General features: G+C 42.2%; 1 protein-coding gene across 1 annotated transcript; it reads left to right on the forward strand.

Moving 5' to 3' along the window:
- Positions 1–57202: 57202 nt before the first annotated feature.
- COL28A1 (collagen type XXVIII alpha 1 chain) lies at positions 57203–119612 on the forward strand. Its single transcript, XM_073545229.1, has 36 exons — positions 57203–57359; positions 59080–59648; positions 64116–64136; positions 65581–65640; positions 71296–71349; positions 74650–74694; positions 75453–75479; positions 75823–75867; positions 76174–76218; positions 77306–77359; positions 83895–83963; positions 84156–84224; positions 89299–89367; positions 93690–93758; positions 94646–94714; positions 94800–94868; positions 94980–95048; positions 96619–96690; positions 96946–97014; positions 97352–97423; positions 97987–98055; positions 98351–98419; positions 99029–99097; positions 99204–99272; positions 103483–103551; positions 104645–104713; positions 104890–104958; positions 108142–108222; positions 109311–109346; positions 109454–109490; positions 110257–110814; positions 110931–111328; positions 113091–113190; positions 113416–113538; positions 113714–113905; positions 119548–119612. The coding sequence occupies exons 1-36, from the start codon at positions 57203–57205 to the stop codon at positions 119610–119612; spliced, it is 3846 nt and encodes a 1281-aa protein (XP_073401330.1).
- Positions 119613–134287: the final 14675 nt, after the last annotated feature.

Genomic DNA, 134287 nt, shown 5'->3' on the forward strand with positions numbered 1-134287 from the left:
ACGTCAGATTTGTTTAAAGCCGGATAAAAAGGAAATGACAAGCAGTTTAGGAGGAAGCGGGTGTGAAGGTATGTCTACGGTGGGATCTTTATTTTTAACTTTTTAAAATGATAAATTCCCAAAGATGATTATGAGTATTGCAAATATCAGAAGAAGGCAGTCTGTGATCTCCGGCTGCAGGATTTAGGAACGTTCTGTTAATCTGAAAAGGATAGGTAATACATAAACACATCAATCTTCCACCATCTACGAAAAGCTATTAATATTCTGCTTGTCCTTGTGTTTGCTTAGGGAATAAGTTGTGTAGTCTCGGGCTTCATGTTAGAGCTGATTCTCATTATTGACCCCTGAATAATGCACTATCTCATTTTATGCCTCCAGGTTATACATGACTTCAATACGATCTACACGGGGTTCTCCATCTAATATGTCTGGATGACCTGCTAGGGAATTTGAAAAGAGGATATCGTAAAGTGTTATTATATTGATGTCCTGAGCTAAGATATTGATGATCTGTTCTATGGATCTGTCATCGATGTCGGATGGATGGAGGTCCAACATTCCCCACCAATCATTTCGTACCAGTACACAGTATTTGGAGCCAGAATACTACAGCTGTGTACTGTGTAATAGCCATTTCCAAGTACTGCAGCTCAGCTCCCCTTCACTTCAACAGGACATGAGCTGTAGTACTTTAGTGCGACCACTGGTGTTCCAAACACGGAACCTAGTAGCAGCTGATTGGTTTGGGAGCAAAGTGTTAAACCCCTACCGATGTGATATTGAGAACCTATTTTAAAAATAGGTTATAAATATCTAGATACTCCCTTTAAGGTATCATTACATAGTATAATGTTTTAATAAGGTATAACTGTTATCAATAGGTCACCGAGGAGGATGGCAGGAATAGGCTAGGTCACCATGAAACCAGAAAGGTTGGTAAGTGGATTGCAGACCCCTAATCCTAACAACACAATTAGCAGTAGCCGTGGGGCGTACTTGCGATGCCCTAGACGCCTCGGCACAGCCGGAGAGCTAGCTAAGCCTAAAACAAGAAAGGTGATATCTAAACTGCCCTGGAGTAGAACCCCAAAGGAATAGATAGCCCCCAACATATATTGTCAGTGAGGCAGAAAATAGACTGAGCAAATGATGGGGCCCAAACTGTCTAGACAGAAAAGGACAGTAAAGACACTAACATAGTAACATAGTTTTACTGTCTGCAATCACGCAAAAACCCTAAAAAATCCAACACATCTGATGTACAAAATCACTGAGGTCTCACGACCTCTCCCCCACTATATCAGCATTCGGGTGTGGACTGGCAGCAAAGCAAAAGAGATTAATATAACAGGGGACTGAACAAACTGACACAAGCTGTAACATATGGAGCGGGGTCCAGCACGCCCCAGCAAGGAGCATGCTGAACCCTCACAGCAAAGCAGAAAGCAGAAAAAGGCAAAACCAGATCAGATGCAAAGGATTAGCAAATGAACAACTTAACTGAAAAATGCAGGATCAGGCAAGAGACAGCAGACCTCAAAATGCACAGGAAGAAACAAATCACCAGCAGCAACTAAGGGAAGCCTGCTCACTTAAATACTCCCAGTCAGTAATCCCTGATTTCCAATCATCGTCGTCAGGTGGCAGACTTCTGTCAACCCGGCCAGCTCCACTACCCGCAGTAACCACCAGAGGGAGTCCTGACTCAGAAATCAAATCAAGAGAGTTCACAACATATAAAATAGTCTTAAAGGAAGCTGTCACCAAATGTTTCATACCTAATCTGAGAGCAGTATAATGTAGAGATAGATTCTCTAATTCCAGCGATATGTCACTTACTGGGCTGTTTGTTGTAGTTTTGATAAAATCACTTTATCAGCAGGAGATTTTCTTTAGAAGAGTAGTAAACTTGCTGACAGGTAATACAGCCATGCCTGTTGTGAATTCCCTGGCTCAGACTTTTGAGTTGGCGCTTCCTCTGCTCCCTCTGGTGGTTACTGGGAGTAGTGGAGCTGGCCAGATTGATGGAAGTTCCCCACCTGACAATGATAATTGGGAACCTGGGATTTCTGGTTGGGAGCATATAATTGAGCAGACTGCCCATGGTGGTTGCTGGTGATTTTTTTCTCCTTGTGCTTTTGGAGTTCCTCTGTCTCCTGCCTGATCTGCATGTTCAGTTAAGTGATTCTTTTGTTAATCCTTTGCATCTAGCTTGGTTGTACTTTTGTTTGATTTCTGCTTTGCTGCTAGGGTTCAGCATACTCCCTGCTGGGGGCAGCGCTGGTCCCCACTCCGTATGTTGCAGCTTGTGTCTGTTTGTTCAGTCCCCTGTTATATTGGTATCTCTTTGCTTTGCTCCCAGTTTACACCAGAGTGCTGATATAGTGGGGGTGAGGTCGTGCGGCCTTAGGCTTTTGGTATATCAGATGTGATGGATTTTTCAGGGTTTTTGCGTGATTGCAGACAGTGTCTTTTCTGTCCTGTCCTATCTAGACAGCTTGGGCCCCACCATTTGCTCAGTCTATTTTTCTGTCTGTGTCTGTGCTTCATCTCGTCTCACCGACAATATATGTTTGGGGGCTGTCTATTCCTTTGGGGATCTGCTCTGGGGCAGTTTAGATTTCACTTTTCTGGCTTTAGGCTTAGTTAGTTCTGTGGCTGTGACGAAGCGTCTTGGGCATCGTAGGAACGCTCCACGGCTACAGTTATGTTGATAGGATCAGGGGTCTGCCATCCGCTCAGTTACCAACCTCTCTGGTTTCCAGGTGGCTTAGCCTGTTCCTGCCATCCTCCTCGGTGACCCATTCATAACACATGCCCCCATCACTGATAGGCAGCTTTCTGATTATGCACATTGTATACAGAAACCAGCCAATCAGTGGTGTGGGCGGGGTTATACACAGCTCAGTATTCAGAGCTCTGCTACATCTGCAGCAGATAAAATAGTGATTTTATCAGAACTGCCATAAGCAGCGCAGTAAGTGATACATCGCTGGAATCAGGGTCTCTACCCCTATACCATGCTGATTTCAAATGGGGTTGTAAAAACCTGGTAACAGATTCCCTTTAACAAAATTCCCATTTTATTGCTGAATGCATTGCTTATACCTGGCTATAATTGGGTTGTCACGTGCAGTTAAATGTTGTTAGTAAGTGGCAGGTACTTCTTATCACTTGACATGTTGTGGATACAGCCAATTAAGCAATGTAAGTGAGTGGTGAGTTCATGAAAAAAACATGATCTATGTGGGGGGGTTTTGGAAGGGGGATGCACTAAGGCACTAGATTTTCATTGCAAACCAGTAAATGGTTAAGATGTAAGTATGGAAATGGTGACATGACATTAATGGAGACTATAATAATCTAGGATATTTCCTTCACTATTGACTTCCACTCATTTTGGCTGCCATATAGCCGTCAATATGGCTGAACAAGGACAAAAAAAAAGTTACAACATATAAAAGGAAAATCTAAAATGTAAAGATATGTCCTGCATACCAAAAATGTAGACCATGCAGCTGCCATCAGTCACTTACAGATAGGGCCCTGACACAGTATTTTTAGCAAGCCGGAGGCGGGATAGTGACTAAAAAAGGGTCATAAAGAAGATATGGAACAAAATAATTCCTGACTTTTTTGTCCTTAATGGCAAAACCCAGCTCCATTATAGGGGGTCCTAGTTTGTTTTTACTGTTGGGTCCTCTCTCTTGTTTGTATACCAGGTATGTTGCTCCAAAAAATATTCTGCTCCTGGGTTCTGTCACCAAATTGTTATCACAGGGGTACTGGGCTTCATAACCCCCATTGCTAAAACTGATATCCTACATCTTAATATCCATATGCTTTTATTATTCAGTTTTAAGTTCTGTATTTTGTTACATTTTAACAGGTGATATTTTGACAAGTAAATTGCCATGGGCAGAATAGAAATGATGTGAAGAAATGCCGATCCTCTCTGTGAAGTCCCATATTGCCGATCGTGACCCGGGCAGACGAGATGGCTTAATATACTCTTACAGATGACATCATCTGCTCATGATGAATGGTGAGCACATCTTTCAGGACGCGAGTGAAGGAAATCTCTATTATTGACATTTGACAGTTAAAAGAAAATATGTGAGCAATTTATGAAATTTCCTGACCCAGATGGATGATCCCATGAATTGCCCAGGTGCAGGTCGTAATTACAGTCTACAGTTGTGAAAATGAAAAATTAGCTTTGTTGCATTATTTTGTCACCTTCGAGTGACTTTATTCTCTTATTTTATAAATTAGCTCCTGTGTTACATCGAAACTGAGTGACAACACGAAGGATTAGAGTGTCTCATGTGACTTTTATTAAAGGGTTTTTCTGGGGCCCTTCATAAATTGATGTAGTCATTGATAGACAAAAAGAAAAAAGTGTAATTAACCACTCAAAACCATCACTCCAACTTCACCGATCCAGTGATCTTCTTCAGGACTGTAAGTGATAACGTCCCATCCATCAGTCACTTGACTACTGCAGCCAACCATTGGCCTTAGCTGTCACGTGTGCCAAACATCAGGAAAGTACTTAAAGGGAACCTGTCATGTAAGAAAAATGCTATTAACCTGCATATATTGGGTTAATCTGCAGATTAATAGTATTCTGAAACTATCCTGCGCCGTCACTGAGAGCCCCGTTGTGCCGGCTGTCAGTCAGTGCCTGGAGTACAGTTACAGCCACCACTATGTACTGAGTGGTGACTAATGTCGAGTCGGCCCACACCTAGGACTGAAAGTCTGAGGCTGCCAGGAGGAATAAAGTTAAGGGGCCTTTACACATAGCGATATCGCTAGCGATATTGCTAAAGCATCACCGATTTTGTGACGCAGCAGCGATATTGCTAGCGATATCGCTATGTGTGATACTTACCTCCGACCGGCCCCCCCGCTGTCTGTCGCTGATCGCGCGAGATCGTCCAGTTCCATTTCTCGTCGGGCGCTTCCTGCTGGGCTTCCTGCTGGCGCCGACGAGCGACGCGTGGACGCGGGTGGGAGGACGTCAGGATCGCCGCATCTGAAAGGTAAATAACGACTGCTGCTGCGTCGCTGGTGAGATCTTCCTGTGTGACAGCTCACTAGCAACCATTTAGCGATGCACCAGCGATCCTGACCGGGTGGTATCGTTGTCGGGATCGCTGGTGCATCGCTAAATGTAAAGGGGCCTTTAATTTCCTCCTGGCTGCAGGGCTTTCAGTGCAAACGCCCAGGCAGCTTCATAATGCTATTCACCTGCAGATTAACCCCATATGTGCAGGTTAACAGAAATTTTTTTTACATGACATGTTCCCTTTAACACATTATAATGCTTTAAAACCTTGTAAAGAGTATAATATTTAAACATAAGCCTTAGACAGTTCATCAAAGAAAAAAACAATAAGAGCAGATTAAATCAAATGGTTCCTGGAGATCACATGATAAATAAAGGTCATAAAGACACGACGGGTCCTTTTTATCCTGTATTTATAAATATGAACCCTTTTATGTTATTCACTATTGCATGAAGCAAACATACCTTGACCTGGAATAAATATTTGCTGCTCTTTTGTTTATCTGGACGATCCTGCTGGCAGCGCATCTTACTCCAGTTTGTTCGCATCTTACTCTAGTTTGTTGTTCACATACATTTTCATTCTTAGGGTGACTATACGTGGGAAATGTAGACATTTTTCAGTGCCAAAAAAGAGAGTTGCTATAAACTAAATGAATTATACTTCAAACCAAATCAAAGAATACATGTGTATCAGTAAATAGTTCAGTCTACTTGTAATAACTGGGGCACTTTGCACATTGCTGCTCCTGAAATTACATTTCTTCCATTTACAATGTGTTAACTGCTTCAGGGTCATTTGCGATCCGTCTGCAAACGAGAAGAAAATGAAAGCATTCTTTGTTGTCAGATGCTTAATAAATGGAATTTTTTTTTCAATGCTTTCATTGCTTTTCAAAAAAAAATGAATAAGAAAGGAAACGCGTGGGACACAAGTTGTTTGAACGGCAAAGGGTTAATCCAGGTTTCCCTATTCAACAATACTGTACTTTATTAGGTGCATGAATGGATTTTGTTTGAGGTTTTTAAACAGAGACAAACTTGCTGAATTTATCTTTTCCATATCTAAAATAATATTAAGGGATTACCCCCAAATGATCACATAATCTGCAGCAGCATATACTATCCCATGGCACCCATTCAAAAATGATAAAATGCCTCCCCCGCAAATGCATAAAACTACATTCAGACTATTGGGGGGGGGGTTTGGTCTGTGTGCTCTCCATGTGCACATGTTTTTGGTCAGTGTGCTCTCCATGTGCACATGTTTTTGGTCAGTTCGCTCTCCATGTGCACATGTTTTTGGTCAGTTCGCTCTCCATGTGCACATGTTTTTGGTCAGTGTGCTCTCCATGTGCACATGTTTTTGGTCAGTGTGCTCTCCATGTGCACATGTTTTTGGTCAGTGTGCTCTCCATGTGCACATGTTTTTGGTCAGTTCGCTCTCCATGTGCACATGTTTTTGGTCAGTTCGCTCTCCATGTGCACATGTTTTGGTCACTGTGCTCTCCATGTGCACATGCTTTTGGTCAGTTTACTCTCCATGTGCGCATGTTTTTGGTCAGTGTGCTCTCCATGTGCACATGTTTTTGGTCAGTTCGCTCTCCATGTGCACATGTTTTTGGTCAGTTCGCACTCCATGTGCACATGTTTTGGTCACTGTGCTCTCCATGTGCACATGTTTTTGTTCAGTTTGCTCTCCATATGCACATGTTTTTGGTCAGTGTGCTCTCCATGTGCACATGTTTTTGGTCAGTGTGCTCTCCATGTGCACATGTTTTTTGTCAGTGTGCTCTCCATGTGCACATGTTTTTGGTCAGTTCGCTCTCCATGTGCACATGTATTTGGTCAGTTCGCTCTTCACGTGCACATGTTTTTGGTCAGTTCGCTCTCCATGTGCACATGTTTTTGGTCAGTTCGCTCTCCATGTGCACATGTTTTTGGTCAGTTCGCTGTCCATGTACGCATGTTTTTGGTCAGTTCACTCTCCATGTGCACATGTTTTTGGTCAGTATGCTCTCCATGTGCACATGTTTTTGGTCAGTTCACTCTCCATGTGTGCATGTTTTTGGTCACTGTGCTCTCCATGTGCGCATGTTTTTGGTCAGTTTGCTTTCCATGTGCACATGTTTTTGGTCAGTGTGTTCTCCATGTGCACATGTTTTTGGTCAGTGTGCTCTCCATGTGCACATGTTTTTGGTCAGTGTGCTCTCCATGTGCACATGTTTTTGGTCAGTGTGCTCTCCATGTGCACATGTTTTTGGTCAGTTTGCTCTCCATGTGCACATGTTTTTGGTCAGTTCGCTCTCCATGTGCACATGCTTTTGGCCAGTGTGCTCTCCATGTGCGCATGTTTTTGGTCAGTTTGCTTTCCATGTGCACATGTTTTTGGTCAGTGTGCTCTCCATGTGCACATGTTTTTGGTCAGTGTGCTCTCCATGTGCACATGTTTTTGGTCAGTGTGTTCTCCATGTGCACATGTTTTTGGTCAGTGTGCTCTCCATGTGCACATGTTTTTGGTCAGTGTGCTCTCCATGTGCACATGTTTTTGGTCAGTGTGCTCTCCATGTGCACATGTTTTTGGTCAGTTCACTCTCCATGTGCACATGTTTTTGGTCAGTTCTCTCTCCATGTGCACATGTTTTTGGTCAGTGTGCTCTCCATGTGCACATGTTTTTGGTCAGTGTGCTCTCCATGTGCACATGTTTTTGGTCAGTTTGCTCTCCATGTGCACATGTTTTTGGTCAGTTCGCTCTCCATGTGCACATGCTTTTGGCCAGTGTGCTCTCCATGTGCGCATGTTTTTGGTCAGTTTGCTTTCCATGTGCACATGTTTTTGGTCAGTGTGCTCTCCATGTGCACATGTTTTTGGTCAGTGTGCTCTCCATGTGCACATGTTTTTGGTCAGTGTGTTCTCCATGTGCACATGTTTTTGGTCAGTGTGCTCTCCATGTGCACTTGTTTTTGGTCAGTGTGCTCTCCATGTGCACATGTTTTTGGTCAGTGTGCTCTCCATGTGCACATGTTTTTGGTCAGTGTGCTCTCCATGTGCACATGTTTTTGGTCAGTTCACTCTCCATGTGCACATGTTTTTGGTCAGTTCGCTCTCCATGTGCACATGTTTTTGGTCAGTGTGCTCTCCATGTGCACATGTTTTTTGTCAGTGTGCTCTCCATGTGCACATGTTTTTGGTCAGTGTGCTCTCCATGTGCACATGTTTTTGGTCAGTTCGCTCTCCATGTGCACATGTTTTTGGTCAGTTCGCTCTCCATGTGCACATGTTTTGGTCACTGTGCTCTCCATGTGCACATGCTTTTGGTCAGTTTACTCTCCATGTGCGCATGTTTTTGGTCAGTGTGCTCTCCATGTGCACATGTTTTTGGTCAGTTCGCTCTCCATGTGCACATGTTTTTGGTCAGTTTGCTCTCCATGTGCACATGTTTTTGGTCACTGTGCTCTCCATGTGCACATGCTTTTGTTCAGTTTGCTCTCCATATGCACATGTTTTTGGTCAGTGTGCTCTCCATGTGCACATGTTTTTGGTCAGTGTGCTCTCCATGTGCACATGTTTTTTGTCAGTGTGCTCTACATGTGCACATGTTTTTGGTCAGTTCGCTCTCCATGTGCACATGTATTTGGTCAGTTCGCTCTTCATGTGCACATGTTTTTGGTCAGTTCACTCTCCATGTGCACATGTTTTTGGTCAGTTCGCTCTCCATGTGCACATGTTTTGGTCAGTTCGCTGTCCATGTACGCATGTTTTTGGTCAGTTCAATCTCCATGTGCACATGTTTTTGGTCAGTATGCTCTCCATGTGCACATGTTTTTGGTCAGTTCGCTCTCCATGTGTGCATGTTTTTGGTCACTGTGCTCTCCATGTGCACATGCTTTTGGCCAGTGTGCTCTCCATGTGCGCATGTTTTTGGTCAGTTTGCTTTCCATGTGCACATGTTTTTGGTCAGTGTGCTCTCCATGTGCACATGTTTTTGGTCAGTGTGCTCTCCATGTGCACATGTTTCTGGTCAGTGTGCTCTCCATGTGCACATGTTTTTGGTCAGTTTGCTCTCCATGTGCACATGTTTTTGGTCAGTTCGCTCTCCATGTGTGCATGTTTTTGGTCACTGTGCTCTCCATGTGCACATGCTTTTGGCCAGTGTGCTCTCCATGTGCGCATGTTTTTGGTCAGTTTGCTTTCCATGTGCACATGTTTTTGGTCAGTGTGCTCTCCATGTGCACATGTTTTTGGTCAGTGTGCTCTCCATGTGCACATGTTTCTGGTCAGTGTGCTCTCCATGTGCACATGTTTTTGGTCAGTTTGCTCTCCATGTGCACATGTTTTTGGTCAGTTCGCTCTCCATGTGCACATGCTTTTGGCCAGTGTGCTCTCCATGTGCGCATGTTTTTGGTCAGTTTGCTTTCCATGTGCACATGTTTTTGGTCAGTGTGCTCTCCATGTGCACATGTTTTTGGTCACTGTGCTCTCCATGTGCACATGTTTTTGGTCAGTGTGTTCTCCATGTGCACATGTTTTTGGTCAGTGTGCTCTCCATGTGCACTTGTTTTTGGTCAGTGTGCTCTCCATGTGCACATGTTTTTGGTCAGTTTGCTCTCCATGTGCACATGTTTTTGGTCAGTTCGCTCTCCATGTGCACATGTTTTTGGTCAGTTCGCTCTCCATGTGCACATGTTTTTGGTCAGTGTGCTCTCCATGTGCACATGTTTTTGGTCAGTGTGCTCTCCATGTGCACATGTTTTTGGTCAGTGTGCTCTCCATGTGCACATGTTTTTGGTCAGTGTGCTCTCCATGTGCACATGTTTTTGGTCAGTGTGTTCTCCATGTGCACATGTTTTTGGTCAGTGTGCTCTCCTTGTGCACATGTTTTTGGTCAGTTTGCTCTCCATGTGCACATGTTTTTGGTCAGTTCGCTCTCCATGTGCACATGCTTTTGGTCAGTTCACTCTCCATGTGCACATGTTTTTGGTCAGTGTGCTCTCCATGTGCACATGTTTTTGGTCAGTGTGCTCTCCATGTGCACATGTTTTTGGTCAGTGCGCTCTTCATGTGCACATGTTTTTGGTCAGTTCGCTCTCCATGTGCACATGTTTTTGGTCAGTGTGTTCTCCATGTGCACATGTTTTTGGTCAGTGTGCTCTCCATGTGCACATGTTTTTGGTCAGTGTGTTCTCCATGTGCACATGTTTTTGGTCAGTGTGCTCTCCATGTGCACTTGTTTTTGGTCAGTGTGCTCTCCATGTGCACATGTTTTTGGTCAGTTCGCTCTCCATGTGCACATGTTTTTGTCAGTTCGCTCTCCATGTGCACATGTTTTTGGTCAGTTCGCTCTCCATGTGCACATGTTTTTGGTCAGTGTGCTCTCCATGTGCACATGTTTTTGGTCAGTGTGCTCTTCATGTGCACATGTTTTTGGTCAGTGTGCTCTCCATGTGCACATGTTTTTGGTCATTGTGCTCTCCATGTGAGCATGTTTTTGGTCAGTGTGCTCTCCATGTGCACATGTTTTTGGTCAGTTCGCTCTCCATGTGCACATGTTTTTGGTCAGTTCGCTCTCCGTGTGCACATTGACAGCAGACTGACCAGTGTTAGTCAATGTGCTAGTGCAGATAATCGATTTTCCACACAAATAATGAAGGGTTTGTTAACCTGTTAAATGCTGCAGTCAAACTGTGACAGCAACATTTAACACACACCGGCAAAGGTGCATGTCATTTCCTGCCCCCATTGGCGCGCCCGTGACGTGATTGCGAGTCGCCATTGGGTTGCTATGAAAGACCCCATGCTTGTCATTACAGAGCTCATTTGAAACCCTGCTTGTGGCCGGGCATAAAAGGAGACTGAGATTTTTGCTATATATTTTTTCTGTATACATCACAAACGATCAGATGATTGTAGCTTCAAGTCTCCTGAGAGGACTAAAGTCCTAACGGTGGTGATGTCAGATGACTACTGCAAAAGGATGTGGTCATAGGAGACGACGCAACGTTGTGCTGGGACAGGCAAATAACAGATGAGGCTCCCAGCAGTACCATGGTCTCCCTAGCAATCAGATAGCGGTTTGTCCCAAGCATGTCTCCCGCTGTCACTGTGAATATACCGTAATAATTGGTGGCACACTGCAGCAATTTAACATGAAAGCAAACAGAGAATAAAGAGAGCACAAGAATCCTGAATAAAAAATTGATATAATTTATTCAAATTACATGTAAAATAGACAAAAAAAATATTAAAAATGGTAATTAATTTGAAGACAAAGTTGAAAAGTGAATAGCACAGGTTTGTCACACTAGGTCCACCTTTATTTCAAAGGATGGGAGAGCAAACTATGGCTATAGATTTAGAAAAACGGAAAGTGCCAGTGCAATAAGTAAATCACACTCTCAACAGTTTAACTTGTACCAAGAAATAACAATAAAAAGCAGTCAAGCCAGCCAAAGGCAATCAGTAAATATGAAATAAGAAAATAAGGTGTATGTCACTTTAAGAAAATCAGTAAGTGATGCCGAAATGCCAAATTTTGCCCTTACCCATAGTATCCAGTCAGGGACAAAGTGTGCGCAGCCCCAACACGCGTTTCACGTGTGCTTCTTCCGGGGGCTTTCAATTAGCATGAGAGGAGGAATCATGGACTAATAGTTACTATAAGGCCGGTTTCACAAGTCCGAATTTCATGGACCCAATATAGACCACAATGTCTGGACTGGCTGGGGCTCTCCGAACTCAACCTCAACCACCTCATATGTATCTATGAAGCTTATATATGGGAAACAGAATACAAATGGCGCTATGGGAAGAAATGAAGGGGTTGTGTATAATAAAGTGACCATAGTGCATAAATAAATAGATTCCGATTATAAAAGTGGGGGAGGTGTCCTGGTAGATAGATAGATATACCTGCACATGTGGAGAGATCGGATCCTTTAGAGGATTGTTATGCGCAGAATATATTAGGCATGGAAGCCATACACTTTAAGGACCCTATAAAAATGAAATTATAATTGTCCATAACCACTAACTGTGGCAAGATCAGCCAACCAATAATGTGTATGGGACCTTCAAATCCTTCCTTTACAGATGATGTCGAGATAGAGTTGGCCCACAGTAATCTAAGGTGATGGTCAACTTTTCATGCTTTGTATTTCTATTTTACAATGTGATGTATGTTCAGCTGCTTCTAACTTTCTTCCATGTGCGTTATTCTTTACAGCCGCTGATAAAAATAATATTAAGCCACGGGTGGTGTGAGATGGACCTTATACACTTATACTGTGCACAGACACGTGTCACAATTTACCATTGCTTCTTGTTATTAAAGTAATGCTTGTCGCTGCTAATCAGACAATTGCACCAGCGATAACTGAAGGCGACATTACATCAGACATATGTAAGAAATGCAGAAGTGAAATAGTCAGCATGCTGCATGACGGGGAAAGGTCTAAAGGCCAGCTGACCCCAGAAGGATGCAGGTGAGGATGCATTCCTTTACAGATCGCTAAACTCGCTGTAGCAATATTTTCATAGTAATCAGCTAATATAACCTAACAGATTAGATATAAACACATAATAAACAGTGGTGTGAAAAAGTGTTTGCCCCCTTCCTGATTTCCTTTTCTTTTGCATGTTTCTCACACTGAAATGTTTTGGATCACCAAATTTAAATATTAGACGAAGATAACACAAGTAAACACAAAATGCAGTTTTCAAATCAAGGTTTTTTATTATTAAGGGAAAAAGAAATCCAAACCTACAGTATAGTAGTGGGGGAGACTCGGAACATTAATAAATATTATGTGGGCACTTATTGTATAGGGTCACTCCGGTTATTGTGACTGTCAAATAGGCACCCAGAGGGCATGATTAGCGTATTTTTCAGACCATAAGATGTCCCTCAAATTTGGGGGAGGGAAATAGAAAAAAAAGATTTTTATAAGATGGAGGTCCATCTTAGAGTCCGAATTTAGGGTATCTTACCTGGGATGCGGTGGAGCGGAGTCACAGGAGGCATGGTCCCTTCCTCAGGATGCAAGCGGCGGCAAAAGTGGAGCAATGCTGTGAGCCCTGGGTGGGAGAAGTGAGTGCCCTAGCGGTGCGATGTTGCGAGCCCAGGGTCAACGGTGAGGCAGAGAGGAGTGCATTGCATTCCCGCTGGCCATTTTCCTGAAGTCGTGGGCCCCTAGAGGTGGAGCATGCGCAGACCATCATCTCGGCCCTGCCGAGATCTCAATCTGCACAAGCGCCGCCTTCGGCGCCCCACGGCTTCAGGGCAATGGCCGCCAGGAAAGCAATGCACTCGGCTCTGGCCCACCACAGAGGGATAGATGTGCAAGTTGGGGATAGATGGAGATGATGAAGGAAATGTGAGAAGTCAAATCTCTCTTTTTTGTAATCTCTGCAGTCGAGTTCTGGCTGGAGAAGTTGTCATGTTGGTCTGGGCCAGATGGAAATAATGTGGAAAAGTGAACAATTCCATCAGAAAGAACGTCAGCTGTAAGTCACCATCTATAACTGTGCTGTGATCTATTGCATGTTCAGCAAGACTGATATCTACCATGATATGGTCACCATATGGTGGTAATATCAGTGTTGGTCTTTGTATAGCGATTTTTAATAGCGCAGTCATCTTCTGAGGTTCTCCTACATTCACCATTAGGGTGATCCACCATAGTTGTAATAAGGAGATTTTCGTACAATGAGCATGGTTTTGTTTCCGCTGACTACAAGTCTTGAGATGCACACAGACATTTACATACTTAGAATTCTGTAAAGGAAACGTCTGTATGTTGTAATTGTCTAACTGTAAAATTACCGAGGCTCAACTAAGCTTTATGGACAGATTTACACCTGGGAAACATTGTATCTGGAGGGTAGGAGCCATATGAAGAAAAATCTATTTTCAGGAAAAAATGTGCTGTGTTACGAAATGCTGAGTCTGTAATAAAGTCAGCGTGTAAAGTTCCTGGCACTGAAAAAAAAATGGAATCTGCTTAGAAAAGTTACAAATGGCAGCAAAGTTATTGATACAATGGGTATATCCAGTCATTTTGCTCACTGAGGCAAACAGTGAAATGGTGACACTTGACCAAATTAGTGATTGAAAAGAGCAGGAATAGACCATATATATAGTGTGCCCAAATGATGCCACCTACCATCAGGTAAGAGTTTAGCCAGATGCAAAATTCTCACCACATTGCCCTCTGGATGGTGCATCACTAGTTAGTTGGCTGCATGATAATACGGAATATTTTCTACAAATCCTTTGCTTATTTGTGGATTAACAATAGGCTCAAATGTTATATCCATGTTCTAACGGAAAGATACCCTTAGCATTTGTAAATTAGAAGACTATTTGTGCCCAAATTGTTGTCTGCAATCCATGTCTCCCACCCATATCTCATTTCTCGTCAAGAGTCATAACTATTATAAAATGGTGGGAGATATAGCAGACCCTTGTATCTAAGGATGAGGTCTAGGACTACTAACGAGGTATGGTAATGTTTAATAAAAAATGTGGGAAAGTGAAGCCGCTGCCCAAGAGGTTAGGGGTTGTGGATGGCTTGGTTTTCAAAAAGGGATCACAGGGGTGTTAACTGACCTTTGGCCATCTTGCCAATGGAGGCAACTGTCCCCAATTATTATTATTATTATTTGCTTATATAAGTTGAATTAAAAAAATATATAAAATAATATTTGTTTATCGAGGATGTTTATAGAGGATGGTAAGTTGATTAAGGGATGCTGAATTTGTCACGGCATGGTGGTTCTCTACCATGCCTGATGGTGTTTTGGCTTACAAGGCCCGCTGTGGAGCAGCGATTGACTTTAGATCAATTAAGAGGAGCAGAACAAAGTTATAAATAAATTGGCATGAATGGAGGCTTTGTTCTATGTAAGATAAGGAAATAAGTTCCTCTTTTCCAAGAACAACACATTTCCTTCAAAGGAAGGATCTCATTGTTTCGGCTGTCTTTATTGGGCATCCTTCAGCTCTGCAGCCCCCTTCCCTCTACATATATTATTAGATAAAAAGTGTGTCTGACGTCAATTAGTAGAAGATTCCTGGGTGACAACTGGTGATTTGTTTCTGCTCCACAGGTGTAGGATGTGTCCCAGGTCAATGGAGACAAAAGGTCAGCCATGTACATGGCGCAGATTGGAGTGAAATCATATAAAGACCACACAAAGGTCAGTTGCCAATGAACAGTCTGTAAGAAAAAGTCCTTACTGAGGGCTGGAAGAGCCGGGAAAAAGATGTAGACAATCCTCTTATCAAGCTGAGGTTGAAGTTTATTGAGAGATACACGGCCGAACAGGTACAGAGAGTCAGTAGAGCTGAAGCATGCGGGCACAAAACAGGGATCCAGATGGGCGTAGAGTCGCTGAGAAGTCTGGCGATGGAAAGTCCCCATGCTAGGTCATAGGTGCCTTTTTATAATAATACAAACAAAGAAAGCTGCATCTTGCCGCAGAGGGCATTTACATGATAATCTACAGAAACATGTGTTTTAGAACAAAGAATACAATGACATAATATGACAACATTAATTAATGTTTCCCCCAAACAACACTAAACCCCATAAAAGTCATTGTTATCTATAGCTACTGTCCTCATTCTTATCACTGCTTCCAGCCTAAATCCAAAAATTCATGCATTTCACATTTTAATGAGTTTGTTCTCTACCAACACTATCACGTATACACATATTGACCATATATTTGTTAACCCTATTCCCCTATTAATCCAATTTTCCTTTATACACGTCTGCTAAGTTTGCTAGGAGACATGATCTCATTTTACATCCTCCATCTACTTTTCCAAGGTACATCTTATTAGTTCTATTGTAAAAGTTTAATCTTTTCACAAGATGGCTGCCTGATTCATCATGGCAGCTCAGCATATTATAGCTGACCATTCTCTTAGGCTGGTTTCACATTAGCGCTTTTTAAGCGCACGCACGGCCGGGGGTAGCTCCGCCCCCGAGCCGGCTCTCTGCCCGGCGTGCCCGCCCCTTGCTTGTAGCGCCGCCTCCTAGCGCACAGCGGCGCCTGCGATCGGCGCACCCTATCTTTAGCATAGGGTGCGCAGATCGTGCGCAGGCCGTGCGCTAGTTGCGCTTTGACCTGCGCTGCGCACTTTTGACGGTGCGCCGTGCACGCCAAAATCAAACTTTTCGGATTTTGGCGAGCACGGCGCACCGTCAAAAGTGCGCAGCGCAGGTCAAAGCGCAATTAGCGCACGGCCTGCGCACGATCTGCGCACCCTATGCTAAAGATAGGGTGCGCCGATCGCAGGCGCCGCTGTGCGCTAGGAGGCGGCGCTACAAGCAAGGGGCGGGCACGCCGGGCAGAGAGCCGGCTCGGGGGCGGAGCTACCCCCGGCCGTGCATGCGCTTAAAAAGCGCTAATGTGAAACCAGCCTCACACACACCAATGCCAGATAGATCACAGTATGAGAATACACATCATTTTATTTTATTTTTTCACCAATAAATGATGAGTGACATACTAAATACCAGTGGGATCAAGTAAGTCCAAGTTGTGATAATGGGAGCCGAGAAGTTCAGCAGTGAACAATTGGTTCAGAAGGTGACAATAGTCCATTACTGAAAGACAACCAGCTTCCTCAAATTAGGCAGTGAAAGCCTTCTATCAATCAGCATGGCACCAGTAGTCCTGCCCTGTCAACAGGAAGAGATACTGCTGCTCTGTTGACAGAGAGCAGCTGAATCTCTGGCAGGAGAGGTCAATGACCGGCCCCGGATAAAACAGACAGGTAGATGCTTCTGTTAGCAACTACATGCCTTTTTTTCCTAAAGTCCTGAATATCCTCTTTAATGATCATTCTGAGCACAAAGAACGTCCGTCTGCTTGTCTATACATTCTAGTATACAACAGCCGATTGGCGCACATATCGTTGACTAGCAGATATTTAATTGCCTGGAATATCCCGTGTAAAAGGGGCATTAGGATGGATCTCATTCCGATTTCATAAATTTGAGGACTGGAATCAAACAGATGACAAATATTTCCTGTAATCTAAACTTTAGAAGGTAGTGAGCATAGAATCATAAGAGTTGAAGACATAGAAGGTTCTTTATGCGCCTGCATGGAATTTAGTTTCCACATAACATATGGATCTATTTTTAAAGGATTCATTGAATTATAATGGGCAACTCTTATCGATCAAAGGAGAACAGGCCTGCGATTTCTTTACTCACAGACCATCGCTCCATGTGTAAAAATGTTCATTTGAATGACCACATTACTTTCATTGATCCTTGTGCCGTCCATATCTTGGCCTGTTTTGCAGACAGCACACAGACGTTGTATGTGTTTGTCTGAATGAGCCCTAAGACCTTACTCACAAGTCTGTCTCTCTCATGTCTTTTTCACATAAACAACATGCACCCATTATAGCTTATGCGGCTGTTCACATATCCAACATTTATGTGCAAGTGTCAATATCAGACACAACCAATAGTCAGACATTGCTATGTTTTTGGAAAAAAAAAGCAGCCACGTTTTTCTAATCCTATTCCCCATTATTGTGCAATACAAAAAGGGCATTGGCCCAAGAAAGTAAAGGTGGCCAAGAACCTAAGGGGTGCTTCACACTAAGCGAGATCACTGATGCGTCACCGATTTCGTGACGCATCAGCAATCTCGCTGTGTGTGGCATGCATCAGCGACCGCCCCCCCGCCGGGTATCGCTGATCGTGCAGGAATGTCCTGGGCCATTTTATGATCGTTGGTCTCCCGCTGGCCAGCACGCATCGCTGCATGTGGCATCGGGAGACCAATGATCAGCGAGCTCCCGGCGCTGTAAGCAGACGCTGGGAGATGGTATCCACGGTAAATAGCGGGTAACTAAGCGCGCGCGTCGCTTAGTTGCCCGCTGTTTATCCTGGATACCAGTGTGCTGGCACTAGGAGCTGGTATCCAAGGTAAACAGTGGGTAACTAAGCTCCGCGCGCGCTTAGTTACCCACTATTTATCGTGGATACCAGCGTCCTCGCTGGTCCTCATCACTGGTGAGTCTGCCTGTTTGACAGCCCACCAGCGATCATGTAGCAATGCACCAGCGATCCTGACCATGTCGTATAGTTGTCGGGATCGCTGGGGCGTCGTTTAGTGTAACGGGACCCTAAGATAAAAATAAGTCGACAATCATCAGTCAAATGATCATTCATTCGGTGATGATCCCATAACTCACTTGAGATTATATTGGCCAATACAACATAACACCAATCGTCAGCCAAAAATATCCAACACTCCTGACAGGTGTTTTGAAGGATTATGAACATCTGTAAGCCGTTCATCTGTTAAAGCAAACACTCCTTCATTTCATCAATCCAGTTGACTATCATCTGTACAATCTAAATAAGCCATTGTTGTCAAAGATCATCTAATGTATACAGGCAACTTAAGGCTTTGTTGTAGAGGCTGAGCTCAAATCCCTTCTTCCAGAATTTCATCAGACTTTATTGGCCAGAGTAGAGCAATTTTTGTGGTCGAGATATACCACAATGGAATCCTGCCTGAGGTAACTATAGGTCTGTGGGTGCAGTCGGGCATCATTGTCATACCACAGATTGAACGGATGTGACATAGCCTAAACAGGATGTTCAATCACCACGATCACTGTCCATGGTGACTTATTCCAACACAGCAGAAGTAACTGATTATTTTATTCATTCAAAGAAATATATAATTGCACCATCATCTGGCTGGACGTTTCTAGATCTCGATGCAGCACCATCATCTGTTTTGACATTTCTAGGTCTTGATGCAGCACCATCATCTGGCTGGACGTTTCTAGATCTCGATGCAGTACCATCATCTGTCTTGACATTTGTAGGTCTTCAAGCCGCACCATCATCTGGCTGGAATTTTCTAGATCTCGATGCAGCACCATCATCTGTCTTGATGTTTCTAGGTCTTGATGCATAATCTGTAGCAAGGACCTTACCTATACCAAGTGCCATTTAAAATACTGGTGCCCTATTATGTGGCAGAGAGGCCAAGGCTTAGGTTGGACAGCTACCCCTGCACTTCCTATAACTCTTAACGCCACCACTGACATTTGGGTTTTTATTAAGTCGAATTGGATCTATTATAATATGAAGAAACATCAAATCAAACTAAGCACATCAATAAAAATAAGTATCTGTTTGGCATCTCTTGCTTTGACTTCATGGCTCAATATATATTTTATTTTTTCCCATTGATCCTTGACCGCCGCACCAGGAAAACAAGATTGTCTAATGGTTCATGGTTGGAATCACTTGCATAAACAAATAAGGAACCAGAAATGACCTGTTCGTCCCATTGGACTATGAGTTGTATATGAGTCTATACGTGCCCAGCTTTAGCCCCTTTTTTTTTTTTAGATACAGCGATAATCAGTGAAACATACAAGACTGAGGCCATCTCAAACCTCAACAGCCAAAAGCCTAGTGGCAAACAAATCTGAAGCGCAAACTCTTCCAGAGGTGCATTCTTCAGTGACAGCTCCATTCTACAAAACTATTTTAGCCTCCAGGTTGTAATTTGGAATAACGCACCTATCCTGGCTACAGCTGGCTCTGGTATTAAAGAACACCATTCTGCTAAATACATAGTGAAATATTTCAAGCATTAAAAACAGCTGCATTTTACGAGCAGTTTTACTGGGAATAGAAGGGTCTGTAAGTAAAACGGAATTTTCTTTGGACGCATCCATTAAAAAAAAGTTCTAAAGACAACACTTCAGATCTGAAGATTTACATTCCTTGTACGTAAGGGGCTATAAGAAAAAGGCAAGTAAACAAACATAAAGGTATAATGGCCTACACAAACAAGTTATATACTGCTTGACAGAGGCAATAGAACAAGGGCTAAATGTTAGAAACACATTGCCTTCTGTAAATGGATTTCACGCTGAGACAGCGAGTTTTAGCATGTAGGATACAAGATGAATCAGGGCACGACTCTGCTTTATATTCTGGCTTGTCCGATGCCTGCTGTCAAATGGATACAGCAAAGAAATAGGCGCAATCAGATGCTTCATTCTTTGTGACTACATTTGCCATTATTTAGAGTCCTGAATCTCCTAATGTTTTTTTTTCCTAATAAATTTTGTGCGAATTTCGGAAATGTATATTTTATGCAATATAGGAAGGATCTAATACCTAGAGCTGCCTAGAGGAAGTGTGTCAAGTACAAGTGATATAATGCACAGGTAGAAATTTATTTACTAACCCTGCTTAAAGGCAAATTAAGGGAGCGTTCTGATGAAGAAATGAGCTTTAAACATTAAATTACAGTATATAACCTGCTAACATAGTTATAATAGGCAGGTACTGATTTCTGTTTATTTATGACATCAAATAAGGGACAAAACTTATCCAAAAGACACCACTTCACAAAGGGATAATTAATAAAAAAAATCAATCTTTATTAGAGATATAAACGAACAAATATTAAGATAGCATGAACCGTGTTTACCACAAGACATGTATGAGGTATAGAAAATACAGTATATGAAATCAAGTCCATACAGTACATATAGTGGAATAGACCAAAATTCAGGTCGCAACACAGTTAAATGATCAGAGTAAAGCTCCACCAGGTCAGAGAAAAAAAACCCCAACCAAATGGAACAGTAATTCATCAATTGATCTTACCCATGTTGCTGTAGGCCTCTGTCTGTGATACCACAGAACGCCCCGATGCGCGTTTTGCGGATGTGCTTTTTCAAGGGGCGTGTGTCTGCCTATCCCAAATGGCACCCATATATACCACTCAGTGCTTGTGAAAGGCAAATCAGATCGTAGCGCATGTCAACATCGCCTATCCATCACAGCTGCATTGTGTTAGGGCACTCAATTCCAGCCAGTGTGTGGAGGAAAACCATTCATGACGTCATAAACACTTGTCGGGACTTGTAAGAGGTCGTCATACTATGCGCCGACAGGAAGTGCAAGTGTACATGCGCAATAGAATCACCATTTTTTAGAATTTCCATGTATGGAGCCATTTTGGCAAAGTCGCACACAACCTACCTAAAATACCACCCATAACGTCATAATCACTTGCTAAAAACTGTGAGAAGCCATCGTACTATGCGCCTACAGGAAAACCCAGTGCACATGTGCAGTGTAGTCACCATTTTTTAGAAGTTCCATATACGTGGCCATTTTATGGAAGTCAAATACAAGCAGCCCACAATTCCAAATTATAAGTGTGGATATGTCATAAACTTACAATACAAGGATAACATAATCATTGATAATTTACCTCCCGGAGTTGCATACACCCACCACACTATAACACGGCTAAAGGTGCAGTCCACATACACAATAAGTTCACCATAGGGCTCAGTGCAAGCGGCCATTTTGATGGTGTCACATGAGAAATGCTCAGAATGCTGTATCTAAAACATATATATGTCATATATATCTGGTTAAGAGTAGTCAAAGCAGCAATATCTCCATATTAGTCAATCGATTGAATATATATTGGTAAAAATATTCAGTGCATATATATATATATATATATATATATACCACATAGTATATCGATTTAAGGAAAAGTCTCCATAACCATGGATAGTAATTATAACTAAAATGTAGAGATTCGTATGTAATACAGAACTAAACAACCCACATACAGTCAAAGTGCATCAAAATAAGGTGCAAAGTCACATAACATACAAATGCCGCAAATCATTAAAAGTACAAGGTAACATAACAAACAAATGCCGCAAGTCGTCAAAAGGAAATCCGCATAGTAGAACTAAGAATTCCATTTCTTCATTCATGTTGAACTTGTATGGTATATCTCATCACATCATTGGGGAATATTCAAGTTCTGATAATTAAGTCAATACGCCTCATCCAGGCAGCAGATATGGAATCACATCAGGAAGGGTGAGTATGGAATAACTACTAAAATAAATAAACAAGAAAGAGTTAAAATAATTACAAAGACACACACAAAATAAGATTAAAAAGGTAGGGATTCGCACCGAAAACTATAAAAAGCAAGCGAAGCTCAGTTTTTCATTGAGTTCCTTGGGGGACATGGTGCCCAAATCCACAATCCACCTGGCTTCGACTTGCGCAAGAATTTTCTTGAGATTACCTCCTCTAATCCCACCATATACCCTATCGATACCCCTAACGTGAAAACGACGAAGATCAGAATTATGATATAATCTGAAATGTTTCGGGATAGTTTTCAGCTGTGAAGGATCATCCACCCTCTCCCGCTGCAATAATATCCCGGACATGCTCCCTTGTCCTGATACGTAACTCCCTCGAAGTGAGGCCGACATAGATTTTCCCACACGGACATTGAGCATAATAAATTACAAAAGATGTACCACACGTAATGTAATGAGTGATGGTATACTAACGGACACCATCAGCTGATCTAAATGAAACGGCCCTATGAATGTTCTTCTGATTATATGCCAAACAGTTACCACAGGGGAAACACCCCCATTTTTGTTTGCTGTTACCAAAAACGTTTTTTGGTGTAACCACATAGTGACTCCTTACCAAATGATCTTTGAGATTTTTGCCTCTCTTCGCTGTCATCAGTGGAGTATCAGAGATTACCACACCAAGAAGAGAATCAGTTTTTAAAATTGACCAATTCTTATTCAGGATCATGTGCATAGCATCCCATTTACAATTAAAGGTGAAAATAAATCTTATTTTACCATCTTCTTGTTTACTCCTTTTTGAAAGTCTGAGCAATATCTCATGGGGGGTGGGTTTAGCCCTGTGGTAACCGTTCTTGAGGGTTCTGTGACTATAACCCCTATCTACAAACCGATCCCTAAGATCTTTTGCCTGTCATTCAAACTTATCCACAGTTGAACAGGTACGTTTCGCCCTCAAAAAGTGCCCTAGAGGGATAGCCTTAATGGTGGAGTACGTATGTTCCAATGATGAATGCAATACTGAGTTCACAGAAGTTTCCTTACGATGAAAGTCAGTCTCAACAGACCCCCCCACTCTTCCACAGAAAATGCAATATCCAGAAAATAAATACAATCTCTATGCCATTTATGAACCAACTTAATACCATATGGGTTCTGGTTGAGATTGGTCATGCATTGATCCAATTCAACATCCGATCCGGAGCCAGCACTGCACATGGTCAGCAGTACATGCCCCCTCATCACGGAAAACCTCCCTCTCCCAAAACCCAAGAAAGAGGTTTGCGTAAGCGGGCACACACGCCGTGTCCATGGCAGTGCCGCGCCTCTGCAAATAGAACCGATCCTTAAAAGTAAAAAAAATTATGATTCAAAACAAAATATAATAACTCAAGTATGAGATCGGACAGGGGTCCATCCAGACTGCTCATCTCCAGAAAATAACGGACTGCTCGTAAAGCATCATCATGTCCAATGCACGTGCAAAGAGACTCTATGTCGACAGTGACAAGGAGCATGTCAGGTTTCAGTTGAATACCATCAACCCTCACCAGGATGTCCATAGAGTCTCTATCACAGGATGGCAAAGTCTCCACCAAAGGTTTCAAATAATAATCAATAAATTTACATATTGGGTCACAGAGCTCTCCCATGCCAGAGACTATAGGACGCCCCGGCGGATCGACCGGGTCCTTGTGGATCTTCAGGAGTAGATAAAAGGTGGGGATTTTAGGATATGTAACAATTAGACCATCTAAAAAAAATTTAGGGATAATCCCTTTATCAAAGGCCTGGTTCAGCACCTGATAGAGCTGCTGGGAAAAACTACCTAACGGGCTATGAGATAACCGTGTATAAAATTCTTTATTGTTGAATTGTTTAAATGCTTCTCTCTTACATTTATCCACAGGCCAGATAACAACGTTGCCTCCCTTGTCGGCCGCCTTAATGACGACATCCTTGAGGGATTTAAGTTCTTTGAGAGCCGCCTCTGTATAGAACTAATGTTATCTCTCATAATTTTAGGGGATATTTTTTTAAACTCATCCGTGACTAGTTTAGCAAGGATGTCTACTTGTGGGCAGGTTGACAAGGGAGGAAAAGTCATTGATCTGGGCGCGATAGATTTAGGAAAATTATCCATATCCTGTGAGTCCTGTTCAACCAGCAATGCCTCAAGTACCTTTAGTGTCTCTTGTTCCGCTACACTCCCGAAGTCCACATTGTTACCTGATTGATGATGAAGTTATTTCAGAATTAATTTGTGACAGAACAGGTGAAGGTCCTTCACAGCTGTAAAATAATTAAAACTGTTAGTAGGAGAGAGTGATAAGCCAAATTTTAAAATGTCACATTGGGCATGTGATAGGGTATGTGTAGACAGGTTTATTACCTCCAAAATATTACTGCGGGTTTTCTTGGTGTATTTATAGGGGGAGTGATCTTTCTTTTAGAAACCTTCTTATTCTTTTTGTGGTCTTTTGTACTCGATTGGCTGTTATTGCCATCTTGCACAGGAATCACTCATACTCTGTCTTGGCTCAACCATAGATGTATATGATGAAACTGAACCAGAATGGACCTATTAGAAAAAACATTTCTATTTCCCCTTCTCCATCTGTACATCATTTTGTTCTGTGAGTCTAAATAATGTCTTTGAAAATTTTGAGATTTAACACTACAAATATCTTTTACCCATTTCTGGAAACTAAGATCCAAATCCTTATTCAGTTCCTCTAATATAGTAACAGAAAGTTCTTTTTTGAGGCTGAGGTGGACTTCCTCAATCTTTTTGAATATCCTTGAAGGTTTTTACTTCCAGTTGCATGAGTATTTCCATAAATCCTTTGGAACATTTCCCAGCAATCTTTTCCCATTTGGTTTTTAATGTCTCATCAATAATGATAAGATTTAAAGATTTGAACTCTTAACCGCCGTGGTATTAAACCTTTGAAGAGGTATCTCTCCAGGAATGCTCGGTTCCATCAAACCCTGGTATGTTTGTGGAGAAGGTCTTTTAATTGAGCAATCTGTTCCTTACAATCCCTGTTATCTAAAAATGGACCTGCATCCTCTTTGAATACCTCATTCAACTTAGTAAGCCACGACTGATCACGTGCACGATAATCCTGTTTATTTTCTTTCTTGAAATAAATATATAATTTTCTGCGTAAACATGTTCTTATGTCTAGGTACTGCTGTTACATGCGTGTTACTGCCCATCCCCGCCATTCTTTTTATTGGTGCCGCCCCCATGACTGAAACCGGAACTCTGCTGGGGAGAATAAAGTTAATTTTCCATCCGCAGCGTTCGGCTACGTGAGGGCACTTGGCAGGTTCACAACGCTATTAACCTGCAGATTAACCCCATATCTGCAGGTTAATAATGGTTTTTCTCATGACAGGTTCCCTTTAACCCTAAAATGCTTAGAAAATCATAGTTTAATAGCCGCCGGAGACCAAACCATGCTAGAGGCTAGTCGTACAGACAAGTCCCTAGCGGCTTCTCCCCATCTCCTCACCCACTTCCCTTTAGTGATAGGTCTTTCCCTGCATGTATATATATAGGGAGAGACCTGTCACTACAGGGCAGTGGGCAGGGAGAAGCCACCGGGAACACATCTGTCCGACTAGCCTCTAGCATGATTTGGTCCCTGGTGGCTACGAAACTATAGTTTTCTCTGAAATTTCGCATACTTTCAGAGTAAGGGCACAGTCAAGCGGCCATATAAATCTGACCAAGGCTGGAACGCAATGATTGGACTGGCCGGTTGGTCTCCCAACCCGACAGCTTCATGTATTTCCATGTACTTGTCATGCTTGGGACGGGAGAGCCACCAGCCAGCCCGTTCACTGCGTTCCAACCTCGGTCCATCTGACTGTGACCTTATACATATATGGCTGGAATTGTGCAGCTACCATCTCATCCATGCTGCCCATGAATCCGACAGCATGAATCCTGTGTCAGGTTCCTTTTAATACAGTTATAGAGTAGTTTCTGCTATTGTACAAAAATGTCTCTTTCATCATGCAAATGTGAGACCTGCATAACTGCAAGGCATGGGACTCAATGCAAATTAAGCCTTGCCAATAACTATGGATCATTTTATCTTCTCATATTCACACTGATGTGAAGGATTACATTACATGGTACATTTACCCTCTCACTCCCCCCCCACCCATGGGAAAAATGCAACTCAAACCAATTAAAAATTAACTTGGAAAAAGCATTGATATAATTTGGTTCCAATGGACCCGGCTGATTAATAGGACAGCACTGAGAGGTTCACAGTAAAGACTTATAGCTATAATACAAGGTACATTTTGGAATCTGATGGAATGTATTGTAACTCAAACCAGATATGTCAGGTACATAATTAGATAAACCCTTCAGCTTTTCAATGTGAAGGGTCAAGGCTGAGAAAAACTTGATAAGATAGATGATAGACAGGGAAAATTATTAACTGAAGCCAAGTCAAATTTCAAAACTATATGCCTATGGCTACACAGCTCATATAATTTTGGTTGTCCTAACTATGGTATTCCTAGGCACTGCAGTTGGGTTTCCTAACAGACAGCGCTTATTGGCATTGCTTAACTTCACTGTAACCTTAAATGTGGCACTTATTTGGCATCCAATACATTAATTTTTATACTAGTCTTCCACGAGTTTTATAAACTTCTTGAAATCTATTTGTCACGAGTGTTACGTTCTCCTGGGAGATCTGGGGTGAGAAAATCACTATCTATTGTGAATGGCAGATCTATCTTTTAGCCTGTGTGTTTGGGTCCCATATTAAATGGATTTGGTTTCCTTTGGTGTTCGAGAGGTTAACAACCCTTTCTATGCTGGTCAGAAACTTGCAGCTCCATTTCAGCTGCTTCTGATCTGGTCATTACCTCCTCCTATAAAACCTAGCCAGACCTCTGTATTGCCCGCAAAAGTTTTGCTTCCTAGCTCCTTGGAGTCGCTGTGCTGAATTGGAGATCGTTGTTGCTACTGGAGATTGCTGTGTGCAGTTTTGGGGTGTATGCTTTCCTCATCGTCCCATTCCTGTTTGGTTGGTACATTCCTATCTTTCCCTATATACATCTTTACCTTTGGTGAGTGTTTATATGTTTGCTGAATTCTGTTATCCCTATTTTGTCTTTGTGTCTTGTTTATCTTACATTTCTGTCCAAGGTCTCATGGGGTAGGGGAAGGAACAGATCAGAGTTTAACAGGAGCACAGTAAGGTCGGAGACTCAGGCCTCTCTACTTTCAAGAGTACTACCAGGATAGGGATAGTTAGGGTCTCAGTTCCAGGGACAGTTTGAGATCCCCCTTCCTTACCGAAGATCATCACAGTGTGACATTATTATGCTTAAGTCAAAGGGCTAGATTAATCAAGACCGGCGTTGCTCACGCAGGTCTTGATGAGGAGCAGTGTATACGCCGCTTCATGAATCAGGAGTGTCAGGCTACTGGCGTGCACCTCTGTATGTGCCTTGCCACAAATCCTACTTCATTCCCTGAAGGAGTAATATTTGCACCATATCAAAAGCCGCCGCTCCCTTGTCCCGCCCCAGCTCCATCCACTATGTCTGAGCTAGGTGAAAAAGGACAGAGAAAGTCAAAAGTCGCAGTATTCACCTTAAGTTGAGACAGAATTAAGCAACTTTTCAAACCTTTTTATGGCAAGATACTTGCGCAAAAGCTTTGATGAATCAGACCCAAAAAGATTTATTGTGCGCCCCCAAGTAACCAACATATTATATTGCACTAAGCCAATTAATGCTGTGCTACTTCTACTGGCACCCAATGTTCCATGGTGTTGCAATGCTAGCCTCATTTCATGACCCATAGGAGAGCCAGTTTGAAACAGTAGAAGAAAAAGTCCTAAGAGAAGACGAAAGAAAGACGTTGGACACCAGACTAAACCCTATACCTGTAGAGTGCATACCCAAAAATACACATAAAGCAATCATATATTAACTTTAAGGGCTCATACTCATTTGCGAGAAAAACGGAAGAGTGCAATCCGATGAAAAGTTGGATTGCACGCTGACCAATGTTAAATCTGTGAGTCCCTGCTCATATGCAGTTGGGTCGCCCTCCCAGGGCCGTGGGGTACTCGGTACCGGGCCGGTGTCAGCGGGATTTGTCACAGCAGCGGTGACCCGGACCGTTGCCCTGGACACCCAATTAATGGGGGGGGAATTGTAATGGTGGTTTATAGTTAATGGAATAGTTTGTGACGCCACCTGTGGTGTTCGGCAAGTGAGGTGTTAGGCCGACGCTGCATGCAGATCCTCTGGGACTGATGGTGTGTTGCAGCCAAGATGGTGAAGCTCCCCACAGGTGGAGCTGTAGTCCCAGGGCAGTGTAGATGTGGAATTAGAGGAGAGGCACAAGCAGTGTAGAAGCTGGTACCCAGATGTAGCGGTGCTGGGTGCATTGGCACGAGAATAAATGGAGGACACCAGGGCTTGTAGTTCCAAAGCTTTACTCACAGTCTGTAGTACACACAGGTGCCTGCCTCCATGTCATGTCCTCCGGGTCAGGGACTCAGTCAACCTCCAGGCAAGATGGAAAGCTCCCTTCCAACACTCCGCCAACATGTGCCTTTCTGAACGTCTCCTCTATAGCGCCTTTAAGTGTGAAGTACTCCTAGTACTGAGTTACACTGGAGTGCCTCCTGACAGATGTTCCCAAGAACTCTACTTGTACGGCAGACAGCTGTAGCCTGCTTTGGGGACTCCTTACTCCTGAGTCCTGGCTCTCTATCCAATTTCCTGTTGTGCCCCTAAGTCTTAGATGGGAGTAGTGCATTTACAGCCCACTACTCCACCGGTGTCTGCTGCAGGACCATTAGCATCCATACAACCTCGGGGACCGGGCCCCGGCCTTGCGTTTAGAACTTCTAGGCAGGGTTCTCTCCTAACCCACGCCGTCCTCTCTGTTCCCTTTTACTCCTTCATTCCGTACTAATCTCTCTCTCTTATGGAAGATCAGGTTTCAGTTAAATGTCTTTCTCATTCTTTCCTTTCCCGTGCCAGCAGACCCAGGTCACTTAGGCCTGCTGCAGCACCTCCTTCCTCAATCCCTCTCTCAGGGATCTTCTTTCCTCACTCCTCTCTGAGTAGCTTCCTCTCTCAGACTAACCTACTGACTGACTGAAATTCTAAACCTTCCCACTCTTTTATGCATTCTCAACTCCACCCACCTCCCAGCACGTTTTGTGTTCCAAGCAGGGAGCCACCAAAGGTGCTCTGCTACACTCCAAGCAGGGAGCCGCAATGTGGCTTTGCTGAACTACTGTGTTGTGTGGGATGCGAGTGTTGGAGCGTGGTCAGGAGCCTCCAACTTACCTGGATGGTGGGGCACCACACCTCAGGAGGAGGTGCAGTACCTTGACTGAGCCTCAGGGGCGCCACACAATTTTTTTCTCAGTTCAGATTGGGCTGAGAAATTTCAGCATGCTGCGATTGTCCTTGTATCTTGGATGAGACTCACCAATGCAAGTTAATGAACAAGTGTGATAAAAAAAATTGCACTGTGGCAAAATGAACAACCTGACAATTCATCTGCCGCATACAGTAAAATCCCAGTGTGACCCGTCAGAATAGATAGAAAAGATGTATGCACATAGAATAGATAGATATAAAGATATCAGTCATGTATATAATTAGTACAGTGCTTGTGTAGTTTACTGTACATGTATTTTATTACTAAATAAATTATTTTCTGAAAAAACTGGTGAAATTTTATTAACCAGCAGAGGGAAAGCAGACAGCTGGAGGCTGATGTTTATAACCTGCGAAGGGAGTAATACCTAAGGAGCGTCCCAGGCCATAAATATCAGCTCACAGCTGTATACTTGGCCTTTACCGGTTATTAAAATGGGGGACCCACAAAAAAAATTCACACAGAGTCCCCCTAATTAATAACCAGCAAAGGCTAGGCAGACAGCTGCAAGCTGATATTAATAGACTAAGATGGGGCTATGGCTATTGGCCCCATCCCAGACTAAAAATATCAGCTCTCAGGCACATCAGAAATGGCATATCCATAAGATGTGCCAAATCTGACACAGCCTCTCTCTTCCCACTTGCCCTGGCATGCTAGCAAGTGGGGTGATAGTATTGGAGTTGACGTCACATTGTATTGTCAGTAGTGTTGAGCATTCCGATACCGCAAGTATCGGGTATCGGCCGATACTTGCTGTATCGGAATTCCGATACTGACTTCCGATATTTTTTCAATATCGGAAGTCGGCATCGGAATCGGAAGTTCAAAGTTGATTGACAGCCTGACGTCATCATGATGCGCGGTGTGTGCGCATCATGATGCGCCGTCATTTCGGGCCTTCCGGGGGTCTCTGCCGGCCTGCCGGGGGGCTTTGTGGACTGCCCGGGGTCTGTACCGGCCTGCCGGGGGGCTGTGCCGGCCTGCCGGTGGTCTGTGCACCCTGTGGGGGTCTGTACCGGCCTGCCGGGGGGCTGTGCCGGCCTGCCGGTGGTCTGTGCACCCTGTGGGGGTCTGTACCGGCCTGCCGGGGGGCTGTGCCGGCCTGCCGGTGGTCTGTGCACCCTGTGGGGGTCTGTACCGGCCTGCCGGGGGGCTGTGCCGGCCTGCCGGTGGTCTGTGCACCCTGTGGGGGTCTGTGCCGGCCTGCCGGGGGGCTGTGCCGGCCTGCCGGGGGGCTGTGCTGATGTCTGGGGGTCTGTGCAAGCATCGTCCGATGGGACTACAAGTCCCATCTGGCGATGCCTGCTACCATGACAGTGATTGACACATTAGCCAATGATGGGACAGTAGTAGTCCCATCATCCGGCTAATGTGTTAAATGTTAAAAAAAAAAAAAAAAAATACTACATACATACTACATGCATGCTACATACATACTACATGCTACATACATACTACATACATACTACATACATACTACATATATACTACATGCATGCTACATACATACTACATATATACTACATGCATGCTACATACATACTGCATGCTACATACATACTACATACATACTACATATATACTACATGCATGCTACATACATACTGCATGCTACATACATACTACATGCTACATACATACTACATACATACTACATACATGCTACATACATACTACATACATGCTACATACATGCTACATATATACTACATGCATGCTACATACATACTGCATGCTACATACATACTACATACATACTACATGCATGCTACATACATACTACATGCTACATACATACTACATACATACATACTACATACATACTACATACATACCACATATATACTACATACATACTACATACATACCACATACATAACACATATATACTACATACATACTACATACATACTACATATATACTACATGCATGCTACATACATACTACATACATACTACATGCTACATATATACTACATACATACTACATACATACTACATACATACTACATGCATGCTACATACATACTACATGCTACATACATACTACATACATACTACATACATACTACATATATACTACATGCATGCTACATACATACTGCATGCTACATACATACTACATACATACTACATGCATGCTACATACATACTACATGCTACATACATACTACATACATACTACATACATACTACATACATACCACATATATACTACATACATACTACATACATAACACATACATACTACATGCATGCTACATACATACTACATGCTACATACATACTACATATATACTACATGCATGCTACATACATACTACATATACTACATATATACTACATGCATGCTACATACATACTGCATGCTACATACATACTACATACATACTACATACATACTACATACATACTACATATACTACATGCATGCTACATACATACTGCATGCTACATACATACTACATACATACTACATGCATGCTACATACATACTACATGCTACATACATACTACATACATACTACATACATACTACATACATACCACATACATACTACATACATACTACATACATAACACATATATACTACATACATACTACATACATACTACATACATACTACATGCATGCTACATACATACTACATGCTACATACATACTACATATATACTACATGCATGCTACATACATACTGCATGCTACATGCATGCTACATACATACTACATACATACTACATGCTACATACATACCACATATATACTACATACATACTACATACAATACATTCATACAATACATACATAGACATACAGTACATATAACATAGAGTAACATACTTACCAATACTTGTCACATTGTTCCCCGAAGCCATTGTCTTTTACGGAATAAATATTAACATAACAAACCACAAAAATACTCACCCACGATCCGAAGCAGTCCACGAGTGTGTCCCACGACGATCTTGGGTAGAGAACTGCAGCATCAGCTGTTGCTGCCGTTCTCTACGGGCTGCAGGAATCCAATGACGGAAGGTAGGTATCCTTCCGCACTGTATTCCTCTGCCACTTAAAAAAAAAAAAGTCCCTAGTCTCACTTTATGCCATTGCTGTGTGGGAAATTCCCACGCAGCAATGGCATAAAGTGAGACTAGGGACTTTTTTTTTTTAAGTGGCGGAGGAATACAGTGCGGAAGGATACCTACCTTCCGTCATTGGATTCCTGCAGCCCGTAGAGAACGGCAGCAACAGCTGATGCTGCAGTTCTCTACCCAAGATCGTCGTGGGACACACTCGTGGACTGCTTTGGATCGTGGGTGAGTATTTTTGTGGTTTGTTATGTTAATATTTATTCCGTAAAAGACAATGGCTTCGGGGAACAATGTGACAAGTATTGGTAAGTATGTTACTCTATGTTATATGTACTGTATGTCTATGTATGTATTGTATGAATGTATTGTATGTAGTATGTATGTAGTATATATGTGGTATGTATGTAGCATGTAGTATGTATGTAGTATGTATGTAGCATGCATGTAGCATGCAGTATGTATGTAGCATGCATGTAGTATATATGTAGTATGTATGTAGCATGTAGTATGTATGTAGTATGTATGTAGTATGTATGTGGTATGTATGTAGCATGTAGCATGCATGTAGTATGTATGTAGTATATATGTGGTATGTATGTAGCATGTAGTATGTATGTAGCATGCATGTAGTATATATGTAGTATGTATGTAGCATATATGTAGTATGTATGTAGCATGTAGTATGTATGTAGTATGTATGTAGCATGTAGTATGTATGTAGCATGCATGTAGTATATATGTAGTATGTATGTAGCATGCAGTATGTATGTAGCATGCATGTAGTATATATGTAGTATGTATGTAGCATATATGTAGTATGTATGTAGCATGTAGTATATATGTAGTATGCATGTTGCATGCATGTAGTATATATGTAGTATGCATGTTGCATGCATGTAGTATATATGTAGTATGTATGTTGCATGTAGTATATATGTAGTATGTATGTTGCATGTAGTATATATGTAGTATGAATGTAGCATGTATGTAGTATGTAGTATGAATGTAGCATGTATGTAGTATGCATGTTGTATGTATGTAGCATGTAATTTTTTTTTTTTTGTACATTCAACACATTAGCCGGATGATGGGACTACTACTGTCCCATCATTGGCTAATGTGTCAATCACTGTCATGGTAGCAGGCATCGCCCGATGGGACTTGTAGTCCCATCGGACGATGCCTGCACAGACCCCCGAAGCCTGCACAGCCCACCGGAGCCTGCACAGCCCCCCTGGCAGGCCGGCACAGCCCCCCGGCAGGCCGGCACAGCCCACCGGAGCCTGCACAGCCCCCCTGGCAGGCCGGCACAGCCCCCCGGCAGGCCGGCACAGACCACCGGAGCCTGCACAGACCCCCTGGCAGGCCGGCACAGCCCCCCCGAAAGGCCCGTACAGACCCCAGAGAGGCTGTACAAGGGAAAAACAGGATTTTTCTTATTCCGATACCGGAAGTCCCATAGACTTGAATGGGACTTCCGGTATCGGAATCAGCGATACCGATACTTTTTTTTAATATCGGCCGATCCATTCCGATCCGATACTTTGAAGTATCGGACGGTATCGCTCAACTCTAATTGTCAGGTGACATCAAGACCTGGGGTTAGTAATGGAGAGTTGTCTAGAATATGGCCCCATTACTAACCCCATAGTCAAATTGTCAAAAAAAAACTCAACATAAAGTCCTTTATTTGAACAAATGACAAGACTCTTTTATTGACTCTAAATTAACTAAAAACACATATACTCACCGCAATGCCTAATCCACTGAAGTCAATGTTTCCTGTAGAAGAATGAAAATTATAAACAACCATATTCCTCACCTGTCCGCCGAGAAGATAATAATCCAGTTGGCCCTCAACTGGTCTAGCTCTGCTACATCTAGTTGGCAGGCTGCATTGTTGCATAATGCGACTATACAGCATGCCATAAAACAGAGAAACTGAGCAGCGTGTGCTTGCTCAGCTCAGTTCCTCGCGGTGACATGCTAAAGTTCTCAGAAAGTTCTTATGCTCGTGGTGCTGTAAGAAAGGTCATCGGAGTTCAGAGCCAATTAACTCAGTTCAACTCAATGACCCCAGCGCTAGCACCAAACTCTGATGATCTTTCTGATGACACCGCGTGCGTGAGAACTTTCTCATGCTCGCGGTGACATCAGTGAGGTGAAACGAGTTCAATGGATATGAACTGCACTCAACTTTAGCATGTCAGCATAAGGCACAGAGCCGAGCAACCACGTGCAGCTCAGGGTCTCTGCTGGATGGCAGGCTGTATAATCACATAATGTAAGAATGCAGCCTGCCATCTAGATGTAGCAGAGCTTTGTGTAAATTACATAGAATTGCTCTATGTAAAAGCTCAAGTTAAAATCGTATTGCAATCAGATCGCATTTGCATGTAAATCGGATATCATTTGGATGCTAAGTGATAAAAATCAAATGACACTTGAATGCCACTCATTCCACTTTTTTGGACCGATATCGGACTATTTTTTATGGAAATGGGTATGCATCCTAAAGTAGCTTTCCCACAGTTACAATGAGGGCATATTATTATTATTATTTATTTATATAGCGCCATTAATTCCATGGTGCTGTACATGAGAAGGGGTTACATACAAAGTTATAGATATCGTTAATAGTTAACAAATTTGCAATAACAGACTGGTACAGAGAGGAGGGGACCCTGTCCTTGCGGACTTACATTCTACGGGATAGTGGGGAAGAGACAGAAGGTCGGGGGTGCAGCAGCTCTGGTGGTGATGAGGCGGCAGCTCAAGCGGTGGTGAGGCAGCAGAATGGTCATTACAGGCTGTAAGCTTTCCTGAAAAGATGGGTTTTCAGGTTCCGTTTGAAGGATTCGAGGGTGGTGGATAATCGGATGTGTTGAGGAATGGCATTCCAGAGGACAAGGGATATTCAGGAGAAATCTTGGAGGCGGTTGTGTGAGGAAGGAATAAGTGTGGAGGAGAGTAGGAGGTCTTGGGAGGATCGAAGATTACATGAGGGAAGATATTGGGAGATTAGTTCAGAGATATAGGGAGGGGAAAGGTTGTGGATGGCTATGTAGGTCAGTGTTAGTAGTTTGAACTGGATTTGTTGGGGAATTGGGAGCCAATTGAGGGATTTGCAGAGGGGGAGACAGTAGCGAGGAGAGAGGTGGATTAGTCAGGCAGCAGAATTGAGGACAGACTGGAGTGGTGCAAGAGAGTTAGCAGGGAGGCCACAGAGGAGAGTGTTGCAGTAGTCAAGGCGGGAGATGATGAGGGCATGTACAAGAGTTTTAGTAGATTAAGGACTGAGGAAGGGGCGGATTCTGGAAATATTTTTGAGCTGGAGGCGACAGGAGGTGGCAAGAGATTGGACATGTGGTTTGAAGGACAGGGCAGAGTCGAGAGTTACTCCGAGGCAGTGGATTTCAGGTGCGGGAGAGAGCGTGATGCCGTTTACTATAATAGATAGATCGGGTAGGGAAGATACGTGAGATGGAGGAAAGATAATAAGTTCAGTTTTGTCTACGTTGAGTTTTAGGAAGCGAGAGATGAAAAAAGAGGATATGGCTGATAGACACTCCGGGATTCTGGACAGCAGAGAGGTGACATCTGGGCCAGAGAGGTAGATCTGAGTGTCATCTGCATACAGGTGGTACTGGAAGCCATGAGTTGTCCGAGGCCAAGAGTATAGATGGAAAAAAGTAGGGATCCCAGGACAGAGTCTTGGGGGACTCCAACAGAGAGGGGGCGGGATGAGGAGGTAGTGTGGGAGTGGGAAACGCTGAATGTGCGGTCAGAAAGGTATGAGGAAATCCAGGACAGGGCAAGGTCTTTGATGCCAAGGGAAGAAAGAATCTGTAGCAGTAGGCAGTGGTCAACTGTGTCAAAGGCAGAGGACAGGTCAAGAAGGAGGAGAATGGAGAACTGTCTGTTAGCTTTGGCTGTGAGTAAGTCATTAGTAATTTTGGTCAGGGCAGTTTCAGTGGAGTGGTGGGGGCGGAAGCCAGATTGCAGGATGTCAAGGAGGGAGTTAGATGAGAGGTGGGAGGAAAGTTGAGCATGGACATGCTGTTCAAGGAGCTTTGGAAGCAAACGGGAGCAGTGATATGGGGCGATAGCTGGGCATAGCAGTTGGGTCAAGGTTTGATATTTTGAGGATGGGTGTTATGGTGGCATGTTTGAAGGCAGAGGGGAAGGTACCAGAAGTTAGGGATAGGTTGAAGAGATGGGTTAGGGCTGGAATGATCATGTTAGTGAGGTTGGGGAGCAGGTGTGAAGGAATGGGGTCAAGTGCACAGGTGGTGAGGCATGATTTGGAAAGGAGTTGAGTAAGCTCTCCTTCAGTGATGTTGGAGAGGGAGGTTATTAGGGAAGGGCAGAGGTCTGGTATGTGGAGTGGTTGGGGTGGTGGAACTGTGAAGGTTTGCCTTGTTTCGTCAATCTTGTTTTTGAAGTAGGTGGCAAAGTCCTCAGCAGAGATGAGGGTAGTTGGAGGTGGCAGTGGTGGGCAGAGGAGAGAGTTGAATGTGCTGAACAATTGTTTTGGGTTGTGGGATAATGAAGAGACAAGGTTTGTGAAATAGGTCTGTTTAGCAGAGGTGAGGGCTGATTTAAAGGCAAGAGTAGCTTGTTTGAAAGCAGTGAAGTCGTCTGGCAGGCGTGTTTTCTTCCAACGTCGCTCCGCGACCCTGGATGCTTGTCGACGTTTTTTGGTGAGGTTGTTGTGCCAGGGATGCCTATTGGTTTGTCGCACTTTGCCATACATGAGAGGAGCGACTGAGTCTATGGCTGATGTGAGGGTGGCATTGTAGAAAGCGGTGGCATTGTCCGTGTTGTGGAGTGAAGATATGGAGGACAGAGGTAGAAGAGAGTCTGAGAGTCTGTGGATGTTTAGGTGTGCAAGGTTTCTGCGAGGATGTGCTAGTGGCTGGACATGGGGAGCAGGTGAGAAGGACAAGGATGAGAAGGTGAGTAGATGGTGGTCAGATAGGGGGAAGGGAGAGGTTGTCAGATTAGATAGGGAACAGAGGTGGGTGAAGATGAGGTCTAATGTATGTCCATCTGTGTGGGTGGCTGTGGAGGACCACACAAAGGATGAGGTAAGTGACAGGAGTTTGGAGGCTGCTGGCTGGGGGGTGTCAATGGGGATGTTGAAGTCCCCCATGATGATGGTGGAGGTGTCAGCAGAGAGAAAGTGGAGGAGCCAGGAGGAGAATTGGTCGATGAAGGCAGTGGCTGAGCCTGGTGGTCGGTATATGACAGCCATTTGGAGATTAGAGGGAGAGTATATACGGACAGAGTGAACCTTGAAAGAAGGGAGGATAAGGGAGGGTGGGGGTTGGATAGGGTTGAAGGAGCAGTTTTTAGAAAGGAGGAAACCCACTCCTCTACCTTGTCTGTTGCCAGGGCGAGGAGTGTGGGTAAAGTGAAGGCCGCCATAACTCAGTGTGGCCGGGGAGACCATGTCAGGGGGTGTCAGCCAGTTCTCAGTGAGGGCCAGGAAGGAAAGGTTGCGGGAGGTAAAGAGGTCGTGGATAATGTGGAGCTTGTTGCTGATGGAGCGAGCATTCCAAAGTGCTCCAAAAGAGGGTGTGGGAGGGAGGGGGTCAGTGGCGAAGGTTTTAAGTGTGAGGGATTGCGGTAGTTTGTCTTAGTGTGTGAAAGATAGGGGTGGGGATTAGTGGGATGTATGAGGCAGGGGGGCAGGATAGGGGGATATGTCACCAGCAGTGAGAAGAAGCAGAGAAATGGAAAGCAGGTGGGTGAAGGAGAGCGATCATCTTGTATTGTATTTTAGTAGGAGAGGTCTGAGGTTAAGGAGTATGTCTGCAGATAAAGCGAGGTGGGGATTAAGAGAGAGGGGGAGATAGTTATTTGGTTCGAGGGTGCAGGGGTTTGGGGATAGCGAAGGAGAGTGAAGATTAGTGGAGCAAAAACGATGAGGGCAAATGTGATCATGGTTAAAGAGCAGAGTAAAAAAAAAAAAAGCAAGTAAAGTAAGAAAGCAGTGGTTAGTCTTACCGTCTGACCGATTTCTGGACTATTTCTGGTATATTTCTCATGTATCACATGTTGCATACGACTGGTGTGACCCCCATCAGGGGCGGACACTGACAGCTTGGGGCCCCTGTGCAAGAAATGTGTCCGGGCCCCCTTCCTTTTATGGTGACAAAGCTACATGTATATATATAGCCACACACATACATGTATATATATTACATAGTCTCCTTTATTATGTATATTGCTGTCCCTTTTACAGTGCCCTCTATTGTTATGTACAGTACCGTCCCTTACATATTGGATTATATAGAGCCCTGGTTTTTATTACATACCGTCTTGTCTTGTTAGCTGTATAATGCAATGATGTCTGATGGAGCATGGGAAAGCTTTCTTTCTAATGGAGAAGCTGATGGACTGGTAGTCTGGTCACCTGCTCCTTGATCAGCAGTCATTTTATATCTAAAAAGAGAGGGGACTATGTAATAAAAGAGGGCGCTGTGAATAACAAAATTAACAAGAATACACTATGTAAGAGACAGCACTGTACATAACAGCAGAGGAAGCTATATAATAAGCGACGGCACCATATATATCTAGAGAGGATGGTACGTAATAAGGGACGATGTTATACATAATAAAAGAGGAAACTATGTAACTAAGGATGGTGTTTTACAGAATTAGTGAGTACACTATATGCTAAGGGACTGTGTTATACATAATAAGTACTTACACTAAATACTAAGGGACTGTGTTAGACATAAGTGATAATGTCTTCCTCCACATCCCCGTTCCTAAGGCCATTATAAGTCCCCCTTCCTCCCATCCCAATCCCCCACACCCCTCGTTGTCCTCCTCTCCCCGCATCCCATTATTTGTCATCTCCCTCACCCCAACATTGCCCTTTTCACCACCTCCATCATTGCCTTCTCCCCCACCACTATCTTTGCTTTCTCCCCCACCCCACCCATCATTGCCCATTCCACCACCTCCATCATTTCCTCCTCCCCCACCACCCCCATTAATGCCCTTTCCACCACCTCCATCATTTCCTCCTCCCCACCACCTCATCATTGCCCTTTCCACCACCATCATTGCCTTCTCCCCTACCACCCCATCATTGCCTTCTCCATCACCCCATCATTGCCTTTTCCTCATCATCCCCATCATTGCCTTTTACCCATCACCCCCATCATTGCCTTCTCCCCATCACTCCCATCATTGCCTTTTCCCTATCACCCCATCATTGCCTTCTCCATCACCCCGATCACTGCCTTCTCCCCATCACTGCCTTCTCCCCATCACTCCCATCATTGCCTTCTCCATCACCCCATCATTGCCTTCTCCCCATCACTCCCATCACTGCCTTCTCCCCATCACCCCATCAATACATTCTGCCCATCACCCCATCATTGCCTTCTCCACATCACCACCATCATTCCCCTCTCCTCCACCTACACACACACAGACACACACACAGCATCTTTGGCCTCTCTGCATATTCCCCCGCAGCGCTACGCATGCAAGCACGCACACACACCACCACTCATCTCTACACACACACATACAAAACACACACACACATACAAAACACACATACACATACAAAACACATACAAAACACACACACATACATACATATAAAACACACACACACATTCATACAAAACACATACACACATACAAAACACACACACACACATACAAAATACACACACACAAATGTATGATACTTACATACAAAACACACACATACAAAACACACACACATACATACATACAAAGCACACATACATACAAAACACACACACAGCACCTCTGTCGCCCTCCCAGGGCTGTGGGGTACCGGGCCGGTCTCTCAGAATGGAATGTCACAGCAGCGGTGAGCCGGTCCGTGGCCCTGGGCGCCCATGTAAAAGGGATTAAGTGATGGAATAAAGTTTATGAGTGAATGATTCTTGACGCCACCTGTGGTGTTCGGCAATGAAGATGTTAAGCCGACGCTGCGGACAGATCCTCTGGGACAGATGTTGGGGTGCAGCAATTAATACTGTAGCCCTCCACAGGGAGGGCTGTAGTCCCAGGGCAGAGTAGATGAAGAGGATAGGTGTTGAGGAAGAGGGTGTAGTGTTTGGCACAGAGATGTAGCAGTGCTGGAGAGTTTGCAGGAAGAAGGCAAGGACACAACAGGGTGCAGTTTCTTTACCTTTACTTTGCTTGGCAAATGCAGTCCAGGGTCCAGATTACAGATGGCACAGGAGCTGGTTAGCCTGTAAGCAACTTAGGAATCTCTCTAGGCAGATGGGTTGTGTAGTCTCCTTCCTAGCGCTTAGTTTTAGGTATTTGCAGTACGGTGTTACACTGAAGTTCCACTTGCTTATCCTCTTTAGAACTCCCTCGTATGGCAGACAACTGTAGCCTTCTATCTCCTTTGGCTCACACGTCGCTGTTGTGCCTCCGAGTCTTATGTGGGAACAGAGCATTTACAGCTTCCTATTCCTCCGGTTTCTGTTGCAGGACCATCAGTGTCCATACAGCTTTGGATACCGGGCTCCAGATCATGTGCTATAGCTGGGAATGAGCCTGAACTCTCTGCTCAATCTCCCAGCTCTTCTCCTCACGTCCACACACGTTGCCCTCCTCATACGAACTCCTCATTTCCCCTTCCTTGCCCCCCAGAGAGCAGCTCTTCCCCCAGTTTTGGGTTCAGAGCTCCCTCTGCTGGCCTGGAGTGAGAACTTTGTTGGGTGTTGTGGTTAACTGCCAGTGAGATCCTTTATTGCTTCCAAGCATGACATCACACTCCCTAGGAGGAAGGCAATGCCACTGTGGCGACCATACTCCTGGGGGTGCCACACACCTCTTACCTGTCGCATCAACACCGGCGCCGTGTTTCCTCGCTCTAGCACAGTGGCTAGCCGGCTGCTGAATGATGACATCATCCAGCGGCGCTGCACTCTGAGTCAGAGACAGGAAGCGCGGGCGCCGGGCAGGAAGCAGGACGGATCGCTCCTGCTATTTTCTCTTGCAGGCAGCAGAACTGCTGGGATTGCTCACTGCCCGCCGTACACGAGGGCAATCTGGCCAGGGCCCCCCAGAGCCTCGGGCCCAGAGAAACTGGCCAGATTGCCCTCATTATTAGTCGCCCTGCAGGGGCCCCCTGGAGCCTCTGGGCCCCGGTGCAGCCACATCGGTTGAACCAGAAGTATGTCCGCCCATGACCCCCATGAACCTAAGGAAATTCCATACGACTGGTGTGACCCCCATGATCCTAAGAAAGAGTTACAAAGCTAGCTTAATGACTCCATTAAAATTTTTCACTGTGCAGACGTATTTCAAGGCATCCATTCTGTAGGGAACTGCAGCACAGCGCCATTCTCCTGAATATATCTCTGTTAATAATTTTTGCGCGGTGGATATAGCCGAGGGGGCATTTACCTCCTCCTTTTTGGCTAGAATCCTAGAGAATAGGTCCTGATCAAACTTTAGGTTGTGGCAAATCTCAGTCTCCGTTCACATGTGCATTCAGGCATTCCATTTGTTCCATTTTAGGAACAGACAAGCAGACTAAGTGATCCATTGCATCAGTTATGCAAAATGAATCAGAGGGTCCCCATTCATTATTAATGGGTCTATTTAGTGTCCATTTTTCAAAATGGAGGAAAATCTTACATGCAGAACTTTTTTCTTCCATTTTCCGAAAAGGAACTCAGATGGACCTAATAATAATCAATAGGACCCGTCTGCTTCCATTTGTATATCTGGAATGGATCACTTACGTATGGAATGGATCACTGGCTAAACAATGGATCACTTACTCCATTTGAGTCTTCCTAGAACAGAGCAGACAAACACAATATATGAATGGATGTGTGAACAGAGCCTTAGTGATATGCCACAACCTAATGTGTGTGTAATAAATCAAAACATGGCTGCTTACTTTCAAAAAGAGCTCCACTTTTATCAGTGCTCTTTTCTGAAGCATCCCCACATTCACAGGATTGTTTCTTTGGAGGGGGGAAGGTAACAGTCACACCCCTGTAAACTATCCAAAGTATAAAGTATTAATACAGGGAATATACAAATTAAAGGGGTTGTCCACCCCTGCGGAAATTTTAAGCAATTTGTCTCCGCTTGCCAGTTCCAATGGTCGTCACGTGACCACAAGTATGTGATTTGCATAGTTGTGATCTTGTGCCGTTTAGGCTATGTGCACACGCTGCGGTTTTTGCTGCGGTTCCGCTGCGCTTTTGGCCGCAGCAGAACTGCAGCAGTTCTGCAGACAGTGTACAGTAGCATGTTATCCTATTGGATTTACAATTTTCTGTGCACACGCTGCGGATTTTTAACTGCGGAAAAGCTGCAGTTTAGAATCCGCAGAAAGAAATGACATGTCAATTGTTTTCTGCGGATTCTGCTGCAGTTTACTTTCTCCTCCATTGTAGAGGTGATAAACCGCAGGGAAAACCGCAGAGCAATCCGCAGATAAAACCGCAGGTCATTTTACCTAGCATAAATATCTTGTGAAGTACATCACATAAATACACCCAAAAGGGGAGTATTGTGCTCAGAAATAAATCAGGACCTATAATAGGGAAAAATCGCACATAATGACAAAATTAAGAAAAATACACGACCAAAATCCAAATACACTACATAGAAAAATGTTTATTAGGGATACACAGATACAGGGAGGAGGGAAGATACCCCTAAAAGGCACAAGTTGGCTAAGGACGCTCAATGGATCAAAGCATACATGATATATATGATAGAAATAGAGGCAATGTATGGAGTATAAACCATGTCAATATTGCTACAATAGAAAATACATGAGGCAGTCACAAATGGGGTATCAAATCATACCTGTAAGCAGGTCACCTAATGGATAATATATAAGCTAAATAGCAATCATTAAACACCAAACCAAAGGACCATATAGGCAGATGGTATCATATCTATTGTTGTGCCACCCACAAAGCCTAACACCATATGCAAAGAGGCAACCCACCCCACAATAATCATATAAGGTGTCAAATACCTGGAATAGTCACGAAGGGCAGGAGCCTGGTCCAAGAGTGTCACCTCGACGCGCGTTTTGGCTGAAAAGCCTTTCTCAAGGGGTGTAACCATAAGGGGGAAGGAAGGAGTATAAAAAGGCCCAACAGCCAATCAAGAGGCTGCAACACTGGGTCATCATGGAAATTATTTGGCCAATCGGGAGACTTGATCATACATCACATGTACAGTCACCCACTCAGGCTCCGTGAGATGACGCATGTGCTGACCAAGCCAAGAGCTGGGTGGCGGCATCATGTGACACACAGCGTCAGCCGACGCTGCTGTGGCAACGGAGATGCCGGGGGCCGGCGCGCAAGTCAGGGCACTGGCGCGCATGCGTGCCGGGTCTGAGAATGGGCGGTACTGACGGTGTCATAACGCGCGACATCAACAGTGGATACCATGCCAACAAGGGCGCCAGAGAACGGCGCCTGGTAAACAAAAGTGGCAGCGTCATATGACGCACAATAGCAGAAAAGATAGCCACGCCAGCTAGGATGTCAGATGCCGACACACTGATTGGAATAATAATATACATATAGCACAAATCAAAAATGAGCCGAATAAAATAAGAATATTGGCCATAACATGATAGTTGAATTCAAAACAACAATACCGCACCGATGTATTATGGTTATGACCCCATTATATAATTATAAGGTCATGATTTAACAGACCAAGTAACTAGGTACAAAAAAGGCAGACAGGTCTATGTATAACCATTACCGGTGTAAGGCAAAGCCACTATACTCAACTACTTATTAGGACAGCCCTCCACAATATGCAAGAATAATAATAATACAAGGATAAAAAATAATACTAGAATAATCATATAACAGCATGGTGGGATTGCTTCAATAAATACACAGATATAGAATACACAAAACGCATAAGCGTAATAGTACATATTGTAGAGAGCTGCTGCTGATGACACTTTCAATGTCGTTTCCATTCTCATGGGGTAGTGTACGTCATATAGAAACCTTTCACACGGAGCTCAAAAATGACGACCAAGCGACTAGGGCTAAAGGGTGAATAAAAGAGTAAAAAGTGTAAAAATACATGATTAAAAAAACAACAAGTGCACTAAACTAACAGAGTTGATCACAAAAATGGGACAAAGCTTAAATTCTCATTCAATCCCTTAGGCTGGACTGTATCTAAAACCCAAATCCATCTAGTCTCTCGTTGGGCTAGCCTAACATTAATTTTGCCACCCCGAATGCCGGGATCAATGGCATCTATACCCAAAAATCTAATGAGTGAAGCATCACAATTGTGATGTTGTTTAAAATGACAGGGGAGGGTCCTTAGTGTGGAAACATCATCCTGGCCGGCGGCAGATATAATCCCCAAAATATGTTCATGGACACGTATTTTAAATTGCCTCGTAGTCAGGCCTACATAAATAAGGTTGCAAGGACACAATGCAAAATACATGACATTTTTAGTGGTGCAGGTGATTGGTTTTCTAATATCATACGTTCTAGAACCAGAAGAGTTAAAAAATTGGTTAATAGAATCAATATTGGGGCAAGCTACACACCGACCACAGGGTTTGCACCCACCCGCAGGACCCGTGCCATCAATGAAAGCATTCTTAGATCTACAATGGTAGTGGCTCCGAACAAGGTGATCCCTCAGGTTCTTAGACCTTCTGATAGTAATACTCGGTTTCTCTGGAATAAGTTGTTTAAGTATAGGATCAACCTGAAGGATGGGCCATGCATGTTGTAGACATTCGCGCATGTGTGAGAATTGAGCATGATAGTTGGTAATGAATCTCACCTGATTCATTGATCTACAGTTTTTGCGCTCATAGAGCAATGAATGGCGAGAAGAATATTTAGCTCTATGATATGCACGCTTAAGAATACGTCTCCCATAACCTCTTTCTCTAAATCTGTCAAAGAGATCTTTAGCCTGAATATCATCATTGGAACAGATTCTCCGCAAGCGGAGGAACTGTCCGATGGGTACGGAATTAGTCATGTGTCTCAGATGTGATGAGGAAGCATGTAGTAGCATGTTTGTGGAGGTCTCCTTTCTAAAGATAGTAGTCTGTAGCATAGAGTCATTATCCCTCCATACTGTCACATCCAGAAAATTGATTCTTTCCCCATCACATTGATAGGTTAAATGGATGTTCTTATCATTGGTATTTAATAGTCCCATAAAGTCATCCAGCTGCTCAGAGGACCCCTGCCAGATCAAATATATGTCGTCGATGTACCGCATCCAAAGAGGGATGCGGTCCATCGACAACTGATCTGACAGGGAGAGGTCCCTCTCCCACAGCCCCAGGAACAGTTAGGTCATTTTACCTGTGGTTTTACCTGCGGTTCCGCAGATAAAACATCCGCAGACCAATCCGCAGCGTGTGCACATAGCCTTAGAGTCTCAGCCGCTTCTGTCAATGTTCTAGTGAGCAAAATGGAGGAGACTCTAGTCAGCACATGATTACAACTATGCAAATGTTCTATTGAAATAATCTGCACGTGATCGCAACAATGCAAACATTATATTCAAGTGACGACCACTGGATCTGGCAAGTAAAGCCGAATCCTAACAGTGTGTACATTACACACTGCTAAGATTTGGCAAGCTGCAGGAGTAGCAGAAAATATCCTCAGGGGTGGATAACACCTTTAATTACCATGAATATCATAATACAAAATACGGATGTTGCCCATGAAGACGTAAAAACACATAAAAAGCCCTTAAAGGCCATCTGTGACCTGATACATGCAGTCCAAACCGCAGGCATCGTGAATCAGAGCGTGGCGGCACGAATGGGCCTAGGAGTTTCACGTTATGTCTCTGTGGTCTGCACTGATGATAGATGCCCTATTAAATGTTTCCTTCATTGATCTGTAAGATACGTCTCTACCTTGTCTAACAGCAATAAATATCCTAAGACCAGTGACACCCACTGACAGATATAATAAAAAGGAACTTACAAAAATGAAACTTGACAATTTTACAATTTATGGCTCAATGGAAAATCCAACGATCTTTGATGAATAAATTTCTGAAGATTTTCCATACAGGTAATTTGTGAAATATTCCTGAAGACTGCTTTGGGCATTTCATGGTTCCAAAACTTTTGAAGAAAAGTTGTGTCACATCTTAAAATGTACAGACCCTCCTCATCCGTGTATTTGCATTGCCCCCCATGTTAACAATATTTCAGCTTTTTCTGACAAGTACAGGAGTCGTCCAGCCCACACCTATAAGACGAAATTAAGAGAAGTTTTCTGTGCAGACCTAAGAAAGGAGGATTAGCAATAACATGGGGAAGAAACCCTGTGGCTATTAACATCTGCAGCCCGGCTCCTTCCCTACGACCCCTGATCTCATCACTCTACACATCGCTTCATTCACAGGTAAAGCCTTTCATCCTGTATTTAGTAAACACGGCGTTTTACCAATTTCTGCATTATTAGTGGGAAGTGGATGTTCCTTGGCTACATCCATGTACTCAAATCTATTGCATTTAAGGCTTATTTTGGCTCTTTTTTTGCAGTTACATTTTTTTTACAAATGGCCTCATATAGCAAAATAAATATCAAAATAAAAAATATATTCTTTAACTTGCATACATACTGGACTGTTTGGGGAATAAGTATGTAATTTATTATGTATCTATAAAAAAAGGGAGAAAAGAAAACATATCCTGCATAACATGAAATAATAATAATAGTAGCTCACAGGGGAAAAAAATATATCCTGCCTAACATATAATATTAATAATAATAATAATTATTATTATTATTATTAAGCTATTATTATTTATTTATTTTTATTTTTTTATGTTAGGCAGGTAATGTTTTTTCATGTGAGTTATTATTATTATTATTATTATTGTTATTAGTATTGCTGTCAGTGCTGGCTAAATAGCTTGTCCAATGATTACATATTGTTTGACTCTGTTAGATCTTGCAAATATATACATTCTTAATTGCTCTCTATCTCTATATATATATAGAGAGAGAGAGAGCGAGAGAGAGAGAGCAATTAAAAATATATATTTTTGCAACATCTAATAGAGTTAATCAATATGTAATCATTGGACAAGCTATTTAGCCAGCACTGACAGCTATAATAATAACAATTATATATATATATATATATATATATATATATATAATTACTATTATTTATTTTATTTTTTTTCAAATGTACCTTCATCTAGAATAGATGTTGCTGTTACATGCCTGTTATGACGCCCTCTGCCACTTATAATGTGCTGGTTATTTTTGGCTGGTCTACACAATAGCAAAAATCACTCCACTGGCCATGTACAAGAGGATCTGGGTGGTCTGACTGAGCTACTGAGTATGTGACCATCTATGACCAGACAAGTTAGGTGGACATTCTTAGAGGGAATCAAAAGAACACCAGGGGGCGCTATAATGAGTAGATAATCACAATGCTTCTATATATAAGCAAAAACAATAATGATTCCATTAGAAAATTTGCTATATTTTGCCTGATTCTACGAAATAAATCAATAATTAGATAAGATATACAATGGAACGTCCATCCTCATCATCGTCGTCAAACAGCACATTCCAGCAGTTCCATTACTTTGCACTTGCAATGTCTACTCTATGTATTGTTCAGATAATAATCCAATAGGGAGATAATTCTGGTGGAGGTACATGAGTACAGGGGAAGCAGAAGTCTGAGATGGAAAGACAAGGGTCCGCTCTTAGTTCAGAGCCACTGCAGTCCATCAGCTGTGTTTAATTGGTTGAGCTGCAATACCAAATGCAGCCTACGGACATGAGGGGTGCTGTTTCTGAGAAAAAAATATATACATTTGATTCTTATCTCATGCAACCGAAGTTAAGCAATAATGACAATGATTACCTTGGAATATGTATTTTGATTTCCCATAATTGGTTCTCATCTCATCTACTCTCCAAATAAGCTTCTCCCAATTATAAACTACAAGTTCAAAGTCCTAGAGAGAGCGGTCTAAGTATTAATTAATCTAGTCATTGCCTCATTCTAAAGACATTTATGTCAGGCAAAACATGTATGTCTGGAAACCAAATTCTTCCTACTCTCTATAGCCATTGACTGACAGGTAACAATTATGGCCTTGTGCACACGTTGCAGATTTGTTGCATTTTTGTAGCTTTTTTTCTGCACAGATTTGTCAGAAAAACTGAAAGGTTTCCTAGTGCCAGCAAAGGAAGCAAGAATCCTGAAGCCTCATGCACACTTTGCTTATTTTTGATTTGCAGATTTGGTGCAGATATAAATCCACAGCTTGTCAATTCTTTCAGCAATTCACCGATACTAATGAATGGGGAAACATATGCAACTAAAAAAACACATGTAAAAAATGCATCATTCAAGACGCAACATAAGCGCATCTATTTTACGCTACGCTTTTCCTGCCAAGAGAGGCAGAAATAGTGCAGAAATGAATTACTTTACGAGTGCACATACCCTTATACATACACATCGGTGCGCACTTAAAGGCTCTTTTGCAAAATATTAGAGGGCAAACAATTGCTGATGCAAGTATTGGTTCCCATGTACATTGCACCTTGTTTGCAGCGTACTCCGTGTTTACTAGGAGGGATGTGCTACCGGTAAATAATATTTTGTAGATCCCATAAAAGTTGCAATCAGCCATTGAGCTCATTCATTAGTTGATCAGTACCATATTCACATGGGCCAATTATCTTTTTTTATTCCCTCTGCACCCCTGATTATGCCCCTTTTTTCTTTTCTTTTTTTTCCATCAATTGGTTCAAGCAATATGGGCCCTTTTATTTAGTGCTAATTCTTATGGGGACATAGTTTACAGAATTCTATTGGGGTATGTCTTTAGGATACTCTGCATAATTACCCTGTGAGCTCCACCCCTTTAGTACAGGCCAGGAAGAGTAGGAATACATGAGGAGGCGGATTTAAGGAAAAAAAAAAACAGAATACTCAGAGGAGCAAATAAATTAAGAGCAAAAACTGTTTACTTGGTGACAAAATCTCTTTGAAAAAGACTTACTATTCCCTCTTTAGAAATGATAGACACCACAGCAAGCGTTTAGTCACTGCCAAGTACTTGATAGTAACAATGAAGGAATAGCTTCTATAAAGTACTTGCCACGCAGTGCCTTAGGACTGTGTGCGCTAACCAAGTCCCTAGAACTGAGGGGGCCCTAGTCTATCCCTGTCCCCCGGATTACTCCTGAAGGTGGAGATGCCGGGTTCATGTGTCTTGCTATACTTCTATATCTACCCCAGGGTGCTGGAAAGCTGAAGTGTATAAGATCACACTAACCAGACAAACAAGGGAAGATGGATAGGGATAAATGAAAATAACAATCATACAAAATACACTCAACAAAGTGGGACACAGGGGAGTTAAAGGAAAGAGAAATCAATTAGGATAATATGAGGATCTACACACAGACAAAACTGCAAGTAACAATCTCCTGAACAACTCTCCAAACACCAACTCCAACCACAAACTACTACTCCAACTCCAAACCAGGCAGTAAGAGCTAACTGTTATGAATGGGTCACCGAGGAGGAGAGCAGGCCCAGGCTTAGCCACAGAAAACCAGAGAGGTTGGTAACCAAGCGGATTGCAGACCCCTGATCCTATCCACACAGCTAGCAGTAGCCGTGGAGCGTACCTACAATGATCCTAGATGCCTCGGCACAGCCGGAGAGCTAACTAAGCCTAAAGCAAGAAAGGGGAAATCTAAACTGCCCCAGAGCAGACCCCAAAGGAATAGATAGCCCCTAAACATATATTGTCGGCGAGACAAGATGAAAACACAAACGCAGGCATGAAAATAGACTGAGCAAATGATGGGGCCTACACTGACTAGACAGGACAGGAAAGTAAAGACACTGTCTGCAATCACACAAAAAAACCTGCAAAAAGTCCAACACGACTGATGCACAAAAACACTGAAGTCGCACGACTTCGCCCCCTACTATATCAGCACTCTGGTACATTCTGAAAGCAGAGCAAAAAGAGACCAATCTAACAGAGGACAAAACAAACTGGCACAAGCAGTAACATATGGGCGGTGATTCAGCACAGCCCCAGCCGGAGCTGGCTGACCCGCAGAAAACAGAGATAGACAAAACCAGATCAAATGCAAACAGAATAGCAAATGAACCACTTAGCTGAACATGCAGGGACAGAGCTGGAGACATCAGCCGTCAGGAGGCACAGGAAGAAAATCACCAGCAGGGATAGAGGGAGTCGGCTGTCTTAAATCCAAATCTGAAACCCCAGATCTCCAATCGTCATCCTCATTATCAGGTGGCAAGCCTCTGTCAATCAGATCAGCTCCATTACCTGCAGTAACCACCAGAGGGAGCCCAGAAAGAGAACTCGCAACCCCTCTATCAATCAGACCAGCTCCACTACCTTCAGTAATAACCAAAGGGAGGCCAGAAAGCGAATTCACAACAGCTAACACTGGTAATTTCTAAGTTCCGGTGTCGAGCACATACATAACAGAGAGGAGTGGACAACACTGAACAATTCAGGTAGGAAGATTCAACTGACCAAATTAACTCTTGCACTGCCAGCAAGGAAAAAAATTGCACTGTTTAATAAGATGGTGAAGTACTTCTAACCAGTGCAAGAATTAATGAAACCAGAAGCCACGATCTTATGCCCCCTCTCTGTCACTGTATCCCCGTGACAATACTCTAATACAGAGCACTCATCAACACAATTGGGAGGAGGTGTCTTTTGTTATAATGTACCTGAAGGAGTCAACACTATTCCTAAACAAGTTGTATGAATAAAGAACCTTTTGACACACATCCAGCTTGTGACTTTTTGACAGCACCTGTGGATTACCGATACTGTTTCTCCTCAGTTGTAAAAATGGGACATGTTGCAAAAAGGTAGAACTGTGACTGGGCCAATTATTCTCATTATTATGTTGGTTTAACTTTTTCCTTTCCAGGGAACCGAGCGTAAAGGGAACACGAGTTTTTCTTAGAAGGCAGAGTGACAACTCCCTAATCCCTAAGATTCCTCAAGTGCACATCTATCTAGTTATGCATCGATATCTTCTTTGCTAATACTGTATATTCCAATGTGACCAATAAGATGCCCATCCTGGCAGAGGCATAGCCAAGGGGATAGCTGGCAGGGCATGTATCCTTGGTCACAAGACACTTTTCCTAGGTCAGCGTTTTAAGATACAGGACAATGGACAGAGAGACAAATTTTTACCCTCGGGTGGAAGAAAGTGTAGTTCCGACATCTTATGGAATGGGGTAACAAAGCCTGTGGAATCTGTAATCGTGGTTCTTCTGGTCATTACCCAGTTCTCCCAGAGACATTTCATAGTGGACAGCACAAGGATACATTTATTTTAAGGTAATAAAGACTTTTTTTTATTTATTTTATTTAATTTTTTTTTATTTTATTTAATCTATTTTTATAACTTTTCCTTTTGATCATTGTTACATTACATATTTTATATAAACATCAATCATTATATTTTATTACTAGACATACCTTGATATGACACTATATAATCATGATATCATAAAATCTGATAGTTCTATAAAATAGAAGGCGACACAGGTTTAAACAAGACGATTGAAGCTGTTTCGAACATTTTTGTAATTTTTATGACCGCCAGCTTTGAGAAATTCTTAGCAAAACCACGGACTTGCCCCTGAGACATGTTAACTAAAGCTCTAGCTCTAGGGCTGATATATGAAGCTTAATCTGGGAATACATTTCTTTTTATCGCATGCTGGATTCTAAAATATGTGTATCATTGCATTACTAATCGGCTATGTGGCAGATTCCAGACACAAGCATGTCCTGATATCTAGAGGCATTCCTGTATAGAAGTCCAGAAGTTTTAAAGTTTAATAAATTAGTAATACGTTTTCATGGTGCCCAAACTAAGGGCACAATGAATCAGACACTGGCTCCAATATTTTACATAATTATGTTTTACCGTTTGGCGTTTCAAAGGCAACAATTAATTAAAAGTCGGCTGTGTACCATGCAGTACAGGAGACAAGCTCAATAACTCAATCCGTGGATGCTTCTCCCCATCCTGTTCCCCTTAGGTGACATGTCTCTCCCTTTGTGTGTGTATAGGTAATGCGTAAAACATACCTAGCTGAAATAATGGAGTCAGTATCTAAAACACACACCTTATGGTTTGGTCAGCATCAATCAGCTGTTAGGTTGTTTTATAAGTGAGTGTTATTCCCCAAAAATCCAACTGGTAACGCTTCTCCTTGTAGAGAGTGACACGTCAAGCTTGACATGCCGAGGTGAGGAGTGTTGTGAGTTCATTTTTCCCTTCACCATTGAGGTCTGATGAACTCCCTCCTCTGGTGAAGGAAGGTAGTGAGGCTGATTACCAAACACCTGGGCAGCTAGATGATGACTGGGTGGCTGGAATTGAGGACTGGATATAAGGCTGCCGACGCCCTTCTTCCTGGCTGGTGATTTTCCTGCTGGATTCTTGGAGACCGGTCTGATTCCTGCATCTCAAAGCTAAGTTTTTCTGCTCTGCTTTGTACTCTTCAGTTTTGTTTTTGTTTTGCCTTGTTTTTTGGGAGTTCTGCCATCCCCGGCCGGGGGTGAGCTGAATTCCATTTTTGTCTCTGGTCTGTTGATCTTTTGCTCTGTCTTCAGAATATACCTGAGTGCTGATATAGTCTTTTGAAGCCTAGCGACTTCAGGGCCTGCTTTTCCTATCAGTCGGTTGGCTCATTTTGATAGGGTTTTTGCGGATGGCAGACAGCAGCTTTCCTATCCTGTCCTATGTAGTTAGCTTGGGCCCCATCATTTGCTCAACCTATCTTTCTATCTGTGTTAGTGTTTTCATCTTGCTTCACCGTCATTATATGTTGGGGGCTGCCTATTGCTTTGGGGTCTGCTCTGGGGCAGTTTAGTTTTTCCCCTTTCTGTCTTTAGGCTATGTAGTTCTCCGGCTGTGATCGAGGGGTCTAGGGCACCGTAGGAACCCCCCACGGCTACTGCTAGTTGTTGTGGATAGGTTCAGGGGTCTGCAATCCGATAGCTGCCAACCTCTCTGGTTTTTCTGGACTTAGCTGGTATTTTGTTTTTTCCTCCTTTGGTGACTCATCATAACAGAGGAGACTTTTAAGCTGAAATGTTCCTCTGGGAAAAATGCAAATTGTCTCTTCAGAGAGGAGTAGAACTCTAGTGCCACCTATAGGAAGTAGCAATCCTAAGAGTACTTCCTATAGGTGGCACTAGAGTTCTAGTCCTCTTCCTCTCTGAAGGGACAATTTGCATATTCCCCAAAAAATAAGTTATCTTTCATGAAAAGCATAGGGAATAACTTGCTGTTCACTATGGTCCGAACACCGAGACCGCCAGTGATCCTGAGATTGAGGTTCCCGAATCACCGAGGAATGTCTCTAAGGACCTATATTGAATGGAGCAGAGGTGTGCTTGCTTTTAATTGAATATGGGAATGCCATAGAATGCGGAGTGCTGTACTCAGCTATTTCTGGCAGTCCCACTGAGAATGAATAGGGACCAATAAATGGGGCCCCAATTGTCAGATCCCTAGCAATCAGACTCCTAGATGTTTTTTTTTGGGGGGGGGGAAACCTTTTAACAGGGTGAATACAATTAAACAAAGTTAAACAAATAAAAGCAATATCAATCTGCCTTTAAATGTATTTGTACAACCAGCTGAATGTACTTTCAAGCTGCTAATAATGATGTAGGTTCCAGAGTGTAGTGAGTGGTTTCCTCATCTGATCATTAATGGTGGCTGGGAACCCTCTGATCACTCTCAAGCCCATGTTGTTCCTCTCTGTGGTCAAAGATTGAATACATGGGATGACATCAACAATTCAACAATCCCATCAATATTAGCTATGACTGCCCTTTGCCTCCATCAGTTCTTCTAGGTACACTTTCACTTGTTTTTGAAGGTTGTAGACTTGTACAAATTCTTCTGTCTCTTCATGTAATCCCACACAGTCTACTCTAGAAGATGTCGAGATGAGGGCTCTGAAAAGCCATATCATCATTTCCAGGACTCCTTGTTCTTCTTTATGCCGAACATAGTTCTAAGTACCTCTGTGTTTGAGGTCATTGCCCTGCTGCGGAACAAATTTGGAGTCAGACACCTCTCTGATGGTATTGCTTGATGGATAAGCATCTGCCTGTATCTCTCAGTACTTACGGCTCCAGGAAATGGGCAGCGTTGAGGATGGTATTCATCGATGAAGAAAATACAGCAATTAGTAAGACCTAGCTACACGAATCTACTGCTAGAAGTCTTGTACGAAGTGGCCTTCAAGCATAAATTGCAACCAAAAACCACAGACCTTTGTGATGGCCGCAACAGTAACTGTGGGCAATGTACTCATCTTCTATATCCCGGCACACTGAAGGAAAATGAAGGTCCTGGCTGGCTGGGTGTGTGGACTTTATCTGTGGGGGAGCTACAACCTTGCAGACCTCATGATGCTGTTGACCTCGGCTGGCCAGAACCAGAAGTTGTAGAGTTTAATGAGAGAGACCACCAAACTGTCTTTTACTAAACAATAAGTTATGGGTGGTATGTACAGTAGATGGTGGATACAAATGTTTGTGGACGTTTCTCTTAGAATATATGATATCTTCATACACATTACCATTCCTTTCTCAGACCGCTCCACTCTCTGTCCATTAGCCTCTCTCTCTAGATTGACCACCACCCAGCACAGCACTTCTGGAGCTTCCCTAGTCCCCAACAACAGCACCACTGACCGCTAAACGAGAGTGCTGTTTCTCAACCTCTTTCCCTTTAGCGGAGCTAATTATGCCACTATGGCCATTACTTAGCCTCTCTGCTTTCCAGCACCTTGGAAGTACCACACAGTGCACTCTCTCTTCATCCCACTTTTCTTCTCAGTGCTGCTCTGTCACTTGACTGTCAACAACTACGTAGCATCCCCATAGGCTTCCTGCCCCAGGCCTTGTATTCAGAGAATCACTCACTCCTTCTAACATTTTTGATTGTATCTACATTAAATCACGCTATCCAATGCATCGGTCTCCACTCACTTCAGGGACACCCACTTCATGCGGCACTGCTGACTAATCAGATCAAAGATCTGCTCTAGTTTTAAGCTAGGCTTTGACTCCTGACAGGAACCTCCTCGCTGTCCCTTCACTTTAGCCCCTCACACTCTGGGCTAATCTCGACTATTAACCTAGTCGGCTACCTAGTGCTGGGCAGAACGCAACCTATCACTATAAATAAAGATTATTAATCAGTCAAACGTCATAACGCATTGCAACAATGTACATGTCTTCAAGGGGGAACGTGGGCAACATCTCCAACTTCTTTCACATCTATGCACAAAAACATAAGAACTGTGGTGTAGAAAAATGGCAGTATATGCTCTGGAATAATGAGTCAAAATGTGATATATTTGGCTGTAACAGAAGACAGTTTGTTCCCAAAGAAGTGGAGAGTGGTACAATAACGAGTGTCTGCAGGAACAGTGAAGCATGGTGGAGGCTCCTGGCAAGTATGGGGCTGCATTTCAGCAAATGGAGTTGAGAATTTGGTCAAGATTAATGGCATTCTCAATGCTGATAAATATAGGAAAATACTTATCAATCATACAACACCATCAGGGAGGCGTCGGATTGGCTCCAAATGGTTGGAGGAGTTACTGGGGCATTTTTATATAGGAAGATAGTTTCTGTTAGTTGATTTTGAAATTTTGAAGGATATAAGAAGAATTGTGGAATAGTTGGGCACAAGTGTGGAGTGTGCAGCGACTTAGAGTTACTACCATCTACAGTAGCTTGCAAAAGTATTATCCCACCCCACCCCCTGGCATTTTTCGTGTTTTGCTACCTCACAACCTGGAATTTCACAGGTTTTTTTTAGGGATGCATTAATTCATGTAAAGAACATGACTACAACTATGAACATTTGGTTTTCTTTTTATTGTGAAGCAAACAACAAATAAGACAAAATAACAGAAAACTTCTGCGTGCATAACTATTCACCCCCCTCCTAAAGTCAATACTTTTTAGATCCTCCTTTTGCAGCAATTACAGCTGCAAATCACCATGGATAAGTCTCTATGAGCTTTCTTCATCTTACCACTGGGATTTTTGCACATTCCTCAAGGCAAAACTGATCCAGCTCCTTCAAGTTAGATGGTTTCCTCTGGTGAACAGCAATCTTCAAGTCTGACCACAGATTCCCAAATGGATTGAGGTTTGGGCTTTGACTAGGCCACTCCGAAATACTTACATGTTTCCCCTTAAACCACTTGAGTGTTGCTTCTAGAAGTATGCTTTGTGTCATTGTCTTGTTGGAAGGTGAACTTCCGTCTCAGTCTCAGATAACTGACAGACTGACAAAGGTTTTGCTCAAGAATATCCCTGTATTTCGCACCATCCATCTTCCCCTTGACTTCCATCATTTTCCCTGTCCTTGCTGCCGAAAAACATGCCCAAAGCGTGATGCTGCCTCCACCATGTTTCACTGTGGAGATGGTGCTCTTGACGTGATGAGCGGTATTGGTTTTGGATTCTTCTTGAATTAATTGATCCTTTTTCTTCTCAGAACAATCATGTTTCCTCGAGTTTGGTGGTTCTTGTTCTTATTACATGCCATTTCCCAGATGTCTGTGGCCCAGAATTATTTTGAAGAGAGGAGACTTGGAAGATTAAAGCCTAAAGCATTAATATCCGGCCCTGTGGATAAGATGCCCAACCTTAGTGAACAAGGTAAAAATGATGAAGATAAGCTAAGAAATAAACAATCGTAAAAGTAACTTTAGCATGAAGTTTATATATCGGTTTCTAAAAACTACATTTTCGGTAAAACATTTGTAAATTGAGTAGGAAATGCAGCTTTGTATAGAATGCTCCTGAACATCTCTTATTTGTACATTATATTCTCACCCAGGTTTCCCCTATAAATGAGAGCCCTCTTCGAAATTTGTCACGCATCTAACCTGTGGTGAGGCTTAAAGGGTGATTCCCATCTTTAGGAGTTATCATCTATCCTTAGGATTGGTGATAACTTGAATATTGGTAGGTGTCAGACTGCATGGACAAGCATCAACACCCAGAATGGCGTTCTCCAAATCCCTGTTAATGGAACGGTGGCCGGCCTGCATACCACCTCTCCATTTATTCTATATGGGACGGAAAAAATGTGTACTTGGATTAGATTGAAATGAGCAGTGGCTTGCATGTGCGGCTACTTCTCTATTAAGAAGGGGCAATATAAGAGTCTCATTCTCAGGATCGGCGTGAATCTCAGTCCAGTGATCAGCAAGTTATCACCCATCCTATAACATCTAAGACTTTAAACTAATCCACAGTTTATGTCATTGTTATGAGCTCACCTCGTGAGGTGGATCCTCTAAGCCATAGGTCAGGGGGAGCAGCACGGTCAGAGGAATTGATGCAGCAGCCTGAACATGCCAGATAACAATTGGATAAGCGAGAACCAGGACAGCGGGTATGCAGGACCTCAGACAGACAAGCAGATCAGGAAGCACCAGATGAAGCAGAGCCAGGTGTGAGGATTAGGTAACTTGCTTGCAGAGATACAGTTACACACAGGAGTAATTGATGTATAGGCAATATGGTAACTTGCTGGCAGAGATACAGTTACAGGTGAAATTGATGGATAAGCAATTAGGTAACTTGCTTGCAGAGATATAGTTACACACAGAAGAAATTGATGTATAGGCAATTAGGTAACTTGCTTGCAGAGATACAGTTACACACAGGAGTAATTTATGGATAGGCAATATGGTAACTTGCTGGCAGAGATACAGTTACACACAGGAGTAATTGATGTATAGGCAATCTGGTAACTTGCTTGCCGAGATGCAGCTAGATATCTTACTTGCATAGACCAAGATATGAACAGCACTTGTATTAGCAGATGAGAGTTCATTATCTGAAAGCTTGTAGCAGCAGTTGAAAATGCAACAGCACCGGGATTCACAGGACTGAGGTAGAAAGTATTTTAAGAGTGCAGTCATTTGCTGAAGAAATGGATAGACAATTAGCTGGAGCTGAGAGAAGTGGATGATGAGGCAGACTTGTGTAATAAATGTGGTAGCTAAAAGCAATGCTTCCTGAACACAGGCAAACATGGGTGCCTAAGCTGGTCTTTAAAGGCCCTGTGAGATGCTTGCAGAGTTACCCCAGAAATCCAATATGGAGTAGTACAGATGGAGTTGACCTTAGGAGAAGAGAGCAAGGCCCGGAGCTCGATCCGGGACTGGTGAATAATAGTCATAAATGTTTGATTGATGCAAAACCACCTCTGGGGACTTTAAACTATGTTGAGAACAGAACCCCATATCATTCCGCAGGGAGTGGAAACGTAAACATCCACTTCCATTGGAATTCTGAGGATTGAAGATGAATCATTCTGTAGCTACCCCATTATGATCTAAGTACATGCCCTGTGATCTCATTTCAGATGAAGACTGCCTTCTGGAAATGGCTTTCCTTCTGGACAGTTCAGAAAGCGCTAAGGAGTATAATCACAACCAGGAGAAAAGATTTGTTTTACAAATGGTGGACAAGCTAAAGGGCGTTCAGCTGGAATCCAAGAGGCCCTTCAGCTGGAGGATGGCATTACTACAGTACAGCAGCACAGTGCTCATAGAGCAAACATTCAGAGACTGGAAAGGACCTGACAATTTTAAAGCTCGCATCTCACCCATTGCATATATCGGCCATGGTACATTCACCTCCTACGCCATCACAAACTTAACCCAATTGTACATGAATGAAGGCACACACAAAAGTCAGAAGGTGGCCATACTTCTCACTGATGGGGTAGACCATCCCAGGAATCCTGATATATTTGCTGCTACTGCTAATGCCAAAAACCACGATATTAAGCTTTTCACTGTTGGAATGACATCCGTAGCCAAAGAGGCAGCAAATGCCGCAAAACTCCGTCTCCTGGCTAGTGTGCCTGCCACCAGATTCGTCTTCCATTTGCAAGAGACTGAAATGGTGGATAAAATCCTCAAGGAAGTGGTAAGTAACGACCTCACTAATATGTATTGATATAAATGACCCAAAAATGCAATTCATTCTAGTATATAGTGGAAGCCCCCACCACACACAAGTCTGTAACTTATAGGATATTACATTAGTCTATTGCTCCATGGCATAAACTATAATCAGAGTTTGATCAGAGTGTGATCTGATTCTTTAGGATGAGGAAAAGAAGGAGAAAAAAAATTCCTCCATCTTCTCCATTCTATGAGGCCTCGGAAATTGGACTGCACTCAGATGTCATTCGAGTTTAGTGTGATATTTTCCACGCACTCATTGACTTCTATGGTGATCAGAATATGGGATCAAACTCAGGAATGCAGCAATTTTTGTCCTGAAACAGACTGTCCGAAGAAAAAAATTGGACATGTGCACGCTCGTCTGCACCTTCCCTAAGGCTCATATATGACTGTCATTTTGGCAGTTTCGGTTAAGTGTCTTATGTATATGGAGGACCCTATAATATCACTGAGAAATGATGGTGGGGGAAAAAAATGAAGCAATTTGAATCTTAACCACCATTCTTTTGGGTTCAGGGGACATAAGCCGCCATTAGAAATGTTCAAGCACATGAATCATGGGGTTAAAATGCATAAATGATAGTTAAGCAAGCATCCGGTTGACAGATATTGAATTTTTGGACACCTTAAAAGGGTTGTCCACTTTTGAGATATTAATAGCATAGCCTTTAGGATAAGGCCGGGATCACACATGTTAATACCCGGCACTGCTGCCGGCACTCGAGAGCGGAGTGTGCTGCTCCATGTATCTCTATGCGGCAGCACGCTCCGATCTGAGTGCCGGCGGTAGTGCCGGGTATTAACATGCGAGACTCGGCTGTGTTTCTCGCATGTGTGATCCAGGCCTAAGTCAAATTATCAGATCAGTAGGAATCTGACACCTGGAACCCCCACTTATTAGCTGTATAGATCCCAGGCCGGGGCCGGATATAGACTGTATACACAACCAGAACACTACAGCTCCATGCATGTCAATAGGAACTGAGTTGCAGGAGCTGAGCTACAAGAACTGAGCAACAGGAGCTGAGCTACAGCACCGAGAACGATTACTACAGCACAGAGAACGATTACTACAGCACCGAGAACGATTACTACAGCACCGAGAACGATTACTACAGCACCGAGAACGATTACTACAGCACAGAGAACGATTACTACAGCACCGAGAACGATTACTACAGCACAGAGAACGATTACTACAGCACCGAGAACAATTACTACAGCACCGAGAACGATTACTACAGCACCGAGAACGATTACTACAGCACCGAGAACGATTACTACAGCACCGAGAACGATTACTACAGCACAGAGAACGATTACTACAGCACCGAGAACGATTACTACAGCACCGAGAACGATTACTACAGCACCGAGAACGATTACTACAGCACCGAGAACGATTACTACAGCACCGAGAACGATTACTACAGCACCGAGAACGATTACTACAGCACAGAGAACGATTACTACAGCACCGAGAACGATTACTACAGCACAGAGAACGATTACTACAGCACCGAGAACGATTACTACAGCACAGAGAACGATTACTACAGCACCGAGAACGATTACTACAGCACAGAGAACGATTACTACAGCACCGAGAACGATTACTACAGCACAGAGAACGATTACTACAGCACCGAGAACGATTACTACAGCACCGAGAACGATTACTACAGCACCGAGAACGATTACTACAGCACCGAGAACGATTACTACAGCACCGAGAACGATTACTACAGCACCGAGAACGATTACTACAGCACCGAGAACGATTACTACAGCACGGAGAACGATTACTACAGCACGGAGAACGATTACTACAGCACCGAGAACGATTACTACAGCACCGAGAACGATTACTACAGCACCGAGAACGATTACTACAGCACCGAGAACGATTACTACAGCACCGAGAACGATTACTACAGCACCGAGTACGATTACTACAGCACCGAGAACGATTACTACAGCACTGAGAACGATTACTACAGCACAGAGAACGATTACTACAGCACCGAGAACGATTACTACAGCACAGAGAACGATTACTACAGCACCGAGAACGATTACTACAGCACAGAGAACGATTACTACAGCACCGAGAACGATTACTACAGCACCGAGAACGATTACTACAGCACCGAGAACGATTACTACAGCACCGAGAACGATTACTACAGTGTGAATGGAGCTGTGCTGTTTTGGCTATGGCTGAAACCAGAGCTGCAAACAGCTAATCAGTGGATGTGCTAGATGTCGGACCCATTCCACTTTGATATTGATGACTTATCCTAAGCAGAGATGGTCCAGTGGACATATCAGTAATCTGTGGCCACCAGAAGATAACCCTCTAAGCCTCCTTCTACCGGCTAGCATCTCCAGCTCCTCTATAGATTAGCCGACCTGGTGCGAAGTCACATGTGCATCATGCCAATGATAATACACCAGGCCAGCTAATCGATAGAGGAGCCAGGGATACGATCAGATAAGAGGTGGGTTATAGGGCTACAGATTATCAACGTGCCTGTTGGACCGGGTCCTGAAAATCGTTTGGCGCCATCTCTAATTCTAAGGATAGATCATAAGCATCTAAAATAGTGAACAAACCCTTGAAGATTCATAAACAAACACTTACATACCGCACAAGCTCAGCGGTCTGCTCATTTAGGAAGCAGTGTACACAATTTTACGAAATAAATCCTCTCCAATTTATTAACTGGCAAAATTGCATTAATACGTCACCCCCAATATCTAATTGATGCAAATAAAAAGATCATCTGTGATCTTGAACCACTACCGGAATTAAAGAACTCCGTAAAGAGAGGGTTCGAACCATTCTATCACTGCTCAGAGATTTTATGACTTGTAACGCTTTAAGAAAATGTCCCTTTAAATCAGTTGACATTCAAAATATAAGCGAGAGTCACAGACTTCACCAATATAATGTTCTCATGTGCTATATCAGAAGATAACATTGCACCGGATTTTGTTCTTTCTTCTTATGCATTGTTCTCATACGATTAGGCAGATTTTAGGTAAGTTAAAGGGATTCTCATCTTTTTACAATGTATTTTTGTTAGAAGAGTGCCCAGAAAATAAGCTGATTAATGTCCAGTCTGCACCTGGCACTCTCACTGACCATCTGTAATGTGCAGAAGTAGAAGGCAAAAAGTGTTCAATCTCCCCACAGCTCCTCCACAGGGTAAATGAGGTATTACACGGCGCTTATCAAATGAATGGGCTGTCAATGGAATGCATGGACATCTTAAGCACTAATATACTGCTGGTAGCGTAATTCGTAGTTGAAGTGTGAATTATTAATCATGACTAAGGTGCACATGTAGAATAATCTTAAATGGGTACGCCCACATTATAAAGTGATGGCATATTGCCAGTATAAACCAGTACCTTATGATCTGGTACACCACTGTGGCAGCACTCACAATGTATCTGGTTTCAGTGCTGCAATCCACCAGAAACCCTTAGTAATTTTTCATATTGTTGGTAATGTCAACCTCAATTTAAAGGCGTTATCCACCTTTGGGGACAACTTTTCATAAATGCATGTATTTGGGACTAAAAATAATTTTTGCAATTGGGTTTCATTTAAACATTTTGCTCCAGTTGTCTTCTAACACCTCTGTATTTTACATGCATTGCACTGTCTTTTGCTGGCTGCAGAATGACTCAACTGAGAATCCGCGAGTGAGCTCATTTAGATGGAATGATGGGAGAATAAATAACTCTTTTGCCTGTCATGTTTTTTTCTCTTTTCAGCTGATTTATGACCTCAAAGCGCATCAAAGTTGAATGAGCAATAAAGTAAAGAGTCTCTGAAAGACAAACAGTGCAAAATTTGTAATGAAACCCAAATGCATATATTTACATTAAAAAAAATGTTCCCAGAGGCAGAAAACATTGTTTAATTATATATTTTTAATATCCGAGCTTCATATAGTTGCATGATAAAAGTTTGGCTGACTATGGCCAACTTTATGGAGAAATAATTTAATAATTGGGAGCTGTATAAATCTGTATGCAGAGAGCTCCCCCTAGTGGTGGATGCTATGACGATGTGATGGAAAGCAGAGGAAGTAAATCAATGCTGGCATGTGGTCTATATTGTATGGATTCTCTTCTTCCACCATTGCATCATAAAAGTGTGTAACTGAGAGCGGGTGATGACACTCAGACCGGGCACTACATGATGGCTCAGACCTTACCATATATTGATCATTTTAAATGTAATTATACATGATAATGTATTAATTTTATTTGTATGGCGTTTGTTTTGTATAATTTCATTTGTAAGTTTCCTTTAGAAACATTCCTGAAATGTCCAAAGTATGTGTCATAAAAAGTTTGCGTTTTGAAAAAACTTTTCTTGTCCCCTGATATATTTTTTTTTCTCTTACAGAAAGAATTGGCAGAGGAAGGGGTACGTTTTTCAGATGTCTACTCAATCAATTGCAGAATTTTTAATTAAAAAAAACAAAAGAATATTACTGTCCAGTATCAAAACCTCTAAACATACAATAGTAAGATGGATTCAGATGGATAATCTAGAGATGACAGGACAGACAGCTAGACAATCAGACCGACCGACCGATTGATCAGACATCATCATCACTGTCCCCAATATTTTTAGTTCAAGCCACAGGGGATGCCACCACTACCAGCTTGTTTTTCCCATCTGCATATAGTTTTTCCCAGTCCTTGCTTCTGCAGCTTCAGTATAAGGCTCTTATGTGGTTCAGTATGAAATACCTTTGCAAAGTTCAGGTAAGTCACATCAGCCGCATTACCTACATCCAGACTTGCTCTTACCTCCTCATAGAGACCCAACATGTTAGTTAGACATGACCTATCTTTCATGAATCCATGCTGGCTGTCTGTTATTATATTATTATCTACAACATATCACTTCTGGTCATCTCTTATAATGTCCTCAAAATTTTGCACACCACCGATGACAAACTAACCAGGCAGTAGTTGCCTGGATCCACCTTCTTACCCTTCTTGATTATCGGTTACATATCAGCCATCACCCATCTTGTGGCATCGACCCTGTTACAAGACAGTCTAAGAAGAGACTATACAGCAGTCTGTCAATTACTGACCTCAACTCCCTTAATATCCGTGGATGAATGTCATCTGGGGCTTTGTCAATATTTAATTCGCTCAGTCGCAGCCATACTTCTACTTGTGTTACATTACCAGAGAAGTCGGCCCAGTTCTCCATGAACCCAAACCCTTCTCTCCTGCACCAATTTGTAAGCCAGTTATTTATCTCTCTTAGCCCCTGCTGTCTAGTGACGCTCGAGGAACCGACAGTATTTCTAAAAACACCACCTTGGAGGTCCTGGACTTCATCTTCCCGCTTAGTTCACTTTATCATTTCTAAGGAACGTTCAACTTCTTAACATTGTCATTGGCACCAATGTGTACCATGACCGCTAGTTTTCCCAACCTCCACCCATCAAACGGTCTCTCTGATCTACAATATGCCAAATATGAGCAACCAGCAGACAGAAAACTATTCGGTCATCTCATTGGCAGATGATCCTTTCTGTCTGCCTAACTATAGAGTCCCCGGCCACCAACATCTGTCTGGCCTGTGCCTCACTTAGGCTTTACAAGCATGTTTACTGGGGTGTGCCAGTTCAGGATTGGACTCCCTGACATTTTTTCCCCTACCCTGTCTTCTAACTTTTACCCAGCTACCTACCTCTGTGTCCTGGTCTTGCTCACTTCCACCTACCTCCATGTTACTGGCTTACTGGCTAATATAAAAAAAAGAATGTGAAAATTGTTTTAAATTCAATGATCCATTTGCCTTTGTATCTACCAAGTGACGTTTACTGACTTCTTTTCGTTAACAGTGCCGGCAATCACCTGTTTGTACCTGTGAAAAAGGAGAAAAGGGAATTCCAGGAGCTGCTGTAAGTACTGACTGCACCAAAAGTACAGGACGTATGAACGTTACCGTGTACCATGTTATCTGCTGCAGATGGCTTGTGGGTCATTAAAAGTTATGTCTCTGCAGTACTCGCAGGTACGGGGGATGCAGTGACGAGGCATGAGACGGTTTGAACTTTAAGGTGTAACTTTTATATCTATAGATGCCTTTGGGGCTGTCTTGAGCAATCAAGAAACAGGTTAACAATAATTGTCCTCGCAGGGACCAATCACAAGAATACACTAATAATGCGAACACGACTAACCCGGCAAAGGCCAGTCACTATAGGGCCGTGGTATGGCCGACTACGGGTCCTTAGTTCCAATGTGTCACTTATCTGTCTGACGTCCGGCGGAGTGCTGTTCGGCGATGCTCTGGTGTTGCAGCTGCTGGGCCCAGCCAGCGAGAATCACCCAACCGGCGAGGAACTGATAAAGTCTTCGGGCGTTCCTACACCCAGGCGAGGTGGGGGCACAACAGGCCCCTGCGGAGTTCCTCTGGGTAGCACCTCCCGTTGGAGGCGATATGGTGTAGCCCGGGGACTGGGTGGTGTAGACCCCAGCCACAGGCTGGGGACGGGCCGCGGGCTGGAGTGGAGCAACGGGGCCCGCAGGCAGCAACAGACAGGCTGCAGCCTTGGACTGGAGTGAAGCAGCGGTACCCGCAGGCGGAAGCGGGCAGGCCGCAACCCCGGACTGAAGTGGGACGGCAGCGGCCGCAGATAGCAGCAGACAGGCCGCAGCCACGGGCCGGAGTGAGGCGGCGACAGCCGCAGATGACCGAGGACAGGCCGCAACCGCGGGCTGGAGTGAGGCAGCAACGGCCGCGGGTTGGAGCGGAGCAGCGGTTCTCTGACGGTCGACTTGGCGCCATCCCTCTGCTGTCCAGCGTGAGTGCCCCTCCTGCCTCTGTCCTCCTCTCTGGCTCCTGCGCGTCGCTCTGGCTTTCAGGCGCTCCCACGGTCTCCTGCTCCTTCTCTCCCGTTCTGCTGACTCACTGTGACTAGTGTCCTCCACCCCTTTTATATTGGCTCCTCCCCCAGCCCACCTGTCAGTCTCAATGGTCCGTCCCTGAACTCTGTCCTCTGGAAACAGTTTCCCTAGGAAACTTGGTGACAGCCCCCTTGGTTCCGGCCCGGGCACACAGCGGGGACGGCCCCTCCTACACTGCCCCATCCTGTATGCTCGCCAGTCCTTGGGCGAGAGCTTAGGGAGGCCTGGGCCAGTTTTCTGCAGCGAAAGTTTCTTTTGCCATACGAACTGGTCTTGCTCGTAGCGTTTAGGGGGTTTGCCAGCTGTCGTTCTCTCGGAGCACCGTGGTCCAACAGCGGTGGAGTCTTCTGGGGTGGCGGAAAGTGGCAGGTCGACCGGGCCTGGTGCGTCGACTGGGTCCGCTGGAGTATCACCTCCTGAAGTGTCCTTTTGTACTGTCGGGGGTTCTTCTTCGTCATCTTCGTCCCAGACTGCTGGTTGTGGTTCTGAGACCTGAGGAGGGGCCTCAGGCCACGCAGGGTCTGCGGACATACAGGGTCGTAACATATTGCGATGTACGGTACGAGTAGGGAGGTCCTTGTCTTTTTCTGATTGTATCTCGTACACTGGCCCATCGGGGCTTATCCGGCGCAATACCCAATAGGGTTCCTCTTCCCAGTGGGGCTCTAACTTGTGCTGAGGGCGCTGATCACGCACGAGTACTCGATCTCCGGGCCGGAAGTCAATGAGTTGAGGTAGCGTCCCCCCAGGGTGTTCCAGGTCCTGAAGTTTGGTGTGTACAATTCGGTGCAAGGTTTGCAACCGATGACGATGGTTCCGGACCCAGGAGGAGACCCTGTCCATGGTTGTTTCTCTTTCGGATTCAACTCTACCTCTGTGAATCCTTTGCCTTCCCGGCCGAATAGCAGCGAGTAGGGAGTGTACCCGGTGACTCGGTGCACCCGGTTGTTATAAACCCATACCAGTTCAGGGATGTATTTGGGCCAGCGGGCCTTATGGTCACTCTCCAGGGTGTGCAACATTTGAATCAATGTCTGATTAAATCGCTCGCAGGCCCCATTCCCTTGTGGGTGATGCGGACTGGTTTGGGATTTGTCGATGCCGTACAGTCGATGTAGTTCTTCCATGACTTTTCCCAGAAAGCACGCGCCTTGATCTGAATGGATCCGCTGGGGGCAGCCGTAATCTTGGATAAAGTTTTTGCAAATCGCATAGGCGGCTGATTCTGTGGTTTGTTCTCGGGTAGGGGTCACTACGGCGAACTTGGTGAAATGGTCCACCATGACAAGACAGTGTTCATACCCTTGGTATGCCGGGCCAATGGTCACATAGTCTACCATCAAGAGTTCGAGGGGCGCTGCTGTAACAATTGTCTGGACTGAAGCCCGCAGTGCAGGTGATTTAGCTAGTTCACATAGGCAGCAGGCATGGCAAACTTTTTCCACGGCGGCCTGCAAGCAAGCAAGTGTCTTTTGCACCCCAAAATGTGCCCCCTTCTCATGGGCCTCGCGGGCAAGCCTGCTGAGTTGGGCTCCCGGTACCACGATCTGCCAAGTGATTGCTGATGTTGTCTGTGATACTGTTTTCCGGTACAATAATCCCCCTTTGATCACCAATTTTTCCCACTGTCATAACATTAATAAGGTATCCTGGGTTAAAGTTTGCCGCTGAGTGTCATTAGGTAGGTGGCCTGTAGACACCCACTGACGCAGGGGCCCAATTTCTTCATCTTCCTGCTGCTGCTGGATCCATTTTTCCTGGGACTGTTCCAGCATACCCCTAGCGGGCCCTATGTGAGATTGTTCTTGGGTGAGGGCGGTGAGTTCGGCAGGGGCCAGAGCGAACGGCGTCTCTTCTCCTTCCAGTTCATCGTCCCGACTTTGCCCTAGAGTTGTACGTCGGATCCTGGAGAGCGCGTCAGCATGTACATTCTCCGCTCCTCTTTTGTAAATGATCTTGTATTTGAATTTGGCCATCCGGGCCACCCATCGTTGCTCCAGGGCCCCTAGTTTGGCATTTTCGAGGTGGGCCAGCGGGTTGTTGTCGGTCCGTACTACCACCTTGGAGCCTGCCAGGTACTCTGCGAACCGCTCCGTCATGGCCCACACTACCGCAAGGAGCTCGAGCTTAAAGAAGCTGTAATTGTCAGGATTACGTTCGGAGCCGTGGAGTGATCGGCTGCCATAAGCCGTCACTTTCTCCCCGCCGTCTTGAACTTGCGACAACACAGCTCCTAGCCCGTGGAGACTCCCGTCAGTGTGCAGTATGAACGGCTGCGAGAAATCCACATAAGCTAACACTGGGGCATCCGAGAGTGCGGCCTTAAGATCTTGGAAGGCCTCTTCCTGCGGTTCTCGCCACTGAATCTTCCATCCATTCACTCCGGCAGGGGCCCCCTTTAGCAGGTCTTGCAGGACTCGGGCTCGACGCTCAAAATTCTTTACAAAATGACGGTAGTATCCGGCCAACCCCAGGAAGGCTCGTACATCTTTTACCGTCTCAGGAGTAGGCCACCCCTGGATCATGGCGACCTTCTCGACCTTCTGGTATGCCCCAGATATTCGATCTGCGTTTGGAATAGGTGGCATTTCTGGGGCTTTACCTTCAACCCATACTTCTGCAGCCGGCCGAGCACCTGCCCCAACCGCCGCAGGTGGTCCTCAAACGTGGCGGCATAGATGATGATGTCATCCAGGTATATCAGTGTGGCCTCGAAGTTGAGATCTCCCAGACACCGCTCCATCGGCCGTTGAAAAGTTCCGGGGGGCGTTGGCCAGCCCAAACAGCATACGATTGAATTTGAACAGCCCCATGGGCAAAATAAATGCAGTCTTGGCCCGATCTTCTCCTGACATTGGCACCTGCCAGTACCTGCTGGCCAGATCTAAGGTTGAGAAATATGTTGCTTTTCCCAAGGCGGATAGGGATTCTTCAGTGCGGGGCAGCGGGTTCGAGTCTTTGATAGTACAGGCATTCAACTTCCGATAATCCACACAGAACCGCAAACTGCCATCTTTCTTGCGGACCAAGACGATGGGGGCTGCCCAAGGGCTCTGGCTTTCTCGAATAACTCCTTTTCGCAGCATTTGGCCCAACAGAGTCTTTACCTCTTGATGGAGCTGTGGGGGAATCTGCCGATATCGTTCTCTAATTGGAGCCGTTCCTGCAGTGGGAATACCGTGCGTGATAGCCGTGGTACATCCGAAATTGTCCTCATGTTGGGCGAATACCTCCTGATATTGGCCCAGAAGTGTTTTTACCTGAAGTATCAGGGTCGGGGTGAGGCCAGAGAGTTCTGCTCGCATTTTCTCCAGGATAATTTGGCCCTTTTCGTCGGCCGAGGACTCGGGGGTCTAAAGAGATCGGATGGATACTGTCCATGGGTTCTCCGTCTGCACTTTTAGCTGGAACACCGGAGCCGGAAGCACCTCCTCCAGGGGTCTCACTAGTTTTGCCATTTCGGCCCGCGGTTTCAGAACAATGTCTTGGTCTTCTAGGTTAATGCACCGCACCAGGACGGTCCCTTTCCACACGGTGGCCAGGGTGTGGGCCACCAGGACTCCGGGGGGCAGGCACTCCGAGAGGCTTGGCTCTACCTGCATCTCCACTCCTTCCAGGGACACAGGGGCCCGGATTGGTAAGGCCACTACCGTCTGTCCTGGTGGCAGAACGAGCGGAGGGGCTGACGGAGCAATCACCTTCCCCAGCGCCTCGTCCTCCCGGCAGTCCTGTCGGACTCGCGCTCCCCGCACCAACTGTCGGAAGACCTGCCCTTGGGGCGTACGGGAGCCCCACTGGCTCAGAATTTCTTGCGTGGGCTCGTTCAGGAGTACGGATCAATATCGACCATGTCTCCACGATTTTGAAAGGATCACTCAGGCATATTAAGAGCCCCATGGGTACTGTCATAGGCACCAGTGAAAAAAACGGATTGCACTCGTATGTGAAAAACTGACGTGTGAATGAGTCCGTATTCCGCACCTTTTCCTGCCTGATCCTGAATCAGTCTTTTAGAAATCCCTCAGATAACAAAGGGGTGAATTTATCATGAGGGCAATTTTTTTAAGTCAGTTTTACTTGGGACTTCTTCTATTTGTGCCAAACTTAGCAACGTGTTTGAAGATGTTTCATTATTTTGCCACCTCTTTAGATTTAACTCTTTTGTATTAAGCTAATTTTCCACTTTTTACACCACCGGCCTACTGAAGTATTGCATTATATACTACGAACAGGACTATGTGTAAAAATAGTTTTAAAAGAGTTTTAAAAAATGTATTAAAATTACAAAATGAAATATAACAATATAAAAATGTTAACAACTCCCTTTTTTCTAATCTACAAATAAAGAAATGTTAAAAAAGCACATTTATTATTTCCGTATTTGTACCAGTTTGATCTATATAGGAAATGAATTAACCTGTATGGTAAACACCCCAAAGAAAAAATAAAATGAAACTCCCAGAATTTGTGTTTTTCTGTCATCTCAAATTCCCACCTAAAAAAAAATGGAAAAAAGAAGATTCAAAATTATTTAATTTATTTCATTATTTAATTGTAGCAAAATAGGGAACAAAAAAAAAGTTTTTTCGTGAGAATAGAAGTTTTCCTTCTGATTGTTACATAACGCAGATCTTTCTATTTCATAGGGTAAGAAAGGCCGACCTGGTGATGATGGGATTCCTGGACAGAAAGGCGGTAAGGTGAGTATTCCGTCAGATCTGAGATCATGTAAACCCTAAAATATTAGGAAATAGGAATTTAATCATCTGCAAACAAATTGATTTCTGAAATAATCAAGGGCATAAAAAAATAATATGCTGGGTACCCACAGCCTCCACTAGAGGGAGCGTAGGAGCTTACTGTATTAATTAACCCTATGCCAAAAGTTCCTAAGCTCCCTCTAGTGGCCACTACAGGTAGCCAACAAATTATTTAATTTAATTTATTACATTTAAATCGATTTCAATTTAATAATTGCTATTAATTAATTATTTTTTCAGATCAATTTAGATTGAAAAATAATGCTGTTCATCTTAAGCCATTGAAGCCATAAAAACACTTTAAATTAAATAAAGTGATTTACATTATGATAGCTGTCAACATTCATATTACTTTTCATTGTATGATGAGAAATTAGAGGACAGTTCTTCTGGCCACGTCATGGGGCATCAGTCACTGTAATTAGCAGGCTTTATTAAAGTAAAGTTTCTGCAGAATGGAGGCAGAGCTGAGAAAACTAAAGGTGTGATTTTTATAGGGTCTATTTCCTATGCAAGGCTATGTGTTTAATTTTTGGGGGATGACAGTTTCCCTTTAAAAATGACATTATTTAATACAGATTTATAAGTTAAATTATTTATTTATTACATTTTCAGTATTACTATATATAGCTTACAAAAATATTTTTAAAAAAAAAATAGAAATCTTGCAATTTTCACTTTGACCACTTGGCCCAATACTCGGCTTCCTGATCAGGAAGGCAGGATTACAATAACAGCTCTAGCACAGAAAGTAGGGATTTCAAATTAGAATTAATGATCAGTGTGAAAATTGCAAGATTTTTTTTACATTATTAGTAAAAAAAATCATCATTTTAAGAAATACATTTAACATAAAAACCTCATTCACACATTTTTGCAGTGATTTTTTTGCTGCATTTTTATGCAAATTAAAAGCTACTTTTTAAAGTACCAGCAAAAGCTATGAGATATCAGAAATCTCATGCGCACACTTGCTTTTTTTTCCTGACTGATTTGGAAAACTGTTGCTTTTTTAAATCTGCGGCAGGTCACTTCTTTCAGCGTTTTTGTAGCGTTCTTTTCATCATAGAAAGCAATGAGAAAGTGCATAAATGCTGCAACAAAAAAAGCAGCCATCTGTTTGTGCTGCTTGATTGGTGAATATAGCTAAATCTATTAAACATGTACTGTAGAAAAATGGCACATGTAATGGAAAACAAAAACACAACAACACAAAAAAAGCAGCAAAAATGTACCAAAACAGCAGCAAAACCTGCCTTTTATAAGCTGCTTCTTTATTGCCAAAGAGAAGGTTTTAGGTGCAGGAAAAAAGCAATAGTGATCCATACAGTATAATGTGCCCCACATAGTTCTCCATACAGTATAATGAGCCCCATATAGTACTCCATACAGTAAAATGTGCCCCACATAGTGCTCCATACAGTATAATGTGCCCGACATAGTGCTCCATGCAGTATAATGCGCCCCACATAGTGCTCCATACAGTAAAATGTGCCCCACATAGTGCTCCATACAGTATAATGTGCCCGACATAGTGCTCCATACAGTATAATGCACCCCACATAGTGCTCCATACAGTATAATGTGCCCCACATAGTGCTCCATACAGTATAATGAGCCCCATATAGTACTCCATACAGTATAATGTGCCCCACATAGTGCTCCATACAGTATAATGTGCCCCACATAGTGCTCCATACAGTATAATGTGCCCCACATAGTGCTCCATACAGTATAATGTGCCCCATGTATTGCTTGATAAAGTATAAAGTGACTAGTGATGGAGTATACTTGTTGCTTGGGTTTTCCTGAGCATGCTCGGGTATCCTCCAAGTATTTTGGAGTGCTCGGAGATTTAGTTTTTGTCGAAGTAGATGCATGATTTAAGGCTACTAGACAACCTAAATACATGTGGGAATTCCCTAACAAACAGGCATTCCTCACATGTATTCAGCCTGTCTAGCAATCGCAAATCATGCAGCTGACACGACGAAAGCTAAATCTCCGAGCACACCAAAATACTCGGAGAACACCCGAGCATGATCGGGGAAACCCGAGCAATGAGTATACTCGCTCATCACTAAAAGTGACCCACATAGTGCTCCATACAGTATAACATGCCCCACATAGTGCTCCATACAGTGTAATGTGCCCCATATAATGCTTCATAAAGTATAAAGTGACCCACATAGTGCTCCATACAGTATAACATGCCCCACATAATGCTCCATACATGTAATGTGGCCCACATAATGCTCCATACAGTATAATGGGCACCACACAGTGCTCCATACAGTATAGTGGGCACCACACAGTGCTCCATACAGCATAATGTGCCCCACATAGTGCTTCATACAGTGTAATGGCCCCACATAATGCTCCATACAATATAATGTGCCCCACATAGCGCTCCATACAGTATAATGGGGCCCCATATAATGCTCCATACAGTATAATGGGCACCACATAGTGCTCCATACAGTATAACGAGCCCCATATAATGCTCCATACAGTATAATGGGCCCCACATAGTGCTCCATACAGTATAATGAGCCCCATATAGTGTTCCATACAGTATTATGGGCCCCGCAGAGGGCGAGCTATAGAGAAATCATTGCGCCCTCTGCGCTGAGACATCACACAGCTCAGACACAGAGGGGGAATGATGGGAGTGGGAACATCAGCTGACACTCCCGCTCCCATCATTATTTTCAACTGCATCGGCATCCAGGATGCTGAAACAGTTGAAAGATTGATATAGGGGGCACGGTGCCGCCCACCGACTCATGGGTCCCATAGTGGCTAGGTGTTCCACCGCTATTGGTGGTAAGCCACTGATGTGAGTATAGACTAAAGCAATAAGTCATTTTCAGATGACACACTCCCTTTAATAGAAGACTTATTGTACCTTTAAAGCCACCGAATTTGTGATAAGTGTTTGATCACTAGGGGTTCCACTGCTTGGAATCCCACCCATCATGTGTGCTGTGTTTGCAACATCTGAATAGAGTGATGAGCATTCATATGCGCTACGGCTTCATTTAGTGTCTATGGGACTGAGGTTCCCACTGGTGAAAATGTACAAAATAGTGATAGATTTATTTTTCAGGGGTCTAAGCGATTAGTTCTTCCATATACTGAGTTTTCACCTTTGCTGTACCCTTCCTCTAATTACAGCTATATTAGTTATCTTAAAAAAAAGTAATAGGATGTAAATGATGTGTCTGTTCCTCTTTGCAGGGGGAATCCGGCCTCAATGGTATCCCTGGAAGAGACGGTTTAGAGGTAAAATTGTAAAATCACAGAGAAAGAAATTATTATCAAATGGAAATTAGGATTGGCATAAGGGGTAACACGTTATGTTACAGGTAGAAGAGGAGGAACATGTGGACCTACATGACTGTGAAATGGCTGTGTAATGCGAGCCCTGTCACCCAACACCACTGTCAGATAATTTAAAGGGGTTGTCCACCTTTGGAGACCTTTTTTTTTACCGAAACGCATATATTTGGGGCTCAAAATCATTTTTGTTATCAGGTTTGATTAAATATTTTGCACCGTTTGCCTTTTATAGCATCTGACTTGCACCGACCGTCGCTGGCTGCAGAATGAGTCAACTAAGAATATGTCAGTGAGTTCGGTCTAACTGACGGGAGAGTTTATAACGCTTCTATCTGTCTTGTTCTGAGCTCCTCTCAGCTGATTTAGGACCACAGACCACGTAAAAGTTCAGTTTGCAGCAGAAGAACGAATTTGTAAAAAAGCCAAAAAGGAGGAAAATTTTTAAGGAAACTCAATTGTAAAAATAATTTTTAGCCCTAAATATATGCACTTATGTTAAAAAAAAAATAGACTACCCTTTTAAGGCCACGCAATGTTCCCTGGGAAATAAAATATGCAAACAACCTCTTCACTAAGAAAGAGAACTGGGTCTCCAGTGTCATCTCTAAATACAAAAGATATTATATTATTCCTGAATTAATCACCGTAATTGCGCTTATTTGCTTTTCTTCGTTATAATTCTGGTGATTTTTTTTATATAGGGAAAACCTGGATATAAAGGAGAGCAGGTAATATTTATGGTTTATTATTAATTTTACATATATGAAGACATATGCAAAATTAGTATTGTATAGCTTTACATTGTCCTTCTGTTCCATTTTACATCATCCATAGCTATGGCAAAAAAAAATTACTGCAATAAATTAAATTTTCTGCAAATTACTTGAATGGGGCTCAGCTGCAATTCCAGACCAACCTGTTGACCAGGGTGGCATTATCTCATACAATATCAGCAAAACTTATCAATTGGGTTTTTTTGTGCTTTGTAGCCTTTTTTATATTATTTCATCAATAAAAGAAAATGAAAAGAAAATTATTCCACATTAATAAAAAAAATGTTTTTCATTTTAGGGAGAAAGAGGAGAATGCGGTATTCCTGGTGTCAAGGGAGATCGGGTATGTAATAAGGCCACACAATACTATTTTTTAAGACACTGGAGTATTTTAGCTTAGAATTTTTCAGGTTTTTTACTTTTCACTAAGACCTGGTTCAGACATGGCAAATGTTCAGCACAACCCTTGTGAATAGGCTTTCGTCTATAACTTGCGTTCTCACGCAACAGATTACTTAGCTGGAAATTTGCTGAAAATGTAAAAAAAAAACTGCTAATAGTTCTATCGACAAATCCCCAAAATTTTCATGGTGAATTTTACCCTTTGCAATCTATGTGGATTCACTCAATTTTTCTCTTGATTGTTTAGGGTCCTGAAGGTCCAACTGGTCCAAGAGGACTGCGAGGAGTGCAGGTAAGGAAACGATGACCTGGAATCTAAATTCTGCACATTTGAAGCAACAGTATATAAAAGAACACACAACCAGGACAGATGGTTTTCAAGTAGTGAACATTGAGACCCCGATTGATCATTGCCTTTGCTCCTTCTTTTTGTCTAGCTTTGTCTGTGTTTTGCCCCAATTTTGTGTTTGCAGTTTAACGGAAAGAAACAATCAGCTTACTGCGGATAAAAGGAATCCTGAATGCATGGATAAATCCATTGGTATGGCAAAGGATCAAGCAGCAAAAAATGTTGAAAAAAATCCAGCAAGCGGTCCTTAAAATCCAGCTCTTATTGACAATCCATTAAAATCCAAGAATTAGAAATCACAGACGAGTTTCTGACATAAGGTATGTCAGAAACCCGTCTGTAATTTTTAATTCTTGGATTTTAATGGAATGACTATAAAAGCTGGATTTTAAGAACACCTTGCTGGATTTTTTGCACATTTGTGCCTATCTTTTGTTTGCATCCAATTTCATTATTCTATTTGCGCCCTTTTATAGTCTATTTGATATGTGCTTGCCTGGTTTTGTTTTTTGTTTTTTCATTTTCCGCTTTGTAGGATGAGTTTAGAGGTTCCAAATATTCCAGCTGACTGATCAATTGCCACTTTTTAAAAAGTTGCAAAATTTGGGGCAACGCCACTCCAGTTCCCTCCCTGATACATCTTGACACAATTTTTGTACCATTTCACATAACGTGCAACCTATTGGGCTAAAAAGTCACAATAACAGTTCAAACCAGAGCTAAGCCATTTTAAGGAATTTGGTTAAATCCTAAAAACGTCAACTAATACCACAAGACAAAAAAGGAAAGTGACATACACAAAAATGCCAATGATGAATCAGGGCCTGTAGGTTCCTTTTGAATGACTGCAAGCGGAGATCAGAGAAGAAATCAAGTCAGAATGTAAAAACGTACGGTATCATTTATTTATGAAAAAATCACTCTTTAAGTTCTACATCATATTGGTGAATAAAATATATCTAATAACTCCTGGATGCAGGCACATGATGTGATTTATCCTGCTGCAAATAAGCTTCACTGTTTTATTTAGGGCACTCAAGGACCTCCAGGAGATCAAGGACCTGAGGGATTTCAAGGAACAAAGGTAAGTAAAAAAAAAAAAAAAAAACCATGAATCAGACACATACTGTATATGTCATTAGTATTGATGAAAATTATATAAAATGTTACAATGCAATGTTGGAATATCATATACAGAATACAATGGATCTAGACTGGTCCTCACTGGTGTCTGTACAGTGCGACCACCCGATTCATAATATACAGTACTTTCACTGAATGAATAATTCCTGGAGTAATCTGCTATAGAAATCAAATTCCCTGCAGTCTATGAATAAACTATAGGCTATACTCTATGCAACATAAAGAAAACACAACCATGGGGATCCGTTTAAGGCCGCTTTCACACTTCAGGCTTTCGGTATCCGTCATGGGGCGGCGAAAAACCGGACTGCCGGATCCGGCCGCATACGCAGACACCGGATCCTTCTTTCTGCCGGATATATTCCTGGCAGAGAAGGTTTCCGGGCATGCGCAGTGAGAAAAACCGGTCCGGCGTTGGGAAAAAACGTTGCATGCAACGTTTTTTCCAGACGCCGGGCCGGCTATTTTCTCCGGATCCGGAAAAAAACGGACACGCCGCATTGCCTTCCGGCGCAATGCGGCAGCAATGAAACAGCACGGGGAAAAAGCCGGATCTGGTCGTAACAGGCGCCGGATCCGGCAGTCCGGTTTTTCGCCGCACCATGCCGGATACCGAAAGCCTGAAGTGTGAAAGCGGCCTTAGCCGTGCTGGGCCTCAGTTTTCTAGCTGAGCAATTTACATAAAGAAAAAATAATAGTGGTCAACAAATCATACAAAAACCTTACTTCAATTTCTATAAAAACACTATGTAACTCAGTAACAAATCACCATTGGGGTTATTAAATAAAACATCATAGAAAAAAGTGAAAACTAATGTTGACTTTCATGGTCATTAGTGATGAGTGAATGTGCTCAGATTAGGCATTATCTGAGCATGCTTGAGTGCTAATAGATTATCTTGGGCGTGCACGAAAAATATGTTTGTTAAACAATCCCTGCATGTATTGTGGCTGTCGAACAGCCGCAAAACATGCAGCTGCGGAGTCTCGAACCTATTTTTCGAGCAGGCTTAAGACACTCTATTAGCATAGGAGCGCATGCTTAGATAACACCTTATTCAAGCACATTTGCTCATCACTAACGGTCATATATTCACCTTCCAGTGGAAAGAAGTCAAGGTGATTGTTGAAATATTAAAAAATATACAGTGCAGTTCTAATTTTTTAAGAATAAGGGAGAAAACCAGTATGAAATTATTAGCGTGGTTCCTTTGGAATGCTGTTTGACATTTTTTCTTGTTCTTTACATCACCACTTCGGGCAAGTTTTTGAAAAGCCTACAAAACATTAATATCATATCCATAAAAATTCTTAATGTCTGACCTGGGATGCCCCATTGATGCCTGAAAGCTGATGGTGATTACATCATTTGACGACCAGATTGGACACACAGCACTACATAGCTACTGGATATTAACCACAGGATGTGGTTGGCCCTGAAGGAACTCTACAGACCAAACCCAAGAAAAAAAATTAAAAAGAGCATATACCCTTACAAGACATAAATAATTAAATAGTAATAATACATGTAAATAACATAGGGTACTTGGTTAACACTATTTTAGTCAAAAAGTGTAAGAACCATCCCACCACGACATGGCGTACCCAGTCAGAATGGTCCTATCCCGTCTCTAGTATTAAAACCTTACCTTGTGTCCAGCGTCGGACTGGCCCACCGGGGAGCCGGAGGATTCTCCGGTGGGCCCTGGCATCTGGTGGGCCCTGGCCCCTGCTGGCATACAGGGCCAGCAGTTGCCTTGGGCCCCCACTGCTCCAGGGGCTCCCAGCCAGTGCCACACAGTTGCTATGGGGGCCCCTGCCAGCGGAGCAGCAGCGGGTGTCAGGAGGCAGGAGCCCCTGTCCCCGCTGCTAAAGAGAAATGAATATTCAGTGAATATCATTTCACTCTCGGTCTCCACTCCCCGGGGCCCCGCCCCCCAGCCTAGGCAGCAGGCCCCGCCCTCAATTGCAGTGGAAGAGAGAGCGTCTCTCTCCCATCAGTCCCCTCTGCTCCTGACTCACAGCCGGTACGTGATGACGTCACCATCGTGCACCCGCTGTGTGTCTGGCAGATGGGACAGCTCCTGAGTCTGAAGCCGGTATCAGCATGGGAGTTAGGAGGAGAGGTGAGTATTGTGATTTTTTTTTATCTATCTATCTCTATATCCATCTATCTCTATATTCATCTATCTATCTTATCCATCTATCTATCTATCTATCTCTATATCTGTCTATCTCTATATGTCTATCTATCTCTATATCTATCTACAGTATCTCTATATCTATCTATCTATCTCTATATCTATCTACAGTATCTCTATATCTATCTATCTATCTATCTCTATATCTGTCTATCTCTCTATCTATCTCTATATCTCTATATCTATCTATCTATCTCTATATCTCTATCTATATCTATCTATCTATTTCTATCTGTATATCTATCTCTATATCTATCTATCTATCTATCTCTCTATCTATCTCTATATCTGTCTATCTATCTCTATATCTACTGTATCTCTCTATCTATCTCTATATCTACAGTATCTCTATATCTATATCTATCTATCTATCTATCTATCTATCTATCTCTATATCTACAGTATCTCTATATCTATCTATCTCTCTATCTCTCTATCTATCTATCTCTATATCTATCTATCTCTATCTCTATCTATATCTAGCTATATCTCGCTCTATATCTATCTATTTCTATCTGTATATCTATCTCTATATCTATCTCTATCTATATCTAGCTATATCTCTCTATATCTATCTATCTATCTATTTCTATCTGTATATCTATCTCTATATCTATCTCTATTTATCTATCTATCTCTATATCTATCTCTCTAGTTATCTATATCTATCTATCTATCTATCTCTATATCTATCTATCCCTATATCAATCTCTCTATCTATCTCTCTATCTCTCTGTATCTATCTCTATATCTGTCTATCTCTATATCTATCTATCTCTATATCTATCTTATATCTATCTCTATCTATCTATATCTCTCTCTATATCTATCTATATCTCTCTCTATATCTATCTATCTATATATATATCTATCTATCTCTAGATCTACCTATCTCTATATCTATCTCTCTATCTATCTATCTCTATATCTATCAATCTCTATATCTGTCTATCTCTATATCTATCTATCTATCTATATCTCTCTCTATATCTATCTATCTCTATCTGTATATCTATCTCTATATCTATCTATCTCTATCTATCTATATCTGTCTATCTCTATATCTGTCTATCTCTATATCTATCTATCTCTATATCTATCCCTATAGCAATCTCTCTATCTATCTCTATCTATCTCTATCTATCTCTATATCTATCTATCTATCTCTATATCTATCTATCTCTATCTATATCTCTCTATATATCTATCTATCTCTATCTGTATATCTATCTATATCTATCTATCTCTATCCCTATATCTATTAATCTCTATATCTATCTCTCTATCTGTCTATCTCTATATCTATCTCTATATCTATCTATCTATCTATCTATCTATCTATCTATCTCTATAGCTATATCTATCTCTATATCTATCTATCTCTATATCTATCTATCTCTATCTATTTCTATCTCTAGCTATCTATATCTCTCTCTCTATATCTCTCTCTATATCTATCTATCTATTTCTATCTGTATATCTATCTATATCTATCTCTATCTATTTCTATATCTGTCTCTATCTTACATATAGAGATAGATATAGAGATAGATCGAGAGATATAGAGATAGATTTAGATAGATAGAGAGATAGATATAGAGATAGATAGATACAGAGATAGATAGATAGATAGATAGATAGATATAGAGATAGATATAGATAGTCTATCTATCTCTATACCTATCTATAGCTATCTATATCTATCTATATGTATATTATCTTTATATCTATCTATCCATCTATCATCTATCCATAGATCTATTTATCCTTTATCTATCTATCCATCTATCTCTATATCTATCTATAGCTATATATATATCTCTATCTATTATCTTCATATCTATCTATCCATCTATCCATTGATCTATCTATTTATCCCCTATCTATCTATCTATCTATCTATCTATCTATCTATCTCTATCTATATCTATCTATCTGTATCTATTTATAGCTATCTATTTCTATATATCTATCTCTATATCTATCTATTTATCCATTATCTATCATCTATCTATCTATCTATCTATCTATCTATTTATCTAGTGTTATACCCTATGAGGGGGCAGCATTATATTCTATGAGGAGGTACATTATTCCCTATGAGGGTGCAGCATTATACCCTATGAGGGGGCAGCGTTATACCCTATGAGGGGGTGCGCTATACCCTATGTGGGGGTGCATTATACCCTATGAGTGGGGGAAGCATTATACCCTATGAGGGGGTGCATTATACCCTATGAGGGGGGCAGCATTATACCCTATGAGGGGGCTACATTATATTCTATGAGATGGCTGCATTATATTCTATGAGGGGGCTACCCCAACTCCTGCTACATAACTAAGACCTGTACTGCCTTATATTATACCCTGATATTAGCGTGTTTTACCGCACAATTGGTGGTCTTGTATTTCTTTCTATGTAGCTACATAGTGGGCCCCAAGAATGATTTTCTCTGGTGGGCCCAAGGTGCTCCAGTCCGACGCTGCTTGTGTCAGTCGACCTCAATGTGAATAGGGGCAGAACAGGACATGGGCTCACTGTTAAGCCACCTATCCATAGAAAGCCATATAAATAAAATGCCTAGCTCAGAAAGAGGGGACCACACTCATGTTTGTACAATGTACAAGAAACTACACCAAAACCAAATAAATGAGCCGGAGCATAAGTTTGGTATAAATGCAGTATGTAAGAACATGTTCACACTGCGGCCAATTCACAGACTAAACCCAAGAAGAAAAAAACAAAATGAGCATGTACCTAGTGTACAATCTGAAGACGTATAAGGGTAATGATGGCAGTAACGAGACATAGGAACATAGCGGTACTCATTGCAAGGAACAGGAAAACTTGAACACGCTCAGTGAGAAGCATTGGCAAAAAACTCATAAGCTTTAGTTTTCCAACTAAAATTGCTACAGCAAATTGGCGATCAACTCCATTCTCCACCGGCCTGGTTACTCTCTCATTCTTCAGAGGCCACAGACTCAAAAGGCCACCTCAGACAGACTTGACACAAGCCACTCAGTCTGGCAGATTCCAGAGAATCCCCGGCTGTCACCCCTGGTCTTACCATGGGTTACACTGGATTTCTTCTGCAGAAGGGCTGCTTTCCGGAGGAGTGAACCAGAGGCAAGGGGGTTCGTCATGAGGTGTTAATACTGAGAAGTCAAATAAGGGACAAAATCGGAAGGCAAGCGAGTGGTCGAAATACAAGCAGAGGTGAGACAACAGGAAATATAAAATAGAACGCAGAAGCAAAGTATCAAAGAGACCAGATCTACTGTATATACAGAGGGGAGAACTGCTCATGGCTCCCAGCAAAGAGCTAATTATGCACCAGCTCATTGCAGCAAAACACAGGTGGACCAGAAAGGGACAGCTAAACTCAGCAATCTAAAAGCTAAACAATGACACGCTGTGATGTGACACCATGCTCTTCACCGACCAGGAATACAATTTCAGGAAAGCACATGCCCAGGACCCCCTCGTCCCAGTTATAAAGGCAAATGTTCACATCATCACTACAGTCGTCTCTCAACGACTCACTGGAACCTCTTGCATTATTGATCCGTTGTCTCGGCATGGGGGTCACGTCCCATTTTCTAATTGCAATAATGTGTCATGTCACCAAAGGTTACAACTGATTAGGAGACCTGCATGCAGCAATACGCCATCAAGACCGATTCCCTCAGGTGCCATATCACCAACTATCAAGAAGTCATTGTACAACTACCTAAAAGGAGAAAGCTTGAATCCATCTACATAAAAAAGTGCAACATATATACACATAAAAAACAGCTTTGCATAATGTAAATAGACACAGAAAACATCAATATATTAAAAAATCTAATGTAGATAACATCCACAGCTTACACTGATGCACAGCAGCCTCAGTAAAGGTATCCCCTACAGATCACTTTTAGGGTTACCTCAATGCATAGACTGTACGTGGGTCCCTCAACCCGAGCGTGACAGCTTCATATACATACATGTATATGAGGCTGTCACATTCGGGTCAGAGATCCGTGGACAGTCCATCCATTACAGTCAGTTCTCAGACCGAGTTTCACAGATGTCTGTAGAAGCCATAATCCGTAGAGTTCTCCATACATTCTCATTTACTTATCTCTGATGCTACCATGTATTCAGAAATTGGTGCCCTGATTTATCACGCAACACTCATGGCACTATTTATTTCCTTTTACTTTATTATGCTAAACTTTATCAAAAAATGATTCATCATAATCTAAATGCAATTTTAATAATTTGCACAGGGTGATAGAGGAGTTGCCGGACCGCCAGGAGTACAAGGTGAAACAGGCATAGGACTACCCGGACCAAAGGTAAGATAAATAAAAAGTTCTACATCCTTACAGCAGTGAAGTAGCAGATTGCTAGGGGTTCCAACAGTCAGTCCCCCAATGTTAAGCCCACCGTTGGGAGAGCTGTGATCAGAAATGTAGCTGTCCTAGGTGCACACTATTTAAGTGACCTTTATCAATGGTAAATCAATTAATATAAATTCATTATTTTAGGGAGACATGGGTCTGCAAGGCAGACCAGGACCAAATGGGCCACCAGGAATTGGAGAACCAGGGCCAGCAGTAAGTATCGTTTCACTTTACAAATGGTTCGTATTAAATGGAACTATTTGCCATTAAAGGAAACTTGTTAGGCTGTTAGCAAAAAGAAAAAAAAACAGTATTAATAGTAACCTCCAGGTAAAAACAGTTTTAATTACATGTGGCAGCCCAGTTGAAAGTGCGGCTGCAGGTAGAAAGTTAAGTTTTATTTTCCCTGCAGCTGCTCACTTTCAGTCATTTGGGCGGCAAGGGGGCTGTGGTCAGTCAGAGCTCAAGGGCTGTACATAGCTAGCGTGCTGTGTAGTGAGCGGTAACTTATCACAGCCTCCGGTGCTGCCACGGGGATTGAAAGTGAGCGGCTGCAGGGATAATATAACTTAATTTTCTACCTGCACCCATAGTTCCAATAAGGCTAGGGTCGCACAATCTATTTACTCTAATCAGTGAAAATTGGTCTAATTATGTAACTCACACTCTGATCAGAGTTTGATCACAGTATGATCCAATTTTCCCCCAGGTAGAGAAAAAGAAAAGTTTCTCCACCTTTTCCATTCAGTGTCCATGAAAATCGGATCTCACTCGAATATCATCTGAGTGTGAACCGATCTTTTCCATGGACCTATTTACTTGAAGTGTGATCCAAATATCAGAGGCAAATCGTGCCACTCGGTCCGAGAAAAAAAATCAAACGTGCACAACCACATTGAATAACATGGCAACGAGTGCGATCCGTCAAAACGACGGATAGCCCTCGTCCGATTTTTACTGTCATATGCACAAGCCCTAAGGCTGCCACATATGTTTAAAACAGTATTTACCTGCGGATCGGTACTACAGGGGCAGGTAAATACTGTTTTGTCATTTTTTTCCCTGACAGGGTCCCTTTAATCCATTTTTCCTCCTAGTACAAAAAATAACAGCAATAGAATTGCATAATATAATTGGTGGAGAATTTTAGCGAAAGTTTAGCATAGTCATTTTTACTAAAGTTAGGACATATTGAAAAAAAATAATTTATAATATGCATCTAATATATTGTCTATTTCCTATTATATCATGGTAAAGTTAATCATCTCTCCTTTGTAACAAACCATTTAACCCCTTCACTACCAAGGGTGTTTGCACTTTAACTCCCGGGCCAATTTTTACAATTCTGACCACTGCCCCTTTATGAGGTAATAACTCTGAAATGCTTCCATGGATCCCGGTGATTCTGACTTTGTTTTCTCGTGACATATTGTACTTCATGTTAGTGGTAAAATTTCATTCAAATAACTTGTGTTTATTTGTGAAAAAAACAGAAATTTGGCGAAAATTTTTAAAATTTCGCAATTTTCAAACTTTGTATTTTTATGCTCTTAAATCACAGAGATACAGCACACATAAAACTTAATAAGTAACATTTCCCACATATTTACTTTACATCAGCACGATTTTGGAACCAACATTTTTATTTGTTAGGAAGTTATAAGGGTTAAAAGTTGACCAGCGATTTCTCATTTTTGCAACACCATTTTATTTTTACGGACCACATCACATTTGAAGCCATTTTGAGGGGTCTATATGATAGAAAATACCCAAAAGTGACACCAATCTATAAACTGCACCCCTTAAGGTGCTCAAAACCACATTCAAGAAGTTTATTAACCCTTCAGGTGCTCACAGGAATTTTTTGAATATTTAAAAAAAATGAACATTTAACTTTTTTTCACAAAAAAAATACTTCAGGTTCAGTTTTTTTATTTTACCAAGGGTAACAGGAGAAATCGGACTGCAAAAGTAATTGTGCAATTTGTCCTGAGTACGCTGATACCTGATATGTGGGGGGGACCACTGTTTCGGTGCATGGCAGAGCTCAGAAGGGAAGGAGCGCCGTTTGACTTTTTCAATGCAAAATTGGCTGGAATTCAGATCAGACGCCATGTCACGTTTGGAGAGCCCCTGATGTGCCTAAACAGTGGAAACGCCCCACAAGTGACCCCATTTTGGAAACTAGACCCCCCAAGGAACTTATCTAGATGTGTGGTGAGCACTTTGAACCCCCCAGTGCTTCACAGAAGTTTATCATTTTTTCCACAAAAATGAACTTTTCACCCTCAATTCTTATGTTTCCAAGGGTAACAGGACCCTAAAAGTTATTGTGCAATTTGTCCTGAGTATGCTGATACCCCATATGTAGGTGTAAACGACTATTTGGGCGCATTGCAGAGCTCGGAAGGGAAGCAGCGCCATTTGACATTTTTGGCTGGAATTGAGATCGGACACATGTCGCGTTTGGAAAGCCCCTGATGTACCAAAACAGTGGAAACCCCCCACAAATGACACCATTTTGGAAACTAGACCCCCCCAAGGAACTTATATAGATGTGTGGTGAGCACTTTGAACCCCCCAGTGCTTCACAGAAGTTTATAATGCCCAGGCGTGAAAATAAAAAAATCGTATTTTTTCCACAAACATGATCATTTAGTCCACCATTTTTTTATTTTCCCAAGGGTACCAGGTGAAATTGGACCCCAAAAGCTGTTGTTCAATTTGTCCTGAGTACGCTGATACCTCATATGTGGGAGAAAACTACTGTTTGGGCACACGTCGGGGCTCGGAAGGGAAGGAGTGACATTTTGGAATGCAGACTTTGATGGAATGGTCTGTGGGTGTCATGTGCGTTTAGAGAGCCTCTGATGTGCCTAAACTATTCCATCTCCCCACAAGTGACCCCATTTTGGAAACTAGACCTCCCACGGAACTTATCTAGATGTGTGGTGAGCACTTTGAACCACCAAGTTCTTCACAGAAGTTTATAACGCCCGGGCGTGAAAATAAAAAAAATCGTATTTTTTTCCACGAAAATTATATTTTTGCCCCCAATTTTTTATTTCCCTAAGGGCAACAGTAGAAATTGGACCCCAAAAGTTGTTTTGCAATTTGTCCTGAGTAGGCTGATACTCCATATGTGGGGGTAAAACACTGTTTGGGCGCATGGCAGAGCTTGGAAGGGAAGGAGCACCATTTGACTTTTTCAACGCAGAATTGGCTGGAATTGAGAGCAGATGCCATGTTGTGTTTGGAGAGCACCTGATGTGCCCAAACAGTGGAAAACCCCCAATTCTAACTCCAACCCTAACCCCAACACACCCCTAACCCTAATCTCAGCCCTAACCCTAGCCCTAGCCCTAACCCTAACCGTAACCCTAGCCCTAACCCTAACCCAACCCCTAACACTAATGGGAAAATGGAAGTAAATACATTTTTTTAATTTTATTATTTTTCCCTAAATAAGGAGGTGATAACTGGGGGTTTGATTTACTATTTATGGCGGTTTTTATGTTTGGCAGCTGTCACATGCTAAAAGACGCTTTTTATTGTAAAAATAGTTTTTGCATCACCACATATTGAGAGCTATAATTTTTCCATATTTTGACCGGCCGAGTCATGTGAGATATTATTTTTTGCGGGACGAGTTGACGTTTTTATTTGTATCATTTTCGGGCACGTGACATCTTTTGATCGCTTTTTATTCCGATTTTTGAGACGCAGAATGAACAAAAAACAGCGTCTCATGAATTTCTTTTGGGGGGTGCATTTACACTGTTCCGCGTGCGGTAAAATTGACAATGCTGTTTTATTTTTTGGGTCAGTACGGTTACAGCGATACCTCATTTAAGTCGGTTTTTTATATTTTAGCGCTTTTATGCAATGAAAACAATTTTATATAAAAAATAATAATTTTTGCATCGCTTTATTCTGCGAGCTATAACTTTTTTATTTTTTTGCTGATGATGCTGTGTGGTGGCTCGTTTTTTGCGGGACAAGATGACGTTTTCAGCGGTACCATGGATATTTATATGCGTTGTTTTGATCGTGCGTTGTTGCACTTTTTGTTCGGCAGTATGATAATAAATCATTATTTTTTGCTTCGTTTTTTATTTTTTAAGGGGTTTGCTAAAGGGGTTAACTAGTGGGACAGTTGTATAGGGCGGGTCGTTACGGGCACGGCGATACCAAATATGTATACTTTTATTGCTTTTTTTTTATTTCCAAAAAATGAATTTATTAGGGAAATTTTTTTTTCTTTTATTTATTTAGCGATTTTTTAAAAATTATTTTTACACTTTTTTTTCACTTTATTAGGTTGTCCCAGGGGGGACATCACTGTCCTGTGACAGATCGCTGATCTGTCACATCACAGATCACTGTGACAGATCAGCGATCTGTCACAGGCATAGATGCAGACTTCCTCATGCCTGCGCTTTGCAGGCACTGAGGAAGCCAGCTCCCTGCAGGCCCCCGAAGGTCCCCGTCGCCATCTTGGATTCGGGGACCTGCAGGGATGGTGCTCCCCGCAGCAGCGCTGCACATTGCGCTGCTGTGGGGGGCTCAGGGAAGCATGGAGGGAGCCCCCTCCCTGCCGATGCTTCCCTTTAACCCCCGGTACACCGGGATCGTGTTTGATCGCGGTGTGCAAGGGGTTAACGTGTCGGGGCAGTCCGTGACCGCCCCTGACACATTGTGCCGGGTGTCAGCTGTGATAATCAGCTGACACCCGGCCGCGATCAGCGGCGCTCGCCACGTGGGCACCGCTGATCACTATGACGTAATATTCCGTCCATGGGACTTAGGTCCCAGGTCACATGGACGGAACATTACGTCCATTGTAGGAAAGGGGTTAATTAGAAAAAGTAATAATTCAGTGATTTCCCTGAATACAGATCATGTTGGGACAGGATTCTATAATCTATCCAGATTCTAACAGATCTTCAAAAACCTTTCTAGTTGAATTTATGAAGTTTTATAAAAACCCACAAGCAGAAAATGATGTCAAATTATGTATATCTCAGATTTAAGACGTAACAGATTAAGATCAGAAATGAATGAACAAAGCAAAGTTTGGCTTTTTCTGTTGGACACAATCGGAAGTATAGCTCGCAGCCATCCTGCTATTGTCAGTTGTCGTGTTAGGAGCAACATGACAGTTCCATTGTAAAACAAGTCACAACTGGACGGCCTGTAAAGAAAGGAGTGTTCCAGCCTTATAGTGCCAACTCAGCAGGTATTACAAGCGAAGAATAATATATTGTTAATGATTTCATTGTAACAGGGACCTCAGGGATCACAGGGGCTTCCAGGAGAAAGGGGACCACAAGGAGAAGGTTTACCTGGACCTAAGGTAAGTCCTGTATGAAGAGAAGGGAAAATCTAAAGAAAATCAAACAGATATTATGGACTCAATATTCATGTTGTTCATTAATATACTGTTTATATGTGGTGTTTCATGTGCGCTTTAGACACTTTTTGCACATTAGGCTGAGTTCACACGTGGCGTTTTTTTCGCGTTTCCGCGGCTGTTTTATCCGCGCGATTTTGCTGCGAAAACGCGAAAAATAAGCATCCCATGCATTCCTATGGGATTCCGCAATGCTGTGCTAATGCTGCGGTTTTTACCGCGGCGGAATCGCTTCGCGGTAAAAACCGCAGCATGCTCATTAATTTGCGGAATCGCGGCGATCCCACACCCATAGGAATGCATTGTTCTGCTTACTTCCCGCATGTGGCTGTGCACACCATGCGGAAAGTAAGCAGAACAATTGCGGATGGTACCCACGGTCCGGAGGAGAGGAGACTGTCCTCCGGGCTTTGGGTACCATATCCCTGTAAAAAATAGAATTTAAAAATAAAAAATATTGCTATTCTCACCCTCCGACGTCCCGCGCAGTCTTCCTGCTTCTCTTCACGCTCTCGTTCCCAGTAGTCCTTTGCGAAAATGCCCGCGATGGCGTCCGTTCTCGCGGAATCACGAAGTCTCGCGGTCATTCGCGCAACGTCATCGCGGGCATTTTCGCAAAGGATTACTGGGAACGGATGCGCGGGACGCCGGAAGGTAAGAATAACACCATTTTTTATTTTTTTTTACATTCTATCTTTTACTACTGATGCCGCATAGGCAGCCTCAGTAGTAAAAAGTTGGTCACACTTGTCAAACACTATGTTTGACGAGTGTGACCAACCTGTCAATCAGTTCTCCAAGAGATGCTACAGATCGCTTGGAGAACGCTAGCATTTTGCAAGCTAATTACGCTTGCAAAATGCTAGTTTTTCCGCGGGAAAATCGCGGGAATTTAAAATGCGATTTTCCCGCGGACTGGAATTCCGGAATTCTCGCGGTAATTTCCGCAAGAGTTCCGGTACGTGTGCACTTAGCCTTACTCTACAAGGGTGACATGGTTTGCCTGGGAGGGGAGAGCACTGGCACAAAAGGGAAAATGCCTTATGATGTGCCATTGTGCAAAATAATTTGACTTAAAAAAATTGATCTGAGAGTAAGTCAATGTAGATATGATATAATGTTAGATGAGAAAAAATGACAATGACTGTGTCACGAGTGCAAGACTTATAATAATAAAAACTTAATTATATTAATCTATTTAAAAAGACAGGAAGTTACGATAGGGTCTCTGCACGCATTGTGGTTTTGTCATGTTTTTCTGCACAGATTTGTTCCAAAACCTGAAGGATTTAATACTACCAGCAAAGCGAATGAGATCCCTGAAGTCTCATGCACGTGCTGCTTCTTTTTTGCTTGCAGATTTGCAGCAGATTGAAGACAGCTTCTATATTTCTTAACCTGGATGTTCTTATAAAGCGGACAATAAAATTGCCGAACAACATCCTTGTTGAGTGGAAAATGGCACAGTTTTATTATTATTCAAAAAAAACGTACCATAAACATTTGACCAAACTTCTTAAAAACATGCCAACATGGCAGTCACTGCACCACACTGAGCATGTGATCTCAAGGGCCAAAATTTCCCACAAGTAAGGAAGTCGAAAAACCTCTTCGACCCTCCAACCACCGCCACCCAACAAAGACAGAGCATTCTCAACTCTATCTTATGAGCCAGTTAACAAATTGTCATTTCCGACAGTGTTCAAATGAGCGTCATCGACCAAGAGAAGAATTCTATTGTCACTTTCCAGCATCCAGTAGTGAACCGCCACGCTGCCTGTTGAATGCACAAAATGAGACATCCTCATGTTAAGTAATCTGCGAGCCCTCTTCAGAGCTGCTAAATCCCGGATCTCCCTCCAAACCCACCAAGGAACTATCTCGGACCAGACTAGAATTCACTTCTGTCTAAACAGCTTTCTGAACCTAGTACAAACAGCTTTTATCAAACCAATAAGTTCAGCCAATTTTACCTTGCCCAGGTCATTACCGCCCGCGTGTATTACAAAAACGACCGGTTTTTGCATACCTTGCTTGTTGCTTCTATTTGAGCCAGCATTTGAAACCACCATAAGCCACGATAACCTTCACAATGAAAAACAGTATTTGTCTGCCTTTAAAGGGAATCTGTCACCCTTTTTTTCGACTATGAGCTGCCGGCACCAACATCAGGGGCTTATCTACAGCTTTCTGTAATTCTGTAGATAAGACCCCTATGTAACCTGAAAGATAAGAAAAATGAGTTAGATTATACTCACCCCGGCATCCAGTCCGGTCCACTGGGGGTCGCGATCCGGTCCGGCACCTCCCATCTTCATACGATGCCGACCTCTTCTTTCCTTCCTATCGTGGCTCCTGCGCAGGCGTACTGCTCTGCCCTGTTGAGGGCAGAGCAGATTACTGCAGTGCGCAGGCGCCTGAAGAGGTCCAGCACCTGCGCACTGCAGTATTCTGCTCTGCCCTCAACAGGGCAGAGCAGTGCACCTGCGCCGGAGCCACAACAGGAAGGAAAGAAGAGGACGGCATGGTATGATGAAGGGAGGTGCAGGACCGCAACACCCATCGGACAAAGACCGGACCGCCCCCTGGTGAGTATAATATTACTTCTTTTTCTTCTCTTTCAGGTTACATCAGTGGCTTATCTACAGCATTAAAGAATGCTGTAGATAAGCCCCTGATGTCAGTGCTGGCAGCTCATAGTTGAAAAAAAGGGTGACCGATTCCCTTTGAGTCTGCCCTGATGGACAAAGTCTCTCTCATCTTACTGTCCAATATATATAAGAATGTCCAATGATCCAAATTGAGGAGTTGTTGCATCTGAAACGATAACACCAGAACAAACACTTAACTACTCGACCAAACATATTACAACAGATCCGGTCTGACATATGTAAGGAAACAAGAGGACTTCCATCAACCCAACTTCTTTATTGTGTCCTCACTGAACCCTAAAGCATTTGCTTCTGTGGCTGCCCCAATCCGAAAGCAGTGCGTCTGAAACAGTGACGCATCCATGCAAACCTGCCTCAAGCATGACTTGAAAATGTCTTTGAATTGATAAAATGTCAAAGAGGCACCACACTTTTTAACCCAAAATTTCCAGCAAGCAGGGTACCTAGACATGTACTCCCTAACAACTTGCACTGAGCACAATGAGCCGCCTAAAGCCTTTATCGTGAGCCAAAACCCTTTACTATCTTGATCGGTTTTTTACCTGCACACAAACATTCAAGCACCCTTTGCATATAACGTCAACTGCTGTCAAGCTACCAGCACAACCTGCGCTCGGGGCTACCAGCTCGCTGACCTGCAGTAATGCAAAATAAGGCCAGGGAAAAAACTGCTGAAAGGAGACACACTTTGAACGGACTGTTCAAAAAAGGAAAAAGGAAATAGTTGCCTTTGTCGCCCAACCGATTGTGGGGGATAAAGCTAACCGACGCCAGAATTCCTTGTCACAGCACCACCAAGTTGCATCTCCGTGGAGCTTGTAGGTGCTATAAATCATACTCAGATAAATGAAAAACTCTGCCCTTTTTTTCTTGGAAACATTACGCAAGAATAAAAGCCATAGTGGAAAACCCCTGGATCCAATCTCTAAAAGTTTTAGTCGATCTGGCCTTTCGTCTGAACCCTGCTCGAAAGCTCATTCCATATCCATCATCACATGATCCACTGGAACGTGGGACAAAATATCCACAAATTTTTTCCCTCATCTCTGTGGACATGTGAGTACCTAAAGGAGCTACACCACAAAACGTAGTATCACGAAACGCAAAAAACGATTGTTCAGCTGACTGCTATCTCATGTGTATGGGGGGCTTTACAACAAACATCAGACAAGCTATTTATACTATCCACAAAATGCTTCAAAACTAAAAATATCCCAAAAAATGATTCAATATGTTATGTATTCTGGAGTAATGGGAAGGGGGTGGTTTGGTTTTTTTTGGTTTATCACTTGTCTTATTGCTATTTTTTGGGCTAAGTGCTGAACTGTTGTTACCGTAGTGAAGCTTTTTTTTTGTATGCAGGAGTATTTTTTTTGCTGGGGGGTGTAGTATTTGTGGGTTTTTTTTAAATGTTTAAAGTTTTCAATAAAAAAACACAATTTAAAAAATATACATACTATCCCTAAAAAAGATTATTTCCAATTAAACAAAGCGGATTAATTTTCCTCTATTTCTTCCAGAAGTGTTCGTGTAGACAAACTACCAATATGTACCAATTATGATGTAAAAGTAACTCACTGTTTCCTTGTATAGGGAGACCGAGGATTTGAAGGACCTAGAGGAACTCGTGGACCACCAGGTCCTGGCCTTAAGGGTGATAAGGTAAGATTGTTTAGGCCAACTATTTTATTTTTACTTAACGGAACCATGTATTAAGCTATCGATCTTATTAGGCTGGAGTCACACACAACGAATAAAAAATCGGTCCCATTTTAACGGTCCAAAATCGCACAAAGGTATCTTAACCAGTCATGCGTTTTTGATGCGATTTATCTTCATTGATGCGATTTTAATTGCATGTAAGCATCCTTTTGACATCCGTCTGGCGAGATTTTCTCACAGGAAAGCAAAATGGACATATAATGGAGCCCAATGACAGGTTTCCCCACACAAACTAATTAATAGATATAGACACATTAAATAAATATATATATATATACTTTTATATATATATATATTTTATACATGTTATAGAGACACATTAATGTATATATTTCTAGTTCATACAGTTCTTAATTGCAGAATAGCCGCTGACACATTAGTCGGCTTTTGTATAACATTCTCCTGCCCGACATGAAATGACACATGGTTTACATATAGTTAACCATTTCATTTCATGTTTTTTTTTATGTCTATCACTATTAATTATATGAGGGCTTGTGGGTTAAATTTTGGGCTTGTAGGGGTTCATTTAAGGGGTTAATTCGTTGTATTAAATTACGGGGACTCCCTGCAGCCTCAGTGACGTCAGCGGGAGTCCCCGCATGCTGCGATTGCCTCGGTCAGAGGATCGGATGCGATAAAAAATCGCATGATGAGAGCTGCCCCATAGAATAACATGGGTTCGAATGCAATGCGATTTTTTATCGCATTGCATTCGTCCGTTTTATTCGCCAGTGTGATTCCAGCCTTACTCACTTTCTGGATTTGTAATTTATCCTTTTATGCTTGATTTTAGTTTATTTTCTTATCAGTATCTTATTTTCTAGGGAGATTTTGGTCCTCCTGGTTTGCCTGGCCCAATTGGTTTACCTGGTTTAGGGATACAAGGAGAAAAGGTAAGACAAAAAAAAGCATAAAATAAATTATTAGATAAAGGCTACTGACATTGAATGTAAAACAAAATATCTTTACTTCTTACAGGGAATTCAGGGTCCTGCTGGGCCACCAGGTATGAGGGGACCACCAGGAGAAGGACTTATGGGGAATAAGGTAAAATAAACTAGTAAATAATGAATAAAATAAAGTACCGGTACCATATAGCTGCAGTTTGCACACACAGTGCATATAAACCTTTCTCACTTAGTATCTCTTCTTATTTAGGGAGACCAAGGTTTGCCAGGAGAATCTGGATTACCCGGAGAAAGAGGAGTTGGTGAACCTGGAACAAAGGTACTTGGTAGCATTGTTAAAGTCTCCCGTCTAATCTACTGAGATTATGTCCATTTTTCCTTGGTCCTTATAAATAAACGTAAAATGTAAAACAAATCAGGAACCCATTAGCAGATTGAAGGCTCCTTTTCTGCACGACTAGACAGAGTCAGAGTCACGTGGACAAAATCATCAGATTTTTCTTAAATTGTCACTGTCATTTCGACAAATTTTGCATAAATCAATAGTACACGCGCGTATAAAAAAACTTTATAATCTATTCTATTATTTCTAAACACTGTTTTTCGGTGATTCCTTTGTATCCCCGTTCATGTTGCACACACAAATGATACACCATTTGAAAGGTAAACTTGCCCCCTTCAGCAAGAAAATAGCCAAACAAACCACACATCCACGATTTGATCACAAAATACAGTTTAAACATTAGTTTTCATAAACCTGCAGCAAGGAAAAATGGCCTGCAGGTGGCACCACAGTACCCCAAAGCACAGTACCAACACATCTGTATACATGCACTGCTTTTTCGTGGATTACTTCTCCCCACACACACATGATACACCATTTGAAAGGTAAACTTGCTCCCTTCAGCAAGAAAACAGCCAAACAAACCACACATTCATGATTTTATCACTAAATACAGTTTAATCATTCAGTTTCATAAAACTGCAGAAAGGCACAATGACATGCAGGTGGCACCTCAACTCGAAAAAAATTTTTGGCCGCTACTTATCAAAACAATTTATTGTATTACCAATCTACGTATATAAATACCTGTCTGTGTTCATCAGCTCATGAAATACATTTACATTTGACCAGCATGCTTTTTCTGAAATTGCCTGCTCCCCCAACGACCAATGTGCAAAAATTTCGCACGGGCCAAGCTAGTATATCTTATTAGAGAACTCTGCTTCTTTCTCCACTTATAAGACGCTTCTTTACTGCCCCCTGAACTCACCATCTACTCTGTAAAACAGCTAAAAAAAACCAAGACAGATTTTCAGTACACTGATGTGTCAGGTTACACCTCTATAATGGGGAGAAGATGAGTGAGGGGCACTCTGAGCACATGTTTTTCACTTCAGTGCTGGATTCACAGCCACACAGCTCAGTATTTCTGCATCTGTTTTTGTGCTATAGACAGAAGAGCAGGAATCTATTTCTCTGTGCGTACTGTGTATGGGAGACCTCCATCACAGCTAGTTTCCATAAACTAGGTGAGAGAGAAATGAAAACTAGAGATTCAGATTGCAGAGGAGAAAAGTGAAGAAAAAAATGGAAGACATAAGTCATTAATGACCAGAAATAGTGCTAATCGTAAAGTACATTCACATGACAGCTTAATCTAAAAAGTTACCTGAAATAACCTGAAATAACAGGTACAATTTAAAGAGTCAAGAGTTAAAAAGTGATGTTTATGTCAGTGCCTTGAGGGAACAATTAACTTATCTTTAATACAAAGAGGAAGGCCGGAGTTACAATACATCAAATGTAGCAGCAAAATAAATTAACAGTAAAACATATTGATATTTTCTAATGTGCAGCTTTTTCAACTCTGCTCTTTATATTTTAGGGTGAACCTGGCTCTGCAGGACTAGCCGGATTACCCGGTTTACCAGGAGAAGATGGTGCCCCAGGACAAAAGGTTAAACGTCTATAAATATTATATTTTGGTAGAAATTTGAATTCTAATTTGTGTATACGTCAGTGTGTAATTTTATATTATTAGCTTATATTATTGTAATGAATAATTAGAAAAAATAGTAAATACCATGTCTAGTGATGCCGATGGTTGCTGAATTAATGTTACAATTCCCTAAAATAATTTTACGTGTAATGAAACATGGTTCTTATGTCTCAATAACGTAAAAAAATATATACCGTATATATTTTATCTTAGGGTGAGCCCGGACTCCCAGGTCTCAGGGGTCCAGAAGGGTCTCCTGGTATTGGCATTCAAGGAGAAAAGGTAAGTCCCAAATATTCCAATTTATGTATAAATATTATTATAACATTATATTATTATATTTAAAAAATATTTTATTATCTACTGGAATAAAGCTGATGGATCCAACTGAATATTATTACCTTGCAGTAATAGTACATTATATGTATATATATCTATATATATATATATGGATAGATAGATGGAAGGATAGATAGATAGATAGATAGATAGATAGATAGATTTTTTCTTTTCTTTCTCTTTTTTTCTTCTTTCCTCTCTCTCTCTCTATATATACACACATATTATTGCTTTGTTAAAACACTATTGAAGAATGATCCCATGTTGTGTTTTTTTCTAGGGCGACCAAGGACAACGTGGCATCCGTGGGTTGACAGGACCTCCAGGACCTGCTGGACCATCAGGACCAAAAGTAATCAAATGCCGTTGTTATTAAAAAGAAAGAGGGGATGCTACAGTGCACTGTAGTACACCAACCCGACAAACAAGGCAACACAAACAGGGGTTTACAGAGAACTCCAGGCATACAAAATATTCACTCACATATAACAGAGGAATTCACTGGAGTGTGAAGGTTGTAGAATAGACCAAAATAGAGAAGGATAGGGAATTACCACACATACAAACCAAGCAGCAGTCACTGACAAGTCCTCCAACTCTCCTTCTCTTATGAACTCCTCTCCCTTTGTTAGCCATGCAGCAAATGCTAGCTCTGACGAGGTTTAGTAACAGAGCCCAGATTATAAAGGGAAAAGTAGTGGCTAACCGAGCTCTGCTGTGAGCACAGGGATATCCAACATGGCCAATTAACCCCTGTCCTGACAGACAAAATAAACACATTTAAAATGAAGAAGTGCTTCTTCTCAGAGCCAAAGTAGGAGCAATCAGACGCTGCGGTCTTATGGTGCCACACTGTCGCAGTAAACCTGTGACAATTCTGCCTTTTAACAAATCAAAGTCTTCCTTGTTTTTCAGGGTGAACCTGGTGCTGCAGGACGGATAGGCTTGCCAGGACCTCCTGGTCGAGCAATAGTGGGTCCAAAGGTAAGGTTTGTTATTAGATGTAATTCAGGCACTTCATTGTAGCACACATAAATAAATGTGCAATTATGCGTTCATAGCTGTGTTGAAATACCTGTAAAATACTGGTTCATCATTGACGCCTAGTAGACTGCAAATCTTTTTGAACCAGGGTAACATACTTGCTCAGGTGTTAATGTCATTCTGGTCATTAATGGTTCCATATTGCACAGCTAGAGCTGAGATGAGGAACTTGCATTCATTTTTTATTTTTCTACACTTATTTCACATAATGTAAATGTTTTATATCTTATTTCAGGGAGACATTGGCCCACTAGGTCCACAAGGTCTTATAGGAGAACCAGGAGTTGGTATTGCTGGTCCAAAGGTAATGTTGCATTTATCAGCCATGGTTATACTGGGGGGTTGAGAGTAAAGGAGTACAGTGTATTATCCACCTTATATCTTTTCTGTCTGATACAATATGCGGGCTCACTTCTCTGGAGGTAAGAGCGAAGAACATAGAATCTCTTAAGGTCCATTTGAATTGCACAATTATGGTGACCAAATGTTCCTAGGGATGGTCATTTTCTGACAATCGTGCAGGCTAGGGATCATCCGATGTATGAGCAAAATGCTCGTTTGTCAGGTGACATGATCTTTTGTGCTGCACAGAAGATCATCATTCTCGGCAGCGCATTGTTCTATGTAAACAGGACTTGCGCTGCCGAGAAAAATGGCAGCCTATATACATCGAATGATCTATTACAGCTCATTCAGTGCACATCTGAAGTCAGGTCGGCTTGTGTAAAAAGACTACCAAACCCCCGCGGACAGTCAAGCATGGGTATGAGCCTTCCGTCCAATGTTACACAGATAAATTGATAATAAAATAATCTCAATTCTCAATGTTTTTATAGCATTTTATAGGTTATATAATAATTTTATCAGCATGAATTCATGAATAATTTATACTTTTTACAACTGTATATTGTAGGGTGACAGAGGCAATCCAGGACCACCAGGGCCATATGGACCCAAAGGAGATGGATTTGCCGGACCTCAAGTGAGTAAAGCAATGCATTTTGATGATTTACAGAACATTAATTACCATGTGAAGCCTTTCAAAATGTAAAGCCTACTAACTAAGAAACGCTTCACTTTGAAATCAGGGTATGCCGGGGCTTCCAGGACTTCCAGGTGAACCAGGCGCAGAAGGTTTTGGACTTCCAGGACCAAAGGTAGTATCAGATTTAGATATACTGTAAAAGTGATGTGATGTAGTTGGTTGGATTCCAAAAACAGTTGTCCATTTCCTGGCAGATGACTGTTATCCAACAATATGAATTACCCTAGGAATAAAGAAACGTCAGCATCTTCTAAACATAAGCACTGATGAATTTCTGGATGAAGTTGTGCTTTAAATGTTACCCTACATAATATTGTAATTAAGCAATATTGGTAATTAGCCATTAGAGGCAGGAGATGTCATTATGGATTGATTCTCCATCCTTTTATTTGACTCCTTTCTAAACCTCCGTTTAATTGTCATGACCCTCCATGACACGTCTGTGAGTCAACCCAAACCGAACAACCAGACTGAACCATTTATTGTTACGTTGATAAAGAAACATATCTAGAAATTTATAGAAGACCTCTCAGTTGTCAAAAAATATGTTTTTTTACCTGTAAGGTTTTCCTGAATCTGGCATTATTTTTCTTTTGATCATGTGTGTCTCCATGCCTGAGATTGGGCCTTTCCTTCCTGGATATACTGTAGGTCTATTCTTATTAACCAACTGGGTGTGATCCCATGGGGAGGAACTACAGACCACACCCAGTTGGCTAAAAATACTATATTTACAGTATATGCAAAGAAGATAGGTCCATAACTCAGGATTGGAGAGGAGCAATAACTAGGGAAAAATGAAAAGCATTTCAATCTTACAAAGTGAAAACAAATTGCTAGTGAATACTATCAATTTAGGATCAGGGGAGGAGAATGGGTTGGCAACCTCTGGTTGTCCTCTGATCCTGAAATGAAACAGCTCTCGGCCATCTTCGGGGAACTCACAGTGCTCCGATGAAGTGAGTAGGATTGGCTGCAATATCCTGTACGGCTAGAAGGCTGGGTACCATGATGTGAAGGGAACAATTGTTCGGTGACGCTGTGGTGATTCCAGTTCAGACCCCTACCAGCCATGAAGTTATGGCATATCCTAGCACTATAACATCTTTTTTTTTTTAACACTATTTTTTACATTAATATTCTTGAAATATAAATAACAAACGTTCCTTATTTGAACTGACACAAAAGAAAAAATATAGAGTATACATTGTGTATTGACATGCGCATAATAGAGAGTCTGGCCTTCATGCATGAAGAAGATATACGTAAAACTTAGGGGACAAAAAGTGGGAGTTTTCAAGCTAAAAAAATCCTTTATTAATACAGAGTATATATAAAAATCAAATGACCAAAGAAAGAAAAAGATTGTGCCTGGGATGAAATATATCACAAGAATCATTTAAAAAGCTACATTTTATTGTATGAATTCATTAAAAACAGGTATATGCAAAATAATTAAAGCAAACACCAAAAGACAAATAGGGACAACTTAAACTATATGATACAAAAATGCATGTGCATACATATCACCATATGTGTGTATGTGGCAGGTGAGCTAATAGTGGAAGTTTCACAAGTACATGGCTACAAAGATGGCACAATCACAGATGATCAAAAAAGTATGATCCTATAGTAGTAGATAAAATAAGTGCCTGTATGCATGTACATGAAATGTTTAATAGAATTATTTAGCTGATAAAGTGAAATGTATAATAATGAATATTAGTAGTAGTAAAGTAGTATTTACATATACCCAAGGGAAAAAAGCTAGTAATGCATGACAGTGACCAGCTCACCTACCACAAGACGTTTCTCTTCTTTATTCCATGGCTTTCTCAAGTAGTTATGGAATCATAACTATCTCCCCTTGAAAAAGCCATGGAATAAAGAAGTGAAACGCGCATTGGGAATCTTGCCTTTTGTTTGGGGGCTTGTCCAGTGGAATGGGTAAGGTTTGGCAATCTTTGTTATGCCTTAGTTAAATATTTCCTGATGTTTTGGGGTGTGGAGGAGTTACAAACCTTATGGTAACACATTTTTCTTCCTAGACTAAATGAGTAATATTCTGTAATCTCCCTCCCCATCCACCTAGAGGATTTGAATCCTTGCACTGGTTTTTTTATTCCCATCTGTTTTTTGACTGTTTGTCTTTTTTGATTATTGCCAATGATTTTTTTTTTAGCTTGAAAACTCAATTTTCTCCTTTTTTTTGTCATCTGATTTATGTGTGGCTCTTTTGTGCATATTTGTCCATTGTTTTATGGTTTATTATTGCTTGACCCTTACATACCATAATGAGCCTGGTGCTTGAGGTTCTAATATAAATCTTAAACGGAATCTGTCAGCCCTTTTTTGAGAGATCATATAATGATATCATTCAATTCTGTGTCACATAAGGATTCTCTTAGTACTTTTGCTTCCCCCTGACCCCGCACCTTTCATGCATAAATATCTTTTTTATATCGGTTCAGATGTATGTAAATTGCCGCCGTCCGGTCCGATGGGCGGGGCTTATTCTCCTGCTCCCCCCTCCCGTTCTTACTCTACGCATTTCTTCTTTCTTCTTTCTGCGTTCACGTAGTGTTTCAGCGCTTGCGCATTGCAAAGGCCTCCGGTGCTTGCGCAGTATGTGTTGCCAAACTGTGGGTAAAGCATATAATCGTTACTGCGCATGCGCCGGTATTTTTCAGCGCTGTCTATGCCCCGGACGTCTTCACAAGCGGGACGCACTTCCTGGACGTCGGCTGCCTAGTAAAGCCCTGCGTACCCCGGAAACTGAGGAAGCCAAACATAGACCGCGCTGAAAATCACCGGCGCATGCGCAGTAACGATTTTATGCTTTGCCCACAGTTGAGCAAAGCATACTGCGCAAGCGCCGGCTGCCTTTTCAATGCGCAAGCGCTGAAAAACAACTGTCATGGCTAGGACATGGTTAATGTCCTGTTCTCACAGGGTTAACTTTTGCCGTCCTCTCTTTGGATCTGGGAGGGGTATTTATACTCACTCCAAACTAGCATTCTCTATCAGTTATACTGCTGTTCTGGTGTGTCTGACCCCTGGTGTGCGTGTACTCTGCGTTGTTTGCTTCCCATGTATGACCCGGCTTGTTCCTTCACTCTGTACTGCGTCTCTCATTTTGGTTCCATTGTCTTTTCTGGTTCTGACCTCCTGGCTTGGCTATCGTTACTCCGTTACAGTTTACCCCATTGTACCGTCTAATGCCCGTTCTGGTTTTCTGATCTATTGCTACATCCTGACTATCCATTCTGTCTAATCCTTTGGTACTGTATTGCTTTCTCGTGCTTTGACCTCGGCTTGATCTGGTTTCTGTCTCTGTCTATGCCCCTTGGTAACATTGTCCTGTAGTTACCTTTCTAGGAGTTTCCCTGCAGCTCCTAGCTCTGTGGAGCTTAGGCCACGCCCCCAACAGTCACGTGCTTCAGGTCCTGGAGCATGCATTGTCATCACTGCTGCCCGCTCCGCAGGTATCTTTGTGCACAGTCTTTGTACTCAGGACACGCGCACTGGCTTAGTGAGCAAGTGCAGTGTGGTGTTCCTGACAACAACGGCATCTGTGATATTCACAGATGAAGTTACGTTCAGCAAGCCTAGGAGGGGAGTGGAAGAAGGCGAATAAGCCCCACCCATCGGACCGGACCGCGGTAATTTACATACATCTGAACCGATATAAAAAAGATATTTATGCATGAAAGGTGCGGGGTCAGGGGGAAGCAAAAGTACTAAGAGAATCCATAAATGACACACAGTTAGAATCATAGAATCGTAGAGTTGGAAGGGACCTCCTGGGCCATCTGGTCCAACCCCCTGCTCAAAGCAGGATTCGCTAAATCATCCCAGTCAGATGTCTGTCCACAGTTGAATATCATTATATGATATCTCATAAAAGGGGTGACAGATTTCCTTTAAAGGGTTGACAGGCCTTGTGGTATAAGTCCGCAGTCAATCCATGTGACTGCAGACTTGTGAATCCTCCCAACCTGCACAATGCACGCTGTCAGGATTCTCTGGTGCTGGCGCCAGAAACAGGCGGTCATGTGACTGCGATTTACATACTTCTGGCCACATTCCGATGACACATTTCCGACCTCACTCAATACACTTGCATTGAGTGAGGCCATGCGCATTAAGATGTTGTGTGACCGCTTGAATGCATATCCCATATTTGCAGTCACGCGCCCACCGCAAACGAAAAAAAACATTAAATATTTCCCAAAGTGGGGAAAAAAGGAGGTTTACCAGAATTTTGGGAACACCCCTTTAATGGTGTTATTTTATAACTTTACTAATGTTTCTATTTATAGGGAGACCCAGGATTCAGAGGTCCTATTGGTCTACCTGGTCCTCCTGGTGAAGGATTGCAAGGACCTAAGGTAAGAAAACCTTTCAAAATGTACTGTATTTAAGAGGTATTCCTTTTATGTTACATTCTGATGAACCACATTTCAGAGAGTTCTTTGTGCAGATTGTGGCAGAGAGAAACAGGATATTGAATACCCAGATTCTAGAATTTTCTCTTTTGTCTTAAATTGGGAAAATTGTGCAAAATGCAAGATCAAAACCCCAGAGAGTTATACCGATAAAGGGTGTCTGTCAGCTCAAAATCAATGTTCAAACCAAGCACATCCCCTTGTAGGGTACATAGCCCAAATGAAAATCATATGTTTAGTGTGAAAATATGTTGCTGCATTTGTCAGAAATCTTTCATTAATCAAATATGAATCAAATTTGGGCAGTTAAGTGCCCAAATTCCCACATACTTGTTTTCCATCTACTTCTGCTCCCTTCTCCCATCATTGACCACTCTGGCCGAGCCGCAAGAGGGCTCAGATAGATGGAAAATTCTACATATGGGATTAATATTATGAAAAGTTAATAGTTATGAAATGTTATTAGTTCCAACAGTTACGGTTGCAATGATACAATTTATGTAAAAAAAATATATATTTTACTTTTTTGGAAATTAGCAATTTTAATATTTTTTTGTATACTGTTTAAAGATATGTTTAACTGTTATTTGCATATATAGAAGGGATTACTTGATCACTGGTACAATATGGTGCAATACTTTAGTATTGAAGTCTATTGTAAAATTGACATTCCCTATGAAGCCCTGCCACTGGCTTGGAGTACGAACAATGCACATAATCCGAGACATATCTCCAATTTGGTGATGGCTGTATAACACAGGCGGCATTTGCTGTGTAGGGAGACGATTCAGCTCCTGAGCCCGCTCACTGCAACTAGAGCGAACATCCTTATAGTGGGGCCCCAGTGGTCACACTCCCAGTAATCACATATATATCCCTTACCCTGTGGTTAGTAATAAATATATTTAGTGGGTAAACTTCTTCAAGGAAGGACACAACTGTAAATTTTAAAGATAATGTCAGAACAAAAATTCAGCAAATTACTGGATTTTTTTATGGTATTCTTAATAATTAATTAATATCAATATTCTTTTAGGGAAATGTGGGAAAATCAGGAATACCAGGTGCCCAGGGTCCTCCAGGAGAAGGGATACAGGGTCCAAAGGTAAGGAATATACTTGATCCATTGTTGTCTTTTTGTCTGTTACTTCGAAAGCACAAACCGATCAACCATTAATATTTTAGATTTTGCTTCGTAACTCTAAAAAACTTTCTACCTTTTTTCCCAAGTAAATGTATACAGGCATTATCTTTAGTCTGACATATTTGTTTTTTTTTTAGGGAGAACAAGGAGTTCAAGGTTTGCCTGGGTCACGTGGTCTTCCAGGCGAGGGACTTCTAGGGCCAAAGGTTAGGACAAATTTTATTTACATGTAAGATGGAATATTTTCAAATTCATCGAAGCAATGGCAGAATTAAATAAGCATCTTCTGAAATAACAGGGTTCTATACGTAAAGATTACATACCCCATAGTACATACCATCGTACAAAAAGTGACAAAAGATGTAATTCTATGACATTTTTCAAATATACAGTCTGTTATTAGTAAATTTGGTAAAATTGTCTGCTCTGGGAGAGAACAACTATGAGGGAGAAGGATATGATGTGTTGGACTCAGAAATTTGCCTTTTGCGGTTTTGTCATTAGTCCAAATAATCTAATATGATAACCTATTTGTGTATTTTCCTCAATAATTCACCAAAGATAATTGAAAAACAGTGAACTCATCATTGCATTCCAAAGAATGAATCTACTAGACACAAATCAGACAAATATTTTCCTCACCTCTTGCCAGGAGTTTGAACTTTACTAAATGCAGAATACCACTATTTATGGGCCAGGAGTGTCATATTACACAGCCCAGAAAACAGATGAGGGTTAAACTGTTTCTAAATGGTTACTCTGCTAGAGGAGGACATAGATGCTTCTAAATGGGTAATTAGGGATGAGCGAGTAATGAAATACTTGGACTCGCTGTACTCATTACGAGTAGCTCCTAATACTCGGGTACTCGTAACGAGTAGCGAGTCCAATGTAAGTCTATGGGAAATGCGAGTATTGGGCTGTGTGTGTGCGGGGCTGTGCTGGCCTGTGCAGGACTGTGCTGGGCTGTGCGGGACTGTGCTGGGCTGTGCGGGGACCGTGCCGGGCTGTGCAGGACTGTACTGGGCTGTGCCAGGCTGTGCGGGGACTGTGCAGGGTCTGTGCCGGGCTGTGCGGGACTGTACCGGGCTTTGCGGGACTTGCTGGGCTATGCGGGGACTGTGCCAGGCTGTGCGGGACTGTGCTGGGCTGTGTAGGGACTGCGCCGGGCTGTGTGGGACTGTGGCGGGCTGTACGGGACTGTGCTGGGCTGTGGGGGGACTGTGCGGGGACTGTGCCGGGCTGTGCGGGGACTGTGCCGGGCTGTGCGGGACTGTGGTAGGCTGTGCAGGAACTGTGCGGGCTGTGCCGAATATTGCGAGGCGAGTAGTGAAATTTACTCGCCAGGATTCGAGTACCACGAATACCGCATTACTCGCCGAGTACCAAATCCTAAGAAGTATACTCGCTCATCCCTCAGGGTAATCTACTAGAGGAGGACATAACTGCTTCTAAATGGTTAATCTATAAGGCAACATATTTTCTCCTAAAGGGCAAATCTACTAGAGGAGGACATAGCTGTTTCTAAATGATTATTCTTTCAATACATACTCAGCAGCTGCAATACTTAAAAGACTTATAGTACTTACTTTTATGGCTGCTTGTAGCCTCCATCTGCTGCTCAATAATATACAGGTATCCATTTTACAATAGAACATATATAACTACACCCAGTATGAAGACAGCCACACATCTCTCCAGAGTTTTCATACTGCACTTTCTGCTCACATCAATGGTATCTCAAGGTTGGAAGCAGGAAGTCTCACTCAGCTGTACAAATAGTGAGGCAGAGGAGATCCCACTTTCAGCTGACTCGAGACGGTATTTCTTAAAACTTTAAATGCCAAATTAGAGAAGACTTTTTTTGTTTGTTTGCTTGCTTTTTCTACTTACTGTATATATTTCAGAAGGTTTTATAGTTTGTTCTCCTTTTACTTCATGAAGTTTTCCCAGAGGTGATTGGTCCCCTTTAAATGTGTGATCAGCTCAGTGTCAGCTAAAGAAGCACATAAAGATCATAACACTTAATGGGCCACATCATATGATCCAGCAGACCTTCAGCTATTACACACTGATGGCTTATTATATGGTTACGACATCAATCTGAAAAACACAACTTGAAATTAGCGAAAATAAACAAAATGACCAGCACTATAGGACTAAAGAAAATAAACAATGATAAAAACCAAATAGAGAAACAACCCACTCTAACATATGCATGGATAAAATAAGTATATATATAAAGTTATGGTATGTACAGTATATATATCCATGCATACTTAGTTTATCCATGCATATTTTAGAGTGGGTTGTTTTTCCATTTGGTTTTTATCATTGTTTATTTTCTTTAGTCCTATAACGCAGGTCATTTTGTTTATTTTCGCTATTTTATGTAGTTTTGGCTGACACCGACCCCCATTTGACCTCAGCAGCTGAGGACGCAGTTCTCCTTTTTTGCCGGTAAGCGCTTTTGTGATTTTTTGTTCTTTACAACTTGAAATTAAGCACTAGAAAAATCCCATATGGAGTCAAATAATTTCAAGGTCATAAATTCTCAATATTCAACATTACCGCATGAGAAAAAAAACAAAATGCCAAAAGTATATTAAATCAAAATTAACCTTTATTAGTTAGAGAAAATTAAACAGAGTAAAAATAAATCCAAGTAGAATCATAGAAAGTTAGAGTTGGAAGGGACCTTCAGGGTCATTGTGTCCAATCCCCTGCTCAATGCAGGAGTCACTAAACCATCTCAGACAGATGTCTGTCCAGCCTCTGAAGACTTCCATTGAAGGAGAACTCACCACATCTCATGGCAGCCTGTTCCATCCATTGATCACCCTCAAGGTCAAAAAGTTTTTTTTTCTAATATCTAATCTGTATCTTCTCCTTTTCAGTTTAATTCCATTGCTTCAATTTAAATGCAGGGATACATAGTATATCTTTACATCAGCTGGATACACAAGGCATAGTGTTATCATTAATGTCTAGTATAAATGTAAATGTAAAGTAACAACATGTAATACAGATTACTTAAACAATACGTATATACAGACCAGGTCAACATACCATAAATCAATGCAACTGGTGACCAGGTTGAAGCATGCAAGCAATTGTGCAAGTATGCTGTACCTATAGGGCTACTGTTCTGATAAATGAAACGCTTACTTGTAATACTGCTGATTAGTTTATTACCTCATTGTCCCAAAGTGTTTTTTGTCCTTTCTTCATCAGGGGGCGTAAACTTGAAATTAAGGAACTCAAACTTCATCCTCAATACAAAAAAGTTTTTGTATTACTATTTGTTGGCCAAAAAAAGTGAACTTTACATAAAAAAATTGAAAAAACTCCAGCTGAAAGCCTTTTCTAATTTCAATTTCATATTTTAGGGTGACCGTGGATCTATTGGTGAAAGAGGAAGAAAAGGAGATAAAGGTGACAGCGGAGAACCTGGAAACCCTGGAGATACGGTAAGGCATCCGGTGAATACATAAGAATACTTCACTCCCTGAGTGGAGCATGCATCTATATTTTGTTAGGGGATGGGGATAAATTGTTGCCAGATATCTCTGGCTCGTTCATCTCTCTGAGAGACCAAGGGATCAGGCATACCGAAATGTAACATCAGAGGGATACAAAGGACGATGGCCCGGAAACTGGTGAGAAATGTTCCAATGCGTGCCAAAAGTTACTGAGCCTGATGAAGAGACCTGAGTAGTCTCGAAAGCTTGCAGCTTTTTACCATCTTTTCAGTTAGCCACTAGAAAGTATCAACCATTGAGGACTCTCAAATATTACTATTTTTCTATCTGTTGGCTAATATGGTATAAAGTTATATTTTTCCTGTATTAAACTATTGACACTTTTATAAAATAATCAGTAGGCACACACACAATGCTCAAACTGCCTTATTTTCAACATTAAATGCTCTAGTTTCCCCTATCCATTATCAATAGTCCTAAAAGTTCTCCACTTTCTTAAATCCCTAAATGTCATCTCTGCCCATTAAGTTTTTTCCTTTAAACCTATTTATATTTTCATGTAGTGTGAGATCCAGCGCCGTTCTTCTCCTCTTCTCAGTGACGTCACCGCTCTTCCGACTCTCCGGTGATGCTGCGCACTGCATGATCCAGAATTGGCTTTTATAATGTAAGTCTATGGAGCATCAGAACAAAATTCCATAGGATTTCAGCGTAAAAGAGACTTCGGGCTCACGCAGAGTCATTCAGAGAGTCTGACATGTGGTGACGTCACTGAGAAGAGGAGAAGAACAGCGCTGGATCCTGGAGAAAGAAAAGATTGGTGAGTATAATAGCATACTCACTCTACACTACATGCACATATAAAAAAAAACATACCTCCTCAAAAAAGTTAATTTTGCACATTGAGCAGTAGCAGTGAACTTCATTTCATATAAAAATCTCCCCCGAAAGCTTGAACTACAGACTCCATGCTTCACCTATATAATAAGTGTCGAGGTTGGTATCTTATCCCAGAAATATGAGTGAAAGAAAGTGGAATTGTGAACCAAAAATAACTCTTTTTCATGTTATCACAGGGAAGAACTGGAACTAAAGGAGACCCTGGATTAACAGTAAGATAGCTGCATTCATTTTTCATTGTAACAAAGCAAATAGTAAAATAGATATGCAAACAAATCCAGCTTTCACATCAATAAATGTATTGTTTTCTATCTCACAGAGAGAAGATATTATTAAGATGATTAAAGAGATTTGCGGTAAGTTATAAGAGAACTTAGGGCTATGTGCACACTGAGTTTGTTTGAGACCTTCAAAAATGATGAGTTTTCCATAGGAATCTGTGTGGCTTTTCTTTGGCGTTCTTAGTCCTCAAGCAATTTTTTGTGAGCATTTTGTTTTACATTTCCTGAAACATTTTTTTTAAAGTTTTTCCCCATTTTCTGCAAACATTTTGTAAACTTGCAAGGTTTTTTTGTTTTGCATGTTTTGTGGGCGACTATCTAATATTTATGAAATTCATTAAACAATGATTGAAAGTTTAGAGTTTTACAAAGCAAAAACGCAGCAAAAACGCTTTCAAAACACTCAAAAAGACACCCAGATTCCCTTCCTATTGACATCTCATGTAATGCATGGGACAGATTCATAGGGAAAAACGTCTGAAGAATTTACAGGTCATTTCATTTACCATAAATGTTTGGCATTCTGGAAAAGCTGAAGTTAAATAAAAATGATCAAAACACTGAATGTATGAACGGCAAGTCATTTTACACTAGAAATGTATAGGAAGAGACTTTCAAGAATTTTTTGAGTGATTTTTAAGGCGTTTATTTCCCAAAAGGCTCCTCAAAATACTAAGTGTGCACAAACCCTACCGTTGAATCAACCTTAACAATCAAGATTCAGCACATCTGCAATAGGTCTGGATACCAAATTTGGTAATTTGGTAATTAACAGAACACCCAAAAGACTGAAATTTAGTTAGGAGACTTCTGCTAAACTCTTAATATTTGTGCCCGGTAGGTTGCGGTGTTAAATGTAAGGAGATACCTATGGAACTTGTCTTCGTTATCGACAGCTCTGAGAGTGTTGGACCAGAAAACTTTGAAATTATTAAAGACTTTGTGACGGCTCTTGTTGACCGTGTGACAGTAGGACGAAATGCCACTCGTATAGGACTTGTTCTCTACAGTTTAGAAGTACGGCTAGAATTTGGCCTGAACAGGTTCACCACTCAGCAAGATGTAAAGCAAGCCATTAGAAAGATGATGTACATGGGAGAGGGTACCTACACCGGAACTGCCATACGAAAAGCTACCCAAGAAGGTTTTTATGGAGCAAGGAATGGGGTCAGAAAAGTAGCTATTGTCCTCACAGATGGTCAGACAGACAAGCGAGAAGCTGTGAAACTAGACATTGCTGTTCGTGAGGCTCAAGCAACCAACATACAAATGTACGCCATTGGAATTGTGAATTCTTCAGACCCAACTCAACAAGAATTCATAAGGGAATTAAATCTCATAGCTTCTGAGCCTGATACTGAGCACATGTACTTAATCGATGATTTCAACACTTTACCAGGTAAGATGTAAAAGAAAAATCAGGTAACTTTGTAAAACAAAAATTGCACTGCTTATGTTTTTAGTGTTGCTAACATTATTAGCAGTATTAATAACATCTTACATAATATTTTTCAGCTTTGGAGTCTAAATTGGTTAATCAGTTCTGTGAAGATGAAAATGGTGCTCTTATCTACAATCGAGTTGGAAACAAAATCAGCACGATGTATGCACAGAAAGGGTCTTCCAGTTCTACCTTTACTACATTTCAAGGCAGCAATAACAAAGTAAGCACAGAAGAAAGTCTTAGGTTGGAAGAGAAACGTAGATTAGAAGAAAGAATTAGGTTAGAAGAAGAAAGGATTCGAGAAGAACGACTCCTACAACAAGAAAGAACTCGGCAAGAGGAAGAAAGACTTAGACAAGTGAAAATTCGTCAAGAAGAAGAAAGACTTAGACAAGAAAGAATTCGTCAAGAAGAAGAAAGACGAAGAAATGAGGAGACTTTTGTGGTTTCTCGAGAGCCACAAATTCCGGTATAAAAATTGTTAAATCATGATGTATAAATGTTATGTGCTCATAAAGAGCTGATTAGAAGTATTATGCCTTGGGGAGGGGTTGTACGCACACTCTCACTGATGGGATATTACAAATGGTGAATTCAAAGTGTGCACAAAACCTGTTAAAACCATGTTGATTAAAAGAAAAAATCTGACAAATAGTGTCATATTTGGTGGGAGTTAAAGGGGTTGTCTGGTCAAAACCGACAAGTCTGCAGTCACTCTGTGTGACTGCAGACTTATGAAGCTGCCCCCCACTGTGAATGTGGGGATTCGCCAGTTTCAGGCCCGGGACTGGAGGGTATGTATGAGTTATACATACTCCCGGCCAGTGGGCATGGCCTGGTTCTCCCTACACTTGTATGGAGCCAGGCCCTCTAGTCGGACACGCCCACTGGCCGGTCACATCAATAGATGTGGCGCAGCCTCAGCTCAATACAAGTGTTTTGAGAGCAAGGCAGCTCACACTGGCCGGGGGCATGTACAACTCATACATACCCTCTAGTCCTCGGGTCTGAAACAGGCGAATCTCCACAGCGCACAATGCCTGTGCTGGGGGATTTATAGGTCTGCAGTCACACAGAGTGACTGCAAACTTACCAGTTTTGACTGGACAACCCTTGTAAGGCTTTGTCTTTTAAAGAGAACCTGTCTGCACAATTTTGTTAGGCAAAGCAAACACATAGCTGTAATAGTGCTCTAATACAGATTAAATTGACACTTTTAGTAAAGAAATTCACTTTGCTGTTATTCTTTAATTACCATTTGAACCTTTCTGCTAATTAGATTTCAGTGCACAGGGGCCAAACTGTGCACTGGGTCTTCTCTTACATGTCTGTTTATCCCTAGCCCCTCCATCTGCCTCCGGTCTGTGAATGACCTGCATCCTATGTTTGATATCTCAGCAAGGACTAGTCTTTCAAAGACCGAAGGCAGGAGAAGGCGCCTGGGAAATCACAAACAGGGAGGAGAAGACCAGTGCACAGTCCAGACCCTATGCACTAAAATTGAATTAGCAGAAAACTTCAAAGGCTGATTACAGATGAACCACAAAGTGGATTTATACTCCAAAAGTATCAATTTAATCAGTATTGCAGCCCCATTACAGACATGTCTTTACATTACAAAATAGTGCTGACAGAATCTATTTAAAGAAGCTAGTGCTTTTCAGAAGCAAAAAACAACAAAAATGACAATTAAAGTTGGCCATGACTTTTTATCACTGACATAGGTAACGTAATTCCATTTACTGTACATATTCTCATTCTATCTTGGTATACCATCTTGATGACCTTCCTTTCTTTAACCTTTTCCTATCACCCCTGACTTCAAAAAGCATAAAACTAATAGTTTCCTAGCAAATGTATCTATAACTTATAGTGAAACCTTGCTGAAGGCTTTAAAAGCAAGTATATGATCTATTAGAAGGATAATGCTGAAACGTATTACTGCCTTAATACCTAATGTATAAGAGTGAAATGATGTTAATTTTCTTTACCTGTATTTTTCTTTATGTGTGAATCAACACTGTAGAGCAGAGTTCTCTACTTTTTACTTTTCTTTCCTTAATTAACCCTTCCTTTCCTGTAACATTTTGAAAATTTAATTAAAAAAAAAAGCAAGTATATGATCAATTATGATAAACAGTAATGACAAATATAAAACAGAACCATAGCTCATTACAGATTCTTCCAAAAATGACCTTTTTTTATCCTTCAACTTTTTTTTTGTTTTGTAGCAAAAAGAAATTATCTCGATTCCAAATGTAGAGGAAGAAGAAGAGGAAGATTATGATGATGAGGATGAGGAAATAGAACAGCCTTCCTCTTCTAATAGAGGTAGTTAAGGCTTTGATTTTCCCTTTCAATTCTATTAATTTAATTTCTGATAAGTTTTCACATTGAGTTTAAAGTGAAGGATAATAACTTTATATATTATGTTGACAATTTAAAGTTCCGGTATATAATGAAGTGAAAAACGGAAAAAATTAATAAAACAACACTGGTAGGTAGAAAAAGGTGACTAAGACATTAATTTCTGTTTTCTATATTCACCTGCCCTAGTTATAGTTTCGTCATCATCTGAGAACGGTGGTGCTTCGACTTCAATATCATCGTCTTCATCAAGGACTGTCATATTATCGCCAGGTTCATCAGAGAAGGTTGAACCAATAATACCAAAAATAGGTGAGCTTTACTTACCGTATGTTTATCCACCGTGGCACCAGTATTCAGTTTCATCTGTCACATGGAGGCGCCTAGACCCTTGCCCCCAATGAAAGCAATGGTAATAATTGGGGTAATAATAGTCAAACAGTAAATATTTACCGTATATCATTTAATCACTTTTATTGCTTTTCAGACTACATCCAGGATGCACGATGCAAGCTGCCATTAGATCAGGGTCCATGTCGGACTTATATTATAAAATGGTATTACGATAAACAAGCCAATTCTTGTGCCCAGTTCTGGTACGGTGGCTGCAGTGGCAATGGCAATCGTTTCGATGCTGAAGATGAATGTAAGAAATTCTGTGTCTACTCCATTGAGGGAGGTAAGTTAAAAAATAAATAAATAAAAGTCCGGAAGAATTATGATTAAACCAGTGAAGGTAGTTTGATGATTTAGTAGACAATAAGAAGTTTATCAATAAAAAAAAGAAAAGAAAATGAAGTCAGCGCCAATAGCAAATTTGTAGGGACGAAAAATATGTTGAATTTGCATAAGGTATCAACATGAGAAATAATGGGAGTTTTCTACTTTAAGGAAAGTGAACCCCAAACACTCAAAACTACTTCTGCCCTCATTCTCCCCTCTACTGCTCAGGTCTCCTTGTTTTGGCTTCAGCGGTGACATCAAGTCAACGACACCGTTGAAGCCAAACACTGAGCTCAGCGACTGTGCTGAGATAGACGGCATGAGCCGCTGATCTGCTCAGTGATTACCCGCAGCAGTGATGCGCGCTGTTGAAGTGACATCACCCCTACAGCCAAAACACCGAGATTCAAACAACGGTGGGAAGTAGGCTCTGGTGCCGAGGATGGGGGAGTGATGGCTTTCTTTGTTAGTTTTGGTATTTTAGAGCCATTGGGTAGACTTTTCTGAAACTGGAAAACCCCTTTAACTATATTAACATACCTTTATAAACTATCAATAAAAAAAAATCGTACAGTTTAATATTTCTAGTTTCAAACAGAAGACTGTTCAATGGACTCTCTGGATTGCAAAAAAACCCGGTCAGTAAACACTGCGGGTTGGACGCTGCATACATTTCCTATTTGCTGCAATACTATGATATTAATATAATGTTCACAGGATATTTTTTCAATAAATCATGCTGTCAAAAAACTGCATGGTCTCCCTATAAAATAAAATGTCTAATAAAGTGAAGTAAACTCCATAATTAGACTCTAAATACTATGATATTGCAATAAATAGGTAAAGCGATCTCAGGTTCAGGTCCCCTAAGGAAACTAAAAAAGAAAGTAAGAAAAAAAATTAATAAAATAAAAAGTAATAAAATATATATACAACCTCTGGTAAAAAATTATGGAATCACCGGCCTTGGAGGATGTTCATCCAGTTGTTTAATTTTGTAGAAAAAAATGCAGTTCACAGACATGGCACGAAACTAAAGTCATTTCAAATGGCAACTTTCTGAATTTAAGAAACACTAAAAGAAATCAAGAACAAAAAATGTGGTAGTCAGTAATGGTTACTTTTTTAAACCAAGCAGAGGGGAAGAATAATGGAATCACTCAATTCTGAGGAAAAAATTATGGAATCATGAAAAACAAACAAACAAAAAAAACTCCAATACATCACTAGTATTTTGTTGCACGACCTCTGGTTTTTATAACAGCTTGCAGTCTCTGAGGCATGGACTTAATGAGTGTCACACAGCACTCTTCATCAATCTGGCTCCAGTTTTCTCTGATTGCTGTTGCCAGGTCAGATTTGCAGGTTGGAACCTTGTCATGGACCATTTTCTTCAACTTCCACCAAAGATTTTCAATTGGATTGCGATCCGAACTATTTGCAGGCCAAGACTTTGACCTTATGTGTCTTTTTTCAAGGAATGTTTGCACAGTTTTTGCTCTATAGCAGGATGCATTATCATGTTGAAAAATGATTTCAGCATCCCCGAACATCCTTTCAATTGATGGGATAAGAAAAGTGTCCAATATATCAACATAAACTTGTACATTTATTGAAGATGTAATGACAGCCATCTCCCCAGTGCCATTACCTGACATGCAGCCCCATATCATCAATGACTGTGGAAATTTGCATGTTCTCTTCAGACAGTCATCTTTATAAATCTCATTGGAACTGCACCAAACAAAAGTCCCAGCATCATCACCTTGCCCAATGCAGATTCACGATTCATCACTCAATATGACTTTCATCCAGTCATCCACAGTCCACGATTGCTTTTCCTTAGCCCATTGTAACCTTGTTTTTTTTTCTGTTTAGGTGTTAATGATGGCTTTTGTTTAGCTTTTCTGTATGTAAATCCCGTTTAGGTGGTCTCTTACAGTTCGGTCACAGACGTTGACTCCAGTTTCCTCCCATTCGTTCCTCATTTGTTTTGTTGTGCATTTTCTGTTTCCGGTCTTGACGCTTTGATGTCTTCCTTGGTCTACCAGTATGTTTGCCTTTAACAACCTTCCCATGTTGTTTGTATTTGGTCCAGATTTTAGACACAGTTGACTGTGAACAACGAACATCTTTTGCAACATTGTGTGATGATTTACCCTCTTTTAAGAGTTTGATAATCCTCTCCTTTGTTTCAATTGACATCTCTCCTGTTGGAGCCATGATTCATGTCAGTCCACTTGGTGCAACAGCTCTCCAAGGTGTGCTCAGTCCTTTTCAGATGCAGACTAACGAGCAGATCTAATTTGATGCAGGTGTTAGTTTTGGGAATGAAAATTTACAGGGTGATTCCATAATTTTTTCCCTCAGAATTGAGTGATTCCATAATTTTTCCCCTATGCTTGGTTTAAAAAAGTAACCATTACTGACTACCACATTTTTTGTTCTTGATTTATTTTAGTGTTTCTTAAAGCCAGAAAGTTGTCATTTGAATTGACTTTAGTTTTGTGCCATGTCTGTGATCCTCCAAGGCTGGTGATTCCATAATTTTTGCCAGGGGTTGTAAATACGGTACTTTAAAATTCAAATCACCCCTTTTTCCAAATTTAAAAATAAAAAAGCTAAAGGAATAAATATTGCTGTGTTTTTATTGGTCCAATCTATGTAAATATCAAATTATTTACAAGGCAACCTATGTACCCCAAAGTGGTGCCAATAAAAACAACAACTCGGTTTATAAAACAAAAAAACAAGCCTTCATTAAGTTATAGCTCTTTACAAAGATATGAACTTTTGTTAACCTCTAAACTAAAAAATAAAAAAAACTATACAAATTTGGTATTTTTGTGATTGTGCTGAACTGGAGAATCAGGTCATTTTTACAAGGAATGCTGTGAAAGCAAACTCCCCAAAAAACGATGGCGGAATTGTGTTTTTTTTCAACATTCAATGCACTTGGAATTTTTCTTTGGGTTTCTCAATGCAGTATAGGGTAAAATGAATGGTGATATTCAAAACTACCACTCATCTCATGAAACCAAGCATATCACTATTTCAAGGGAAAAATTTTAAAAATGTACAGCTCTTGGAAAAAAACAAAAACACAAAGTTACTCAGCATTATATATATATATATATATAGTATCCATATAGAAACTGTACATTAGTGTTCCAAGGTAAACTATATAATGTTCATCCATACAACAACGTTACGGTGCTTTTGTTTTACTTTTACAGAAAAATAACGTGGAATAAAGCGAGGGAGGCTACTCTTGAAACTGAAGGATTCAATTAAACATTTCCTTAAATGTGCCAATTCACCATCAGTGCCGTTTATGACGTCATGGATTTTATATTTTTTTACCTTCATTTTAATGTGATGACGACTTCCAAGTCTCAGGGTTTCTGATCTTAAGGCTGCCATACATATTAGATGAATGTCGACTGAACCTGCTAATTTTGGACATACACTCCAGCCATTTATGTATATGGTAGTGACACAACTTTGCTTGACTTCAAAAGTCATAAGAAAGAAGTATTGGGCATGTTGGATGTCAGCATGCCCCATTTTTTTTTCTCAAGGAAGATAAGCCAACACAAGAGTTCACGTGGACGGTGGGTCATCAGGAATAGTTGGCTCAAAGGATGAGGGTTCAGCTGAAAGTTATCAAAGGAGGATGACCAACACTATGAAATATTTTACTCACTTAAATTGAAATCAGATAATAGATTTTTTTTTAATTCTGTGAACAGATGTCCCTTAGGTTGTACCATATTTAATTTTAAGCCTTCCATATTATACCATATTTATAGCTGTTTTCCTTATAGTTATGCCATCTTTTAATATGAATATAAATGTAAAAGGGGTTTTTCCATCTGACATATCAAAAGGATAAATCATAAATGTATGATGGCTACAGGCCCCACCACTGGGAATTAAAGAGAACCTTTCACTATTTAATTGGAGCATCCCCTCCAATTGCCTCTTCTCAACTGATTCTGGAACTGTTTTTCTTTGTCTTTTGTGCCCCTCCATTCCAAGGTTATACCCATGGTAATAATTGCGCACATTTTTGTCATCAACCAAGTGGGTGTATACCACAGAAATGTCTCTGTAGGCATTTGCTTTTTCTCTTCTGATGCCAACCAATCAAACCACAGAGAGGCTACATGGTATACAGCCCATTGGTTGAAAGAAATATTTGCATCTCTGGGGGGGCCTAAGTTTGGAATAGTGAGACACCTAAGAAAAAGAAAAACTGTTCCTGATGCAGTGGAGTAGGACCAGTTGGAGGAGGGACTCAGTTAAAGGGGTTGCCTTGGACTTTAACATTGATCATCTATCCTTAGGATATATCATCTATGTCTGATTGGTGGACATGTGACACCGAGACACCTCATCGATCAGCTGTTCCCAGTGTCAGCCAGAACTGCACAGCACAACTTCGCGGACTGCATAGTGGCCGCGGCCAGGTACTGCACACCCGCCCCTTATTCAAATCAAGAGCCACGATTCCATCAGCGGGGCTGTGCTGTGCAGTCTCGCTACTGAGCAGTTCCAGCCGCCACCAACATGAGCAACAGTTGATCGGTGGGGGTGCCGGGTGTCCCATCTCCCTCAACCAGACATTGATGACCTATTATAAGGATAGGCCATCAATGTTAACGTCTGAAATAATCCCTTTAAGAATAAAAATCTATAACTATGTTGCTGCTTTGCTGTCAGAGAAGTGGCCGATCATGCACGGCTTTCTTCATTTATTTCTATATGAGAGTTCCGAGAATTGCTGAGAACATTTGTTCGGCAACTTTTCATACCTCCCATAGAGCGCCAAATTACCTTCTCCATGTTTAGCAAAGCCAAGGAGACACAGGGGCAAGGCTACGGGCAATCCCAAACTGAGAGGTGTGGAGAGAGGAGGAGGGTGAAGGATTTTCTGCATACTTGCATGTAAATGGGTGACTGGATAACTTGGCGACTATAATGGCTACATTTCATTCAAACTTCCAGTCTCCATGTACAGTAGGAAGAACAGCTCTGAAGCACAAACTGCTGCCCTAGAAAGTCAAATGCTAATGAATGTTCATTAGTACGTGTAGGTTTAAATATTTTGGAGATGTAATTTATGTCTAGAGGGAAACTGTCATGCTGAAAATGTCTGATCTGCAGGAGAACAGTCCAGTGAGAGGTGCTACGCAGTGATTGACAGTCTTCCCTTATCACTGTGCATGCAGAGATGGCTGTCAATCACTGAGCAGGACCGCCCACTGGACTCCATGGATTTCTATGATTAAAATACAAATTTTATACTGGATCTTTTCCAACAAACCTATATATCATTCTGCTCAGCTTTTCCTCCTCTATATCCACAGATTGCACCTCATGTACAACATGACAGGTTCCCTTTAAAGACGTCTTGTGAATTTATGTGTTTTTTTTGGTGCTGAATTAATTATGTATATTATTCACCAAATGAACTGTACACTATTACTGTAGCAATACAATGTAGTCACAAATAATAGTTCTACAAGGCTGATTGAACTGCACTGAATGTGTTTTATACTTCTAATTATAAGTTATTTTTATAATGTCTCTTAGGACAATTTTACATTAGTGCAAAAAAGCCCATGTTACGGTTGCAAGTCCAGGTGAACCATGGGTGAAATGACACAAAATGACATAGATATCTATGGTGATGTCAGTTTGTGTCATCAGACCCACAGTTGGGGGAGGGGGGCTTAATTACTGTAATTACTCTTGTGTAAAACTGAGCCCTGTCCATATGCCATAGGACTGTCCCACAGGCATCCACACTGCTGTACACATGAATGTAATCTTCTGATAGTTGTACATATCACAACTTCTTATAGAGTAGAGGTGTTTTGTTTTTGTTTTGTGCCTCTTTAAGTCCATTAAAATTACAAATTACTAAAAAAAATCTGTGTTTTTTTTGAATGTTAAACAATATACAGTAACTATTTACCCAGTTGGTAAATATCATCATTGCTCCATTGCTTTCCGAATACAAATTACGAGAATCAATATAAATATGGGTTGAGATTTGGGGAGTGAACAAGCTCTCACCAGTCTTCTACAAATTTACACTTCCCATCAGACCCATATATGCCCCTCTGCTCAGATATTGCAGCCATCTTTAATTAATACTTGTGAAGCAGTGGCAAGCGACGCTACTGCTATGGGTCCGTGAGCCGGAGGGCAGTAGCCAGTGTCGGCCACGGCCCCCACCCGTCGTCTCAAGTTCAACTGTATTGTCATCCTGAATGCCATTACAGTTGAAAGAAATCATTAAGGAAGGTGCATCAGCAGACTATGGATAGCATTATACTATATGGAGGACTATGGGGGGTGAATTATACCATATAAAAAAGAAAAAATGCCAGCTTACCCAGTTGGTTCAAACCATAAGCTGCTATACTGTATGGGCTCTCAGCAGCGGATAAAAGACAGGAGCTCTTGCCAACAATAGATGCGAAAAGGAGATGAATCCAGCGAGCCAAGTTTGAAGTACGTAAAAAATCTTTTTCCTTATTTCAAACGTAGATTAAAAATATTTATCCATAGCAGCATATTATAAATATAGGCAGAGATGGGAAAAATTACTGCTGTAAAGCACACGGCAAGACGCGTTTCGGCTAAGGCCTCTTTCACACATCAGTTTTTTGCCTTCAGGCGCAATCCGGCTTTTTTTTGTAAAACCGGATCCGGCAAAATGCAATGGATCCGTTTTTTCTAAAAATAGCCGGATCCTGCCTGACGGCAAAAAACTGATGTGTGAAAGTAGCCTAAACCTTTACCATTGCCATAATACACATTGCTATTTTTCTGGGATATAAAAAGGAAAAGATCCTAAGATAGATGGTGCTATAGTTGATTAAGTGTTAATAGATCACACTTGTGAGCATCCACCTATAAGATTAACTATTTAAAAACAAGTGTTAACCCTAACTGAAGCTAATACGCTAGCAGTAATTTTTCCAAACATTTTACAAATATTTTACAATACATGATATAACAGAATATATATACAGAGATTTTTTTCATATTATCCTCCACAATACTTCCATAATATAATTTTTACTCAAAAAAATATATATTTATGAACTTCAGACAGAGCAGGTTATAGTTGTTAGCATAAGAATCATAATTTTAGGATTTTTAATAAATTCTAATTAAATCTTGTCTATTATTTAAGCCTATTGGCATCCTAGTTTCCAAGGTAAAAATCCAAGCGGATTCTCTGTTAAGTAGTTTACGTTTTCTATCGCCCCCTCTGGTAGACCGTGTAACTAACTCTATTGCTTTAAACCTGAAGCTATCAAAATTGCCAGAATGATGTTGTGAAAAATGTCTGGAGACCGCTGATGGATTGAAGCTGGAGGGGTTAATAGCATCAGAGATGTGTCTTCTAATTCTTTTCCTCAGTTTTCCCGTTGTACAACCTATATACTGTTTACAACATAATGTACAGTCAATCAAATATACTACATAGGTGGAATTACAGTTCAAAAAACTGTTAATAGAATATTCTTTGTTGCTATGGAATGAGGAAAATTTGTTGATTTTATGTGCATATTGACAACAAGTACATCTCTTATTTCCACATTTAAAAAACCCCTTTAGATTCAGCCAGGTGTCACTGGTTTCCAGCGAGGAATTCAAATACAGACTGGGCGATAGTTTATCCTGCAAAGTAGGTGCTTTTTTTGCTACATAAGTGATTTGGTTTTCTGCAATAATTTGTTTTAGTTTTGGATCCTGGTTTAACACAGGAATATATTTCTTTATAATAGAAACTATGTTGTTGTACTGAAGACTATATGGAGTAGAGAAAAAAAATTTTTTATTATTATTTGGAGATTGTGATTTTTTTTTGTTGTTTTTTTGTTTATTATTAAATCCTTTCTATCAATATCCTCGACTATTTTGGTTGCTCTCTGTAACATCCAATTTGGATATCCTCTATTTTTTAGTCTCATATTAACTAATTCCTGTGCATTTTTATATGTTTTTGGATCAGTTGAATTTCGTTTATACCTTATAAGCTCTCCTATGGGGATATTTTTTATCACATGTTGAGGATGGCAAGAATCAGCTGCCAGTAATGTATTTTTGGCAGTGCTTTTGCGGTAGGGGCTAATAAAGATTTTTTTGTTGTCATCTTCATCTAGACCTGCTGTTAATGTGACATCTAGAAAATTCACTGAATTTTTATTCCAAAAATGTGTAAAGGCTAAATTGAAATCATTCACATTAATGCTGTTTATAAAACTGGAGGCTTCCTCCTGTGTTCCTTTCCATATAATGACTAAGTCATCTATATAACGCCTTGTCCACACCAGGCTTTTAGGAAAAGGTTGGAGTCAGCATATAGGACCAATTCCTCCCATCTGGCCATAACTAGATTTGCCAGAGACGGGGAGAACTTGGCCCCCATGCTGACTCCAGTCTTCTGCAGAAAAAATCTGCTGTTAAAAGAAAAATAATTGTGACTAAGTAAAAACCTTACTGCCATTACCAAAAAATCTTTGATTTCTATAGCATAATTACTAAATGTTTCTAAGTGATAAATTAAGGAATCTATAGCCACCCCATGAGGGATCGATGGATATAATGAAACCACATCACTTGTAATCCAGGAGTATTGATCCTCCCATACAAAATTTTCCATCATGGTAACTAAAGCTTTGGTATCTCTGATGTAACTAGGGATTTCTTTCACCAGAGGCTGTAAGTAATGATCCACCCATTCTCCTAATCTCTCTCCCAAAGATCCAATACCTGCCACTATAGGGCGTAGTGGAGGTGGAAATATATCCTTATGGACCTAAGGGAGGGAATGGTAAATAGGAACAATTGGACAGGTGACATGTAAATAGTCAAATAACCTCTGTGTTAGAGCCCCATTGAATAAGCCCTCCTCTAGCAATGCTTTAAGCTCCCCATTAAATTCAATAGTAGGATCATAGAATATTTCTTGATAGGCATGAGAATGCTCAAGGTCTAATAACTTCAACTTTTCATACAATCTTGCATTAAGAATAACTACTCCTCCCCCTTTGTCAGCCTCACGTACTAACAGATCTTTATTGCTTATTAAATCCTTTAAAGCCATTCTTTCTTTTGTAGATAAATTATTTCTATTTATAGGGTTGTTTCTAATTTCTTTATCCAGCTCTATAAGTTCACTTTCCACCAGCTCCTGGAAAGAATCCAGGACTGGTGGTCGTGACCTCAGGGGATAAAATTGAGGATTTTTTGTATGAAAGGTTGAATTCAGATCTATATAGCTATCTGTGCTTTCACATTGTAGTTTTTTTGCAGACAAAAGTGTTTTTTGTTCCTCATAGGTAGTGTTGAGCATTCCGATACCGCAAGTATCGGGTATCGGCCGATATTAGCTGTATCGGAATTCCGATACTTAGTTCCGATACTTTTTTCATATCGAATACCGGAATCGGAAGTTCCCATAATGCTAGGAGCCCGCTCGATTTGATTCAGCCAATGGGGATCCTCAGAAGTGTGGGCATATCCTGTTAGGCATGTAGGCATGTTAACTACTGGCATGGCTGTGATTGGCTGCTGAAATGATGTCATGATGCACTATAAAAAGCGCTGCAGCCGCCATTTCTGGTCACTCTGCTGTGAATTCAGTTAGGGACAGGCTGCTGTTGAAGACTGTGAGGGACAGTTAGAAATAGCGATTCCACAAAACATATAGTGATTAACCCAGGCTACATAAACCACCACTGTAGCTTGCTTTTCCCTAGCAGCGCTGTTTTCACAGCTGTCTGCAAGGGCTGTGTGAGTGCAGACCCACGCTGTGTAGTGTGTCCTGCAGGCACGTCTGCTTGTAGGCCGGCCAGCATGTGTCTCTGCCTCATACACATTTTTCTTTTATTGCTGCTTTTTTTTTCTCCTGTATAGTGTGCTTCCATACGTATCCATATACGTTGGTTGCAAACACTAAAGGAGTGGACAGCGGAGCCTTTCAGCAGCCTTTCAGTGCTATAGCCCATTTCTCTGCACTGTTTTTGGCTGTCTGATAGGTCTCTCTGTGTGTGAGTGCAGCTCACGTTGCAGTGTGTTCTACAGCCACCGCTAGCTGTAGTCCGCTCAGCGTGCGTCACTGCCTCATACAGTCCTTTTTTTGCAGCTAATTTAGCCAGATTTTTGCTCCTATATTAGTGTGCTTCCAACTGCATCCATTGTCATTGGTTGGTTGCAAACACTATATAGGATTAGATAGAGGAGCCTTTTTGCTGGCTTGTGCCCTTCAGGGCCAGCCAGGCTAGTATCACCCTATTTTTTGGAGCCTCATCAATTGCATTGTAGGTTAGCTTCCTGCATTGTAATCGCTCCAAAAAGTTTGTGATACTATAGCTTTCAAACTTTGGTCACATCCTTTCCTTTCCCCCCAAAAAAAAGGAAATAAAGTTCACCAAACACTCCACTTTACAGTTGTCTAGGCCACATTAGATCATATTAAAGTGTAGTACACACACTCTTAGCCAAATTAGTGTTTCTTATACTGGTTAGTAGGTGTTCAGGAATAAGAACACTAAGCCACCCCTTTTTTACTTTTCTGCCTATCTTTATCAGTCTACCAAGATGAAGAAGGCAGGGAGTAAGGCACGTGGTTGTGGCTGTGGTGTTTCAGCAGGGAGAGGACGGGGGGATTCAGCAGGGAGAGGACGTGGGGATTCGGTGTCTGCTGCGGCCACCAGTGACCCGGCATCCCCCACTTTTACCAGGCAACAGTCCTTCATGCGCAGCTTTGTAGGACCTCGCCGTACCCCACTGGTGCGTGACGAACAAATTGAAGCCGTTGTCGGATGGATGGCAGCTAACGCATCCACTTCAATGACTTCCGCATCCTCCCAAGGCCAGAGCACTGAAGAGCAACCATCTGTCTCTTCACCACCTGCCAAATTGCCCAGGCAGTCTGAGAGCCCTGGACAGGAGCCATCTCAATCTTTACTTCTGTTCTCAGAATCTGTTGGCTTGGAAAGAGGTGGCCAGCCAAGCAGCATTCTAGAGCGTGAAGAAGAGGGAGTATGCAGTGATGCGCAACTGCTTTGTCCCTCTGAATCTGAAGAGGCGGGTGGGCCAGTGCCTATGGTCAGCACACCTCAGTTTGCATCAGATGATGATGAGACTCAGTTGCCAATTTCTGGTGCGTACGGTGCTGGCGAGACAACCCAGGACCAGCCGGTGCTTGAAGAGGGGAGTGGAGATGATGAGGTCCTTGACCCATCATGGCGTCAGCCACAGGAAGGTGGTGGGAGCAGCTCTGAGGAAGATATTCCCCGAACGGCCAAAAGAGGAGGGAGAGGGCGGGGGCAGACTTGGTTGCCTGTAGCCTCCACTTTGGCACCCGTGAGGAGCAATCCTCTTCCAAAACACAAAACGGGCGCTCCCAGGACTTGCAGTGCGTGGTCTTTTTTTGACACAGTTGCAGATGACATTTGCTTTGTCAAATGCAAGCTGTGTCATCAGAAAGTGAAACGAGGGAAAAATGTGACCAACCTCAATACCACAAATATGTGGAAACATGTGCGTACCAAGCACGAGGTGGAGTTACACAGACACACTGAAGATGTAGGCCAACCTTCAGCAGCACCTACCACCTCTTCAGCTCGTGTTGGGGCCTCTTCCTCCAGCTCACACACAGCTGGTTCGGCTTCCTCACTGGAACGCCATGGAAGAACCACTGCCACTGTTGTCCAGAGACCCAGTGAAATTCCACCCACTGAACCACGTTCGCAGTCATCAGCACACTCCCAGGCCACTCACCAGCAATCGGTAGCACAGGCATGGGAGAAAAAGCGGCCATACTCGGCAAACCATCCCCGAGCACTGGCTCTGAATGCCGGCATTGCCAAACTACTGGCCCTTGAGATGCTGTCATTCAGGCTGGTGGAGACTGACACCTTCCGGAACTTTATGTCATTGGCAGTTCCACAATACAATGTGCCCAGCCGCTTTTATTTCAGCAGGCAAGCTGTCCCTGCCCTGCAAAAGCATGTGGAGGGAAAAATTAAAAATGCGCTACTAAATGCCGTCAGTAGCAAGGTCCACCTGACCACCGATGCGTGGACCAGTAGCCATGGACAGGGACAATACCTTTCCCTCACTGCCCATTAGGTCAATGTTGTGGAGCCGGGTACAGATCTGGAGAGTGGCTCTGTACGTATTCTGCCAACTCCAAGGATTGCAGGAATGCAGTCTGTACATATTGAGTCCTCCTCCTACTCTAGTTCCTCGGAATCAGCACTGCGTGAGCCTGTTAGGCCAGATATGAGCACAGGTGTGGCCAAACGTCAACAGGCCGTCCTTAAATTAATTTCTTTGGGGAATCGGAGCCACACAGCACAGGAGCTCTGGAATGCCATCAAGCAGGAAAGCGATGTGTGGTTTGTGCCAGCGAATCTCCAGCCAGGTTTGGTAGTGAGTGACAATGGCCGAAATCTAGTGGCAGCTCTGGGCCTAGGCAACCTCACTCACATACCATGTCTGGCCCACGTGCTCAATTTGGTCGTGCAGAGCTTTCTGAGGGACTATCCGGATCTTGATGCACTGCTGCACAAGGTTCGCCTAGAGTGTGCTCACTTGCAGTGTTCCAGCATGGCAAGATCGCGCATTGCATCTCTGTAATGCCGATTCTGCCTGCCAGAACATCGCATCATATGTGACCTCCCCACCAGGTGGAATTCAACGTTACATATGTTGGAGCGGTTGTGTGAGCAGCAGGCAGCAGTAATGGAGTACCAGCTGCATCAGGCGCAAACAAGTCGCACTGTGCGCCGGACACACTTCACCACCACTGAGTGGGCCACTATGAGGGACATCTGCCAAGTTTTGCGTGCCTTCGATGACTCCACGTGGATGGCCAGTGCAGATGATGCACTAATCAGCATGACTGTCCCCCTCATCTGTCTGCTTCAAAAAACCTTACAAGCACTAAGTGAGGAGGTTTTTGAAGAGGTCGAGGATGAGCAGTCAGAAATGCCATCTGCTTCTGGCAAGTCTGCGCAACGTGCTTCCACACAAAGGCCCAGGCAGGGGACACTTAGTGAGGAGGATGACGAGGAGTCAATGGAGGAGGAGGAACACATCTCTCCAGAGGAGGGAGGTACACAAGGCTCTAGTAGTCAGTGTGTACAGCGAGGGTGGGGTGATGCTGAGCAGGCAAAGATGCTGCCTCAAGCTGGGGACAGCGTTTCCGGTCCAGTTGGCAGTCTGCAGCACATGGTTGATTTCATGCTGCAGTGCTTGTTAAATGACCGCCGCATCGCCAACATTCTCCACACGGCTGATTATTGGGTGTACACCCTCCTAGATCCTCGCTACCGGGACAACTTACAAAGCCTCATACCACAGTTGAACCGGGAGCGAAAAATGCGGGAGTACCAAGAAACACTTGTGCAGGCCATCATGTTCTCCATTCCCCCCACAAGTGTTGCTGGTAGTGCTTTTCAAAGCAGCCATGTGGGTAGAGGCAGTGGAGGAAGCTCTGCACAAAGAGGTAGCAGAGGCAGTGCCGCAGGACAAGGCAAGGCCAGTATGGCCCAAATGTGGAAAAGTTTTGTGGGACCGCCACAAACGGCTACACCATCACAGACGGCTCCAGTCAGCAGGAGGCAACGTTTCCGTCAGATGGTGACAGACTACTTGTCGTGCCCTGTTAGTGTTCTCCCAGACGGCTCTTCCCCGTTCAAGTATTGGGTCTCTAAGCTGGATACATGGCCAGAGCTTAGCCAGTATGCATTGGAGGTGCTGGCTTGCCCTGCTGCCAGTGTATTATCGGAACGTGTCTTTAGTGCTGCAGGTGGTGTGGTAACAGACCGTCGCACGCGACTATCCGCCGATAATGTTGACCGGCTTACTTTTGTGAAAATGAACAAGGCCTGGATCTCACCTGAATTTGCCAGTCCTCTTCCAGAATAAATAATTGGCTGGCAACAGGATCCAGGTCTCCTGTTGTGTTCATGTTTCTATGACCTGAACTTTATTTCCTGGGCTACAGCAACGCTCGTTGTTGCTCAGAAGTGCTGTCCGCACAGACAAAACACTCGCTCATGTGTAAGTGGGGTTCGGTAACGTCAGCTGATCCCCTGCTGTGTGTACGGCAAACTCTCCTGCTGCCTACAACTTCTGACTACCTCTGATTTAATATGTTCTCTGATTTGCCCTCTGTCTCCACTCTGTTTTGAGTATTTGCTCCGGCCTACAACACCGCCTGTTTCTGCTCTCAAGTGCCGTCTGCACAATCCACACTTGTTCCTGTGGTACCTGGGTCCTGTAACATCTGCTCATCTCCAGAGTTGAGCACGGCAATGTCTCCTGCTTTGTCTACATTCCCACTACTTGTAGTGGAAATGTGGACAGAGCAGGAGACATTGCCTGACTCACCTCTAGGGAGAAGCTGCTGTTACAGAACCCCAGTAACACAGGAACAAGTGTGGGTTGTGCAGACGGCATTTCAGAGCAACAACTGGCGTGGTTGGAAGCCAGAGGAAATACTCGAAACAGAGTGAAGACAGAGGCCTAATTGGAGTACGTTGACAGTTAGTAGTAGTCTAGAAACAATCGCAAACTGCCACTAAGTAGGCCTCGGCCTACTACCTGATTTTCCCTGGGCTCCGACACCGCCAGTTGGTGCTCAGAAGTGCTGACCGCACAGACAAAACACTCGCTCATGTGCAAGTGGGGTTCGGTAACGTCAGCTGATCCCCTGCTGTGTGTATGGCAAAGTGTCCTGCTCCCTCCACAGTCAAACAACCTCAGATTTACACCTGGCTCCAAGTAGGCCTCGGCCTACTACCTGATTTTCCCTGGGCTCCGACAACGCCAGTTGTTGCTCAGAAGTGCTGTCCGCACAGACAAAACACTCGCTCAGGTGTAAGTGGGGTTCAGTAACGTCAGCTGATCCCCTGCTGTGTGTACGGCAAACTCTCCTGCTGCCTACAACTTCTGACTACCTCTGATTTAATATGTTCTCTGATTTGCCCTCTGTCTCCACTCTGTTTTGAGTATTTCCTCCGGCCTACAACACCGCCTGTTTCTGCTCTCAAGTGCCGTCTGCACAATCCACACTTGTTCCTGTGGTACCTGGGTCCTGTAACATCTGCTCATCTCCAGAGTTGAGCACGGCAATGTCTCCTGCTTTGTCTACATTCCCACTACTTGTAGTGGAAATGTGGACAGAGCAGGAGACATTGCCTGACTCACCTCTAGGGAGAAGCTGCTGTTACAGAACCCCAGTAACACAGGAACAAGTGTGGGTTGTGCAGACGGCATTTCAGAGCAGCAACTGGTGTGGTTGGAAGCCAGAGGAAATACTCGAAACAGAGTGAAGACAGAGGCCTAATTGGAGTACGTTGACAGTTAGTAGTAGTCTAGAAACAATCGCAAACTGCCACCAAGTAGGCCTCGGCCTACTACCTGATTTTCCCTGGGCTCCGACACCGCCAGTTGGTGCTCAGAAGTGCTGTCCGCACAGACAAAACACTCGCTCATGTGCAAGTGGGGTTCGGTAACGTCAGCTGATCCCCTGCTGTGTGTATGGCAAAGTGTCCTGCTCCCTCCACAGTCAAACAACCTCAGATTTACACCTGGCTCCAAGTAGGCCTCGGCCTACTACCTGATTTTCCCTGGGCTCCGACAACGCCAGTTGGTGCTCGGAAGTGCTGTCCACACAGAAAGTGGGGTTCGGTAACGTCAGCTGATCCCCTGCTGTGTGGAGGGCAAACTGCTGCTGCCTCCAAATTGTAACTACTTCAGATTTAAACATTCTCTGATTTGGCCTCTGTCTCCACTCTGTCTCTAGTATTTCCCCTGACCTCCAACACCGCCAGTTCCTGCTCACAGTTGCCGTCCACGCATTCCACACGTGTTCCTGTGTTACTGGGGTTCTGTAACGTCAGCAGATCCCCCAATATGTGTCCGCCACTGTCTCCTGCGCTGTCCACCTTCCCACTGCAAGCGGTGGGAATGTGGACAGAGCAGGAGACAGTGGCAGACACACATCAGGGGATCTGCTGACATTACAGAATCCCAGTAACACAGCAACACGTGTGGATTGGGCAGATGGCTGCTGTACGCATAAACTGGCGGTGTTGGTGGTCACGTGAAATCCTGGAAACAGAGTAGAGACAGATGCCTAATTGGAGCACGTTGACAGTCTGTTGTAGCCTACAAACAATCTAAAACTACCACCAAGTAGGCCTCGGCCTACACCATGATTGTCCCTGGGCTCCAACAATGCCAGTTGGTGCTCGGCAGTGTCTTTGGCACGGGGACTCCCTGTTGCCCAGCCTGGTTCCAGCACGCCTGCTGTTTCCGGGTAGTGTCAAGGTCACTATGCCACCAATCCGTTGTCCTGTTGTCTTGCGGCCGGGTTAGCCGACTCTACGGTGCCTGCAGTTTAGGTGACTCCTATGTGGGCTGCGGGAACTGGCACTGAAGGCTGGATCCGTAGTGCCAATGGGACATGGACCCCCTGTAGGACTGTGGGTTTCGGTAACTGCGGCCGGCTTGCGGCCTGGCTACTTTGCTTTCAATGGGTACCTTCTGCTACCCACCCGGGTTCCAGCACTGTCTGCTGGTTCTCGCCAGAGCCTTTGGCCTAGGTGCCTCCATCTCGGTATCCGAAGTCCAGCACCGTCAGCTGGTCCTTGGTAGTGCTTTTTAGCACAGGTACCTTCTGCTTAGTAACCGTGGTCCAGCACCGTCAGTTGGTCCTCGGTAGTGCCATTGGCTCTTGTTCCTTCTGCTACCCATCCGGGTGCCAGCACTGTCTGCTGGTTCTCGCCACAGCCTTTGGCCTAGGTGCCTCCATCTTGGTATCCGAGGTCCAGCACCGTCAGCTGGTCCTTGGTAGTGCTTTTTAGCACAGGTACCTTCTGCTTAGTAACCGTGGTCCAGCACCGTCAGTTGGTCCTCGGTAGTGCCATTGGCTCTTGTTCCTTCTGCTACCCATCCGGGTGCCAGCACTGTCTGCTGGTTCTCGCCACAGCCTTTGGCCTAGGTGCCTCCATCTCGGTATCCGAGGTCCAGCACCGTCAGCTGGTCCTTGGTAGTGCTTTTTAGCACAGGTACCTTCTGCTTAGTAACCGTGGTCCAGCACCGTCAGTTGGTCCTCGGTAGTGCCATTGGCTCTTGTTCCTTCTGCTACCCATCCGGGTGCCAGCACTGTCTGCTGGTTCTCGCCAGTTTCTCAGCCTTCTTGTACCTTCTGCTACATTTCCAAGATCAAGCTTTTTGAAATTGTCTTTGGTAATCCTTATTGATCTCCATGACGATGACCCTGATGATGACGACCCTGAAGACCACACCAAAGAAGACCAGAAATATGACCCTAAATAATAAGACCAAGAGGACAAAGAACATGAAGACAACTACCAAGATACAGAACAAAAGACAGAAGAACAAGAAGCAGAAGAAGCAAAAGCAGAAGAACATTAAGCATAAGACAAAAAATCAGCATAGAAGAAATCAAAATTATAAGCAGAAGAAGACTAAGCAGTAAATGGGGGTGAGTCCATTAATCCTCGTGGTGCCCCTGGAAAATGCCTGCTGCTGCAGGCCAAACTGAACGCGGACAAATCCTGTTGTAAATCTTTTGTGACAGGCAGAACGTAAGGTGTAATCTTATAACTTTTATAGATAAGTACTACAGGAATGCCTGTCACCATAAGAAAATGAAGAAAAAGAAGATGAAGAAATAGCATATGAAAATTAATAATAGCTGAATAAGAAGAATATGAAGAATGGAAAAAAAAAATTAATGGTAAGAAGGTGAAGAAGAAGAAGAAGATGAATATGGTGAAGAAAAAGTTGAAAAAAATGCTACTGCTGCGGATCATGAAGGAGAAAGTGTGGGAGAAGTACAAAAGAAGGTGAAGAGCATGGAAGTTGCGAAACATACATATCTAAATATAAAAAGTTAACATAGTCAATATCTTTTTAACTCCGAACGTCTTGAAAAAAAAAATTGGAATTAATGCTATGCCATGTGATTTGAATAAACCACTATGCTTTTAATGTCTCCTCCACCTCCCACAATACATTCTAGATGATTCTTATTTGTTTTCAATTATGTAGAATTAGCCAACAAGGAAATAAAGGGCTTTTTTTAATTCCGATACCGGAAGTCCCATTGACTTGAATGGGACTTCCGGTATCGGAATCGGCGATACCCGATATTTTTTTCGTATCGGGCGATACCATCCGATACGATATTTTTGGGTATCGAACGGTATCGCTCAACACTACTCATAGGATAACATGATATCTTCATCTATAATAGGCATATCATCATATAACTTTGTAACATTATCATCAGAAAAATGACATTTGATGGTAAAATTGCGTGCCAATTTGTTAACATCTAGCAAGGTTTTATACAAATCAAAGTTATATGTCGGACAATAGCCTAGTCCTCTAGATAACAAGGAAATTTGATCTTCCGTTAGTATATAACTAGAGAGGTTCCATATAGGAACCTCTAATACCTCCGATTTTTGTTCCTTTGCGGGTTTCTTCTTGCTGGCACTATGATGTTTCCGCCCGCCTCTTTTCCTCCGTATTTTGAAACCTTTCTAGAATAAAAAGTCCTTTGTTGTATTCCAGGATTGTATACGCCGTCATTTTCTTCAATAGAAGTGAATAAAGATGAAGAATCCAAAGTGTCCTCTGTAGAATTGTATGAAGAGGAATCTGAACCATGATGGAAAATTTTGTATGGGAGGATCAATACTCCTGGATTACAAGTGATGTGGTTTCATTATATCCATCGATCCCTCATGGGGTGGCTATAGATTCCTTAATTTATCACTTAGAAACGTTTAGTAATTATGCTATAGAAATCAAAGATTTTTTGGTAATGGCAGTAAGGTTTTTACTTAGTCACAATTATTTTTCTTTTAACAGCAGATTTTTTCTGCAGAAGACTGGAGTCAGCATGGGGGCCAAGTTCTCCCCGTCTCTGGCAAATCTAGTTATGGCCAGATGGGAGGAATTGGTCCTATATGCTGACTCCAATCCTTTTTATAAAAGCCTGGTGTGGACAAGGCGTTATATAGATGACTTAGTCATTATATGGAAAGGAACACAGGAGGAAGCCTCCAGTTTTATAAACAGCATTAATGTGAATGATTTCAATTTAGCCTTTACACATTTTTGGAATAAAAATTCAGTGAATTTTCTAGATGTCACATTAACAGCAGGTCTAGATGAAGATGACAACAAAAAATCTTTATTAGCCCCTACCGCAAAAGCACTGCCAAAAATACATTACTGGCAGCTGATTCTTGCCATCCTCAACATGTGATAAAAAATATCCCCATAGGAGAGCTTATAAGGTATAAACGAAATTCAACTGATCCAAAAACATATAAAAATGCACAGGAATTAGTTAATATGAGACTAAAAAATAGAGGATATCCAAATTGGATGTTACAGAGAGCAACCAAAATAGTCGAGGATATTGATAGAAAGGATTTAATAATAAACAAAAAAACAACAAAAAAATCACAATCTCCAAATAATAATAAAAAAAATTTTTCTCTACTCCATATAGTCTTCAGTACAACAACATAGTTTCTATTATAAAGAAATATATTCCTGTGTTAAACCAGGATCCAAAACTAAAACAAATTATTGCAGAAAACCAAATCACTTTTGTTGCAAAAAAAGCACCTACTTTGCAGGATAAACTATCGCCCAGTCTGTATTTGAATTCCTCGCTGGAAACCAGTGACACCTGGCTGAATCTAAAGGGGTTTTTTAAATGTGGAAATAAGAGATGTACTTGTTGTCAATATGCACATAAAATCAACAAATTTTCCTCATTCCATAGCAACAAAGAATATTCTATTAACAGTTTTTTGAACTGTAATTCCACCTATGTAGTATATTTGATTGACTGTACATTATGTTGTAAACAGTATATAGGTTGTACAACGGGAAAATTGAGGAAAAGAATTAGAAGACACATCTCTGATGCTATTAACCCCTCCAGCTTCAATCCATCAGCGGTCTCCAGGCATTTTTCACAACATCATTCTGGCAATTTTGATAGCTTCAGGTTTAAAGCAATAGAGTTAGTTACACGGTCTACCAGAGGGGGCGATAGAAGACGCAAACTACTTAACAGAGAATCCGCTTGGATTTTTACCTTGGAAACTAGGATGCCAATAGGCTTAAATAATAGACAAGATTTAATTAGAATTTATTAAAAATCCTAAAATTATGATTCTTATGCTAACAATTATAACCTGCTCTGTCTGAAGTTCATAAATATATATTTTTTTGA

The sequence above is a fragment of the Dendrobates tinctorius genome, unplaced genomic scaffold (assembly GCF_039654945.1).
Source record: "Dendrobates tinctorius isolate UK_male_01 unplaced genomic scaffold, ASM3965494v1 ptg000143l, whole genome shotgun sequence".
NCBI lineage: Eukaryota > Metazoa > Chordata > Amphibia > Anura > Dendrobatidae > Dendrobates > Dendrobates tinctorius.

Bases quoted from the DNA above. Each gene is read 5' to 3' on its own strand.
- COL28A1 (XM_073545229.1), top strand. From the start codon at position 57,203: ATGTTTCCTCGAGTTTGGTGGTTCTTGTTCTTATTACATGCCATTTCC. The intron at 89,368-93,689 runs GTAAGTCCTGTA...TTCCTTGTATAG, and splicing joins AAGGTTTACCTGGACCTAAG to GGAGACCGAGGATTTGAAGG. The intron at 98,420-99,028 runs GTAATGTTGCAT...TGTATATTGTAG, and splicing joins TTGGTATTGCTGGTCCAAAG to GGTGACAGAGGCAATCCAGG.